The sequence below is a fragment of the Natrix helvetica genome, assembly GCF_964273705.1.
Source record: "Natrix helvetica genome assembly, chromosome: 1".
Classification (NCBI taxonomy): domain Eukaryota; kingdom Metazoa; phylum Chordata; class Lepidosauria; order Squamata; family Natricidae; genus Natrix; species Natrix helvetica.
The window spans coordinates 90384379-90528557 of record NC_138548.1 but is presented as its reverse complement, the minus strand read 5'-3'; the positions used below and the strand labels follow the sequence as shown (position 1 = coordinate 90528557).

Genomic DNA, 144179 nt, shown 5'->3' with positions numbered 1-144179 from the left:
GCCACATGAGGAGGCCATCAGAATGAGAAGGCTGATCAGGAGAGATCGGCTACGACTCCAGGCTGGAATACAGACATATGTAGGAATTTAGCACAATCAAAATTCTTTTGGAGTCACTGTGCATAGGTGTAACTGCCCAATCTGCCTTGGGATATGAACTGGTCTGTCAAATGATCTCATGTATTTTATTCATGTGCTTCCCAGTAATTTACGGGGAGGGGGGAGAGAGAAGGTCCATTCTTTCATATGGAAAAAACAGGCTCAACAGGAGAATAGCCCTCTTCTCCATATACTGTGCTCAGCTGCTTTGGGAATTTCTCCCCCCCCCCCCCCCAGCCCTAGCAGATTCTCTTTCAAAAGTAAAAATGGGAGAAATTATTGCCTTGCACCAATTAAACAGGCTGAGGCAAAGCTTTGGGGAATGAGACATTCTTTTCTTCTATGACATAGGAGAACAAAGCAGAAACCAGAGGAGTAGCTATTCTATCACATCTACTTGGCATTCCCAGGCTGGAATCCCTGCATTTGGGGATAGCTTGCAGTTATGTATTGCTTCTCTTGATGACATTTCAACAGCTTTTGGGAAATCCACAACAATTTACACTAGCGAAGGAGGCTAGCCAGATGTTTGTCGACATCTTGACGTAAGCAGCCTCAGAAGGCTAGGCTGAAGAAGGCTGTGTTCTCAACAGCCTTCGAAAGGTCAGCATTTAGCACTAATGGCTCAACGTTTACTGGGTGTTGTTCAGTCTTTAAGTTTTCTTTAGCCTCAGCAAGCTAAGGTAGGACTATCAGTACCCACTGATAGTGGCAAGGTTTCCTTTACATTCGTAAACAGTTTCAATAATTCATTCATTCATTCATTTATTCAGTTTATGTGGCTGCCCAATTACCGGGTGACTCTGAGCAATGAACTTTGAAAACAGCCAAATATACCTCATTATAAAAGGTGAATAAATTGATGACAATACACATAACATCTATGTTAGATAGTCCCCAAACTTTGTGACTTGGCAACCCAGCTACACAGCAGGGAGGAGGGGAACTGGGCCGTATGAGTGCCAAGCTGGTGCACATGTGCCTGATTGCCCATCAGCCCAATGGTTGTGCAAGTTGAGCTGTGCGCATGCTCCAACCAGCCACTCACATGGCCCAATTTTGAATAGGCCATGGCTCAGCAGTGGGTCGCTGCCCAGAGGTTGGGGACACTTGGTCCAGAGATGGTTTTCTGCCAGTTCTGACTGGTTCACCTGAACCAGTAGCGGAAATTGTGGATGGCCTTGCCCACCTGCCCCAGCTGTATGGTATCCCATTTAGGGCATTTTGTTTAGGCAAAGCACATTTGCGGTAGGTAGTGTGCATGCGCGGATGTGGAACATGAGAGTGAAGCATGCACATTCACATTTGCACACCGGTAGGGGAGGTGAGTGAATACCAACCTTGCCTTGATCTATAGCACTGGGCATAATCAGATACAAAACACATTTTGATACATCCTGGCTGAGGGAAAAGCCAGGGCTTCAAGGCCTGGCCAAAAGCCAGAAGGTTCAGGTTGTCTGCATCTCAGTGTAGGGGATATACAGCAGCAAAGAAAGCATGCTATGTCAGTCCCACAAGAGGACACTGTTTCAAAGACAGGATCTAAAGCATCCCAACCGTGTCTAATCTTGTCGAACAGGCAGACCTAATTGGCATAGGAGTTTCCTCAAATACTTTGGCCCTGACCCATGAAGGGCTTTCTAAGGGTTAACCACCACTTTGAATTGCATGTCAGAAGTCGAGTATAATCTACACTAATGTAGTTTGTGTAGGAATGTTGTTACATGGGTACATCAAATACCCATGTACACATAATCCTGTACTGTTGTATTTTAGACCACCTATAACTTGTGAGTGATCTTCAAGGGTAGCCTCATGTAGAACCCGTTGCATAATCCAGGTGAAAGGACACCAAGAATTGTATGACCACAAGCAGATTTCACACCAGAAATGTATTCAATTTGTCCACGAGATGGATTTGTGCACAGCTCCTCCTAGGCATTGCTGTTACTTGTTCCTCAAGGAACAGCCACAAGGCCAGTGCATAATTGTCCCACATCTTTGTTGCAGAAGACAACAGATTCCACAAAGACACAGTTCTTTAATACATAGATCTCAGAATCCTCTATGGGAAAATGATGATTCTTACCAAAATTCCTATTGCAGTTTCCAAGTGTCACTTGATACATCCATGTGATCCAAAATGATGGTAGAAGACAAAATATCATCTCTTACATTGTGAGCTTTCCGAAAGTTTTCTTTCCTTCCTTCTTCTTTCTTTTCCTTCCTTCTGTTGGAAGAAATGCCCATCTGTATTCAGAGGGAAAAGACACTGGAAATATGGAGGCTGATTGGAAAGATGGTTTATTGATGGACAGGACTACATGGGTTTGCTGTTCTGGGCAGCTGAACACATGGAGGAGAGATAGAAAGGTATTTATACCCTCTCTTGGGTCTTGCCCTTGAGCTTCCTGTTCATCTTCATGTCCTGTTCATCTTTAAGATGTTGGATAGCCATCTGTCTGAAACGGTATAGGGTTTCCTGCCTAGGCAGGGGGTTGGACTAGAAGACCTCCAAGGTCCCTTCCAACTCTACTATTGTATTGTATTGTATTGTATTGTATTGTATTATTGTATGTGCAATAAATGTATTTTATTGGTTCCCAGGGGGCTATGCGGGGGTCATAACTGAGGTTGTCTGAGATATGTTTTAGTTGAACCTTGCTGGGTGAAGCGATGAAGGGGGCTTGGTTGTGCTATGGGATGAGCTTTGCTGATAGATAATCCTATTATGTCCTGGAGAGTCATGTCTTAATCCCATCACCCTGGAGCAGAAGGTCTAATTGTCTTGCAGATAGGCTGGCCCAGTCCTGCTGGGGCTATTAAGAAAGGTGGGGGCTTTTTTCCAAGAGCATGTTTCTCCATTAGGGAAATACAATATTCCGCCTTTTTTATTGTTTCCCAAAATATTTCATTCTTCTAGGAGAGGAATGGGTGCTAACTTTCTATACTTCCTCTCTTTCTTTCCTTCCTTCCTTCCTTTTCATCTCCCTCCCACTATCTTTCTGAACATCTTCTATCTACCTTAATAAAAAGAGCCATAGTTCAGGGACAGGTAGCAGATCGGTTCAATCTCAGCATCTGTGCTTAGGGCTAGAGTTAGATTTCACTGTGAAACCTTGCTGATATGCAGGAAATACTGAGCTTGATTATGATGGCTTGACTCAGTATAATGCAATTTCCTATGTTCCAACAATATTTTTTTTTAAAAAAAATATATCATTATCTCTACAAGTCTAATCTATCCCAGAATTAACAATGCCTCAGCATTTCTACTGGGGAAAAATATGCCTGATTTCCTCAGGGCTGAAAAAGGTATGATTAATCGTAAAAGATCATTAGTACATTAGAATAGGCTGCTGAATTAGACCAAGGCCTATCCCAGCAATTTGTTTCTTGCAGTGCTCAACCAGATGTCCCTGGGATGCTCACTGTCAGGAAATGTAGATATATCCCTCTCTAGCTGATATTTTCCTGTACAACTGGTTTTTAGAGGCAAGCCGCCAACAGCCCAGAGGTAACACTGAGTCTTCAAGACCAACAGTCTTTGATAGATCTATTATCCAATTCTTCAAAGTTAAGGGCTATCACTATATATTGCAGTAATAAAATATACAGATTAATCATTATTATAACCAATCCTAAATAATGGAGATACTTTCTGAATAAGACTTTATTTTTCTACAGATCTTTCCCCTCTTGTGATAAGTTAAATATCATTTATTATACATTAGCCATATCCTTTTTCTTTCAAAGGCAAAATAATGTTTTAAAGTTACCATTTATAGACATTTATGGTTCATGGATTAAAGAATTAGAATAGCCAAGAGTGAATCATTAAGGATTACATATTATTTTGCTTTAATTTATTTTAAATTGTAAATTATTTAATTTAAGATTCAATTTAAAATGTTTCAATGGATTTAACATTAAATCTGAACTATCAAGAGATCTTATTTTGAGTTTACTGAACACACCAAATAATATATTTAAAAGGATGGACATTGGATTCCCTTTGCTGACATTGTGAAATTTGGGGGAGGGGGGGTCTCATTGACTCATATGATATATTAATCACTGACATCCTTTTAGAATAATATTTTAAAGTACATAAGTAGATTCATGGGAAGACTTTTACTATCACATTGTTAATCTTAAATGATGTCCTAAAGCTTTAGGCTTTCCCTATTTTTGAAGTGTATTTGTGGTGTTGCTAAGATAATTATTTTCAGAAACTAGATGTTTTTGAAAAGGCATTTATCTTCTACATGGTTGAATGCAACAGAGATATCTGAAAAACTTTTTTCCGTACTAACTTTCAGGAAAAGATAAATATTATCTTAAAATACTTTCAGAAAAAAAATTCACAAGAATAATCCTATTTTGTGCTTTTCTGAGGCAAAATTGCACATGTCCTATTGGTCATCAGGAGTCAAACTTCACTGGATGGTGTGTTTATCTTTTACTTTACAAATAAGACCACTTGAGGATATCATCTTCAGAGATAAGGGGCAGAAGAAAGGCCTGACCTTTTGCCTGATTGTGTTTCCCATTCAGAATATTCCAGGAATAATTGTGTATCAAAAGACAATTAGCTAACTGGGTTGTTCCCATGGAAACTTATCACCTGTATTTGCCTAACAAAGGCATGTTCCTGCTCTGTTGATGTGATCAACTTTTAAGCACTCTCTAGTGTGGATTTAATACTTTCTTGTCTATAATCTTAAAGATAAAGCTTCCCCTCACACATATGTGCTAGTCGTTCCCAACTCTAAGGGGTGGTGCTCACCTCCATTTCAAAGCCGAAGAGTCAGCGCTGTCTGAAGTCGTCTCCGTGGTCATGTGGTTAGCATAACTAAATGCCGAAGGCGCACAGAACGCTGTTGCCTTCTATAGGGGCCAAAGTGGTCCCTATTTTTCTACTTGCATTTTTACATCCTTTCGAACTGCTAGGTGGCAGAAGTTGGGACAAGTAACGGGAGCTCACTCCATTACCTGGCACTAGGAATTCAAACCGCCGAACTGCTGACTTTTCTGACCGACAAGCTCAGCGTCTTAGCCACTGAGCTACCACGTCCCTTTGTCTAACCTTATCTCTTCTTAAAATTTACAACAAATTGGTGCTTGTATTCACTGCCTTTGAAATCAGATCTTGAATTACTTTAGCCAAACAAATACAGATCATTCAGCATTTTATAGAAAAAGTATCAGCAGAGATGAAGAATTATGCTAGATTGGAAAGAGCTCTATGGAAGTTATTGAACTGTTTCTTCACACTCTTCCTAATTGTTACTATTGCACTGTTGTATGAAGCCGTTATGTTCTAAAAATACACCTTTTTCCAAAGAATAAATTGTTGCCTTGAGAAGGAGGTGTTAGGCTAACATATCTGGAGTATAAATATCTGGATAAAGACTTCAGTTAGAATTTTATATACCACTTTGCTAAAAGAAAAAAGCAGATTTAACAAAGAAAACAGTATAGGATTTAAAAAGGGTTTTGTGCTCAAGGTCTGTCCTTCAGCTCTATGAACTGTACTGCTACTCTGTACTCTGTATACAGGCTACAAATATCTTTTTTAAAAAATGAAATGGCTTATGGAACCCTTATATTGCTGCTCTGATCTAAGAGAGGAGGAGATGTAGAAAGATTCTTTTGATGATACAGGAAGTTCTTCTTTTTTCTATACAATTGTCTACAATGATGTAAAACTTGCTTCTCTGGGAATCTCTTAATATAAGGCTTGAAGTTGTTTTCTGCAGAGAGGATTGCAGAAAATATTTGGAGCACTTTTTAAGATTACAGATGCTCCCAAATTATGTTTTTAAGTATTTTGTATAGTTTATTCTCTTTATTTTTCTTTAACGTGGTTCTTAGGTTTTATTGATCACTCTACATACACACGGTTTTATAAAATATTTTCTTTTAAAGAAAATGTATTGTGAATCTACAGACCTTGCAATCAGGGGTGAAATGCTACGGGTTTGAATTGGTTCACCCAAACTGGTAGTACAAAAAAATGCTACCGGTTCGGGCGAACTGGTAGCTCCAACAATCAGCTGTGTGACAATCAGCTGTGCCGCACGATTAGAAATCATGCTGTACAGCTGATTGTCACACAGCTGATCAGCGGAACTACCAGTTTGTCCGAACTGGTAGCATTTTTTTAAATGATCAGCAGTTTAAATGATCAGCTGTGTGACAAATAGATGTGCCGCACAATTTATATTCTCTAGAAAACAGGAAATCCTGCTTTCTACCAAATATAAATCGCATGGCACAGCTCTTCCCCCCTCACTGTTCTACTTACCGTAATCCTCCTTTTTCAGTGTTGCACAGTAGTGCCTGTGGTGTGCATGCAAGCAAAGTGCGCATGCGCATGCGAAGTGAACTGGTAGCAGACTTCAGAGCATTTCACCCCTGCTTGCAATGCGTGATCTCTTTGATGAAGCTCAACCCACACATGGATCTCCAAATATAAGACATCAATGACTGCCTCTCCAAGTTTGTTTCTTTAATTTTAACCAGGGGCAGAAGGCCTTTGGGTTGGTCAAAGTTTTAGCTCTGCCCAGAGAAAGTATCGGGTGCTAATGAAATAATTTATTTCACTGGCTAAAAAAATGAATTAAAAAAAATAAATGAAGAAAATATTAGGAGATATTTCAATCTCCTAAAAAGAAGCATGCATTTATTCATATTTGACTTTGAAGACCTTGATTTCCAGGTTAGGGTTAAGATTAGGGTTAGGGTGCTGTAGTGATCCATTCCTTTAAAAAAAAAGCTTCAAGCAACTTTAGAAGCAATGAAGACAGGTCAGCAGTCACTTTTAACCATCTTACATTAGGATTATTACTAAAGGGGGACCTCTGCTGAATTTTCATTTCATCCACAAGAAGCATTGATTGCAATTAATGCTCCCGGCCATTTAAGTCATTACTGTACACTTCATGAGAAATCAAAGTAGAAATGCCATGGAAATTAAACTCCTTGACCCCTAGACATTTTTCTTCTCTTTGATGTCAATCTAAATAGCTGTTTTGACTAGGCTATAATTTTAGTTTTTAGGCATACAAGCTCTCTTGACAGCTACAACACTAGACGTAAAAACTAGTTATTTTTCCTTAAATGACAATTACAACACCCAAAGAACAGAGTTTTTTCCCCTAAATGAGAATGAAATCAAACTGTTTCCATAATATTACGCTTATAATTTATAAAATACTCAGTTCAGTTTATACTTGTAAAGTTTCTTTAACTTTTCCAAGTAACAGTACATCAAAGAATTATTTTTAATGAAAAATGAAACATTGTTTTTGTTTTATGAAAGGAAACACATACATTAAAAGGAAACACCGAAATTCCTCATATTTTAATAATGTTTTTATTCTCCCTTCCATTTAATACACTGATTATAAATCTTAATGGTCTGAATGAGCTTGCATAGGAGGGTATATTTCCTTAATGTTTGAAATGAGATTTATTAAAGTAAGCCTTAGAGTTGGCATAACATTTAGTCTGTTTAAATATCTCACCTTATTTGTTTAAGTGCTGATTATCCATTTTTTCAGAAGAATATATTGAAATAAAAAGTAATAGGACCTTCAAAGCCTTTGAAGGAATTTGTGGGACCTTCAAGCTACAATATTCTCTGTCAATGGCATGATTGAAACAAGGCTCTTGCTAGTATTATTACAACTGCTCCTAGTACCATGAGGGACATGGTGGCTCAGTGGCTAAGATGCTGAGCTTGTCGATCAAAATGTCAACAGTTTGGCGGTCCAAATCCCTAGTTCCACATAATGGGGTGAGCTTCTCCCAACCTAGCAGTTTGAAAGCATGTAAAAATGCAAGTAGAAAAATAGGGACCACCTTTGGTGGGAAGGTAGCAGTGTTCCGTGCACCTTCGGCATTTAGTCATGCCGGCCACATGACCAAGGAAATGTCTTTGGACAGTGCTGATTCTTTGGCTTTGAAACGGAGATGAGCACCACCCCTTAGAGTCAGGAACAATTAGCACATATGTGTGAGGGGGAACCTAGTACTTTTAGGGAACAAATTAAAACCATGGCTATGCTATTGTGCCTTCTCTGTAGAACGGCCATTGGGAAAGGAGATGGTCCATAGGTTACTTCTCTATTGGGGTTAAGATACACACATAGAAGGTGTTTCTATCCAGATGTTAGGAAGTGGAAATAATTCTCTTTCAGGATCTTTTAGTATCTATGGCAGATTCTTTGAACCCGTCAAGTTGGAGGCACTGTTGTTCTGTCGAGAAGAACAAATGGAATATTAATTTCCAAGTATTATATATTATGCAATTAAATATTTTCTTAGGGGTATAAGAAGCTGCCTTATATTTTTCTAAATCATTGATCCACTGAGACTGAAGAACCTAGGGTTTTCCAGATAGTTCTGAGGTTCTCCTCTCAGTGGTAACATTAAATCATAGACGCTCTGTAGGAAGTAGCCTGTCAGGAAATAGCAGTGACCACTTTCCATGCAGTAGTACCATATGTCTATCCTTCTCTACTGTTTATTCATGTATATTTGATTACTTACTGTTTTACTACCTTGTTTCTCAGAAATTATTAAAACCTGAAGCAAGTAAAAGAAAAGTCCTGCCGTTAAGATACAATAAGAATGGGGAATGACCAAAAGGGAAAAGGTGTTTGTTCTCAATTGACAGAAAATAAAACCTAACATTTATATGTAGTCTGGAGTTTGGACCACCTAATCTTCCTCGCTGGTACTGTAGATCACTGCTGGTCTCTTGACCTAGAAATGAAGCTGAAATCTGCTACTACTTGGCTAAGGTTGCCTTATGTGGGTTGTAAAAGTCCTGAGAACTGCAATATGGGTAAGATACTTTATATATCAGCTGTTATATACATTTTACAGTTCAGATATCCTAGCTCTACCTTAGAGAGAAGCGATCTGTTTTCAACAATGTTACAGAGTTATATGAGATGGACAGCTGATAAATAATACCTTTAAGAGTTGTTGTTTTATTTAATTCCTTTTGTGAGTGAAGGATGGGGAGAACCTTCCTGTAACCAGAGCAGACAAGAGCGGTTAAAAAAAGAAGCGCCTGATGACCCTGTCATAGGGTGCGGTCCGCCTTCTTGTCCTCATGTTTCAATGCATCTTCAGGTGTCCCAGGCATATTAGCAGAGATATGTAAAGCAGTCACTAGGGCATCAATGCTAGGTGGTAGGAGCACCTGGGCTATATCCTTAACTACATTAAAAAAATAAAGGAGGGGGCAGAGGTGTTGATGATTGCTTCCCATTGGCCTCGGGGGCCTTGGTTCGCCGATCTCCAATCGCTATTGGTGGACAGACCCTGGAGGATCCCTTGGGATATGATTTCCCTCAGCCAGGGGTCACTGGAGCACCCGGACCCTCAGTGGTTGACCGCCTGGCACTTGAGTGGAGGGTCCTGAGGGAGGACAATTATTCCTCCAGGGTCATACAGACGATCCAGGCAGCATGCAGGCTGTCCCCAGAGTGCATCTACAATTCTACCTGGCGCTCATTTTGCTCCTGGTGTGTCGAACGGACAATTGATCTGGTACAGGTGACAATTCCATAGGTCTTGGATTTTCTTCAAGTGGGCCTGGACAAAGGGTTGACTCCTAATACCATTAGGAGACAAGTATCGGCGATATCTTCTGTGTTACTTTGTGGGAAGAGTTTGGGATTGCTAATTGCTCTGTTTGCGTTATCTACTGTACATTTCTTTGACTTCAGGCAAATAGCTGAATAAAAATCTTATATAATTAGAGTTTTACCATAAAATTGCAAAGAGCACCCATTTTATTTTATTTATTTATTTATTTAATTTATTTTGTAAAGCATGTCTTACATAACATATATAAGTATAAACATGATTTTGAATACATGAAATGGATATGAATGAAAGGGAACATTAGGACAGGGAGGGTAGGCACGTTGGTGCGCTTATGCATGCCCCTTACAGACCTATCTAATTTTCTATCTTATTTTCCTATCTAAAACAGTATTAGGGATATTTATTTCTCATTATCTTGGAAACATTTTACAATACTCACATGCATTCAGTATTATATTAAATAAATCACTATTTTATTGGGCCAGCAAAGATGAATGATAGGATGTAATGAGTTCTTTTGTTTCCTAAATCACTGAGCCATCTTTCATCCTAAGAGCTAATCATAAGCAAATCCTATTTAATTAAAATTTAGGAAAGTCATATTTGTCATAAAGTCATATTCCATTCCATTTCCAATGACTTTGCTAGGAGACATTGCATCCAAAATATCTAGAGGGCTCAATATTATGGACTCTTTCATATATGCATATACAGTGTCTCTTCACTGATCTTTACTTGAATAAAATCATACCAGGGAAAAGGGCAGAGGGTATGTGGATATTGGGAGGAACGACTGCTCAAAATCAGTTCTATTCACTTTTTTCCCTTAATATCATTCTGTTAGTCTAAACATTAATATGTCAGGGTTCCTAAGGAATGACCCAATTTCAAAACAGAACTCCATAGCCAGAACAGCTTTGGGATTGACATAATAACTGGCCCATGGTCACTCTGAATATTTCCGCATCTAGCGTTTAAACCACTCTAAAATGAGTAGTTTAGTTTTATATAGACATTGATTTTTTTATGTTTAATAAAAACATTTTAAAACTTAGGGGAGGGGGGATTCTTTCTACATTGTGGTGACCAAAACTGAACATAGATTCTGCATCTATGTATTCCATTCTGATATTTTTATTCACTCACCAACTCTATTTTCTTTTTTATCAATTCATCAAGAATCAGATTGAACTGGTTTGACATGGAAACACTGGAATTCTGAAGTCTTGAGGTAGGTAAGTAGGAACTTTTACTTCACCCCACTTCCTTCCTTCTGAACAGATTAAGCTACCAAATCAGCTGTTTTGGGAACAACAAAGGGTTGGCAACTTAATGATTTTTTAGCCCCCCCCCCCTCCTCATTGTATATTCACAGTATGACCTTACAACATGGATTATTTAGGACAGAGCGGCAGCTGGGTTCCATTTTTGTGTCCTTCAGACTGACAGTAGAAAGAAGCACTCACTGGTGATGCCCTTTGCATTCAAAATCAGCAGCAGTGAGAATGACTAGGTTGCCTTGAAACTGTTTCCCACTTTTTGGGGAAGTAAAACTGGTAGTAATGTTATCATTACAGCCCTAGGACCACCTGGTTCTCAACTGACATTCAGTCTAGCCATGGTTGATTTAGTTATAGTTTTCTATTATTTTTATTTTCTGTGTGCACACAACATGCTAAATTCACAGAGATAAGGGTAACAAATCCTATTAAACTAAACTGTGGTTAGTTAATATGTTACTCAATGTGACCTTAGAAAGCTCACTCTCATAGAATCAATCCTTAGCCCCTACTCTGGTTTTATGACTTTGTTGTATTTATTACCAAATTATATGAAACCTAGTACATGAGATATATACCATCATTTATAACATGTACCAATGTGTCCATAAAAAACTTGGTGTGCCTTGTCTTCCCTTTCCACAAGCAGTTCTGTGAGCTCAGAGACATCACAAGCCTCTAATACAGATATTGTTCTTAAACTTTTTAAAGTGTAGTTGCTTTTGTAATAACAACCTTCTTATATGGTCAAAAGACATTTTATAGACTTTTGGAGAGGAGACAAAAAATGAATGGCATGCCTATCGATATTAAAAGCCAGGAATTTACTGTTGGGCCATGGATAACTCTAGAAATTTTGCAACTTTGATACTCTTTATTTACCAAATCTGCTTTTTGTAAAACAAGGTTTTACATTTTATGCAGCAGGTAAAACTGCTTCAAGTATGAAATAAGCCCCAGATAATTGGGTGGGGGTTTAAACTATATTCTGCAGGTAGCTTGATAAATGGATTATATTCTACTGGAGGACTATTTCATTTTAATAATAGGTTTCTCCTTTATTATACACTGCATATGGATGCTGATTTGTTTATGCATAATAAGGTTTCAGCTGTGACTGAATATTTATTGCATATTTTATGCCATGGACTCACCAATGAATGAAGCAGATTGAGCATTCTGGTAAGTGAAATCACAACACATCTGGTTGAGAACCCTGACATAAAGCAAACTAACTTATTAAAGCAACAATCTCTTCAACCTTGTGTGTTAAAAATTCTTTCCAAACCAATGAACGTTCCCAACTACTTATGTTTTTTTTAATCTGGTTTTCTCACTTCATCCTCAGTGAATTCAGTGACAGTCCAAAATCAGACATGGCACCACCTAATTCTGACTGCTATTTGTAAATAAATACTACTTTTTTGATAGCAGAATTCTTAGGAAACAAACAATGATTAAAAAAAGAAAAAGAAATAAAACATGTTCATGTTAAGCCAAATAGTTTTGTACTGAGGATTTGCCAATTTCAATCTTTTTGTGTTTCAAGCTTAACATAAATGCTAAATAACACAAGAAGGGAAAGCTGATGGTTTTGGACAGTGTATAGAACTGAATGATAAAATCTGATAGCAAATCTGGGCAAGAGAAAGGAATTCAACAATGCAGAATGTTTCATTTTACGTAAGCATCCCCTTATCTTTTAACTTTTTAACTTGCTTTCACTCCTATTTTTGACTTTGTTTTTAATCTGTATATCTATGGCTTTATATGGCTTTTATCTGCAAAACTGCCCAGATTCACACAGCTGAGGTCTGATGAATAAATTTGATAAATAAACAAATAAAACATATTCAGATTTTTAAGCCTGAGGTCCCAGAGTTGGTTGCTAGCCTTCTCATTTTTTTCTCACAAAGAACAACGTAAACATGAGTAGATCATCAATAAGGAGAATTTATTTATTATTTCTCAGGCCATTGTCCACAGTTCATCTCAATTTCTTTCCACTGCTACTTAGCACTAGAAGTCAAAGAATCCAATGACTCTGGACAGGAGCTTTCAGTAGCTTGAATATAAAGGATTTTCCCAACTTGCTGTTTTGCTCCTGTGTTTGCTACCCAGAGGACTCTAGTAGGATAGTGCAAAATGCTTCCTTGGCAGTCCCAGAAGTGTTTTTGAAACACCAATTTTGAAAGTTTTGTACAGACTCCAGGTCTTTTTTCAAATTAATGTCATCCAAGATGGTATGTTAATTTCAATAGTTAATAATATACCAGTGCAGTGACTTACTGTGTAGTAAAGAAAATGTTTTACATTGGTTACATTTGATGCCAAAAGGAAAGCTTCTGATTTAAAAAGAGGCTCTTCGTGTTTTTGCTTTTATTCTGAGGATAAAACCCACAAAATGTATATTATCAAGCAAAGAGAGGAGTTTGATCTATTTGTGGTGACAGTGTAGAATAAACGTATCTATGAATTACTTATAGCAGTTCATCCACAAACATGGAAAATAGAACTGATGGAAAGCATTCCATCAATGTAGCCTATTTTCAACTCTACCCAGAAACATTTTAACATAATGTTGCTGACCCCATGTAGCTTCCTCTTTGTTTTTCTGCTAATCTTCTATCATATTAGTTTCATTTAAACATACATAACATATAGATAAGGGAACTGTGTTGTACAGCTACACGACATGTTATTCTGGCCACCTGCAAAAGGAACTATTTGCAAAGAGTTGTGTGGATGTACTCCTCCACATGGTCAGGTGAATTATGCAGAGTGTGTAATCCAACAGAACGTATGCAGATATAACTGTATGCTCAATTTGTATAAAAGCATTAAATCATTGAGAAGTAGAGACAGTCAGTTATAGTCAGATGAATATTAAATGAACGTATGTGTACACCTGAAAGTATATCCTGAGAATAAGAGTCCACACCCTTCTCCAGATATTACATCACTTATGGAAGAGTTCAACTGTATGTGATGGTCAACGACAGATATTGTTAACTTTCCCATTTGCCTCTACTTCATTGGCTACCATATTAATATTACTAAATGTTACAGAACAGCCATAATTTACAATCTATTAATTTCACACATAGTCCATCTAATTCTGGTCATAGGAAATGCTAGGGTCAAAAATAAATACAGCACTATCTGTAATGTCCCAAAGATGCTTTTCCAAAAGGCAACTGGTCTTTCTTCATTTTATTTCTTTGAAAATGTTTGACTTCTCATCCAAGAAAAGATTCCAAAGGGAAAAAAAACACCAAAAAGTCCAGTCCCCTTTTGGAAAAGCACTTTTGGAACAATCATAATGTTGATGGTTGAGAATCTCCATAGACACTATCTGTAATCAGTTGTCTTCTGACTTGGCTAGTTAAAAGATTCCTTGCTGAAAACCCAGGAATGGTCAAATGAACAAAGACTTAATTTCAAAACTTATTAACATAAATGCAATTGACATATTAACTGTATCTTCCATCAGGATTAGATTTGCCATTGTAATGGTTTCTCGTCACTCCAGCTTGTTTAAATTTTGTTTTCACATTCCATGGGTTTTGAAGATCAATGATATTCAGAAACTAAGCCAGCATTTCACCACCCCTTCCAAACAAGATAAATGCAATTTAATTGAAGTTAATCTGTTTCTGTTTGCACTCTCGGTTCACTTAGAGCAATTGCATGATTACAAAGCAGCCAATATCACAATAGCATTAACAAGTGAAGTTCTAGATTCTACAGACAATTTCAAAACAATAATATCTAGATAGGATCCATTTAAAAGTTATTCAGCCTGAAACAGTAAAGTCTTCTGCAAATTGTGAAATGTGTTTATCTATATATTGGAGGAATAGAAAGTAATCAAAGTCACTTTTTTTAAAGGAGATTAAGTTGGCAATTAAGAAATTGCAGAGTGGTCACTTCTCTTGCAGGTAACATAGTGGAAAGTTTAACTAAAGATAAATTTATGGAACATGCAGAAGGATAGGGCTTGCTTAAGAATTTCAACAGTCTTTTTAGAATTCTTCTAAAGTACTCAAGAAGGATAAGGATAGTGGTAATCAATAGGTTTTTTGGACTTTCAAGAAGCTAGGTTAACCCACCCCACAAAAAATTAGTGAGCAAACTTTGCAACAAAGTTATTTAACAAATTTTAAACTGGTTAAAAAAAACACCCCAAATTGGAATGCAAGGACATAAAGAGCAATTGAGTTTGTTGCTTCTTCACTTATTCAGAAAAGAACAGAAACTAAAGATAAGTAACAAGTAGTTTGCTGATGGTATTGAATTATGACGAGTGGGTAAGCAGAAACACACAGAGAAGACTTCCAAAGGAATAAATCCTAAATGTAAAAGTGGACATTAAAATAGCATTCCATGTTGTTGGAAATCCTTAGTACAGGAATAAAAAAACCAAGGATTTTTTAAAAATTGTATCATAACCACCATATCTCAAAAATAATATTGTAGAAATGGAAAAGGTACAAAGGTTGCCAATAGTTTATTGGGCACATAAAGCCCTAAATACTAATAACATTGTTGATTTAACCCTTAACGCCCTAAATAATAAAGGCCTCTCTACCCAAGACGACCATGCTCCATTAGGAACCTACCCTTTTACTAAGTCAAATGGATCAGGGCCTTCTGCTAAGTCCTTGACTTGTGACCGGTCCTAAAGTCCTTGACTTACGACTGGCCGCAAGTCCTCGACTTACGACTGGCCGCAAGTCCTCGACTTATGACTGGACGCAAGTCCTCGACTTACAACTGACAGCCAGCAACAGCTCAGCCGCACCTGATTGGCAAAGGCGCAGCTGGCTGAGCGCAGGCTGTCTAAGCATTCCTATTGGTCACCCTGCTTGACAGCTCTAGTATAAATAGCTGTCAAGCAGGGCGAGGTGCTGAATCTCTGTACATAGTTTGTTGTTGCCGTTCTATCGAATAAATAGCTGCTCTTCTTACGTCAGTTGCCTCACGCCTCTTCGATTAATAGCGAATCTAACATTGGCGACGAAGGTGGGAAGCTGAAGGTTCCAGCCTGAACAGCTACGAGAAAAGGAAACTCAATTAATTTCCTTTCCGTCTACCCAAAAATTTTTTTTTACCTCAACTCCGCAGCAGCTATGGCTTTGCTGCCGCCTTGGTTTCTTACAGTGTTTTGAGTGCTTCCTCATCGCAAATAATAATCATCAATTACCCTCGGAACACAAATGCAGTTTTTTCTTAAGCTCGTGCAGTCCCGAGATGTTTAACACACCTAGAGCTCTCACTTCACCTTTGGCAGTGTATGAGCTCAACTGGGACACTCTAATCAGCAAGCTGAGGAACCACTACAACCCGACGCCATCTAGAATAGCCCACCGGTACGCTTTCAGGCAGTGCGTACAAAAAGACACTGAGACTGTAAGCCAATTCTTACAGTCTCTGAGAACGGCAGCTATTCAATGTGAATTTGTCGACCTCGACGATTCCTTGGTCGAGCAGTTCGTCTGCGGGGTTCACGATCTCCGCCTGAAGCGCCTTTTCACCCTAAAGCAGGCGGTGGAGGAAGCTACATCTGCCGAGCTTTCCGAACAATCAACGGCTGAGATGCACCGCTACCAACAACCGCTTTCTCCTTCCTAGAGAACCTGCCTCATTGATGAGCTGGTTCCCCTGGACGACCTGGAGGATGACCAGGTAGACCGTCTCCGAGCTCTACCCAGATGGCTGCCACCTCAATCGGCAAGCTGCGCTGCTGCAAATGCCTGTTTGGGCTGTGCGGGTAATCACGCCTGCTCCGCTTAAGCTTCCACTTAAGGCTGCTATTTGCTGCCAGTGCGCTAAGAAGAGCTACCTCGCCCAGGTATGCTGTGCCACCCTGCCTCCTGCACCTCAACCCAAGTACCGGCCACCACTTCATCCTTACAGTCAGCCAGCATAACCGCACCTACAACAGCAACACCGCCAGCAGCAGCAGAAGGACGACTGCTACACCATCACTAGGAATCCACCGGACGCCCATGCGAATCTAACACCTTCCTTCAGAGAAGAAAAGGCTTCACATTTGTCAGCCCTGTAGGAAAGAGTCTCTTGTATGTCTTTCAAACTAAGGGCTGTACTTGTTTCAAAACAAGAGTCAGTCCCTACTTTGGACTTTTCAAGGCAAATTATTTTTGCCATTTTATTGTTGCTTTCAAAATACTTTTTTTTAGAGCAAATCTTCCTTTTTATATATAAAAGTCTTATTATTGATATATTTATCATCATCATCATCATTCTAGCCATTGTCTATCCACTGCAGGATGAAGGCCTCTTTTGCATGTTTCCAACCAATATGGTCCTGAGCTTTCTTTTGCCAATCGGGCTCACAATACTTATTGATGTTGTCGATCCATCTTGGTTTAGGTCTCTTTCATGGATTCTTTTTATCAAGTGGGATCCATTCTATGACTGCCTTGGTCCATATGCCGTCAGTTCCTCTTACTAGGTGACCAGCCCATTTCCATTTAAATTCTTTTACTCTCCTGATGATATTGTATACTTTTATTTGTTCTCTAATTGATGTTCAGATGTTTCTACCTTGTCTTGTGATGCTGAGCGTGTATCTTTCCATGGCTCTTTGTGCCACTCGTAGATTTTGAATCGATTGTGAAGTTAGTGTCCATGTTTCACTGGCATATATTAGAGCATGGAGCGCACACTGAAAACTTTTATCTTCAGGCATAGAGGAAGGTTGTTCTTGAAAATTATGCTTAGCTTGTTGAATGCCTGCCAACCACATTTAACATGCCATTCAATTTACTTTATTGTTATTATCTTCCATTGAGATCCATTGGCCAAGGTATATGTAGTGGTCTACTATGTCTAGTTCTTCCCCAGATGTAAAAATTAGTCCTTCTTTGGTAAATTTATTAAATGTAACCTTGGACTTTTTCAGGTTTATTTTTAAGCCAAATGGTTCTCCTGCTTTGTGCAGCTCTTGTATGAAGCTCTTCTGGGTCTTGTGAGAAGAGGTACCATTGATTTTTATTCCATGTTTTGCCCTGTTTAGTTTGCAAAATACTCCTTCAAGGCAGGCTGAGAAAGGGATAGGCGATATTTATAAATATGACTTATCCCTTTCTCAGCCTGCCTCAAAGGAGTTTTTCGCAAACTAAAGTAGGCCAAAAACATTGCGATATGTCATGATTCGGCCAGTGTCGGTCAGATCATGACATATTGTGATGTTTTTTGTCTTTGCGGAGCTGGGGTAGGTGTGGCCTGTGCATGACGTATCTGGCCCGCAGATCACCAGTTTGACAGGCCTGACATATATAGTTCTACCCTGTTTTGTCAGATTCTTGAAAGAGAGATGGAATGGTAGGGAAGCAAGCAAATAAATATTGTAATATCATGCTTATTTCATTTTACTTTGAGGCAAACCTTCCCCCCCCCCCAAAAAAAAACTCTTATGAATTGGGACAGCCTCCCAAAGTCCAAGTTTCACAAAGAAACTAAAGAAAAGGGTACGTGCAAATCATGGGAAGAATAGATGTCTGGGATAAACAGTCCTCCTTTTGAAAACAGGAGGACGCCAAGATAGGAGAAAGGAGAAGACAGGAACAAGGACACACTGGGCTCTGATTCCTAATCTTCCCAAGAGTCTCTCTTTATTGTTCGGTGGAGTTAGAAAGCCTGGGTACGTTGAGTCAGAGTCACAGATAAGAAGCCCTGTTCACATTGGGCTCCCATTTCAACATAGGTCTTGCTGTTTCACTGAATGTTGGCAATTTTGTGAGCCTCTTGGCTGCATTCAAAAATACTATTGTCAGAAGGCAGAGAAGTATGCAAAGGTGTTTAACTTGCCCTGATAAAACCTGGTTGCGAGAGTGCCTAATCTTCCTTTACTCCCCCCCCCCCCATAACTCCCCAGTTAGGAATGTGCCTGTAGGACTTTTCAATATCCCCCCTGCCCCTCAAATTTGCTTTCCATTTATCTCAGTTTCTGTAATGAAATCTGAAGCATTTTCTTTTCCTTTTTTTTCCCCCTTATTGGATCCAAAATGAATTTCCATACATCAGAAGGTGGAGAAAATATAAGAAAAGTTTTCCTTTTCTTGTATTATGACAGGAGACAGTTACCTGAAATCACACAGTAGAACCAGGATGTAAACTGCAATTAAATTATTTTCTGAAAGCCACCCTTTTGTTTTGTTTTGCAGTTTTCCAACAAAAAATGTGCATGGAAAAGTAAAAATCAGTAGACCCTGTTGTCTACAGTAACATGCAAAAAAGTTATTATTACATCAAATTACTACATAGGTAGTGCATATATGCACACAAACACATAAGGGTTTTGTATGAAAGTTTGTTTTAAATGAAACTCCTGCAGCCAAGTTAAGAGCGGAGCCTAATTTTGGGAAACTGTAGCATCTGGCTGACCTTGTGCAGGTTCAGAAATTAAATAGGATCAGACCTGGTTAGCAATGGACGGGAAATTACAATAAACATTACTATGGTCAAAAGACAGTACAAATGTATGAATGTATGAATGTATGTAATTCCCATCTTTTATTATTTTTATCAATAATGCAAGACAACAAACATAAATAACACCCCTGCATCCTCCTATTTTGCTCACAACAATCACCCAGTGAGATGAGTTGGGCTGAGAGAGAATGACAGGTCCAAAGTCATCTAGTTGGTTAAGTACAGTATAATATAGGATAGGATAGGATATATGATATGATATATAATATAATACAGTGGTTCTCAACCTGTGGGTCAGGACCCCTTTGGGGGCCGAACGATCCTTTCACAGGAGCTGCCTAAGACCATCGGAAAACACATATTTTCAATGGTCTTAGGAACCGAGACACCAATTTTATGGCTGGGGGTCACCACAACATGAGGAACTGTATTAAAGGGTCGTGGCATTGGAAAGGTTGAGAACCACTGATATAATAAATATAATATAATATATAATTATGTGCATATAAATATATATATTTGCTACTTTATTGTTGACTCAAAACCCTGTTTAGATGTGTCCATGTAATCAACTAGGAGCCAACGTGCCTTAAAAGATTTTCTTTTGCTTAAAATAGACATACTGTATCTATAACCACATAGAGGTTGCTCTGTGCCAAATAGCCACAACCCTCTTTTCAAATATCATGTTGCTCCTTCCTCATGGGGACACGGTGCATAATTGTGAGTTGTTGTGAGTTTCAAACACAAATATGTACTGATTCTTCTGTTTGATACTCAAAATGTGGAAGCAAGAGATCAGCGTGGTATAACGGTTAATTTATTTAATCTAACTCTCCCTGGTTGAAGTCATCTGTTCTAGCATGGAGCTCACCAAGATAGTCTGTCAGTCACCCAGATCAATTCTCAGATCAATCTCACAAGTTATAGATAATAACATCAAAGGAACGCTTAGTTTGTTCCATACCCATAAGCTGTCTTTCATTTGTGGGTGGAGACCCAAAATAAATGAATAACTTGTTCACCTTGAAAAATTAGGATGCCTTCTTTAATTATCCAGCGACACCTGGATAAAAAGAAACAAACATCCAAAGTATTGAATAAAAGTTCAGTATCTCTACAATTCCTTGGCTCTTTTTAATGACAAAGTGCTGCACTTATAATTTGTACAACGTCCTCCTCTGCCTTTTTGAATGGAAGATTATGTTATTGTTTTCACTGGCTTACTGTATGCTACCTTCGACCCTCCATTTTTGGAAGCAGAACAGAGGGCTAATTTATTTATTTAAAAACTAATATAGAGTGAGTGTCAGGTTTACACACCTTTTTTTCCTAACCAAGCAAAGTGAGTTTACACAGAGAGAGAGGTGGGGGGGGAGGGAGGGAGGGAGGGAGGAAGAAGGAGAGCGAGAAAGATGCCAGAAGCTTCATTGAAAATGAAGGCTCATGCCACTAAAACTCTGGAGTTTTTTGTGATAAATTTCTCAAAAAAATTATCTTCCTTGCCTTGTATGTGCTGTGTTACTGAATATACAAATTTATACATTGCCAATAAATTTCAGTCTTATTAATTCTTATTGTTTAAGATTCAAAGGGGAGCATAAGAGATAATGTCTTTTCTGGGATGGTACTACTGGTGTACAGTTCCCTTCTTGCAATGTCTTCATAATTACTATAGTCCTCTTTTATCTGCTACGCTTTTCATAATTACTTATACAATTCTATCTATTTAAATTTAAGTGAGAGCCAGGACTTAAGGCACAAGGCTAGACACTGGGAGACTCTGAGTTCTAGTCCTATCTTAGGCTTAAAGTCAGCTGGGTGACCTTGGGCCATTTTTATCTCAGCCCCAGGACAAGACAATGGCGAACTACTTCTGAAATCTTGCCAAGAAAACCTGTTCAAACGGTTGCCGGAAGTCAACAGAAGAACACAGACACAAAAAGCTTAACTATTTTAAAGAGTCACTTAGGTGAGTTACATTATATAGAAATGTAATGAATGAATCAATGAGAATAAACAAACAAACGAGAAAGCCTAACTATATTAAATGAGATATAGTATTATACTATAAGGTAAAGGTAAAGGTTCCTCTCGTACATATGTGCTAGTTGTTCCTGACTCTAGGGGACAGTGCTCATCTCCATTTCAAAGCCGAAGAGCCAGCACTATCCAAAGACATCTCCGGGGTCATGTGGTCGACGGAATGCTGTTACCTTCCCACCAAAGTGCTTCCTGTTTTTCTACTCTCATTTTTACATGCTTTCAAACTGCTAGGTTGGCAGAAGCTGGGACAAGTAACGAGAGCTCTCTCAGTTAAGTGGCACTAGGGATTCAAACCACCAAACTGCCAACCTTTCTGATCGACAAGCTCAGCAGCCACTGAGCCACTGTGTCCCTCATTATACTATACTAAAAGTGTTTAGAATTGATGCTGTTATTTCATGATGGTATTTAAAAAGAGACTGTGGCGAGGTTTTTGATACTGTTGTACTGGATGACATTATTTTCCATTACTACATTCATACTCATTGCCATTAATATCCTTTGAAGCAGTGGTGGGATTCTGGTTCTGTGGGTGTGGCTTGGTGGGTGCAGCGGGATGGCCGTGGCAGGGGTATACTGTAAAATCTTGATTTCTATCCCACTCCAGGGGGAAGTTACTGCAAAATCTCTTACCAATCAGCTGGGACTGGGGAGGCAGAGAATAGATGGGGGCAGGGCCAATCAGAGGTGGCATTTACTGTTGTGTCCTCAGAGAAACGACTGGCGGCAGCCGAGAAACACTGGGCGGCCCTGATTGGCTGAGGCGCGCCTACCGGCTGGCGAGAAAATTACACCTTTCTCATTGGTTCCCCGCCTGACAGCTCCAAGTATAAATAACTATCAGGCGGGTCAGTTGCTGTTCTGTTCTGCCTTTACTATTGAAGTGTTGTTGTTAAATAAATAGTTTAAACCTTCCTCACCCTCCATTATTCGCGAACCGCAGGAACATAAAACTGGCGACGAAGGTGTTGGACTCGGACCCAACTCAAGTACCGGCCATGGCCACAGAGATGGTATTTGCCGCTTTTCGCCCTGAGGTAGTATCCTGGGACGCTTTCCTTGAACGCTTCGAGTGTTTTCTCCAAGCGCACGACCTCATCAAACTCTCCCTTGACCGCAAATGGGGATTTTTCTTAAATTACTGTGGCCCCGAAATGTTCGTCACTGCTTGAGCGCTATCCTCACCCACCCCTGTCCACACAATGCCGTGGGACTTGCTCCTCACTAAACTGAAAACTCATTACGCTCCCATGGGATCCCGTTTCGCCCGGCCGCAATTTTTCCACAAGAGCATTCAGGCTGAGGAGGAATCGATCAGTCACTACATCGCTTCCCTCAGGGCTGCCGCCATACACTGTGAATTCCCTGATTTGGACGAGCCCTCCTCGAGCAATTTATCTACGGTCTCAAGGACCTACATCTCCACCGGCGCCTCCTAGCTCGTTCTGAACTGTCTTTAAAAATCGCTGTGGATGAGGCTCGCACCTCCGAAATGGCCGACCAGTCCACTCCCACCCTCCACAGGTTCGCTCCACAAAATGCAGCGCCTTTCCCTGAAGCCTCGGTTCACTCCCAACGAGATTCCAGTGACTTCCAATCTGACCTGGACCTCGCCGTGGACCATCTCAAGTTGCTTCCCCACAAAGACGGAAGACAAGCCTCAGTTGTGGAGGCCAGCACTCCCGTTCCACCTGTAGATTTCGATCTGCTGTCTGCCGCATTTGCGGCAAAAAGGGCCACCTTGCCGCTGTCTACCATTCAGGCTCTGCTGCCCACCATCCTACTGACTTCTCTGCCTCCTCCCGCTGCTCTGCCACCCCACTTGCCACCAGACGTCAGAACTGTTTTGCCATTGGAGATGCTGAGGACACCATTCCCGAATGGGTCGTCGACACTGCCTCAAGTACCATGGGGGGTCGTGGTAAGCTGCACCTCCGTCTCTCTCTCGAAGGCCGGCCTTACAACATAGAACTGGACATGGGCTCCGCAAGGTCCATTATGTCCTGGGACACCTTGCACACCCTTATACCTCGCTTCCAGCGCCCCCAGTTAACGCCATCTACCTGCCGTTTAAAAGATTACCAGGGAACCCCATTCCTATAGTCGGTTGCGGCCGTTTCCTAATACAGTACGGCCGTTTCAAAGGGTTCTTGCCCCTCATAGTGGTCCAGGACCATTTGGCCTCCTTACTGGGACTTGATCGGTTCCGGGCGTTAGGGCTCACTATCTCAGGCATCCACTCCACCCAAGTGGGGGATGAAATTGCCGCCCTAGTCTTGGAATTTGCTGACGTTTTCGACCCATCTTTGGGCTCTTACAAGGGAGACCCCCTATCTCTCACTCTCGACCCACAGGTGGCCCCCATTCACCTTAAAGCCCGGCAGTTACAACTCCCATTAAGGGAAAAAGTCAATGCCGAAATAGACCAACTGCTCGCCCAATGGGTTTTGGAACAAGTTGATCATTCCCGGTGGGAAACGCCTATTGTGGTCCCGCTTAAGTCTGACGGATCCATTAGGATCTGCGCGGACTATAAATCAACTGTAAATAAAGCATTGCAGGCCCATCCGTACCCTGTGCCTGTCGTGCAGCACATATTGCACTCCTTGGGCAATGTCAAAATCTTCGCCGAACTAGACCTAGCACAGGCGTACCAATAACTTCCCATCGACGATGAAACCGTGGCTGCTCAGACTATCGTCACGCACCGCAGCGCTTTCAAATGCCGGCGCCTGCAGTTTGGCATTAGCGTAGCTCCAGGCATTTTTCAGGGATTAATGAAGCGCCTGCTCCATGGCATCCCTCACATTACCCCTTAGTTTGACGATGTTCTGATCGCTGCTGCTGACCTGTCAGGGCTCGTCAAAACCCTTCGAGCCGTGTTGGCGCGTTTCCGCGCCTCTGGCCTCCATCTGAAGCGCTCTAAGTGTCACCTCGGAGTGCCTGCTGTTGAATTCTTGGGGTATCTAATAGATCAATTTGGTACCCATCCCACTCCCTCTGAAATTGAGGCTATAACTTCAGCTCCCCCGCCAACCAATAAGACGGAACTGCAAGCTTTTTTAGGCCTTCTTAATTTCTACTCTTTTATTCCTCACAAAGTCTCTGTCGCTGAGCCACTCCATAGATTGTTGGTCAGCTCCGCGCCATGGACTTGGACAAGCCGTGAGGCGCAAGCACTCGCGGCTGTCAAACAACTATTGACCTCAGCCCCCGTTTTGACCCAATACAATGAGCACCTGACACTCGTCCTGGCCTGTGACGCCTCTACATTTGGAGTGGGGGCCGTCTTAAGTCATTCCTACCCTAACGGAACAGAAGCCCCTATAGCATTTTACTCCCGCACCTTGTCCACACTGAAGCGTAACTATAGCCAGCTGGATAAGGAGGCACTGGCTGCCGTGGCGGGAGTAAAACGTTTCCATCACTATCTATACAGTCACCCATTCCTGCTCCTAACAGATCATAAACCCCTCCTCGGTATCCTAGCAGGGGATTGTCCCACCCCTCCAATCATCTCCCCCGTATGGCCCACTGGGCCGAATTCCTGACAGCTTATTCATACACCCTGTCCTACCACCCTGGCAAACAAATGGGGCATGCAGATGTCTTAAACCGTTGCCCGCTGCCCCTCTTAGTATCTGACCCTGCCCCCTCCACGACTGTTTTCCTCATTGACGACCTGCACCTTCCCTTGTCAGCTACTGACATCGCGCAGTTCTTCCTGAAAGACCCTGTAATCTCCAGGGTGCTTGACGCAGTTCGCAGGGGCTGGACCTTTGAGTCCTCGCATGCCCAATTCCTCCCTTATTTCCGCCCCCTGCAGGGTTGCCTTCTCTGGGGCACTCGTGTAATTGTCCCCTCCACCCTCCGTAACCCTATATTGACTCGCTTCCATGAAGGTCACCCAGGCATAGTGCAGATGAAAGCCCTCGGCCGCAGCTATGTCTGGTGGCCCTCCCTGGATTGCCACCTGGGTTCAGCAATGCCCTCAATGCCAAAGTGTGCATCCGGCGCCTCCCGCTGCCCCACACAGAGACTGGGAAACTCCCATGGCACCGTGGAGCTGCCTCCACATTGACTTCATGGGCCCCATAGCTGGTCAAACCTTCTTCATTGTAGTTGACGCTTTGTCTAAATGGGTCGAACTTTTTCCCATGCGCAGCACCACCTCTGGGGCCACCATTCAAATTCTGGACACATTTTTCACGACACACGGCCTTCCGGACATTGTTGTGTTGGACAACGGGCCTCAGTTTACCTCCGAGACATTCCAAACCTACTTGGTTAGCCTGGGTGTTCGCCACGCTCCGGTCACACCATTTCACCCAGCAGGAAATGGCCTGGCCATTTCCCACGGGGTGCGTTGCTGTGCGTTCGGTCAAGGAAGCCCTCTGCCGCATGGGCCCTCTCCCATGGTCCACCAAAATTCAAACCTATTTACGTGCCCAGTATTCCACTCCATGCCCAACGTCTGGCAAGAACCCAGCAGAAATATTGATGGGCCGCTGACTCCACACTACGCTTGATCGCTTCCATCCATCTTACTCCCCTTCCGATTCCCGTTCTGCAGGGACCCCCAGGTCTTTTCTGGTGGGAGAGGGGGTGTTCGCCCGTAATTTTGCGGGCAATCCCAAATGACTACCAGGGCTAATCACCGAGATAACGGGGCCCTGTTCTTACAGGGTCCAACTCCATGATGGGAGACAGTGGGGCCGCCATATAGACCAACTCCGCCACAGCGAACCAGAGAGACCTCCTATTCTGTCGGCTGCAGGATGCCATCTGCCAGCCTGCAGTTGCAGAAATTCCAAAAACCGCCAGACCGACCTGAGCGTCACCCGCTGCAATCTTGCCAGCTGCCTTACCTTTAAGAGATGACTTCACCCTCGGAATCGACCCTCCTGCTCGTTCCTCCTCACCTATTCGATGGCATGACGAGGCCGGCACTCCTCCTCCATCAATGGACACACCCTTACAAAGGTGATCCCAGCGCATGGGCAGACGCCCGGCATACTTACAAGACTACACATGTGCGATCCAGAGGGAAGGAGTGTTGTGTCCTCGGAGATACAACCGGCGGCAGCCGAGACACACTGGGAGGCCCTGATTGGCTGAGGTGCGCCTACCGGCTGGCGGGAAAATTACACCTTTCTCATTGGTTACCCGTCTGACAGCTCCAAGTATAAATAGCTGTCAGGCGGGTCAGTTGCTGTCCTGTTCTGCATTTACTATTGAAGTGTTGTTGTTAAATAAATAGTTTAAACCTTCTTCAGCCTCTGTTATTTGCAAACTGCAGGAACGTAAAAATTTTCCAGTTCTCCAAACTACTCAAAATTTCTGCTACCGATTCTCCAGAACTGATCAGAACCTGCTGAATACCACTTCTGCTTTGAAGACAAGTTATGGAATGATCAATCAGTTAAAGTTTTAGAAAAACTTGCCATAACACATGCGTGTGCCACAGCGGATGGGAGCAAGGCAATGATACCACCCTTTGGTACAGGTAATCCTCAATTTATGTCCACAACTGAGCCCAAAATTTCTGCTGCTAAATTGTTAAGTCAGTTTTGCCCCATTTTGCAACCTTTCGTGCCACAGTTGTTAAGTGAATCTCTGCAGTTGTTAAATTAGCAACATGCTTGTTATGTGAATTTAGCTTCCTAGTTGTCAGAAGATAGCAAAAGGTGATTATGTGAATATAGGCCAGCTGCCAAGTGTCCAAATTTTGATCAAGGGATTCTGCAACAGTCATGTGAAAAACAGTCATAAGTCACTTTTTTTTCAGTGCTTCTTGTAACTTCAAATGATCACTAAATGAATGGTATGTAAGTCAAGGACTACCTATATCAGGTCTACTTTGTGTGCTGATGGAAAGGGACTATCCAATCAAACTGCTCATTTTACTCCATCCTGTATCTTCAGCAAGATATAAGATAATCCTGCCAGGAATAAGAATGACCTTACTCATAGGAGCATTGCAAGAGGAAACATGTAATGAAAACTGTAAAGTATTAGTCAAAAATACTGCTTAAATTATTAAAGTACAATACAGGACCATCCTCTATGTAATATTTGCCTAAGGCTATTCAATTATAATCTGAACAGCATATAAAACTATGCATGAGAAAGCATTCTCATGGGAAAATTGCTGATATAGGCTTGGAAACGATACACATTTCATACTTTGGGGGTAGGTCAATAACATGGTAAGTAAAACTAGTCCCAAACTTTAGCTTATAAACATTTTAAGATAGTCCAGAAACAGGAGAAAATTATTTGATTCGCCTAGTTATTACAATGTCCTTGGCAATCAGATAACCATAGTCCACAAAATGTGAAATATGTCATCAAAACTTTATTTGACTGTGTGATGTTCCTTGGCTCTGTTGCTTCCCTCAGACTTCGCTCACCCACGCATCATCTGCTAGACAATACAAGCAAAACCAAAGTCAACAAGAATTAGAGGTATCTAAACTGGAAAAAAAAAACAGAAAGAGGTGTACTGTAAAAGATAAATGATTCTGGATTCCACTCAATATTCTGAAATTGGATAATCCAAACACATGCTTAGCCAAATGTTTTGAAGTCATCCTTCTGGGAGCTCACCAAAGCAAAAACAACCTACTGTTTAGCCATCAATCTGGGAAGGCACAGATGTTCTGGGGGATTTGGGATATTTAATGAGACTTCTCATTAAAGTACTTGGTATGGGAGGGGATAGAAGTCTTGTAAATAAATAGATAAATTTCGGCAGTTCAAATCCCTAGTGCCACATAACAGAGTGAGCTCCCGTTACTTGTCCCAGCTTCTGCCAACCTAGCAATTCAAAAGCAAATAAATAAATAAATAAATATTAAATGAACAGAGGAGGTTTCATTAGGGCGTTCATGTTATATCAAATTGTTGATTTACTATGTTATCCGTGATCTAAAAGATGAATTTGTACTTTTTCCTCCATGAGATGCAACTTGATTACAGTACAATTATGTCAGATATAAAAATATATTTGCTCATTGATAAAACAAACAACTAATCCAATTGTAATGCTAGATTTCTATTCCAGAGCCCTTCTTAATCCATTTCTCAAAATGCACCTTTCTCCAACTTTAGCAACATGTCTTTTTTTCTTAGAAAAATTGATTCCTTGAACACACCAAGACCCAGATTGTTGGGGGCAATATGGACTCTGTAAACTGCTTAGAGAGGGCTGTAAAGGACCGTGAAGCAGTATAAATCTAAGTGCTATTGCTATTCGCTTAACAACTATGTGATTTATTTTATGGCTATGATGACTCATTTTATGACCATGGTAAAATATGGTTGTAAAATTCTGTTCAGTCACATGATGACTTGACTTATGATCACACCAACTGATGACCAAAATCCTAATCCCAACTGTGGTTATGGATGGAGAAATATTCGTAAAACACATTTGTATATATGTTTTATTTAATGCATTTAAATTCATTTTTTCTAAGGAGGGGTCCATAGATTTCATCAGACTCTCAAAGGTGTCCATCACTTTAAAAATGTTTTATTCTATGAAATCCATGGGCATCAGTTTCTTCCAGTCTCTTATAAAATTCAAATTTGTTCAGTTTCAACAAAGTCCTTGCAGTACTGTTTTTACGGTAGCTAGATCCTAAACAGTTTGTTTAGTTAATCCATATTTTAACTAAACACATTTGACAAGGCTTCATGACTTTTTCCCACATCAGTTCCTATCAGATTTTTTTAAGCTCCACCTTTTTTTCTCTCTTCTGGGGACATATTAAGATATTCAAGGGTGGAAAATTCAAGTCCCCACCATCCCCTTGGGATCCTTTGTGACTCAGTTCTCTGCATTCTCTCATGAAAGAAAATTGCTTTACAAACATATTGAAACAAGTTGTCTGAACTGTAGATGATTGAAATTCCATTGTAAGGTAAAGACAGGTCTGGCATCTATTCAAAACTATTTCACATCTTTATATGCTCATTCAAAAGGAATCCAACCTACCATATCAAATCTCAGGATAAGCAAACTGCCTGAGCTTTCAAAATACCTGATGAACTTATCTCTTTTCTCTAAACTATCTTGTAAAGGACTACGCCAGCTTCTTTACGGATATATCATTAAAAGAAACTTTGAACAGGTAGTCCTCAACTTACAACCATAATTAAGCCCCAACTTTTATGTTGCTAAGTGAGAAATTTGTTTAGTGGGTTTTACCCCATTTTATGACTTTTCTTGCCACATTTGTTAAGTGAATCACTGCAGTTGTTAAATTAGGAACACGGTTGTTAAATGAATCTGGCTTCCTCATTGACTTTGCTTGTCAGGTGGTCACAAAAGGGGATCACATGACCCCGGGACTCTGTAATAAATATTTTTGTACTTTCCAGAGGTGTTGGACGTTAACTTCTTCAATCAGCATGGCCAATGTATCTACCTTATCAGGGGCCCAACAATGGCATTGATATTGGCACTGCTGGTTAATATATACATACACACACACACACACAAACACACATAATCTCAGGATACCTAAAAATTTGCATACAATATATATGTTAAAAATATGTACACAAGTACAATTAAAAAAGCCCAAATCAAAATCCTAAGGATGGAATAAGTCCCTGGAGCTTGTCACTGTTGACAGACATATCAGCACTGGCACGATTATTTTAAATAAGCAAATTGTGAAGAATTAAAGCTTAGATAGTATGAGAAGAACACAGTGTGTACAGATTGCAAAAAAAAAAAACCAACAACCTCATGTTCTAACCTTCACCTGTCAAAAAAGAGATGAATTACAGTACTGTCAATACAAATTGATTTATGAGCAGAACACTGAAGAAACAGTTAGGTAATTGCTTTGTTCGCTATCAGTCACAGATCAAGTCTCACTGCTCAACTTTGGTGCTTTGGGTTCTCTGACAGGTTAACCCATCCATCAAAGTATGTGATAATCTATGTTTCATGATTTTTGTCCAAACTGTTGTGCCCATCCAGAAAATTAGATTTTTTTGTTTTTAATAACTAGCTGATTGTCAGATATGCTGCTGTTCAAAAAGCAACCGGACTTTCTTCTTGTTTTTTCTTCTTCTTGAAAACGATTCACTTCTCATCCAGGAAAATTCAAGGAATTCTCAAGGAAATCCAATGAATTTTAAGGGGGAAAAAAGCAAGAAAGTCCAGTTGCCTTTTGAAAAGCACTTTTGGGACAACCACTACCAGGATGATTGAGGATCTCCATAGACAACTGACTGATCCAATAAATATAAAAATTGCACCTACATATCAGTGGTGGATTGCAGGAAGTACGCCCCGGTATAGGCGTATTGGAGCCTGCCCGGAGCACAGGGTACCGTTCCGGTGCTCCGGAGAGCCCACACGCCCACCTGAGCTCCTTACCTGTCCTTTAAGCCTTTGGTGCTTCCACACATGCGCATGGTGCGTACGGAGCCTGCGCGATGTTTCGCCGAGCAACTGGAGCATTGCGGAGTCTTGCGGAGGTGTCGCAGGCAAGTATGATGCATGCGCGCACCGCGCACATCCATGTGGGCGACGCCGGGCCCATTCCAACTGTACTGATTGGAACGGGATCTGGAACCCATCACTGCTACATATATGTGTTTCCTGTATAAATCTACCCTACAATGTTAACCAAAATAACATTCCAAAATCTTTATAAGATCTGGTACTCCTTGTGGGGTGGGGGGGGTTGTCTTGTTTTGTTTATGGGTATACTGCAATATCTTCTTTTCTGTTTTTTCTCCCTAATCCTTCATTCAGTAACTGCAGTAATTTCTCCATGTATTTTCCCCAACCAGAAATATCCCACAGGTGAAGACTATAAATCCGACCAATATAGAAAACAAGCTAATTCCAAATGAAAATTACTCAACAAAAGCAATTCAATTAAGCTAAGCAGGAGGCCATTATCATACTTTACATTCCCTGCTGTCATGGCCAAATGACCAGCAAAACTCCCCAGATTGGGAAACAAAACATATCCAAGGACTGAAATGCTTGCACAACAAAAGTATATGAAACATATAGCAACACAAAATGCACTGTGTGACTAGATATATTTCTGCAGAATTTCTGGTAACTGTAGATTGATCTCAGGAAAGACAGTATGGAAATAGATAGTATGGACTGGACCTTTGCTTTTTCTGATGGATGCTAAGCGCCTTCAAATTACTTATTTCATTTGTATGCCGTGTTTCTTCAAGAAGAGGAACAATGACATTGTTTCCAGGCACTAAATTGAAACAGACTTGATGCCTCATCCTGTACCTTCAGGCACTGAGAAGGTAACCTAGCACCTTCCAGATATTTTGGACATCTCCATAATTCCTACTTTGTAACTATCCTTGTTGATTCAGATTTGTGGCTTTATTGCTTTTTATTATTTTTATATTGGTTTTTTGTAAGCTGTAAGCTTTTTTTTTAAAAAAAAAACCTTTGTAAACCTTTGTGGGACGTGGTAGCTCAGTGGCTAAGATGCTGAACTTGTCGATCAGAAAAGTTGGCAGTTCAGGGGTTCGAATCCCACAGTGAGCTCCCGTTACTTGTCCCAGCTTCTGCCAACCTAGCAGTTCAAATGCATATAAAAATGCAAGTAGAAAAATAGGAACCACCTTTGGTGGGAAGGTAACAGCGTTCTGTTCGCCTTTGGCATTTAGTCATGCTGGTCACATGACCATGGAGATGTCTTTGGACAGCGCTGGCTCTTCGGCTTTGAAACGGAGATGAGCACCGCCCCCTAGAATCAGGAAGACTAGCACATATATGCAAGGGGAAGCTTTACCTTTACCTTAAACTGTCCAGAGTCACTGAGAGTGAGCTGGATGGCGAAATGAATGTTCTTAAATGAATAAATATTATTGTACTTTCCAGAGGTGTTAGCCTTTAACTTCTTCAATTAGCATGACCAACATATCTGAATATTATCATGTGCAAAAAATTGGCCCTACGGGCAAACTGGAAATTCAGGAACAGACTTCCGGTTCGCTCGTTGGGCTGGCTTTAGCTCTCCGGAGCCTTCAGGCGGCTTCCCTGAACGCTCCAGAGAACTAAAACCAGCTCTACAAGCAACCCAGTTCCAGTTTGCTTGTAGGGCCGGTTTTTGCCCTCTGGAGCATTCAGGTGCCTTCAGGAGGCTTCCCTGAAGGCTCCGAAGGGCAAAAAACAACCCTATGAGCAAACCGGAACTGGGTTGCTTATAGGGCTGGTTTTAGTTCTCCGTAGTGGTCAGGGAAGCCTCCTGAAGGCTCCAGAGGGCTAAAATCAGCCCGAGGAGCGAACCGGAAGTCCGTTCCTGAAATTCCAGTTTGCCTGTAGGGCTCGTTTTCGCACTCCGGAAGCTTCAGGAAGCTCCTCAAGCCTCTGGAGGCTGTTTTGTCCTCCCCAGGCTCCTATAAAGCCTCTGGAGCTTGAGCAGGGCGAAAAAAGCACGACAAAAATGGGGGGGGAGCGCTGGTTGTGTGCACATGCGCACTGGGGTTGTAGGGAAAGCATTATGGGTGTGCCACGCCCACACAAGACCCCCCCTTGCGCTCCCCCACTTTTGGCACACGAGCCAAAAAGGTTTCGCCATCACTGTCCTATAATATTCTCCATAATGGGTAAGCCAGTGTTTCTGAAAGACATAAAATTAATAGATCTCATCCATCTCCAGCCAAGGGGTGAAGAGACACAAATTTACACTATGTTCTGCTGGCTATCCAGAAGTGACAAGAGCACCTGAGAAATTCAATAATATCAACAATTCACAATCTTCCAGAGCTAAGGAAATGGCACTTCCAGACACAGAAATAGATAACTATAGTTTTTTTTTCTATTGAATTATGTCATTCAATCCACCCCATGCTTAGATAACTTGTCCAAGAGCTAAGTCATGATAATATGTGATACAGCAACTTTGCTTAATTTGTGAGTACCCTACCTAGAGCTCCAGAGGAAAGATAGGACATAAATCTATATAAATGAGTTTGAAGTAAGCTCATTATTATTTTTATTTATTTTTTAGATTTTTAATCCATTTATTATTTTTATAAAGAACTCAAGGTGGCAAGCATACACAATGCTCCTTCTTCCTCCTATTTTTCCCACAGCAACCCTGTGAGGTGGTTTGGGCTGAGAGAAAGTGACTGGCTCAAAGTCACCCAGCCAGCTTTCATCTCTTAAGGTGAGACTAGAACTCACAGGTCTCCTGGCTTTTAGGCCAGCACCTTTACCATTATATCAAACTGGCTGAATATTATTAGAATTGTGTAAGTCCTAAAAGCCTCATTTATTTCTGCCTTAAGCCATGTCAAACTAAGATGTAACACACATTTTAAAATATACCTAAATGGACAGCCAGTTAATCTGATCTATAAAAGCACATTTCTTTCAAAGTTGAAGAAAAAACAGCATTGGAAAGAAAATGGGACAAGCACAAGTACAAAAAAGTGTTTCCTGACAATACAGTTCTCTTCAATGTTAAACACTATAACCGGACAGTGTTAAGGAAGATAGTAAATTATGATTTAGCATGGTGGGAATGTCACCAATTTCTCACCCTTGGAATAAACAAAGTCTATGTCCCTTGGCAGGTAGAACCAGGCAAGTTGTTAGATTTTTCACAAATTCTGTACACATCTTCTCTGACAACAATTCCTGAAATCCAAACAATTACGATCAACAGAAGGTAAGAGAAATTACTGGAACAAAGCTAACAGCCTTTCCTTTTATCAACTTTGCCTCTAAAGTGCTTTCAGCTATTTACACATTCTATAGACTAAAAATAAATATCTTGAAAAGTATCAAACTTTTTTTAGAAAACAAAAGTCCTTTAATCCCAATACATTTTGTAAGCAACATTTCCAACTAAATAAATTAACAGGTCTGAAATCAGACAAATCTTTATTGTACACAAGTAAATTTTATAATGCTCTCTTAGACCTCATTTAGTTACTTCAAGAGCTATATCATCTGTCCAGCTATTGATTATTACTATATTAGATGTTTATCAGACACTTTTCCAAAGATATCTAAATAGACTTTATGATGGTCTAAACCAATTTAATCCTTATAAATATATCCCTATAAGCCCATTTTAGGAACAAGTTAGGGAATGACTCCAGGTTGTAGAGAAGATCTCATGGCTGAGTACTTTAAACTGGAATTTCCTTGACCTAATCAAGCACTTTAAGTAATTTTCAAGCCTAGTGGCTAGATTCAGATAAAACAGGATGCCAAACCAACCATATTGTGATTTTAGAGACATGTATGAACCAGATCAGAGAGAGGCAAGAAAAAAATTATCTGTATTAAGCAGCACATTTCAAACTCTGTTATCTATGTCATTCCATCATAGTCACATGTTAATATTTCTTTCATTCTTTAAGGCAAAAATGATTCTTCCTATCACTTGTCGAAGCAGCTTATAGTCTAAATAAGACCTTTATCAATCCAGATGAAGCCAAAACTTTGTTTTCTTCATTCAAATAAATGTGAGTTTGAAGTGTTCTTCAGAAGATAACAAAACCCCAAAGCATTTTCCACTGTGATGTCCTTGAATGTGAGTAGGGAGTCCCTTTAACTATTAACATCCTGGCCCACATTTGTTGTTATTTACATTTGGGAGTTACAATGCAATTAATGACTCTGCAATGATGTCCAAATGCCTTCGCCTATAAAAGGCATGTCTGTCTTTTGATGCATTCATATGCTAAAGGCCTTAGCAGAAAGTGACTATTGTTCCTTTTTGGCTGCCTTCATCTGCACTCACACTAGTCTATTTAAATGACAACATTCAAAAGGTTAACCAAACCACCCAAGTGCCTTTCAAAAAAAGAGAGAGAGGAGGAGGAGAAAGGGAAAAAAGAAGAGGAAATACAAGTGTAGTAAAAGTAATTTAAAAAAGCAAAGTAAATTGTAGCTGGATAAATGCCAAATAAAAATGAAGAGAGAAAACTTAAGAATTATGAGGGTTGTTTTGTTTATTACTTAGAAAAAACAGGACATAATTGAAGTGTGGAAAGATCTACAGTTGTAGATCTACAACTGTTCAAAATCTTTTTCAGAGAACAATATATTTCTATCAATTCTTTGCAAATAAATATAGAACTTATCATGCATCATGCTTCTTTTGATATTACGGGAAAGGATTAAAAATATGCTCTGGGGGAAAAAAACACAGTTAAGCCATTAAAACATTGAATGGAATCTGGAAAAAAGCAGCTGAATTTACACAGATGTTTAAATTAAAATGAGACCCATTATAATTTGCAGCAATCTTGTCAGCCTTCTGCTAAATTTGCAACAATGATCCATTTCTAAGGGAAAACTCACAAAGAAACAAATGGTGTTCTGTGTTATATATCCTGCAGGGGATTTAATCTTACATCCTTGCTTTGATAATCTATTTACTACACCTACACCCAAAAACCCTAGGATCTAGATCAGGTGTCAAACTCGCAACAACACCTTGTCGTTATGTGACGTATGGCAACTTTTTCCCCCTTTGCTAAAACGAGGGTGGGTCTGGCGCACGGGCTGTGAGTTTGACACTCCTGATCTTCACCAATCACATGGAAAATACATTTTGTTACAGTTTTCTTTTCTTTAATTAAAAAGATGTTAATTCTTATGTTTTAGCTTATCCAAAAGAGCCCAGGGTCAGAGTTATATTAAGCAACTTCACATGTATTGAAATCTGACTTCTCAAAAGTTATTTCTTCTGTGAAACAGGCTTTCCTTTACATCGTCATTATGGTTGAGACTGTATTTTGAATTATTATTATTATTATTATTATTATTATTATTATTATTATTATTATTATTATTATTATTATTATTATTATTATTTATTAGACTTCTAGACTGCCCCCTCTCCCTGAAGGGACTCGGGGAATTAATGACGGTGGTGGTGGTAATGGTGGTGGTGATTGTGTTTTTAAATCAGTCTTTATTCCTGGAGATTGTCTGGACTAATAACTGCAGTTTTCTTGGCGAGATGATTTGAAAGTAGTTTGTCTGGTGAAAGATCACCCAGCTGGCTTTGTGCCTAAAGTAGTTCTAGAACTCACAGTCTAGTACTAGCCTGATGTCTTAACCACTATACCACACTGCTCTCAATGAAGTATTTGAGCTAACTTTATTAGGTATTGGAAGTAGCAGGACTATCTGAAAATGTTTCCAAACTGAACAAGCTTAATGAGAGGCATTTACTCAGCTTCTCTTCCATTGGGATTTGAGAGAAGCACGAGAAGCCTGTGAGGTTTCATAGCCTTGGAAAGGTGATTACACAATGAAAGACTGACTACCCATTAACACCTCTCTACTAGGACAGGCCAAAAACACCACTTCCCACTGATTATGTGCAGAACTTCTACATCGATTCGCAATTAGTCTTGATTTCAGTTGCACTAAGACAGATTGTGTGTCTTTTAGGAGACACTATTAACCCAGCCCAAATATGAGCCACACTATCCTAGTCCTCTGATTAGAGAGTGAGAGCTTTTATTTAGTAGATTTACAAGCTGCCCTTCCTCTAGGACAAACCATTACCTCTTCTGATTTTTGAAATCCATAGCCCTGGCTGGACTTAAATTTAAGTCCCACCAGTCCCACTACACATTAACCACAGTGCATTTTTTGCATTTCTGTATTTTATGCAAAACTTATGCAAATCTACACATATACTTACCAGTCGGGTATGGTAGAACTTCTTACCTCAGATTCTGGAAGGATGAAGCTTAATAGGTTTAGCTGCAAGTTGCTGAACAATAAGGAAGCAATACATCTACGGCAGGGGTCTCCAACTTGCGGTGTCACGGCGGTGTTACATTTTATCTCAGGACTTCCCCCCCCCCTTTGCTACACCAGGCAGGGACAGGGGCGGGCCAGCATGTGACACATCTGGCCTGTGGGCCATGAGTTTGACACCCGTGATCTATGGTATGTCTGAAGCTTATTTTATGCTATCAAATAGTTCAGGCTAGGATACACACATTTATCCCATTTTTCTCCTTGCAACATTTCTTTACGTTGTGCAGGGAAGTTATACTGAGGCAGTGATTGGAGTTATTTCTATGCATAAGGAAGTCTTATGGAAGTCATCTTCTACCTGGTGCAGTCCAGGTGAAGCATTTCTGGAGCATTACAGACACCAGATTGAGAGGCTGGTTTTAGGACAACAGTGATAATCTGGTCTCTCCAATTCCAAACAATGAAGGTGGAAACTTGTCTGATGTGCTATAGTTCATATGGTTTACTACTTAATAAATGGCAATTAGCTGGTATTATTCAACCTGTTAAACTAACCTTGGCTCATAAGGGACACTGGTTTGGGTTCACATAACATGGAAAGCCAAAACCAAATCAAATTATATTATAGCTTAGCATAATGCATGATCCAGGACAATTACTGCTAACTAAATAATCAAACAAGCTTAGAAAGTTACATATATGCATGTACACATTTAATCTAGAAAGTATAAGCCTAAATCAGATGCCTTTAAAAATACTGATTTTATCTTCTGGAATAGATGAGTCATAGCACGATGCTTGGCTGATTGACTTTTCCTAGCTATCCAAACTATTTACAATACGTCATCAAGTTGGTTTTGCTCTTTTCTGCTAAGTAGGTTCCACTTATTCTTCAACTTACGTGTTTTACTTCTAGTTTCACTGATTTCTAGTTTTTCCATCTTGTGAGTTCAATTTCACTCAGTATTATAATGATACTTTCTGAATATGTTGGGGGAGGAAATGGAAAGCAAAAAAGAAGTCGGAGAATTTGTTGAGTATGTGTAAGTTATACCCAAACAGCTTTAGCTGATCCCCAAATAGTAAAGTTGCATCAGAAGTTAGTATATTAGATGCCTGGCCCATAAACAAGACTGGAAAATAAGAAAAATATTCCAGAGGAATGTAGTAGTAAGTAATTTCTGCATAGTTGTTTAAGAGTTTGACAGGATTCAACTCAACTTGAGGAAATCTTTATTTCATAGGTAAGAAAATTCTAAATGGAATGAAGCTGAAATCTTACGTACATTCCCTAGAAAGTAAGCCCACTGAAAACAATGCAGTGCTAAGATGGCACTATTAACTCAAGGAACCAACTCCAGAAAAGGGAATGAACTGGCTCCATGTTTTCTTGGAATACCTAGCAAAGGAACATTTTTAAACAAATGTGCATTTTTAAAACTACCAATTGGAAAAATGATCTCATGGGACAGGACTATGTAAGTTGTAAGTCAGCGTACTATCAGAACAACAACAACAACAACACCAAAGCAATTATAACCTCCAACGCAACCATACTGGAAATTAGGAGTATAAAAATAGAACATTTTGCATATAAACATTCAACTGTAAAATCGAGGAAATTTCACCAATCCATCCCATTAACGACTTTGCCCTCTTCCAATTAGTTGGCTAACAAGAGTCAATTTACTTCACAACACAGAATTTGTTATCATAGAAAATCCCCTTCTCCCTCCAGAGGACTCAATCTTTTGAGTTTGGTTTGTTAGATACAGCTGCTTTATCTATCACGCCTGTCAATTTGCTCTGTTGTGTGGGGGTTCATTCACATGCCCTGCTTGTGTGAAGGTGTCCCACTAAATATTTGTAAAGAACATGTCTTCATGAGATTGACTATTTCTTGTTACCATTCTGCTGCTGAGGCAGCCTGAAGTTAGCCTAAGGCAGGGGTGTCAAAATCAAGGCCCAGGGACCAGATCTGGCCTGCGGGGTGCTTAGATCTGGCCTGCAGTGCCACCCTGGAAATAGCAAAGGACCAGTCCGCGGTGCCTCTGCCAGCAAAAACAGAGCTTGGGAGCCCATTTTCACTGGCAGAGTGCTGGGGCCGCCACAGGCGTCCCTGACATGAGTGATGTCGAACAGGTCACACCCACCCTGGCCATGCCCCCCCTCTGACCCCCCCAAGGCCAAACACAACCATGATGCAATCAAGTTTGACACCCCTGGCCTAAAGTAAGGTGCAAGGCGGGAGTGTTTTCTCTCATCACCTGACACAAGATATGCTGTGTGGACATTCTAGAATGCATGGAGAAGGAATCTTCAAAGGTGGTAACATGCTGGGTTCCAATCAGTGGTGGGTTGCAGGTGGTACTCCCCAATATGGGCGTACCGGTGCCTGCCAAGAGCACCAGGTACTATTCCAGTATAGTGCTCCAGAGGGCCCACCTGCCCAACCTGTATTTGAGCCCTTTAGCACTTCCTCACACGCGCATGGAGCGTATGGCGCCTGCGCGATGCTCCGCCGAGCAGCTGGAGCATCGCAGAGGCATTGCAGGAGGTAAGGACGCATGCATGTGCTACGCATGTGTGTGCACGTGCTGCGTGCATTCATGTGGTGGACGCCGGGTCCCTTTGCACCGTACTGGTTGCACCGGGATCTGGAACCCACCACTGGTTCCAATTGCTACAAGATTCCTCCTATGAGATTCCTGGCCATTATTTCTGTGGCCTGGGAGGGAGATCAGACACTTTTAATTGTGCAATCCATTTTTTCCTAATATTGGGGAAGATAGTGGAGAAGGCAATATTGATCTCATGGTACACCACAATAAAGGTTTTGGAGGACTCATGCACTAGCTGTCTTTTCGATTATAATTATAATATACACAATAATTATAATTATAATATACACACGAACAGTTTTTTCTCCGAATGCCATCTCTCTGCTAAATAAATAATTCCCTCACCATTGATAAACTATTCACTAAGGCTGAATTACTATTATTATTAGTCTCCTCATCGTTCCTATCACCCATCTCCTCCCACTTACTACATGACTGTAACTTTGTTGCTTGAATCCTTATGCTTTATATTGATATTATCTCCTGATTGATTATTTGTACCCTATGACAATCATTAAGTGTTGTACCTTATGGCATATGCACCAAAGACAAATTCCTTGTGTGTCCAATCACACTTGGCCAATAAATAATTCTATTCTATTCTTTAAGGTATTTCTATTTTTCAAAAGGGTAGAAATCATATGCAGGCAGCCTTCATTTAGTGACTGTCTTATTTAGTGTCAATTTGCAGTTACAACAATGATGAAACTGCAATTCTTGAATTTATGACCTTTGCAGATCTATAAAGCAAAGAAACGCTGAAATAAGATCATAAGTACAGCCACAATTTCCTTCACTGCTTTGTTTAATGACCAAGATGCTGGTTCCAATTGTGGTCACTAAACGAAGACTATATTAAGGGTTTCCCTTCCCCCTTAATTTCACTCCTACATACATTGAGAAATATTCCAATGGCTATAACTTTTTGAAAACCAGCCCTAGAGGATATGAAGTGGCTATTTCAGCAGCAGAGTTTTCTGCTTGATGATTGGCTTGTGGAAGGCAACTCTCCCAAAACAAAGCAGCTTTTTCCCACTCAGCCTTTGAAGAGGAGACATGTGGAGAGTCAGGTCACTTCTCCCAATGTGCAACATTCTGTTCAAGAGTCTGAACGCAAAAAAAATAAAATCAAACCAAAACCAAATGCTGAATTCACAAGTGGCAGGACAAAAACCAAGGTAGTTTCTAAAAGCCGAGCGAGTGAAAGATAGACACAATTTTCCTTTGAACAAATCCTTGGGTAGTTCCCATTAGTCATGATTTAACTTAGGGTAGAATTCCTTCAGTCTGAAGAGTTCCAATGATTCCACCTGGAATCAATGTCTTTGAATTAATACAGCATAAAATCTTACCTCAGATCTCTTAATACTGAAATTAATCTTCATAACCCTCTTTGAAAAGAAATTAATTGTAGTATCTGAATCACGAATCCTTTCTGGAACTGTATAGATACACCCACACAAACAAACACATAAATACATATTCTTTGCCCAGGCCCCAGACTCAATTCTAAAGCAAGCCATCAAGATCTTCCAAATTAAGCCCACAGCATAGCTTGGGGCTTCGTTTCATACGTTTCCTAAATGAAAATGAATTGGAGCCTCCAAAGAATTGCAAAGCCATTTGCAATCCAAATGTTACCCCTAAGAAAGCTTTTGGCAGTAACTGTAACAAATCAGAATTAAATAAAACACATGCCTCTCTCTAAGATGAGCCCAGGTGGCGCAGTGGTTAGAATGCAGTACTGCAGGCTACTTCTGCTGATTGCTGGCTGCCTGCAATATGGCAGTTAGAATCTCACCAGGTTCAAGGTTGACTCAACCTTCCATCCTTCCAAGGTGGGTAAAATGAGGGGCCGGATTGTTGGGGGCAATATGTTGACTCTGTAAACAGCTGAGAGGGGGCTGTAAAGCACTGTGAAGTGGTATATAAGTCTAAGTGCTATTGGTATTACTATACTGAGCAGGCATGCAGAGACTAAAGTCACTTTTCCTGGTAGTAACACACTAGAATTAGCTTGTGGGTCTAAACACAGAGCTCTAAAGGACAGCAATCAGTGTGAACCCACTCAGGGCGAGCCATGCCCAACTCAACCTGTAATCCCATCTTTCTGTTGCTGGCCTTCTTGCTCTGAGAAGCTCACTGTGAACCCTACAGAGGCTAGCGAAAGAAACACTGGTAGTCCTCAACTTGCAACAGTTCATTTAGTGACCGATCAAACTTATGACAGCACCGAAAAAAGTGAACTTATGACTATTTTTCACAGTTACGACCGTTGCAGCATACCCATGGTCATGTGATCCAAATTCAGATACTTGGCAACTGATTCATATTTGTGATAGTTGCAGTGTCTCAGGGACATGTCATCCCCTTTTGTGACCCTCTGACAAGCAAAGTTAATGGGAAAACCACATTCCCTTAATTGTGTTACTAACCTGACAATTCACTTAACAGCTGTGGCAAGAAAGATTGTAAAATGGAACAAAATTCACTTAACACGTCTCGCTTAACAACAGAAATTTGTGGTTATAAGTCAAGGACTACCTGTAATGACAACTCCACACCCCAATCCAACAATACATTGACAAAGGCAGATAGCTGTTGGCCTGCAGAGATTCTCAATCATCCAGGTCATGGTTATCCTGAAAGCAACTGGACTTTCTAGCTCCGTGATGGCAAACCTGTGGCAAGCAGAGCAGAGGTGGTATTCAGCAGGTTCTGACCAGTTCTGGAGAACCAGTAGCAGACATTTTGAGTAATTCAGAGAACTGGTAAATACCACCTGACTGGCCCCACCCCCATCTATTCTTTGCCTCCCAAGTCCCAGCTGATAGGGAAGAAATGGGGATTTTACCGTAATCTTCCCCTGCCACGGCCACCAAGCCCCACCACACCCACCAAGCCATGCCCACAGAACCGATAGTAAACATTTTTGAAACCCACCACTGCCACAGAGGCCTCTCTGTGGGCATGCGAGCCATCGCTCCAGCTTAGCTCTACTGTGCATGTGTCCGTGCCTCCTGCTGGCCGGCTGGTTTTCGGGTCTCTGCTGCACATGTGCGGGGCCCATGAGGGAGACACATGTGCATGCGGGGGAGCAGGTCATGGGGGATTCACATGCATGCATGTGGGGGTGGGGGGCATGCATGGGTCACGCATGCATGCACGGGACTGGGAGCGCACGATTGCACAGGGTGGGGGAGCGCACACATGCGCAGGGGCAGGGCACACACAGTGCTCATGCGTGGGGATGAGCGTGCCAGGGGGGTTGTGCACGCATTGCATTATGGGTGCACGCATGTGCGCACTTTCACACACACGGACGCATTCGGCTTACAACGACAAAAAGGTTAGCCATCACTGTTCAAGAGTAAATGTTTTTAAAGAAAAAAAAGAAAGTCCAGTTGCCTTTTGCGAAAGAACCTTTGGGACAGTTAGTCAGTTTTCTCACTGGTAAGAAAAAAGGAAAATTCACCAGTGTCAATCCTGAAAGCAAATCCTGTTCTGTTCTGTGAGCCTTGTTGGCTGTGGGTGCCGTTTAGGCTCACCAAAAACTGCTGACTGAAGCATGGACAACACGTTAATGTGGCTGAGGAGAAAGAACCCTTAGAAATGAACAAACTGAAACTGGACACCATTTGGTTGAGAGAAGCAGAGATAGAGAATGCCTCAGCAGCAAGCCAAGAACTATGATATGAGATTTCTAAACCGCTTGACATTTGCCCTAATTCCTATTTGTATTCTGACAATAATAATAATTCACCCACTTCCTATTCTGCACCATTAACAACTTTGTGACAGAAGCAAAGAGCACAATCATGAGCATATTTACTCTGAAGCCAGGCCTCTATGTTCAAACAATTCCAGGCCTATTTCTATTAAGTAATAGATTAATTTAAAATACAGGAAGCCCAGATACTTTAAAAAAACCCAGAACACTAGGATTTATTTTCTCTTCCATATCTCTGCACCAATGATTTTGCTCCCAGTCTAGTTCCTAAAACAATATTTTAAAAATATATGCCCCGCCTTTCTTTTTGGGGGGAGGGGGGAGTTAGGAAGCAGGAAGCTTTACCAAAAAACAGATTCAATGATTAGAACAATAACCATCTGAGGTCTGTCTTTCTCTGTTCTTGTGGGCTCGCCTCTTAGAAACATTACGGTTAATGATGGTGATAAGAGAAACTATGTGGGCTTGTTAACTTAGGCACAGGCAAGAATGATAGGAATTCACCGCTTCCATTTAATGATCAGGGGACAGAAGCCTCAATTAAAACGATATCATTCTAGATTTTTCCCAGTCTCGATTCTGATACAATCCCTACAATCCCTGTTCACCTAGAACAGTGTTTCTCAAACTTGGCGACTTTAAGTCCTGTGGACTTCAACTCCCAGAATCCCCCAGCCAGCATAGCTGGCTGGGGAATTCTGGGAGTTGAAGTCCACAGGACTTAAAGTCGCCAAGTTTGAGAAACACTGACCTAGAAGGATTGGCATTTACTTTTAAAGTTCTTAGGATCTACCCCTCCCCCAGGAATATGGCGTGGGAAAATAAGGCGACCAGGAGAATTAAACGAACAGCGTCTTTTCTCATTAAAATACAGATGCCATTCAACCCCCCCCCCTTTTTTTTTAAAAAAAACACACACACATACACACACACACAAAAGAAGCAAACAAAAGGCTATCATCTCTTAAAATCTTAAAACGCGTTTAGAAGTAGGTTAACATTTTCCCTCGCCCTACTCCTTCCTAGCGTTTCAAGAGTCTGGGAAATTATCGAAAGTGCTCAGGTCCTGGAAAAATCATAATTTGCATTATCCAGTTGCATTTTGATCTCCCTCTTTTATTCAGATACAATGTAGTCAATGGCCCTTACGTAAGGGGGGGGAGCCTTTGTGATTTTACTTTTTTAAATAAGAATGCATAATCCCATGACGATTATTGCTTCCTTTCTCGGGACCGGGAGGCTGGGGGAAGAGAGAAAAGATCTAACTCGGCTTAACCACACCTCTCCAGCCCAGCAACAGATAACTTCGAGTTTCTGACACCCCCTCCCTATTTCCAAGGGGTTGCATTGCATATATACTTTGTAGAGAGCGAGGCGCGCGGGGGAGGGGGGTGGAATGCTGATTACATCATGAGAAACTGCCTGCAAGATTCTTCTTCACGCAGAAGTTCCAACTTCCTGATGTCGCTATTATCCAATCCACGCAAAGACAGGGGAAGCAGATCGAATATCGAATTTCTCACAGGGAGAGGGGGGAAACGGGGAGGCCATGCACACACGCTCACGAAGCGGGGGAGGGGGGAGAAAGAGAGAGAGAGAGAAGAAGCGAAAAAAATTAAGATTTCACGCGTTAAATACTTGGTTGGAGACAGGGATCGAGAGAAACTGAAAGGCTGGAGGCTGGGAGGAAATGCGCGCGCCGCGGTGTGGTAGGCAACCTCAGGAATATACACCGCCTGTAGCCCGTTCAAGGTACACAAGGCAGTGCTAGGTAGACAAGATCTAACCAAGCATTGCTGTTTCTGAAAACGTGTCAGCTTCCTCCACATGTTGAGAAAGAGGGAAAGGTACAAGGTTGCCCGATCCCTGTCTTGGGAGGGGGGATCTAGATTAATAATGCTCCTTTTGCAATTGGATGCCTCTTGGCTAATGAGCCCACCTAAACTCACCTAGAAGTACAGGCGCTTACTTTCCAGTAAGCATACAGGCTGAAGTTGGCAAAGTAGCTTTTCGACTAAGCAAGCCAGCCTGCCGGAAGGTGGGGTGGCAGGGAGGATTCCCCCCCCCCCAACCTCCCAAAATCCCGGCGAATTAGTATCCAAGTAAATTCTCCCGAACTCTCCAGTTTTAGCTCTCCGAGGTGGGATCCTTACCCTTTTTGTAGTTCTAAATCTGAAGTTGACCTCTCACCACCATCCCGTCTGGAGCTAATATTTACTGAGAGGGTCGGGTACAGTATTGAAAGGAAAAGCTCTTTTTCCCTCAGCAGTGGTCGTGACCACGAGGTAGGCAATGTTGCTGATGGGACGGAGAAGAGAAGCTAAAACCATAATTCACCTTCGGAATCTATGCGTGTTTTAAACCGGGGGATGGAAAATGAACTGTGTGCGTGTGCTTTAGCCGCTCCAGGTGAAGCCGAATGTGAGCTCCGCATACTTTTTTTTATGGAAAGATTTTTAACAATGGCAAACATTGAGCAGAGGCGAGGGTGAGGTTGGGAGAGGAAAGCAGGGGGAGAACTCCTTCAAAGTTGCCCATCAGGTATCTAACTCAAGGTGAGATCCCACCTACACATGTGGGAAGTGGTTTGTTTAATTTACTGTGTGGCATTCTTACAAACAAAAGAAGGTTGGTTCCCATTGCTGGGGATCGAGGCAAAAGTGCATGCCTTCCAAGGAGTAAGAGATTCCCTGGATCAGCATGGAGAAATGGAATTTGTTGGTTGCTCTTTCTACTGAAATGGAAAAATAGCCCAGGGGGGGGGGGGAATCGGGGGAGCGGGGAAAGATAGCATAGTATAAACCCTATTTAGGAACATCCCGCTGCGATGATTCTCTACAAAAGAGAGTTAAGGGAGAATGCAAATTAGTAAATTTCTGCAATAGATGCAGAAAGATAGGTGGCTGCCTCACCCCGCATGGACTAAGAACCCAAATGTTCTACTTCGAACCCCGAATGAGCTTTAAAGCTGCACCCAGACAGACATTGACACTGTTTTTACAAAAAACACGGCAAGTGTGACCGGTTTAAAAAAAATTCTGTCTCGACCCGTTTCTCTTTTGAGCTTTTAACAAAGAATAGGAGAAAGAGAGAAATTCAGCAGCGGAATATGAGTTTCAGCGAAGTTTTCCATCTTCGCTTTTACGCTTTTCGGTAATTCCGGCACTTTTGACCGTATCCCTTTCGTCTTCTCAGCGAGAAATCAAACAAGTTCCTAGTTCAGATCTGCCTGATCCGCCTGGTAACAGATCTATTCCCCTATTGGTTTATGCTAATTCCAGTTTCCTCTTGTATTGGAGCCCAGTTGGGGGGGGGGGAGTTCCCTCCAGGAATTAGAGCCAATTTTGTTTTAAGTGTGCGATCTCGCCCCTGCAATATTGCCACACGCAGCAGAAGGCGATCTTTCTGGGCAGGCGTCTCAGCTGGAGGGCGATGGCATGAGGGGGGCGCCGGAAAAGCTGTAGCTGATACCACTCCGTCTCAAAAATCCAGGTCTCCTGCCACACCGATGCACATTTTTATGAATGAAGAAACAACATTGCTCTCACCGTGTTCCTTTTCCAAATAAAAAAAAAGCACTTGGAAAGGGAGCCGATTTTACAAAGCTAATATTGTTTGAGAGAGGGGAAGTGCACGTAGCTGGTTATTGACTATTATTTACTAAAAGTAAATTAAGAAATAAAAGTTGGAGCTGCAAACGCTTGGATCGAGAGCAGAGGTAGCTTCCTTCCCCAACGTGAATGCTTCAATGAGGAGGGACAGAGGTCAGGAATTATGCAAAGACATATCCTTTATGTTTATATGTCAAGGCGTCCAGCCTTTGCGGGGCGTTTATTTAACATTTCTAAAGGCGAGGCTGCGCTTCCCTTAGAATGCTGGAACAAAAGTGCATCCCCCCCACCCCCCAAAAAATAGCGCATATAGACATAGATCTAAAGGCATACATGCGCACAACCAGTTTAAAGGAAGGTCAGGCGGAGTTCTGCGTTTTTGGAAGAGAGAAAGCTTCACCACAAAGTGGAACTTAACTTTACTGCTGAGTAACATAGGATCCGAATCCACCCTAGAACTTATCTCTTACAAAGTCCTAAAACAGCCTTGCCAGAGAATTGCATTTGTGCCCTTTTATTTTGGATTAAACCGCATTGAGATTTGGCATAGAAGTAAACACGAGGAGGGTAAGTCACCACATGGGCAAAGGTTATAATATACACAAAGAAAGGAGCAGCACAACCCAGCCCTCGAAGTATGAATTACATTTGGAGCTCGAAGATTTGCGATTTCAAATGAATACTTGGGTATCCAGGGTCTTCAAAGCGGTTTTCCTGAACAAAAATATTAAGCATGGCGTGCTTTGGGACTTTTAATTGTTTAGAATTGCCACTCCCAGGAGTTATTGCACACCTTTATTCCCTGAAGGTAAATCAGTGAGAGAAGATACAATTTTATTAATAGGCGTGTTTGAAACCTGGGGACATGAACATTTTTAAATGCAAGGAGCTGAAGAAGCTTGCTCCACCACCCGCTTGCGAACCCACTTGCCACGTGCTTTCTAAAAAATGTTTGCGGAATGCATCCGCCTGTATAATTCATGGTAGAAGTAAAACCAAACCGTCCTATTGAAATGAATGAATGAAAACTTCTTCCTGGGTTTTTGCATGGGACTTAAACCCAGGGGCAAAATGACTGCACTTCGTTTTCCTCTCTCATGTCCAACCCGGTGCCCTGGAAGAAACTGTAGCCACCATCTTGCTTAAAATACGCTTGGATTTTCACTGGGTAGTACTTGGGGAGGGGGGGGGGCCGAAAGCTGAATGCCCCCTCCTACTCTCTCACCAAGCCAATGCCCTTCCTGGGTCCATAACGCTGCTTTTCTGGCCGCCGCGGACGAGATACCCTCCTGCAAGTGGCATTATACAGTAGTGACATCCTGCAGTTCGAGCCCAGCCTCGTGCAAACTCGCTCCCCCAACACCTCGGAGGGTCGCCCTTAAGAACAGGGTGGTCTCCTTCAACATTAAAAGATAGCAAGCAGAGAGATAAGGACAGACATTTTTAGGCGTATATTTTGGATCACTAAGAAGTCCTTAATCCATGGGGGGGGGGGCTTTGACAACTACCGCCCTTTCATTCCGAACTCTTTTCTGAAAATGGCGGGGTTCTCATTAAATAAAAATGGGGGGAAATGAAATATCAACACTCGGCTATCTAGATCCCGCCGCTCTGGCGAAAGCAGGGCGGCGGTGCGCCTTTTCTTGAAGAAAAAGAAAAGCACCCGGAGCCCGTCTTCCAGCCCATATTCTGCCCCAACATGCCTGTGTGTGGCCTAACCTCATTCATCATTCGCCTCGCGGAGCCCTCTCCATTTTTAAGAAATTCTGCCTGATCGGGGAGTGGGGGAGGAAAGACCATTTGGGCTTCCCCCACCACTTCGCTCCTTCCCCTTAAAAAGAGAGAGAGAGAGAGAGGAAGGGAGGGGGAGAAAAGAAAGCGAGCCCTTGTCCTCATTTGCATTTGCATTAAAATTTAGCCCTGCGTCTGTTCAGCTAAGCAAAGGGGAAGGACTTGAAGCCTATGGGATGGCTTTACGGCTCGGCCCCCTGCTTTTGGCTTCGCTCCTTTCCCCCCTCTCTTTCGCATTCTCTCTTGGCGCTTTGATCTCTGCTTAACAACAGTAACGTCACACGGGGACTCATACAGGAGAGTTTTGTTGGAAGTTAGAAAGTTTTGCAGCCTCCAGAGGGCTGTAGCAGTAGCAGCAGCAGCAGCAGCCACAGCAGAGAGCAGCATCTAAGGGACTCGGGGGGAGCGCCAGAACATACTGACTCAGCCCTTGGAGTCCGCAGAAGAAGAAGAGGAAGAGGAAGAAGAACGACGGCGGCGGCGTTGCGGCAGCGGCGGCGGCAGAAGACATGGAACATCATCTGCTCTGCTGTGAAGTCGAGACCATCCGGAGAGCCTACCAAGATGCCAACCTCCTCAATGACAGGGTCTTGCAGACTATGCTGAAAGCGGAGGAGACTTGTTCGCCCTCCGTCTCCTACTTCAAGTGCGTGCAAAAGGAGATCTTACCATATATGAGGAAAATAGTGGCCACTTGGATGTTGGAGGTAAAACGCGCTTCGCAAAAGTTTTCGGGCTTTCTAGAAATAAAGCGATCCTTTGCGTCTTTAGGCGTCCTTCCTTCTTCTCTTTTCACCCCGAGCCCCGCTTCCTGCACCCTAAAACATCTTGCCGAGAGGTCTCCGTCGCCCCCACCCAGCGCGCTCGGGCTTGTTCTTCTTGAGCTGCATGGATTCGGGCGAGAGATCGCGGAATGCCGATCGCGCGCCCTGTCAGCCCGATCCAGACCTTTGGGGACCCCTGGAACAGGAATCCGGGCAGAAGCCGGGGTGCCCGAGTAAGTTTTGGAAGTTTCCGAAGTCGCCCTCCCCCAACGCACACACCCCTCTTGTAGGTCTATGGATTCCCAAGGCGGTATCGTTAGAGCCCGCGAACCCAGAATGTCGCCCCCGCGTTCTCCGGTGGCCCTTCAAGCTGGCCATGCATTTGATGGGGATTTTATTTTAAATTAATATCCGTGGACACGTATGCAAGTGCTCCTGGTGCCAGTATTATGCGCCATCTTTGTTCTTTTATTGCAAAGGCCAAGTGTTTATTAATAATTAGAAAGGGGGAAAGCTCGGCGGAGAAAAGTGGGGTCCCCGCGGGGCCACCGGGCTGAGGGATCAAGATCTTGGCTTGCAAAACTCGGGGAGTTGCTGGTTGAAACTTTCCTTTGTTCAGAGCACAGGGTGGTTTTAGTCTCTTCCTTTCCCTCCCCCCCCCCCTTTGGAAGACCTGCTTTTGCTACAGAAACTTGTCGGCAAGGTCGCCCGGCAAAAAGTAGTGTGGGTTTCGTGTTTTCCCCTTGAGACATGTTTCAAAGGGGTCCTACCAGAATCAGGACGGACTGGGCTATATTTTCAGCCCTTTCCCGAAGCTCTGAGTGCTTGCGATCTATTTTTAATTAATTTTTGAAACCCTGGGTGCAAGCAAATGTCGCACATTGCTTCTCTAGGAAGGGAGGGAAGAGGAATGGGGGGTCTTGGAGTTTGACTTCGGGGAGGCCTTTTGGGAAGCCCCCCCTTTTCTATCACAACGGGGATCAGTAAAGGATCCCCTCGTGATTGTTTTCAGCCAATTTGCGGGTCTCTGCTGATTTTTTAAATATTTTTAAATATTTTTTGAAAAGATGACGTCTGGGGAAAAAGCTTGCAGCTGCCTCTCGACGCCACCTTTGTGTCTCGAGGAAAGGGGGGGGGGGGGAATCAGCCACACTCAAGCCAAATGGAACCAATAGGGGGCACCAAGGCATATGCCCCCCAACATTTTGAAGCCCAGATTGCTTTCTTGAGGTTCCCTGTTGTTAAATCTTGGGGTTTCAGACACCTATTTTGGTCTTTTCGTCCAAATGTCCAACCGCATTTCAGAAAAGCCCATTTTCTTCTCTTGCGACTTTCTCTTTCACTTCTTCTACACATTACAGATTTCATCGTTTTTTTAAAAAAATAACTAAATAAAGGATGCTGAATTATTTGTGGATTATTTTCTTTTCTTTTGCTTTCTGCTCCCCAAAATATATTTGTTATCAGAAAGAAAAGAGACCAGCTTAATTCAGGGAGTAAAAGCTTTCTAGCGTGTCTCTCTTTTTTCCCCCATTTTCCCCCTTCCTTACAGGTTTGTGAGGAACAGAAATGTGAAGAAGAAGTTTTCCCCTTGGCAATGAATTATTTGGACCGATACCTCTCTTTTGAACCCATCAAGAAAAGCTGCTTGCAACTACTCGGGGCTACTTGTATGTTCGTGGCTTCAAAAATGAAGGAAACTATTCCTCTAACAGCAGAAAAACTGTGTATTTACACTGATAACTCCATTAGACCTAATGAATTACTGGTAATTTCCTGTTTTTTATTGCATTAGGGAAGTAACATTATAGGAAGGAACTAATTTCTTTTAAAAAAAACTAATTCCATTCTCCCAGATAATACTTTTTGTTTAAGATGATGTGGTTTTCCCATAAAATTATTTTAGATTTTAAATATGCAAGCTATTAGACTTCCTGATAAAATAGAATATATAACAGTGTTCTCCCTATGTTTGAATGGAAGCAGAATTGCAATGTTTTAACCACACTACGGAAAGACATGTCCCATTGAATTCAACCACATTTATTCTCAATTAAATGTGCATCAGAATCAGAATCAACCACTGAACCAGGCATTTTCTTGGGGGAAGGGGAAGCCAGTAGATGCATTTAGTCTTGGGATATTTGTCAACCCCTGGGCAGCTGCAGCCCACATGGTGCAGTAGATTAATTGAATGAAAATGTCCTAATATGTTAAATCCTTATTATTCGCTCTAGGAAAAATACAGTAACAGATAGGGGATAAAATGAGTGGCTAGCGCCCTCTTGTGTTAATTCGAACAATTTGCCTAGTTAATGCACATTAGTTCAAAACAGCTGGGTGATGATAGTGCCTGGAAATGGTGGGGGAAGGGAACAGAATTATGTAATTTTCATCTGGAAAGGCACCCACCTTGCCTATTTAGGTTCTTCTCCAGTAGCACAATGGTTGCTGCTAAGTTTGGCAAGGGTTCAATTTCTGTTAGACAAAGCAGAAGGCCTAAACAAGTGATGTAGAAGGGTGAGAAGACCACAAAACAACTTATGCGCCTAACTATTTATAAACAGAGAACTTCATAACCACATATTTTTTTCTTGTCCCTTCTTCTCTTCTGTTCGTCCCAACCCAGCAAATGGAACTGCTTCTGGTGAATAAGCTGAAATGGAATCTGGCTGCCACAACTCCTCATGATTTTATTGAACATTTTCTAAATAAAATGCCTGTGGCTGAGGACAGCAAGCAGATCATCCGTAAACACGCCCAGACTTTTGTGGCTCTCTGTGCAACAGGTATGAGCCTTGCACTCTCCGAAGGCGTGTTATGTTTCTATGTGCCCCAGCAAATGCGCCCGCTTCCCTTTTCCACTGTCCAGAATTCTTACAGGGGCACACTACTAAAATGGGTGGCAGTAGCTCAGCAAAGCTAATGCTTGCAAAGAACATGAGCTTGCTCCCAGAACCTGGATTACTTTGCTAAAGGTGAGTTGGCCTCTGCAAGTGGCATTTCTGGATGGCTTCAAGGCTGAAATTGGTGCGTTGAGATCTGTAGTGTCAGAGTAGGGCGTTGCCAGCTCAGCTAGCAGGAATGGGTAAATGGCTGCAAGGTCATTAGGCTCTTAGGACTTGAAAGCTGTTTAATAAGAATTCAGAGTTACAAACATATGCCAGGTTTTCCCTGGAACCTCAGTTTTCATTCTTGTTTTTTTTGCCAGACTGTCTCTTTCCCAACTGAATTCTTTATAACTCTGTTTCTCCTTTCCAGGAGAAACAAGAAGAGGGTACTGTAAAAGGTTTCTGGCTAAGGGTTGAGTCTGACCACGTGCTTGGCTGCAGCCATGTGCACTTAAAGCCTCAGGAGGAGCTAGAGACACTGACTAAGCTCCAGGATTTCACAGAGAGGCCTGGTGTTGGGTTTCAAGAGCAATCTCTGTGTCTGCGCATGCTTGCATTCTCAAACTCCTCCAAACTTTGCCTGCTGTTGTTTCATTTCCTTGATTGCTGCTGCCACACCCATTCAAACAAGCAGGAGCATGGGGTCAGAAATGCAGCCCTGCATTCCCGTTGTCCAGGTAGACTAGCTGCTACTTTTTTAAAAAAAATTTAAAAGTAGAAATAAAAGGAGGGATAGGCCAGAGAGGAGAAAATACCAAAGCAGAGTAATTAGGAAGAACAAGACAATATCGACACATGTTCTTTCAAACGTTTGCAACGTTGATTAGCAAGGGTATCGTACAACCTATTCCAAACTGAATTGGGATCTTCTAGATCCCAGGAGGTTGCAGTTACAACATACCTAGAGGACCCAGTTGAATGTTTTTAAGTCACGCATACCAGGATCGCTTAGATTGATTTGTATGTACATGACTCATCTAATCCCAGATGGGCACAAGAAAACAAGGATTTTATTTTAAGATTGAAAACCTGAAAGGCATATAAATTCCAAGGGTCAAGTTGGTGCCAGAGGTAACACTCAGAAGTGTTTATGATGTCACACCTGAAATGGAATTGGTGGAAAAATCCAAGAAAAATAGCAAATCATCCAAAAAAAGTTTGCCGTTTTAAACAGTTTCTCCACTGCAGTCTGGTTTGGAAAGCTGGCCGCAGAAAATATGTAAATATTAGGTATTTTTCAAGCTTACCTTCTAAGCCTAGCTACCAAAGAGAGACGGCAGTTTAGGATTTTCTGGAAAACAGGTTCTTTGCCAAGTTCCTCAAATCCTTAGAACATTTTAGAATAGTTCTAACAAATACAATCATTAATTTTTTTAAGTAAAAGGGTTTTTCCCCCCCCCAATCAGCCTCCTTTGCCGCCACGGTGTTCATTTAATAAGACTCTTTCTTTCAAATGCCTGCCTGGCCTTTTCTTTAGGGTATAGGGATGTTTAACCTGGATTGTGGCGCTGGCAGAAAGAGTCCCACAATGATGAAAACAAGAATAGTTCAAAGGTTGGAGGCTTGCAAAGGGCCAAGTACTTTGATCTGCTGTCAGCGTTGTTATGTTTCTCTTTAGAAGGCAGGTCTTGAGGCCTATCTTAAACATTGTTCTAAATGGCCATACATAGAACCGGAAAATGAATTGATGAATGCAAACCTTGTCTAGAAACGTTTTACACAAGCTTAAAGGAAGTGTGGAGGTCAACAAGGGAGCCCCCAACCCCAAGGAAGTCACTGAATTTTGCCTAAGTCAACATTAATTAATGGGGTTTTATCTTAAGCAAATTTATCCTTAGCAGTCATTAGATTAATTGGGGATGCCTAGACTGAGATGTGGATGTTTGTCTTTCTGTTGCACACTGAGGACTTTCTATGTCCGTTGCTCTTTTGCCGGGTTTTCATCTGGATAAATTACAAACTCTTTTTCATCTGCAACTAATGGAAGTTTCACTCAAAGTTCATTGTAGGAATTACCTATTTGCCCGACTAGTGATTCTTTAAAGCAAAGATATGTAAGGTAGAGAGCCCCCCCCTGGAGAAAGATCCAACGCAATATCTCTCAAGTTTAATATTGGAAGAAAATGGCTTACACGAAATGGACGTTTTGCAGTGTTTTGTTTCGTTATATGTTTTTTACCAAAGATAATATGTTCTGCTCATAGGAGGATTGGGTTGCAAAAAGCAAGGAGGGACGGGGGACTCCTGAGTTGTTTCACTTAAAACGGATAAAGACTTGCAAATCAGAACAGGAATATAATAGAGTAAAAGCGATGCTGAGGCCACTGCTAACGAGAAGCTCTTGCACATGGAAGCCAAATGATTAATAGGAATAAATATCAGGCATGGGCGTTTTTCATTGTGTTCCTCTGGTTGCCTAGGCATAATCAAGATCATTACTTTTAATTATTACTATTGCTATTATTGATTCCCTTTCCCCCCCCCCCCCATAGAAGTCATTCTCTTTTGAAACCTTGCTTGCCCTAGTTGCTCCATTCTCAAGTCTTTTTAAAAAATTTGAAGTCTCAAGGTATGCGACCAGTTGGAACTTGTTGAATCTTGCAGCCGGTGATTTATGTTCAGAGTTTTGATTTGGCTCAATGAAAAGATTTTCATTCATAGCCCCCGGCTCTCCAGACAGATGGAATTGCTGCTCCATTGAAAAAGGAAAAGAGGGTGACTTGCCTTGTTAGGAATTTTTTTTTTAAAGCGCCACAGTGCCTCGATGCCTGCTTTGTCTTCCCTTCAGGGTGGCTGGCATTCTTCTCCCTCCGCCACCCCTCCTTTTCTTTTTTTTTTTAACCACACTGAAGTTGTTTATTCTTTTTGGATGAAGTCTCAGATAGGCTGCTGGGGATGTGTGCTTCAATTGAGGGGGCCTCTTCCCCATTGTAGCTATGTCAGGTCTAATTCATCTCACCGAAGCCCCCTTGTTCTGGAGCGTTCAATAGTGCAAGATGAGGCGATGAAGGCTGACAATGATGCCACGCTCTTCACTTGCGGGCATCCAATTACAGCCAAGAGGGGCCCCCTGATTAATATGCTGAAATTAGTGGTCTCTGCCACAAATAATTCCTTGTTGGGTCGCAACAAAAAAAAGTCTGTCCATGCGGCTTGTTATGGGAACATGGGGTGGTTATGAGGACAGACACAAACTGGTCATTTAAACTTCATTAACACTTTTCCCATCTCGGAAAGAAAGAGTGGGACCAGGAATTCATGTTCTCGTTTATTGCCATCTTGAAAGGGAGGTGGTTGGTTTTTTTTAATGGATTCCCAAATGTCCCCGTGGGGATCATCTTAATATGATCTATGATAGATCTGACTTTTTAATATATATTTTTTTATTCAAAAGGGAAAAAAATACTACTAACCATCCTTCATAAATGGGGAAATGATGTTCGATGACTAAAATGCCTTTTGTAATTCCTTCAATAAGCAGCCAGTGTTCAAATGCTTGTAATAAATAAAATTGGAACTTAAACTCTTGCAAAGTCTACACAATGCACACTAGTAGCAGTTCAGATCTCTCCAAAATAAGAACCTCGAACATTAAACAGTGTTTAACAAATATTATATATTGGCTATGTATATTGCCTGTATGTGAGTTCTGGGACTTGTAAAACATCAGAGTGGAAAAATTGCCTGAAAGAATCTTTGCATACCTTATAGCTGCTGTGTTGGAAGCCACAACTGGTTCAGAAGGCCACATTTAATGTTCTTAGACGTGATGCCATGTCAATACCTTGTGAGCTGCATTGGCCTCCAACAGGCTTCCAGATTCAATTCAAGATGTTGGTTACTACAAAAATCACCCATCAAGGCATAGAGCCATGTTATTTTTGGAGCCACCTATCTGATTATGTCTGCCTGTCCTATACAGATCTATCAGGATGAATAGGTGTCCTTTTGATCCCCCTATGAAACAGTGTCATCTGATGGGACCTACTGGATGGGTCACCTCTGGTGGTGGACCTATCCTGTGGGACTGCGTCAACTTCTCCCCATACACAATTTGAATAGTCCCATCCCTGGGGAATAAATGGCTCTTTTCCTAGGACCAGGATCTTAAATGAATCTTGTTTTGCAAATGTTCAGAAAATATTGTTGGCCTTCAATGTATTTTGTCTATTTTGTTTTGGTCATTTTTTTTGTTTGCTTGAATTTAAACTGATATTAATTACCCAGAGTAAGAGTTGTAAATTGGGCAGGCAAACAAATTCATTAAATAAATACATTTAGTATGTAATTTGACACCTTCAGGATGTGCAATTACATGTTACGCTTGTAAATATTACTGCATTATGAATTCCCTTTGCTCCTCAGGTAAAGGACCAATATTAATTACAGATTGTCCCTCAGTCAAAATGTTAACTTGGAATTGTTGCTTTTGTTGAGTGGCATAAAATTAATTCCTACCATTAATGGAATAGATCTGAAAGCCAGCTGGGTGACTTTGGTCTTGCCTCTCTCTCTCCCTCCCTCCCCCCCCCTCTCTCTCACACACACATATATGTGAATGAATGAAATGGAAAATCTTCAATTTACCTAATTAATATGTAAATTGGAAGGGGGATGTTGGAAGAAGTCTCATTGTAGATTTGCCATTTTGGATCCGTCTACTGAAAAGAAAAATAATTGTGATGCAATGTGATAAAATGCTTCATGGATCTTTAAGTGACATATGCTATTTCAAATGTGATAAAAAAAGGTATATATCAAAACTATTCCAAACACAGCTCTTAAGATCATTTGGAGGATTCTCAGCAGCATAGAGTTGCATTGAAATAATTAAGGAACTGTCCAGATACAGGCTGCTAAGAATATTTCTTAAGCTGTTGCTGATAGGATAGCATATATTAATTAGCTATTAAAGCTTGTTCCACTTCTTAGCCCTGGTCAGATGTGTGAATCAAATCCTCCTCCTTGGAAGGAATTTTAGCCTAAAAGTGCAAATGATTACTTTTGTTGTTGTAAGAAGGAATAACATTTTTGATGGCAGTTACAGGCCAATCAATCAGAGGAGTGGTTTTATACCAAGACCTACAGCAATGCAGCTTGGAAATTGGCCCAGGCTCTTGTCAGCAGGGTGTCACATCAGAATGTAACTGATTATCTGCCAATTTGTGGGACCCCCTTCACTTAGCTACACCATTCCTATTGCCAATGCTAGCAGGCAGTTGCTGATAAGAGACAAGCATGAAACAAAGCCTTTGCAAAAGGGAATGTTTAAACATATATATTTACTTACAGATTGGAGGGTATTGTGATTTGATGGGGTGCGTCTGCCTTTTTCTAAGAGGTGACTAAGATTATGTGATGAGGATACCTCATCACATACAACAGGATATGTTAAGACTGCAAGAATAAATTTTACCAAGTTCTTTTATTCTGAGTAAATATATAATTGGTCTGGAAGATGATATGTTGCATAGCACTCAGAAAGAAAAGTATGCTTGATTAGAAAATGGGAGAACATTTAGAAATAGTGTGGACAACGTTACGATCTGCATACTCCTGGTTTCACCAACAGAAACCCATCATCAAAAGATAAATGATACTCAACTGTCAGAGGAGGTTTTGCAATAAAAAACGTTTTATTCAAGTTTCAACCCACCATTCAGGTTTGGTACAATAAGTTCTAACCGCAATTCCCATTCTATCTTGTTGGAAACTGTCAAATATAGGCTGCAGAATTCCACACAACCACTGGGTGGCAGCAACAGTTTATTTACTGCCATCTAGCGTACTATTTTAACAAAATTTTAACAAAATCTGTTAGTCCTAACATAGGTACCAAGTGCTTTGTCATTGGTAAACACAATTAATGTAAGTTTCCCTTAACTGTTGGCTGATTTACTTGGGAATGTTTATAGGAGACCAGAAATAATCCAGGAAAGTGTTCTAGGAATGACAATATGCATAAATGCCTGTGAATATTGGAATTCGTTCTTCTGTGTTTTATCACAGGCTACACCTTTAAACTGCCTATCATTTCAGTCTTACCTTATACACAATGGTTTATACGTTAATGTCTTTCTTTTTGTTTTTCCAACAGATGTTAAATTTATTTCAAATCCACCTTCCATGATTGCAGCCGGTAGTGTGGTAGCAGCTGTGCAAGGTCTTCACCTTGGAAACACTAATTCTTTTCTCTCTTATCAATGCCTCACACCTTTCCTATCAAAAGTTATCAAATGTGATCCGGTAAGTGATTCTTAATTCTCAAGTGAATCTATTTTGCTGTCATTGAATTCTGATTTGTATTTAAATTGATAACTGTGTACCTCCACATGGTGTTTGTTCTGTTTGTGAATTCCAGTCCTTAAAACAGGGGTGTCCAAACTTGGGAACTTTAAGACTTGTGGACTTCAACTCCCAGAATTCCCTAGCCAGCCATGCTGGCTGGGGAATTCTGGGAGTTGAAGTCCACAAGTCTTTCCCAAGTTTGGACACCCTTGCCTTAAAAGGCTGAAAGGTTGCTTCATTTCTTTTATCATTCACTCATTTATTCATTCATTCATTCAGTTTGTATGGCTGCTCATCTTAGCAGTTGACTCCAGGAGACAAACAGTTTTAAAATGAATTTTTTTAAAATTCCATTATAAAAACAAAAATGAAAAAAAAAGCTGTCAAGGAGAATGCTTCACAGCAAGTCACCTTATCTTCTGCTGTGTTTTCCAAATACATTAATAACCAGATGTATTACCATATGGTATGGGCTAAAAAACACCACTAGTCTAAACTTAAGCACCAAGAAAGAAGAAAAGGAACACTTAACTCAATGCTACATTGGTTTGTTTTAAAGGTAATTGCACTGCAGAAGAAAGCAGCGCTTAAAATAGGAGGACCGTAGCTATTGCAATGAGCAAATTTAATAGTATTTTTAATACTATGTAATTATGGTGAAGATTGTCTACTGCTAAATGGTTAAAAGGGAGAAGACCGCCATCCTAAGAGCATTCTAATTATCTAATTGGTTTACTACTTAAAACTACAGAAAGTAATGCTGAATTAGTTCTTCCTCATCCTTCCTCCATAAAAATGCCCCAAAAAATATGTCCCATTATTTTTGTCAAAACCTGCATGGTTCCTTTCCTGCTTCCCCCATCCCAAAGCTTCCTGGAGATGCTCATCAGTAACTGGTGAGCAATAAACCTTTCATGAATGAATGGGCAGGAAAGGCGCCTACAAGGGGAGACCTAAAGTCAATTATCCATGCTATAATAATACAATAATACAATAGTAGAGTTGGAAGGGACCTTGGAGGTCTTCTAGTCCAACCCCCTGCCTAGGCAGGAAACCCTATACCGTTTCAGACAAATAGCTATCCAACATCTTCTTAAAGACTTCCAGTATTGGGGCATTCACATAATGATGTGTGAACTTACGACAGAGTTTAGCTTTGTTTTGGAATAATGTGAAAACCCAGTAAATAGATGCTTGAAATAAGTTCTTGTGAGGTCTCCAAATGCCAACAATGTATCAAATAAAATCAGCCTTATGGTTTTGCATCCAAATCTTGAGCACACAGCTAAAACCATCCTATATCCTTAAAATATTGCTACTATACAGCTAGTTTGGATAGTGGTTGCCCCAAAGTGTCAAAAAGAGCATTTTAAAATAAAAATGCAATATATATTATTGAAGACCAAATTTTGAAGATCCTTCTCACAGGACAGCTAGTAATGGCGTTGTGTGGAGAGGAGGAGACGAACTAAGAAACCTTTATATCTCTCTTTTCCAGGATCTTCCTACTCTGAGCAGGTTCTGAGGTGCCCATTGTGTTTCCCCCAACCTCCTCTCAGGGTCTTTCCCTGAGAATTGTGGCTAGAGAATAATCACAGACCCTTCTAAACATATTAAGGGCTCACAAGGAATAATATATTGAGGCATTTTAATGGCCAGTTTGTTTATTACAGTATTTCTCAAACAATTCTCTTTCACGCACACATACCCTTAATTTTTTGACATGGATCGAGGGCAAACTTTTATCAGGATTATGAGCATTTTAGTGTAAAAAAACAACAACTCTCCTGAATACATTGTGCAGCAACAGAGTGGCTAAATAGTTTGCCTAGGGCAAGCAGCGTGGACAATTCAAAATGCCATTTTTGGGACAAGCTTCTGCTACCTTGTAGGCCTTCAACATGCTTCCGAATTGGGACCAAATAGGTTTCATAAAGATGTGTTTAGTTTAATAGAAATTTCATTCCACTGAGAGCTAGGCAATATATTTTGGGGTCATATGTTTAAGATCCTTCAGAGCAACCAAGCTTTAATAGTCACCTTGTTTTGATATACTCATAATTTGAAGGCTGTCCTCCATAGTCTCCATTACAAGAATGAAAAATAATCAAGCATGGAAAAATATGTTTTAGTGCTACTATAGTACACGTATAGATAATAGTGCTAAGAATCATGGTAAATGCTAACATACAAGGCACATTATGCAGAATTCCACTTAGTGCCCCCCTAATTGATTTTTTTAATATTTAAAAAGTATTAAATGTATTTATGCCAAGGTATAGGTTCTGTCTTGGTGGTCAATTGTACATGTTCGGAATTAGTAAGCCTGTTATTGATAATGCTTCTCTCTCCTGCCCTCTCCCCTTTTGCAAGTGGCACCTCACATGGCACTCTTATGCATTGCAGAGTTTCCATACTGGATTATGGCAGCCCTGCTAAAAATGTTCTGTCTAAAAGCCTACATGGCTTCAAGATGTTAGGATGCAATTTTGCCAAAATTGATGATTTCAGTTCCTTTTATCAAAGTCTTTGCAGGACTAGTGAATTAAGTAGTTATTTTTGATGATGTGCAGAGATAGTGCTTAGTATATAGAGATCTTCATCTGCAACTCCATCAGCTATTCTCAAATTTCATATATTTTAAGGGAATTGCGGGTTTTTTTAGAAAGACATATCTTAAAAAATATTCATTTTCAACTGTGAATTTGCTGTGGAAATATTAGGTTGCCTGAAATGTTGAGATAAGAGAGAAGAATTGTTTTAGCAGCTCATAAGCAGTTTAGTTTACTTCTTTCCTTCCCTGGAAAATTAGCAGAAATGATTTATTATATTGGTAATAGCACGGTAGGCAACATGGTGCCTGTGGGGACCAATATTACTCCTGGAGTCTGAAATAATGCCTGCTAAAATCCTTTGCAAGGTGACTTTTTAAAAATGTTTTTCTAGTAATATATAATGAGAAGCTAGCTTATTGAGAAGTGCTGTGGAGTTAATGATGATGATGTTACAAAGTGTCACTGGGATGGTAGAGAGCATCTTGCAGGGGTCTAATTCACTTTCTGAGCAGTGACTGTTTTGGGCCTGGCCATGCCTACCATATGGCAGCCATTTTGTGAACAGCCATGTCTTCAGTAGAAGCCATTTTGCCCTGATGCATGTTCTCAAAATTCCATCTGCGGTTTCAGTCTCTTATCTTGAATTCAAAAGAAAATCATATTTAAGCATGCTTGATTCCTAAGTTTGGGTTAGACCCTGTCGCATGACATGTTTCTGACCAGGTGTAACATTGCCTTTCCATATGACGTGATCAAGGGCAAAGCTACCTTTTCAAAGAGGAGCTTTATCGCTGAGAACAAAGGGCCTCAGTCTCTGGATTTCATTCGTCCTGAGGAAGGTGTTTTCCACTTCACCTGGAAAGGTGTACTACTCACAGAAGAGCTGTTTTAATTTTAGGCTAGGGTGCCATATGATTCTTATAAAAAGAGAAAAACTAAATCCAGTTCTGTTTTACTTAACTAAACTCTTGCGTAGGCACATGAGAACTGCCTTTGAACAGCCTGGTGCACCCACGTGTGTTAGATTTCCAGCCCCACAATCCCTTCAGTTGTCACAATGCCTTGCAAATCTGCTAATATAGACCCAAGCATTTCTAAAAAGCAACAGTAGTTTTCTCAATGTTCAGACATTTTTGGACCCAGCTTATGATAATTTAGAAGTTATGTGGCAGGACTTTAAAGGAGCTGTGATCCACATCACTTCTTGTATTCACAGTAATTCTCTATTTTTTTCCCTTTGTACAAAAAGGTGATGATTTTGTTGTGATTCCTATATGATGAATTAGGAATGGTAGAACATGAGTTAATATATCTAAAACATATATGTATGTATGTGTGTGGGGGGTATTTATTTCTGGCATAACATTTGGGCAATCTTTATTTTGGCCTTTAACCAGTATAATACAATTATCATATAGCTTTGCCATAAAAATGTGAGTAAGAACTTCAGAATGTATAATATGCTTCATTCCTCAAGTAATTCATTCCATTTGAACAATTTGAAATATATTTCCAGCTATTATCTAAGATAAATGGCTAAGGATTTGAGGGTTTTGTAATTAAACATTTCCTTTTAATTACAAAAAATGCACTATGTAATAGCATCTGATTGGAATTCCTTTATGGTTCATATTTATATTGTTAGGACTTCAGTTTCTCCATTTTGCTTTTATCTGAGGTAATTAGAAGTCTGATAAGCATAGTAAGGTCTCTTGAACTGTCTCCCATCAATTTGGCTTCTCACCTCATCATTCGACCATTTTCACACCTTCAGATAAATGTCAGGTAAAAGTCAGTTTCATCAGGTTTCTGTGTTTATGAATAAATTGGAGTTTGTCAACCCTCCTCAAACCATAGAACATTTTGTTTGTGTTCCAAATAGACAATAAATGTTAAAGCTGCATGTTCATCTTTTAAACTAGTGAAAGTAGCAAACTAATTTGATGCCAACTCAGGACTGGCTTAAAAAAGCTTTAAACCAACAAATGTTGTAAGTTACTGTATGATATTGCTGCTTGAAATCTCTCCTTTGATGCCAAGTATGGAGGAAGATGCATGAAAGTACAGCCACTCTCTCTGCCCCATCCTCGTGTTCTTTATGAGATATCATGGTCATGAAGGAGAGTGGAGAGTGAAGTTGAAGTCTATTTTATAGTTATTTTACTGGATTTCTTGAGGCTTTGGGCAGCTTAGACAAATTAAAAACAAAACTAATTGATAACACAGACACATAATAAAATAATGTAAAAATAATCAGTACACAGAACTGATAACGCAGTACAGTAATAGAAGAGCCCTCTAATAAATTACAATCCCAAAGCCTAGTGAATTATTGTTGCACTACAGCATTTATACAATTTAACAGGTAAAATATTTAATATTTAGAAATTCATTAAAATATGATCTTTCAAAAAACTATTTTCGGTTAGAATAGTATACTCTCATATATTGCTTTCTTCATTAGCAGAAACAGCAATTAACTTTACAGCCCACTCTAAGTGGTTTACAGAGTCAGAATTTTTCCCAACAATCTGGGTCCTCATTTTACTGACCTCAGAAGGATGGAAGGCTAAATGAACTTTCAGCTGGTGAGAATTGAATTGCTGGTAGCTGGCAGTCAGCAGAATTAGCCTGCAGTACTGCATTCTAACCACTGTGTCACCATGGTGTTTGTGGTGGCGCATTGGTTATTATATTGATTATTATATTATTGCCTTAATATAGCTCTGGTTCAACTTAATATACCGTAATATATAAAAGAGGATTCCATAAACATGGTTTCTGAAGTTGCCACTGCCACCCAATAATTTGTATTCTGTCATCTGCTTTTATTTTCCCAGATACCAAATATCTTTTCCAGATGTGTGCATTACACAAAACATTTAGAGTGCTCTATCCCAGATATGGCCCTCTACCACCCTTGTCCCCCGTGTTTTCTGATATGTAGAAAAAATCAGAGGGCATCTTATGTTTTACTTTGTGATGGCTTGGGAGAAAATAAGTTGCAGTGTTAACTTGCTACTTCCAAGATTCCTTATTGGGTTAAATCCAGATTTAAGCCATAAGTAAAAGGAACAGAGTTTAAACTAATGATCTTTCTCTCATCCCCATCTTAAACTCCAAAAAAAGATTGGAATTTATCTACATCACAGGTAGTCCTTGCTTTAAAATGGTGATTGGGACCAGAATTTCTGTAGCTAAACAAAATGGTTATAAACTGTGGTGACTGAATCGCTTAGCAACAGCTGTCCCCAGTTATTGTTTTAAGTGAGACCCACACTAGTTATTAAGCAAGAACCTCACGTAGTTGTAATTTTCAACTTCCTCCCAGCTTCCCATAGACTGCTTGTGGGAAGTTGGCATGGAACCTCACAAATGGCAATCATATCACTGTAGGATGCTGTGACGTCATAATCATGAGACAGATGCTGAGCACCTAGGTTGTAATCATGGCATTGCAACAGCCAGAAAATTCCTTGTTCACCTCCCCCACTCCTTTGCAGGTTCAGATGGTCCTGACAAGGGTTATTAAATGAGGGCCACCTCTATAGACTATTTTTTTTCTTTCCTAGCTAAAGGATAGGTAGGAGTGCTTCCTGAAGTGCAATAGGATAGAAATGAATTTCAGTTTGACTACTAAGAGCAGAACCAAAAAGGGATAGTTTACTTCTTCATAATGTATTGAACTGTTAAACACACCATGAAAGTGATAAGGCCTTGGACACCCTATTATTTTACTTATAGTTGGCAGCTGGTCTTTAGGTTTGGGAATTTTTTCTTCATTGTCAATCATACGGATATATATTCATCTTAGACAGTCTACTGAATTCCAGCAGAGAACTTAGGAAGATAACATTTCACACTTGATTAGTCAGGAATAGAACCATGAGAAAAATATGTATCCTGTTTTCCCCCCAATGGAATTTCTGAATATGGCGTATAGTTACGGTTGAGACAACTTCAGAACTTTCCCAGACATTGTGAAAGCGAAAAAAAGTGTGGAAAAGGGGGAAGGGAGGAGAGAAGAAAAATATGGTGGAAGTCTTCCCTTTACACTTTCTTTGGAGATGAAATCTATGGGTATTTAAAGGAGGATATGTATGATCAAAAGTGTTATTTCATATAATGGACATCCCATCTTCATGTCTTTATTGGGAAAAGCCAAGAGCAGAGAAATAATGTATGACATAATGACTTAAAGATATGGGTGTTTCTTTTTGCTGGTTAAAATACTGAGTCTCCGTCAAGAGGAAATATTACACTAGAGTTTAAATCAGTAAAGGTCAAGGGTTATTTGTTTTCAGTGAGCTGTAACTGATGGTCTGATCTGCTTAGAGGTAGGATTAACCTCCCTCTCTCAGAAGAGCCTTGCAGGGAATTGTAAGCTTGGATTTTTAATCTTATTTTATCCCAATGCTATGTGGTAGAGAAAGTTCTTGTGGCAGTAGAATCAGTGAAAAGCTGGTAGATCACCCAAGAAGCCTCTGAAGGCAGAACTGAAACAGAAAAGAAAGAAAACAGCAGGCAGGTCACCATCTCAGGAAAGCAACATTCATTTTCAGTCATGCACATCCTAACACTTTTGACGGCAATTTATCATGGAAGACTGGGTTCGCCACAAGGGCTAGTGCATGTCATAGGTTAAATCAGAAAAGGCAATCCCAAAAAGAAAACTTCAAAGTTCTTAATGCACAGTGTTAAACATGTTGAAACAATGTTTGTTAGAGACAGGAGTAAACAGGGAGCTAGGGAAGTTGAGCAAACTACTGTGGGATTGTTTATTTTTGTGCATTTTAAGGTAACTATTATCAGTGGTTGTAACTGAGAAAGGTGTTACACCAGTATACGAGTATACCTGTTGGTGGATAAGTTTAATTTCTAATTGATAATGCATATTTCTTATCAGAGAAATTTCAGAACTGTTATAGAAACAAGGAATCAACTTATGCCATCACTTACAGAATAGAATTCTTTATTGACCAAGTGTGATTGGACACACAAGGAATTATCTTTGGTGCATATGCTCTTAGTGTACATAAAAGAAAAGATACATTCATTACTAATAATAAGGTACAGCACTTAATGATAGTCATAGGGTATACTGTGAAATACATAGATGGTTCTTTAAGGAAGACACTTGGTAGCCTTGTTTGTTTTGTCCTTTCAAGATTCTAGGAACCTTAATAAACCATACAGAAACCCGCCTGATTACCTCCAATTTCATTTTTCTGTAATAGGTATCAATGGTCATCTTGTTATATAAATCCATTTGAAATCTTGGGGGTAGGTTGTAGGCAACTTCACCAAATGGCTGCCGGAGTGGGTTTACTGCCCAAGGTGACAGAATAACTTGCTACTGCTTCTCTATTATTTATTTTTATGTTTCATCTGTTTTCTAGACATAGAGGCTGTTTTTAATGATTTTTTTTTTTAAATGTTGAGTATCAGATAGATTGAATGACCTCAATGGAGATTTTCCATAGGCCCATTGGTGTTACTGAATCTCAGTTTGGTTCCCCAGGTCTTTAGCATCCATGATCTTCAATAGTCATAATTCTTCCCCATGCTTTTGGGGGATATCAGACATTGTAATCTATCTAAAATATATTAGATCAGGAGACAGCTTTGAAGTCACAATGCAAGTAGTCGTTATTCAGCAACTATATTCAGCAACTATATTGTTAAGCAAAATGTTTGCTAAGTGAAACCATGGTTGTGCTTATAATCTTAATTCAATTTTTCTTTGCTTTACACACATGTGAAGGTTGTAGATGTGAAGATTGGTTGCAAAATTACTTTACATCACTGATGTAATTGTGGTAACTAAAAAGCAGTCACTAAATGAGGATTGCCTATAGTACTTGTATAAAATGCAATGGGGCACCAGACAGTATCTTCAGAATTGAGAAACTTATTTTTAGAATAAAATTACAACTTGGCACTGTTATTAATGCCTATACTTGCGTAATAGCTTGACCTCCCACATACATCCCTGCGGCCAATTCGCTCTCACAGGGAGGGGCTTCTCCAGGTGCCGTCCACTAGGCAATGCCAGCGGGCGGCGCCAAGGAGTAGGGCCTTCTCTGTGATGGGCCCAACCCTCTGGAATGACCTCCCCCCCGATATTAGAACCACCACGGACCTCCGCTCCTTCCGACAAAAATTGAAGACTCACCTGTTCCGGTTAGCTGGCCTGGCATAATTATAATTGTTATAACTGTTACCTCCTGGAAATATATTTTTAACTGGTATTTTAAGGGTATTGTTTTAAATTTAATTGATTTTAGGGGTTTTAAAGCCATATTTATATTCTTGCTGTACAGTTCTTTTAATTTTTAACCTCCTCCATATGTGTTTATTTATCTATTCATCTGTTTATCTATTTAATGAATTTTACTGTGGATGATGTATTTGCTGTGTGGACTGTACACCGCCCCGAGTCCCTTTTGGGAGAGGGGGCGGTCTAGAAGTGCAAATAAATAAATAATAATAAATAAATAAATAAATCTGATAGTTTTGAACTTTTAGGTTCCTGGACTCTTTATGTTTTCCTACAGTTGAAAATTAATTGTAGAGCAACAATCATTAAAAAAGTAAAAGTGCCATTTAATTTCTAACATACAAAAACATACCTAGCCGCTGTTGTCCAAATGAACTTTATTTTTGGTTGGAAACTGGAACTAAATACCAGAAAATGCCAAAAGAAGGTCGCAAATCGCAGTCACATGAATGCAGGATGCTGCAAATGGCTGCAAAGATAAGCTGGTTGCCAAGCACCAAAATCCATCCATGTGAACAAAAGGTGGCGTAGCTGTCATAACTTCAAAAACAGGTTGTAGGGGGCTTTGTGGAGGTTGATTGTAACTGATTGAACAGTCACCAAGTGATTGGTTGTAAGTCAAGGACTACCTCTACCTGCTGGTATCTTCACAATAGCTATTGTCCTGTTAATTTTGATTCCAATTTTTTATTCACTCACACTTGGAATAATTTTCTTGTTGCTTATAGTTTTGCTCTATTAAAATAAGCAGCAGAATGATGGGAATACATTTCTGAAAGGTTCTGACTTTTTCTTCTTTTGAAATTATGTTATTGGTATGTTTGATTTAAAATACTTTGTATATTTTTATGTGAGATAGAATGGCTTAGATCCATAAAGGTAATTATCTCCCACGTTACGTTACTCCCACGTAACACCTCTCCTGCGCGAGCTGCACTGGCTACCTGTGGCCTTTCGGGTGCGTTTCAAGGTATTGATCACCATCTTTAAAGCGCTCCATGGCAGTGGGCCTAGTTACCTGCAGGATCGCATCCTACCACACACGTCCCTGCGGCCTATCCGCTCACACAGAGAGGGGCTCCTCCTGGTGCCGTCTGCTGGTCAATGCCAGCGGGCGACACCTAGGAGTAGGTCCTTCTCTGTGATGGGCCCAACCCTCTGGAATGACCTCCCCCCTGACATTCGAACTACCACCGACCTCCGTTCCTTCCGGCAAAAGTTAAAGACTCACCTATTTCAATCAGCTGGCCTGGCACTTTCTTAGTTTTACCTCCCGGGGATTTATTCATTTTAATTGGGTTTGGGGTTTTAAAAGTTTTTATTATACTATATATTATATTTAATATTTATTATTCCATGTACAGTCTGCAACCTCCTCCACCTACCTACTTATTTGATTATTTAACTGTTTTGCATGTATTTTATAACGTATTTTAGTGACTGTACACCGCCCCGAGTCCCTTTCGGGAGAGGGGGCGGTTTATAAATATGAATAATAAATAAATAAATAAATAAATCTCGGTATTTTACATTGGTTCCTCCTGTGCCCATCCCAACCTCCACCTTGTTTTTTAAGATAAATCTTCTAGAAGCATGACACCGGTCCATGCTGCTCTCTATTATTTTTTATTTATACCAGAAAAAAACACTACTGATATAGCTATTTTTCAAAGATAGGAAGTAACCATTTTGCAATGAAGGCAAGCATTGTTCCTTTTTTAGAATTGTGGCAAGCAACTGCTAGAGTTGCTTGCAAGGTCTGCTGATTAAATAGATTTCTTAACTTCTTAATTTCTTTGGTCTTGAGTCCATGTCTCCAAATCATATATATGGTCAAAGTCTTCCTGTGGTCAAATATCATGGATGGATGGATGGACCGACAGACATACAGGATACTATGCATCTACTTTTACATGCCATCTTCAACCAATAGGTCCAAAGTTTTTGAAGAAAGATAGTATCAAAAACTATTGAAAACTGTCTCCAGTGAAATTCACCTTTTGAGTTAGGAGAATGGGGGTCATTTGATCATGCCAGAATGAGATTTGCCAATGGAATGAATTCCACTTTCCTCAATAATAGAAGAGATAGGAAAAATCTCATTGTGTAGATATTTAATCCTTTGTTTGGAAGAATATGATAATTCCCCGTATTTCTAAAGAAAATTTTATTGTCTTCCCTGCCCCTTTCTTTTAAACATCTACAGGATTGTTTACGAGCCTGCCAAGAACAGATTGAATCTCTCCTTGAATCTAGTCTTCGCCAGGCACAACAACACAACGTATCTTCAGAAACAAAGACTGTTGAAGAGGAAGCTGATCTTTCCTGCACACCCACTGATGTTAGAGATGTGAATATTTAAGGAGGACTTCAGTGATTGGATTTACTTGGCTGTTCCAGCAAATGACAAAAGGGCATCTGAGAAGGAATTGGTATCAAGATCTCCCCAGAAAACCTTTTCTCCAGAACTTTTTATACCAGAAGGGAAAATGTCATTCATTCTTTTTTCCTTGCTATTCCTTCCTTCCCTTTATCAGTTTAGCAGGCAACCCACCCTCCCTAATTCCCCAACTGTCTTAAAAAAAGAAAAATAAAGTAGTATCTGCATGATCTCTCTAGGAACTTGTGCTGCATACATATGTGTATGTATGCATGCATATATGTTACAGACTAGGCATTACAAGCAACACACGTCTCCAGGGGAGTATTAGATTTCTTTCTTGCATATTAAAAAGCCAACCATTTTTAAAGTAGAAGAGGGTGTTTTTAGATAGATTTTATGTGTTTTGGGTTTGTATGTGCGTTTTCCCTTTTAAAAAGCATAGCTTTAATGCAGTTCTAGGCTTTTCTCTATCTTGCTTGCTTATGCATTTAGTCACTTTATAAGTCATCTGCAAATGTTTATTTTATTCTCTTAGGTTTAGCCTCTTCACCTTATAAATGGTTAATGTAATCTTTACATTAGTATATGTTAGCATACATCATTATTATATGTTAATCTTCTCTGCCTGTGGATTGCCTGTGCATAAGCCTTCTAGAGTTCCACCTTAGCATGGTCAGAGAAAGGCGTTAACATATGTTCCAACAATAAAGAGAAATTGCAATAGTGACATAATATATTTTTGTAACCTTCCTATTTTTTATAGTTACCTGTGTATACATAAAACATACTAGTTTTAACCCAAAAGATACACAGCCTACTTATGTCCAGGTTGAATCCACAGCTTATCTCTTTAAAAAAAAAGTTGTAAAACCATTCCATTTCAAAGCACTTTCAGTTCATTAGGTATAGGAAATACTTCCATTTTTTGTGTGTGGGAATTTTTTCTTCAAATGGAATGGTTTGGAAATTATATATATAAATATATATATAAATATATATATATATATAAAGTGCTTGTGTGCAAACTTGGAATTGCAAAGCAAGTGCATTTAACTATGGTGTTGAGGAAAGGTGTGTTTTTTGGTCTTTTTTTTTTCACCTGAAAGTTGTATTCCAGTCAGAGAAATTGCATTCACAAAGCCAGGATATCTTCCTAACCTTTTTGATAGAAAAGATATTTAGATGATTTTTTTTGTGCCAATTCATTTTGTTAATATAAATTTAGGGGCCTAAAAGGTTTACCTATAGAACGCATATTTTGAGAGTGGTCTCTAGATGTTGTACAACTGAAGGCTTTTAAACACTAAAATGTATAATTTATAGTTGAGGCTAAAAAGAATATTTATTGCAGAGGATGTTCAGAAAGGCCAGTATAATTTGTAAAATAAATCGCCCCCTTGATTCTAACAAAATTTTAAAAATTCTTTTTACCCTCAATATTACAGTTTAAGTTCATATTCCTGAGGATTTAAGACATTTTAAGATAGTTACACATTTGGCCTAGATATTTTCAAAATAGCATTAACCACGAAAAAGGACCATAGTTAAAACTGTACAATTGGTGTACTTGAAAAAAAAAGATCTTAATCCAGTGTATTTCCCCTTCCTTTTTTTAAATTTAGCTACAAATAGAAAATTTGCACATCTTGGCTATGTATCTATTATTGTAGAAGGTAGCTGAAGGGACGTGGACATAGCTGTTGAAGTTGATGCTTGAGGAGAATGTGATGGCAAAATGTATGTGAGAAACTGCCGCTAAGGTGTTGATTGTAAAAAAAAGAAAAAAGGAAAAAAAAAGAAAAGTTTTTAAAAGGAGAAAAAAAGGAGCAGACGCTCCCACATATTCTGTTGAGCTGCTATGGATAAATTCCCAGCATGAATTGATAAAAAAAATTAACATTGCTTTTCTGTATCTTTGTCATTGTGTTTTGCTGCTATTTTGTGGTCATTTTTTGTTTATACAATGTCATTATACTGCCATGTTATAGGTTTTAAATTTTCTCATAGAAAATTATATTATTGACATCATTTTTTTGGTAGATTTTTTTTATGTGATCAATTTTACTTAATGTGATTACTGCTCTATTCCAAAAAAGGTTCCTGTTTCACAATACCTCATACTTCAGTTAACCGTGTTCAGATCAGGTTTTAATGTTTGTTCACAATGCCTCATAGTTTACTGCAAACAGAAATGCATTGGACATTATTCTGAATGGGTCTCGGCGATTTGCAACTAATTTGTGCTTATTTTAAAACAGAAAACATTTCAGAAGATTGAGTAATGTCAGGTTCTTTTGTTAATGCGTTTTATAAAGTGGATTCTTTTTCTGATCTGGGGTTTATTATCATAGTAGTTTTAAGCTGTGTTATTAGCCACATTTGCTATATGAAAGGTGCATTATAATATAACTCGTATATGCCTTTTGATGTTTTCCACCAGAGAGGATTCATCATGCGGTATGATAGGTTATCTTCTGGAATTAAGTATTTTGTGTGTTTAATCTGTTATGATATATTAGGGTTTTTTTGTTGATGTTAATTATAGCATAATGCTAATTTAAAACAAAAACAGAAAGCGACACCTCTAAATCTCAAGTAAGCCAGCTAACCAAGTTGTACGGTGAAGAATAATCTAGTTGCCTGTATGCTGCTAAACCAAAACAGAATTAGAACTTCATTTTGAGGGCAATTGCAGTTAAGATCCTACCTAAAGACAACAGCCGTGTAATGCTACTAGCAGTCGCAGGACCCAGGAGGACTGGATAGATTCTGTCCACATTTCAGGAACATTTCTTACTGCTTACCTCATAGACACTTCTGTTTGTGGCATCTCTGTGTCTCTGAACCAACCAAGAAAATTGATGAGTTAATGGTTGTTAGTTTTATGACGTGTTTCACTGAGAAGTGGCAGCGTGTACTGCAGATTTTTAAAGTATTGTACGTACTAAAAGGCCAAATGCTGACAAGCAGGTTCACGTGCCAACAGAGATGCTTTATTTGTCACATTGATATAACAATCTATAGAAAGCCAAGCAATTCAGAATTGTACTTTTTATATATATATATCTATATATGTATATTGTACTTATTGTCACCATTGGTCTGAAATGCACAGTCACCAACAGACCTGTAACGTAAGTTTCCAGCAAATGAGAAAAACCTCCCCTAAAAGACTAGAAATAAATTCATAAAACCCACTGCTGGTTTTCTGTTTTGTTGTTCAGTATTAACAATCGTCAATGATTTGCCGTGTTCCTTAGTTTATTATTTATATTTAGTGTTCAGCATTCAATGTACACAATCTGGTGTTCCTTTGAGATGACATTTGGGATATTGAATAAAAGTTAGAAAGAATTTACAGTTGACTTAAATACAGATCTACTGAGAATACTGGAGCACAATGCTTCCCAACCAGTACAAAGCTTCTACATTAACTTTAATTTCATATAGTAGCCAATGTTGCTACTGTATAAAGTTACTATTCCGTATGTCACTTAGCATGCCTAACAGCAAAAAATATACTAAAATGGGATTCTATGTAATTGAACGGAACTTAAAATGCAATCTCTTCTCCTGTGCTCCCACAAAGATTCCTTTCTGAATAGACCCATATTTCCTTTTTATTTGTGCTTTTGGATTCAATCTATACAGCTTCCCAATGGAAGAAGAGACAAACCACATGAGATTTTGTATCTCCATGGTCAAAATGGACAGGTGATCTAACAGCAGAGCACCCAGAAGATCAGGTGGGGGAATGCTCTGACAAAGGCTATTGATGAGAGATCCAAGTCTAGATCTACCTGTCCATACAGATTATAATTGTTCTACTTTCTGATCCAGTACTTAACATTTTCTTACATAAGAGTTGCAGACAAATCTAATCTAACAGCCAACATAGTTTTGAAGCCATCCAATATGAATACAGCAGAATGTCCTTTTTCCATCTTAATGAGGAAGCCATAAAATTCCTTTAAAACTTACGATTCCAAAAGGACCAAAGCATGAAACAAATTCAAATGAATTAATTGTTGACTGTAAATTAGGATTGTTATGAATAGCCAGCAGATTAAGCCACATATTAGTAAGCTATGTTTATATGATGAGTCACTAGAAATCATGTTTAAGGAATAGTATACCTTGTTTTCTCTACAGAGGCCTTTAAAGTTTAGGATGCACTTTGTTCATAATTATGTAGTCCCCATGTTTAGAGGTTGATAGTTCTAAACCAATGGAAGTCATTCGTTATAGAAGTTAACTTGATCTTTAAATCAGAGTTTCAAATAAAAGCAGGAACATTGAAATAAATGGTCATGCTAATTTTTATTTCTTAGCAACTTCAACTTCTCTGTTAGACAAAAATATAAGGTTCATTAGCTTTTGGATCTGCAAATCAAGTCATTTTGCTTTTAACCACAGATTAACACTTAACTCTGCAATCAAGTGATTAAACAAACTGGTTTAAAACAAATCTTAAGTCAATCTGATGTATAAACAGCTTTAGAATATGAACCAGCAGTGTACTGCAGCTACCAAAAAAGCCTACACAGTTCTAGGCTGCATAAATAGGGATAAAATCAAGATCATGTGAAGTGTTAATATCCCTATAATGCCTTGGTAAGGCCACACTTGGAATACTGCATCCAGGTTTGGTTGCCAAGATGTAAAAAAAATGTTGAGACTGTAGAAAGTGCAGAGAACAACAACAAAAATGGTTAGAGGACTGGATGCTAAAACACAAAACTCTTGCTGGAATTGGGTATGCCTAGTTTAATGAAAAGAAGGATTGAGGTGTCATAGTGTTGCAATATCTCGGGTTGCCACAAAGAAGAGGGAGACAAGCTATTCTCCAAAGCACATGAGGGTAGACAAGAAGCAATGGGTGGAAACTAGTCCAGGAGAAAAGCAACCTAGAACTAGAGAGAAATGTCTTGACAAAACTATCAGTGGAACAACCTGCCTCCAGAAGTTGTGGATGCTCCAACACTGGGATTTTTAAAGAAGAGATTGGATAACCATTTGTCTGAAATGGTATAGGCTTTCCTGCCTAAGTAGTGAGTTGGACTAGAAGTTGGACTTGCAAGTTCCCTTCCAAGTCTGTTATTCACCTGCTCACTCACTCAGGCTAACATTTGTAGAGAAAAGCAGGACGCAGTTACCACAGATCAAGCACAGAAGCAGCACTATCACCGACGAAAAATGGAGACCAGGAAAGATTTCTAGACTCATGCATTGTAGTACCTTGGTCTGGGATAATAGCTTACAGCCTAGTTAACTTTTTAAAGTCCAGCTATCTATATCTGCCCTGAAAATACAGTTTGAAATTGTGACTAAAATAATGGAAACCAAATGATATTCCATATTTGCAATCAGTATTTGATCTGTACATTTCACTACCAATATTTTGTCTGACCAATCTGAAACCAAATCATTTGCATTTAAATCAAATATAAAGAACACACATATTTGTATAAATCTGTTCAGCCTTTCCTGCATTCAATTTAAAACACTCCCACGTATTCAGAAGGAAGATATGAAGACTTTACGTGTGTAATCATTTTGCATCCTTACGTGCATAAGCCTAATGCTAACTGAAAAACTGATACATAAATGGCAGAGTACAATCCATCCCAGGCTTGGGTAGCTCAGCTTCAACTTCAAAATACCCATTTGGAAGTTGAATTAAAACAAACGGAGAATGATTGGAACAGCATCAAAACAGTTTTAGTAAAGTCAGAACACATTCAGGCTTGAAACTGCTGTTTCAAATTTACTACCAGCTATTACACTTACTATCAGCAAAACATCACTATTAACATATAACTCAATCATTAGGGATGGGTCATTTTCTATATTTCTTTCCTTAGCAGTTTTTATAAGTAGGAAAATATTTTGAAACTGCAAACAAGACTTATTTATTCCATGTCACAGGAACGGAATTCCAACTAGCCCACCCAAGGAAAAAGCTATCTTCGTAGATCAAGCCTTTATTTTTATAGATCCATCCTAATGGGTTGGATTACAGTTTCAAAGTTTCCATCCAGCACAACAATGGTCTGTCTAAGAATTATGAGTTATAGTCCAACAGTTATTAGTAAGAAAGCTTTATCTATGTTGGACATCTAATACAAAGACTATAGTCATTAAAGACGACACTAATGTTTTTTTTGGGGGGGGGGGGGAATTAAAGAGCCCAACAGAAAACAAGATGGATAGGTACTATAACCAATGACACAGACGTGCTTATAATTCAAAGAGTTACTGACCGATAATCCTGGTGAAATGACGCTCCTCAAGGTTTTGGAAACAACTGAATGACTGAACGAGTCTAACAATCACAGGGCAGAAAACTGGGAGAAAGTACTTTAGTAACAATTACATCGAATGAAGGTCAGCAGAAATAACACCCAAACACCAGAGAGGGATTTTAACATTATTCCCATTTCCCAATCCAGCATTTTTCTTCACTCCTTTTCCAACGAGGCACGTGTAAATATTTTGCATTTAAATGCTACATTCTGTTGCAAGCTGCTTCAGAATCATTGAAATGAAATCAGGGTTTTAAAAAAAATGGCATTATCAAATTTAATACATGGCTGTATAGATTACTAATCATTCACTATTTCTATTTTGATTTTACTGTGTGGAGTTGCATTTACAGAAACAATCAGATTGATAGGAAGACAAATAAGAGAAATATAGATGAATGCACATAAAATAGCACATTAAGTCTTTATTTTTTTAAGTGTGCCTAAATCTAAATTTGTTGTCCTTTTTTAAAAAAGAAAAAAGAAATAGCTTGTTGGAGAACAATGTGGGCATGTGTTTTTAAGCTACTGTTCATGCAGTCTGGTCAGGACTGTGTGACACAGTATACAGTGTTTTGTCATCCAAGGAATGTCTTTGATCAAGCATTTATGCAAGAAGGGGGAAGAAACCATGAAACCCTAATCCGTTCCCACAGTCCAGTAAACGTGAGCTGGACAAACACTGGACAATAGGAGTAAAGCTTGCTGTTGGAACAATAGCACCGACTAGAAAAATTAAAGACCTGCTGATTCACATTCAAAAAAGATTCCGTGCAATATTGATTAGTCCCCAGCTACTGAATTATAAACTTCATTTATCTTCCACATATTTCTAAAAAGCATCCGGGTTTCAAATGCAAGGAAAAGCCACAGTTAATTTTCCCATTTTGTAAAAGAGTACATTCCTAAGCATCATACATTGCATTCATTCATATTCTTTAAAACAAGAAGATCCAATGCAACTATCATTGTTTCATTTGGTGTTACTTGATTGAGAATCATTATGAAATAAAACCAGGAGGAAAGAGAATATTTGGTCTTATCAGGACAGATTCTAGCTATTGTTTCCCAGAGACATTAAAACAGGCTTATATTTAAGGCACATGGAACATGGTGAAACATTTTTTTTATCCTGCCTGTATTATTTTTTATAAATAATTCAAGACAGCAAACATACCTAATACTCTTTCCTCCTCCTATTTTTCCCCACAACAATAACTCTGAGTTGGCCTGAGAAAGAGAGATTGGCCTAAAGTCACACAGCCACTCTCATGCCTAACAGAACTAGAACTCAGTTTCCTGGGTTCTACTATTGCCTTAATTAAAAAAAAAGTTACATACCCCAAAAATTTTTTAAAAAATCAATAGGAAAGTATATTTTACAGATATATGTTCACTCCCGTAAACTCTTCATGGGAATGTTATCAAACATGGATACAGATGATTATCTACAAGATCAATTGTATTGGATTTACAAAGGGCTTTTTACAAAGGTATTCATGAGACTCATGAGTAGACCTAGAAATCATGGGGTTTGAGAAGAAAATTCGTTATTAAGCTAATTTAATTAGAAAGACTAGGTGGGGCAGTAGTCAATTTTTGCAAAGTGAAGGATCAGGGCATTGCTAGAATTAACAATTATTCATAAATTATCTGCAATTTAGATAAACAATAAGGTGACAGGGTTTGCAGAAGATCGCTATTTAATGAATTAATTAATTCAACTTTGACACTGGCCAAATATGGACCGACTGAACTGTTCACAATATTAAAAAAAAACCAAATACATCAAAATAAATGCAAAAGACACAAGGAAAAATGAACAAAAGGGCAAATCTGGGACTCTAATATCAAAATGTGCGACAAATGCATCTAAAGAAGGAATTCCATCCAACCTATTGCAAAGCCTGGGAGGACATTCTTTAAGATCATCTAGAATGCCATCAGGATGAGAGAGCCGTTTGAATTCAATTATGTCCCCAAAAAGGATTTATCAAGAAAGGGAGTTTGGGATTATAATTGATAATGCCAGGAAAACTATCCAGATTGTAATTCCTGTGAAAAAGGCAAATTCAGGAGGAAAATAATAAAAAAAAGAGCATTGCCAGAAGTGTCATGCTTATATAGATGCAGAGTCTGAATCGGACCACTCCTGAATCCTGCTGGAATGTTATAGTTAAGTTACACCCCGCCCCCCCACTGCCAAAAAAATTGCATAAATAAAATTAGTTCTCCCTTCTTCCATCTTGTTAGATGGGTTGGGGCAGAAAAGATGTAACACTATGTACTGAAAGAAAAGATTCAAAACACCTGAAAGAACTTTGTACAGTATTAACTTGCATGAATCCCACCACAATGTTCCCTGGGAATCTTATATTTCTTTCATGTTGATAGCCATACTGATAATGGGACTTCTGCTCCAATACGAATGGGAACTGCAGTTTAACAGAAAAAACTAACTGTATCAACAGATTGATTTACCAATAACATCCTGCCATCACTTCTATCAGTAACCTGTCCTTTGCAGCCTTGGGATATGTATAAGATAATTTGGAAAGTTAATTCAAATAAAACTGCATGTTTATGAACTAGAATTAAGTGATATGACCACTCTGTCAGTCCTTTGCCAGCAGTCAATCAACTTACAGGTCCATGTTGGTATTGTGGTCCTGATATTAAAGCCTTTGGTAGCAAGCTAGAAAATATTAAGCAAAGCCTCCTCTCTTCTCTCTTTACCCCTTTCCTGATGAGACCTCTTTATGGTATGCTTTCTTCAGGACAATGTAGGCTAAATGAAAACATTACTTTTGAGTAATGGCTACAAAGGCATTTTGAGTAATGGCTACAAAGGCATTTTGAAAAAAGTCTGAATGCCTACTATTCAATGAAATGTTTTATATTTTTCACATACTATCTATATATTCATTGCGTTTGACTATTTTCACTGCCTTTTGTAAATATTTTGATAATCTTTTTCAAAGGCTTCAGGTGTTGGGCAGAGAAGGAACACAATAAATTCAATGCAAAAGCAAGATGTGGTGGTGTAGCACAAGGCAAGCAAAGCATCACATTTAGGTTTTTAAAAAATATTTTATTCTAAATCTCAATAAATACTCAAACATTTTCCCCAAATACATTCAAACAGCTATCTGGCTGAATGTACTGCATGGTAGATAGGAAAACAAAAGACAATAATACAATACTTAGGATCAAAGCAGAAGGGTCATTTTTGTCTGTGTCAAACATCACTGCAAATTCTTAAACAAGGGAGTAATTTCGTATACATGTTAATGATCTGGGTTGTGTTACTCCCTGTACAGTCTTTGATATAATTAAATCTTTACCTTAAAAGTGCCGCCTGGAAAAAGACATTATGTACTTGGCAAAGTGTATATTTAATTTGGTAGCATGAAGAACAATGGGGTAGATATAAAAGCATTTATGGATCTTAGGTTTCAAAAACCTTTCAAACTGAGATTAATCTCTGTTGTATAAATCAAGTTCATATAAGGCAACCAACAATGCCTTTTCTAAGCAAATTTTGCAGGTGGAATTGTTACTCATTTTTCTTCTTTCAATCAAAATGAGGTACTTACATTGAATGTAACCGTTTTTAGAAACTGTTTTAAGTTTTAGCTTTTAAAAAATAATAATTAGGTTTTGATAGTTAACAGTGGGTAATTTGATGTAAAAACCTAAATCACTAACTTTGGAAACCCACATCGATTTGGCTAATAGCAGTGTTGATGTTATAAACAGTCTTATTCTAAAAATTGACATCTTCAAAATTACTGTCACAAATTTTTCTTACCCTAGTGTTTAAGCAAAGCTCTATTTGCACACCATAGTATTTGAACAAAGAATTATTTGCACAGAATACTCTCTTTTCCTTCCTCCTTGTATTATCCAAAAGTGTTTCTGGAAAATTAAAAAGAACTATTTTGATTGCAAATCAACCATATTATCAACTGCTTTCCCAGACTCCACTTACACAGATATATGATTAAGGGTTTTCACAGGATTCATTATCTTTTATGCTTTCACACTAGCATTTTAATTAATTTTCTTTTTCCCTGAAGTAAAAACATTATCAATAAATGGGTTAGAGCACTTTCACAGATAGCCTCTTTAAGTAACAAACTGAATTACAATAAGAATCACTTTGAAGAAAATAATATTTTAGTACAAATATCAGAATATAAAACATAACAGACAGTGAATTTGGCCAACCTGACGATCAATACAACAGATAATACTAATAGTACAATTATGAATATAACTTCAGTTATGGGTAAAGTATCCATTGAATATATAAATGAAGAACATTCAGCTGTTTCGGTAAAACTGTCTGCTATTGCACTTCCATTTTTTAAAACAAAAGCTTTCTTAAAGCCAATTTAATTAAAACTGTTTACCATTTCTAACTAAAACATTGGAATTTGAAATTTGAAAGCTGATATAATTATTTTTCCCACTAGGTGGCCCTAATCAGTGATTTCTAACATCTCAATAATCTTATTCATACAGGTACAGCTTGAAGGAATCTAGTAGGATTTTAACACAGTTTTCTCCTGATCTTTCTCAGCCCAAAGCAGCAATACAACCAGCATAGCAATGCAGTGCAAGGAATGGAAAATCTTGTATCCCCCATGATTTAGTTACTATAGTGTTGTTCACAAGCAAAGATAAATATACTAAACTTTTTTATTTAAAAAAGCAAGTACAGCATATTTAAGATAGGGGCTTAGATCTTTGGACTTTAAACCAAGAAGAAAAATGCTGCCACTTCAAAACAAAATTGTAACCCTGCTCCCCTTCAGCTGCCTTTGTTTTCAGTGCCAGGCAAAAGAGCTTTTAGGTTTAGGACTTGGTAAATATATGCTGCATGGAACTCATACTACTTGACTAATGCACTGATTGTATTATTGTATTTAAATTATTATTCTCATATGGTGTCTTTAGGCACTGTAAACCATCCCAGGAAGACCTGGGCCTGAGATGTGGCATGCATAGTTTAAACATGAATACATAAATATGCTGTTCATTGTGCAAGTTCAAATGATGGCATAAAAGAAAAGAACTCATACAACAGTCTATATTTGGACTGGCAGAGTCAAGTTTGCCACATATTTCCTCTAAACTGCCAAAAGATAGGAAAATAATAAGAGGTAAACAGGACATAATAGAACATGCCCACAAGCCACAAGAATTTTACCTTAATTGCCTATTAAACTTATTTATAAAATGTGCAGCAAGAGTGCACCAGATTGGCCTCCAAAGGCACTTTCTGCAAGCTACAAAAATCTCTACTGGTCTTCATTGGTGTTTCTTCCAAATAAAGTTTATTTTCCTTAGCACTTTCATAATAGTAATGGTGATTACTACTGAAAGCTACTGACAGAAAGTTTATCTGGGAGCCTCCAAAATTAATTTACAAATAAAGCACACATCCCATCTGAGATACACTTTTAAAACTACAGATACATTGACATGTTTCAAATTTGTGGTTTTTGCACTAATATAGTTAAATATGTATTTGCACTAATATAGTTAAATTTGCACTAATATAGTTAAATATTACAGAATGCCAATTTTAGGAAGGCACTCTTCAGTGTTTACAAAATCTACTAAAAACCTTAAGATGCTTTATGGGTAATACTCATCTTTCAACCATTCATTTGATGACCGTCTGATGTTACAACAGCACTGAAAAAAGTTATATACAACCACTGCAGCATCCCCAGTCATATGATCTAAATTAGGGCATTTGGCAACCAGCATGTACTTACAACAGCAGGTCACGACTGCCATTTGCAATCTTTCCAATCGACTTCCCATAAGCAAAGTCAATGGGGAAAGATGGATTCATTTAACTACTGATTTACTTATTGACTGCAGCAAAAAAGGTCATAAAATAAGATGTTCATCATTTAAAAAAAAATCTCTTAGTGACAGAAGTTCCAGTCGCAATTGTGATTGTTAAGTCGAGGACTACTTGCTGTCACTTTTCAATATAAATGGTGGCAATAGGTTATTAATGAGTCAGACTGGTATAATGGTTAAGGCTTCAGGTTAAAAACCAGAAGACCATGAGATCTAGTCCCATCTTGGGCACAAAACCAGCTGGATGACCTTGAGCTAGCCACTTTTCTCAGCCTTAGGAAGTAGGCAAGGGCAAATCATTTCTAAAAAATTCTTGCCAAGAAAACTGCAGGGAGTTTTCCAGCCTGTCTCCAAGAATCGGACACAATTGAAGAAGAAAAAATTAACACTATTTATATGATGTTCCATAGAGCAATTTTTTTCTCTACTCATGTGTAATATTAATTTCTGGAACAGTATGTTAACCAGCAGGCTGAAGCCACCATTGAGCTTGAATGTGAAAACTGAAACAATGACACAGTGATACAATTCAAGTACAATAAAATCAAGTTATTAGCTTTATCTTTGTAGTTTTCTGCTCAGTGAACAGAAAAGAAAAGGTGATCACTCTGTGTGAGATGTAACCATTTTTGATATCCAACAGCAATTTTCTTTTTATGTTGCTTTCAAAATGAACATGAAATTCTCTCAGAACCAAGTCTTAAATCAGATGGAATGTGCAATAATGAGCAAATCTAAAAAGAAAAGAAATTTAGAAATGTTAATATTTTGATTAAATATTAAATATCTCCCTCCTCTGTTCCTATAATGTTTCATTCCAATGTTATTTGTTTTGAAAACAATTACAGTTTGTATTCCAATAATGAAACTGGGCACATACTTGTTTAAACCGTCCCCTAATTTTCTCCAAGTCATCTTGAAGTTTGTCATAAACTGGATCTTCCAAAGGAAAATTTTGAATCATCTCTATTAATTGCTCCAGGACTTTTATCTTTTTACTGAAATAAAATTGATTTAATAATGTCACACACAGTTATTTTCAAAGTTCATCTACATATCACCTTGTTTTAAAATATTTTACTACTTCTGTCAGTTCTAACATTACACTTAGAAGATGGGTAACTCAGAAAACCAAGCCTATTGTTCACTATCATTAATAAAATAATTAATTATTATAATAGAGGCTCAAATAATGCAGACAGCACAGTATTTAGAATCAATGGTGTCTATGAAGACAAAATATACAGTTGAGTATAAAAACACTCAAGACTATTTAGAATTATGGATCAATTCCAACTGTTTCCTTCTTTACCTCCATTAATAGAGCAGCAGGTGGTTATGTGTTTATAATTCAGAACATTTGCTCCCTGTCAACAGTGTATCAAATCTATCATTCCAAATCCACATCTTATAGGCAGCATTATCACCAGGTAATGGAAGTAGAAAATGTCACTTTATTTGTTTTGTAGCATTTCATCATATATGAATGAACGATTTTGGAACAATCTGCCCATGAATGGAGTTTCATTCTCTTCTTTTAAGATACCTTTATAAATCAATAAGACTATGAGAAAAATGAGGTAAAACTTAAAACCATCCTCCCCATACGCAAAATTGAAAATGACAAATTCCAAATAATAAAGCATAGATATTCCTCTACATTTGATCTCCTCTCAGATCTTTAGTAGATTATTGCCAATTAAAAACCACCTCTTTAACAGAAAAAGGAAATGGAAACTGCATCCGCACGATCTAAACAATTTACCAGGCACTTCCAATGTACTACAATAATACAGCGCAGGCTGCAGTGCTGCAGTGATTTGGCTGCAATCTAGTGGTATGACCTAAGATGAGTTTGAGATGGTGAATCCTGAGAAAATAAACAGGGCTCTCTCTACTATCAATTCAGCCACTTATTTTCTGCATCCAGGTTCCTCTTAGGTTATGAAAGCAGCATAATGAAGGGGAAGGTGTTTGTCCCCAGCCTTGAAAGAGGCAGCAGTGTGCCCCCTTTTCAAGAGGCTATCTATGGACCAATGGTTTTCAATAACTATTCACCAGTCTCCAACTTTCCCTCCTTGGGGAAGATTGCTCAAAAGGTAGACAGTCTGCAGCAAAGCAATGGATTATCTGGAGGAAATGGATTAGCTAGACACATTCCAGTCAAGTTTCAAGATGGGATTTAGTACTGAGACAGCTTTGGTCATCCTTACGGTTCTTGATCTCTTGGTGTCTTTTGATACCATCAGCCACAGTATCCTTCTGAGCCAGCTCCATGGGTGGGGGGTGGGGGCATTGGGGGCACCATTTTACAGTGAATCTCTCCCTTTCTCCAGGGCTAGTCCAGTTGGTGTTACTTGGTGGTGAAAGATTATTCCCTAGGCTTCCTATTGGTGGAGGACCTCAGGTGCTATTTTCGCTCCCTCTTTTTCAGCATTTACATGAGACCTCTGGTTGAGGTCACCAGCCACTTTGGGTTCAATATCATCAATATTTTGATGATATCTGTTATATATTTTGATTCTGAGGCAGCCAAGTTGAGGTTCTGTTCCAATGTCTGAAAACAGCAGGTGTTTTTACTTCTCAGATCTGGGGATATTCATGTTGATCTTGGATGGGGTTGCTTTTCCCCATTCAAGGATTATGCACAATTTGGGAGGGTCTCTTGGACTCACAGTTCTACCCATTGAGATGTGGCAGCTGTGACCAAAAGGCTTTTACCTAGGCTCATCTACTGTACCAATTACACTCTTTCCTAGCACATGGGGCCCCTCAGAGAGATGGTCATGCACTGTCACCTCACAGCTTGATTACTGCAACATGTTCTAAGTAGGGCTACCCTGAAAGACCACCTGGTCCATAATGCAGAAGCACAGACAGTGGTAGGCATGCCTCAATATATCTATGTTACGCATCTTCACAAGCTGCACTGGTTGCCAGTTTCTTCCAGGTGCAATTCAAGGTACAGATAAAATATAAATACTACATAGAATAGGATCAGGTTACTTGCGGGATCTCCGCCCCCCCAGTATTTAACTAACTGGTTCAACCTGGCAGGGTTGCATGCTCCAGCTTCAATCAATTAAATAGTGCTACTTATCAGGACTTTGCTATGCTTGTATTTTGTTCTTTGCTATGTTTGCATTTTTTGCACTGTTCCATTTTTTAACAATTGTAAACCACCCAGTCACTAGAGTTGGGCATATACATTTAATAAATGTATATATTATTATTACACAGCTAAATCAAAATGAAAAGTGTAGTAAGTTTAAACAGTTACATCTAGTAAAACTGACAATATCAGTTCCAGGAAACACCATAGGTTGTTGCACTTGAAAACATCTAAAAACTAAAAGCTATTATGTTTCTGCTTAAGTTTGCCAATACACTGCTGAAGTAATATCCAATTAATTTCATCCTTGTACAATTGCTGATACACTTTCAATTAATGGAATTCCACACACACACACAAACACAATCTAATTTCATCCGGTACTCTGATGTATATTTTAGGTTGTCATCAATTTCCTCTTCATTTGCATTTGCAATATTTTCTTCCTTACCATACTAGGCTGTTTTTAATGCAGAAAGCAGAAAAAAATAGTTCTTTTTCTGGAAATTAGTTAAATCCACAAGAAAAGCATTTGAATATAAAATGTCCTTCTAGCAACAATAATATACTGAACAGTATACTGTTGAGAATGCTGCCACTGATAGAAAGGAAAAAAAGGCGGGAGAATATTTTACTGATTTTCTCCTTTCTCTGTTGCTACCAATTTCTACATATTTTCCAATGACAGGAACTGCACAATACTCCAGAACAAATTTCCAGCAGAGCAGGAGAAATAACAAAATCTGTCTCCCAAATCAGCATTCCCCCAAGAATTCCTCACTGGATCAAATAAATTCCTTGACAATAAGAAGCTGTTCCATATTCAGGATGCAAAATTTGATCCAATCCAGTGGGTAACAATTACCCCTACCCCCCCCCAAAAAAAATTACCTGCATTTTTCATCTGATGTTTTCTGAAGCAACTGTTGCCACGTCAGTGCAAAACCAAGGTATGACCCTATCTGTAAATTTGAGATGTGATTATTTTATTTTGTTTTAAAATCACTAACTTTTCTCATGTTTATAGTTACAGAGCTATAAAAACTACAAAATTCACTTAGTGTAATATACATTTCAGCGTAGACACTGAAGAGAATACGGCTTTTTTTAAATCAAAAAACTAATTTTAGTTTTCAAAACGTACTTCTGAGCCAATTCTGGCACCCTGCTGTAGTCCATGTTGCCTTCCTTCAACAACACCAGCACGGACTCCTTCAGCATAACCATCTTGATAGCCTTCACCATGAAATCTGTTTAAAAGATTTTGAAAGAGCAAGCCATATAAATACATATAAGTGTATCGTTTCATTTAACTGCCATGCATGTTTATTCAACATAATCCACTACATTCCAATTAATTTCAAATGGATTTAAGCAATTGTTATATAATATGCGGTTTGAATGTAAATTCATTTAGCTTGTAATCCCATATAAACTACGGCATACATACTTGCTTGGATGCCAAGTCTTACTGAATTCTGTAAGGTTTATCTCTGATTCTGCAAGTCTTATTTGTATTCTGTCTTTATTATTATTATTACAAAAAAGTCAAGGCAGCAAACATATCCTCTTATTTTCCCCACAACAACTCTCTGAATTGAGTCAGGTTCAATCAATGTAGTCAGATTCAATCTAAATTTGTTAAGCTACAAGGCTAACAAATTGTAAGATTGATGTGGGTCAGCACTGTCATCTTGAGGAGTATTTATTTTCCTTTTCCTAAGCATGTAACTTAATTATGGCTTTTGCCATTCAACAGAACTGGATCGATTCGCATCACACTCACAATGTTACTGAACCTGTAATGTATCCTATTATATCTTGCAATAATTCTTTCACTGCCGACTATTTTATGCCTACTTTAAAAAAAACTAGGCAAACTGTTTGCCTTGAAAAACAAAAAATCTTAAAACTGCAAAATAAATACAGCATAAAACACATTTCTATCTCCTTTAAAACACATGACTATAAGGATGCACCAAAACAAGCTGTTATTATGAGCCATGGGAATAGAGAGATTACTTTATAGGTTATATAACATCAAGCCTACTGATGTCAAGCCTTCAACTTCTGATCAGCATGGCTAAAAAGAATGGAGATGGGCAATTAAATACAGCTGAAGGCCACCACCTTGAAAAAACCTAGGACAATTATCAGTTTCATTACACTGTACTTATGAGCCAACTCATTTTACAGTTTGAGGAAAGCAGGAAGAGTAACCAATTTCTTAGATGACCTAAGCATTCTTTCCTTTCTGAATAAGGACTTGAACCGCTGAGGCAAATTTTCACCCAAGGGGTTTTTTTACTTCATAGTTGGCATATAAAACTTTCCCCTGTCTTCACATCTCTGCCAAGACCAGACGAAGAGAAAGAAATCAGAAATTCTACCATGCAGTGATAAATCCAGTCATGAAAACCTTTGAAATGTCTTTGTAGATTAGTAGCTCAGGTTGGTAGTTAGGTTGCTGGTTTGAGTTCGGAGCTTGGCAATTTGGTTGCAAACGTTTGGTCCTCCCTCGAGGAGTCATCTTCAGTGTGCTTTGTATTGTGCTTGTCTGGGGGAGCCCTAGCCTTTAAATAACTTTCTGAGTCCTGGTCTGATTTTGGGTTGGGTGATTGGCTGTCTGCAGTTGCTGAGTCACAGTCCCTGGTTTTAGAAATCGCTTTTAGTAGAAGAGCAGTTTAAGACAGTCTAACCGCAGATTTCTTTGAGGGCAGAAAGGGAACATTCTGCCTAGAGTTTGCCTAAGGCACTGAGCTACACAAGTCATGGTAGCTGGGGACTCTTGAGAGTTGGTACAAAATATCTACAGAATATCAGGTTGGTGGTGCTGTCTAACAAGAAAGAAGAGTCTATTCTATTGCCTTGCTCATTAATTACTGCCGGAAACTGGAATTTAGCAACCTTTGAGGAGCAGAGGGCATTTTAAAGCAAGAGGTCCGGGGAAAGTTAACAGAATAACAGAGTTGGAAGGGACTTTGGTGGTCTTCTAGTCTAACCCCCTGATCAGGCAGGAAACCCTATACAATTTCAGACAAATGGTTGTCTAATCTCTTCTTAAAAACTTCCAGTGTTGGATCATTCACAACTTCTGAAGGCAAGTTGTTCCACTGATCAAATGTTCTAACTGTCAGGAAATTTCTTCTTAGTTCTAGGTTTCTTCTCTTCTTGATTAGTTTCCACCCATTGCTTCTTGTCCTGCCCTCAGGTGCTTTGGAGAATAGCTTGACTCCCTCTTCTTTGTAGCACTCTCTGAGATATTGAAGCACTGCTATCCTGTCCCCCCACCCCTTCTTTTCATTAAACTAGACATACCCAATTCCAGCAACCATTCATATGTTGTAGTCTCCAGTCCCCTAATCATCTTCGCTGCTCTTCTCTGCACCCTTTCTAGAGCGACCCTTCACCAAACCGAATCGTTACCGGAGGAGCCACTTGGCAGGGGAACCTCAGCGTAGCCTCAGCCACGAATTTCTCCCGCTTTCTGCGGGACAGACATTAAAGCAGAGGAAGGTGCTGAAGGGAGGATGCCGCTACTCGGCCCCGTTTGGCCTTCCCCGTCCCGTTCAGTGCCAAAAAGAAAGGGGGAAAGTTCTTCGTCGGGAAGCGGCGGCGCCAACGTGACGAACAAGTCCTACCTCCTTTCTGCCATGACGATAGCATCGAAGGGGTCGCTCTCCCCTTCAGCGGCCGCCATGGCTTTCGACGAGTCCCCAACCGCCGCTCCGTTCGCCTCTTCCACCGACGGCAAGCCGCAAGGACCAAACGAATGCGGCCTTATTGCGCATGCGCTGGCTCACGTCACAAGCCGAAGGCTCTTTCGAGGAGGTTGGGAAGGTCTGTCGGCGCGCCTCCGTTCTTCCCACGTTAGCCGCTAGAGGGAGCAAGTCTCCCTCGGAAAAGAGACGGGAGTTTGTTTTGGAAAGTGCATCTGTTTGTTTTGGAAAGTGCAGGCTTCCTCGGGCTCTTTCCCAGGTGGCGCTTATTGCGGCACGGATTTGGTTGCTGGGTGCATTTTCCCACCGAATTCTGCTTGACAGAGATGAGAGAGTATTGCCATGAGCATAGGTGACGCCGTTTTGAATGCCTTTGTCCTTAAATTGTTCTTACTAGGGCCAAATTAGAGGATCGGTAACTACATTAGTTTAATAACGGGGTGGGGGGGGGGGAGAATGCCTTCCGTGGCTTTCTTTCCTTTCCTTCTTTACTGTTTGTATTGTTGTAAAGCAGTTCCGATAATTAAATAGGCCATTGGGTTTTTTAAAAAATCTTTTCTTTCAACAGGATTACATTGCAATTTACAAAAATTGAAATAATATAATAAACCTGAAAGCAATTGCCCAGTTACCAGTATGTGCCATTAAATCACGTTGGTTTCTCCTTGGTGATCTGGCCACTGATCATTTTAGCCCAGGGGTGTCCAAACTTGGGAACTTTAAGACTTGTGGACTTCAACTCCGGGGAATTCTGGGAGTTGAAGTCCACAAGTCTTAAAGTTCCCAAGTTTGGACACCCCTGTTTTAGCCAGTTGCAACTGGTTCATGCAGCAACTGAGTCCTTACTGAGATTTACAGCTGGTCATCCTCTTCTTTTTTTCTCCCGCCTTTTCCAACCTTCTCCAGAAAATGTTATCCTTGTACCTTGGCGGGATTGTTTTTACTGCTATCCCCACCACAAAGCATCACTCTGATTTCTTGAAGCTGCTCATAGCTTTTCTCTGCCTGAATTAAAATGGAGCTAGCATCAGCACCTCAAATTATCTTAGTTTTATTTTTTCCGAAGGAGGGGGAATTTTCCTATTCCCCAACAATTTTATGTTTGGTGCTCTCAGGTTTGCTTCAGAGGGAAACACGTTGCTTTTACAGGCCACGATCAGAAAAGAGTAACTATTTCTAAACACAAGTGGGTCCCAGGCCCTAAATTCATGATCTAGTGCAGGGGTGTCCAAACTTGGGAACTTTTAAGACTTGTGGACTTCAACTCCCAGAATTCCCCAGCCAGCATGATCCCCTGATCTAGTACCTCATTGTCAATTTCTCCCTCTGCAATCTATCTTATATTTGGGAAATAGCAGTACATTATCAAGAGCTCTTGAGGCAGTCCTCAACTTATGACCACAACTGCGCCCAAAATTTGTCTTAAGTGACACATTTGTTAAGTGAGTTTGGGCCCGTTTTACAACCTTTCTTGTCATCGTTGTTAAGTGAATCACTGCAGTTGATAAGTTAGTAGCCCAGTTGTTAAATGAACCTGGCTTCCCCATTGACTTTGCTTGTCAGAAGGTTGCAAAATGACATGACTCTGGGATATAGCAACGGTCATAAAGTATGGATCAATTGCCAAGCATCCGAATTTTGATCACGTGACCACGTGGGGATGCTGCAAAGGTTGTAAGTGAAAAATGGTCATAAGTAGATTTTTTTCAGTGCTGTTGTAACTTTGAACGGTCACTAAATGAACAGCTGTAAGTTGAGGACTATCTATACAAGCCTAATAAACAGGAACAGTGGGAATCTGTGCCACATCCATTTTTACAATCCTCCAACTTTCAAAAGCCTTCGATCTCACAAAGATTCTGAGATTCATATTTGTTCCCCAAGACTTACATTGGTTTACAAATACAAATAAATATTAATATATTCATGGTTGAATGACACATAAAACTTATAAATTATATTAAGGAAAGAAATATGATTATCTTTGGATTATCTAATGAATTCCATGTCTAAACTGGAACTTAAATCTGAGTCTCTGCATCTAAATCTAATCCCTCATTATTACATCATCCTGGCTTCCTTCCCTCCCTTCCTTTTCTTTCTTTCTTTCTTTCTTTCTTTCTTTCTTTCTTTCTTTCTTTCTTTCTTTCTTTCTTTCTTTCTTTCTTTCTTTCTTTCTTTCTTCTCAAAGATGCTCTAAACACCCAAGACATAACCATTAAAGTGCCTTGGTCAGATACACAGATAATCTCATCTCTTGAAACAAGAAAGAGTAATCTTTCTAACACTATCAGTCAGGCCTTCCTTCTATAAACACCCACTTCAGCTACTTGTAATTGTTTATAGGAAAACTGAAAGAATGTATAACTTTCACCTGGAAAGCTAAATAAGGTGTGTGCTACTGTATTGCTTTTGCTCCTCGAATACAAACACTAATGTTCAATATATTAATCACACTAGTGTTAAATTAAAAAAAAACACTCTGGCAGCACATTTTCAGACCAGCAAATATTATTAAAAGGCATAAACTTTTGTGAGCTACAGTTAACCTGATCCAATATGTGAATCTTACTGCAGCTCCTGAAAGCTTAATATATATTAAAACGTGCAATATGCACTGTTTGGCATTCAAATTGGGGAAAATGTTAGTTAATATTTTCATATCTGAATTTACAAACAACATTAAAGTTTGCCTCTGAAAGTTGTTCTGCTGATTTATTTATTTTTTGGGTGGGGAGGGGAAACCATGCTTATCAGCAAAAGCAACATGTCTATGAGTATTTGTGCTGTACAGTTCTGATGTTTTAACATTTGTGTAGAGCAGTGACGTGCGGTGAGGTTTATGACTGGTGAGGCACTGACACAGTGCTGGGTTTCAAATATTTTTAGACTTGTGGACTTCAACTCCCAGAATTCCACAGCCAGGCATGCTCAGTTCCAATTTAAAGCGACAGCATTTGTTTTTCTCCTTTGCTCCTTCTTTCTTTTTCTTTTTCTTCTCCTTCCCCTCCTTCCTCCCTCTCTCCCTTCCTCCCCCTCTCTCAAACACACACACACACACACACACACACACACACACACACAGAAGTTGGATTGGACTATCTCTCCTACCCCTTCCCTCTCTCACTCACTCTCAAACAAACCCCCACACACACAAAAGTTGGATTGGATATCTTTTCCAGTGGCTTGAAAGCAGCTCCTCTGCCATCCCCCCCCCTCCAAAAGAAAGAGGCTGGGGGGAAGTGTGTGTACTACAGCATGGCTCTTTGCCTGGCTTCCTGCCTCCTCCTGTTGTCTCCTCAGTGCTCACTTGTGCTCTCCCTCCCCAAGTGTAGTTTGATTGCAGGCAGAGCCACGTTGCCTTTTCAAACTTATAATCAGTGAAGCTGAGCTAGATTTTTATATAGTTTTATCCAGCTGTGTGTGTGAGAGAGAGAAATGAATGGGGGCCTGGGGAGGAAGTCACTACACTTGGGGAGGGAGAGCACCAGTAAGGAGACCACAGGAGGAGGCAGGAAGCCAGGCAAAGAGCCATGCTGTAGCACACACACCGGCCCCATAACGTGGCTCTGCCTGCAATCAAACTACTCTTGGGGAGGGAGAGCACAAGCGAGCCAGGGTCCTTCCCTCCAGCCTTTGCCCAAAGCCCTGCACAGCACCAGGTGGATGAAGTTTGAATTCCTCTCCCTCCCTCCAACCCACACATACCTTTTCCAGCTTTTTTTAACAGTTAAGCAGAGTCATCCACGGTGAGGCAGTAACTAGCTCAGCTTTTTCCTTTTACTTTTTTTTTTCATGATGAGAGTGGTGAGGCTGTGCCTCACTTGCCTCACCTGACTGCACATCACTGGAGAGAACAGATCATGTGTTAGGACAAATTATGCAGAAATATTGAACATTCAAAAGGGTTCAAAACTTTAAAACACTAATGTATGTTGTAATAGCTTTGAGGGATACTTTTTGTTTTGTTTCTGTTGTTGCTGTTATAGGATCTGCTTAGGCAATTTATTTTCAAAAATAAAGAGCAATTCTAAATAATTGAAAGAGTGTCCTGTATCATTTAAGTTTAAAATAAAGTTGAGCAACTCTAGTCTATAGTTTATATGCAGTGTCCTGGAACTTTGGGGGAGAGGAGCATCAGTGGACACCCCCCCCCCAAACACACACACACACACACACACACACACACAAACAAAAAGACAGTGTCACAATTCTCATTTTAAAGGCCCAAGCAACTCCTCAATGCTACCTGCAAAATTTGAGATAATGAACTGAATGTTTATTCTTACTTGCATTGTGGATTTCATACGATTATCAGCATGCTCTTGGAGGCTGAATTTTAGCTGCAGAAACATGGCCTGCCTCTTCTTTTACAGTTTGTGTAAAGTACAGCTTGGACTTTATGTTTACTTGCCTGAAGTTAATCACGACACAGTGAACTATCTGTTGAACAAACATGCTTAAGAATTGTGCCTTAAGCAGTTAACATTCATTCTAGTAGTAAAGTCAAATGGTGACTGTCAACAGAATTGACCCCAAATTCTCTGTGTAGTGTCTTCCTCTATTTGGAATATCATTCTCTTGGAAATAAGGTTGGCCCCCCATTTTTGCTGCTTTTCTGGAAAGCCCCAAAGACATGGCTCTGTCAACAGGCCTGGGGACCCCAGGTTGGTACAGAGGTAATCCTGTGGCTTGTATGATTGGGTGTCAGGCCTGCAGTTATATTCCTTTTTAGAATCTTTGGCCTGCCACACTTTCTATTATTTCATTATGCTGTTTTATTAGTGTAGTAATTGGGAGGGGGAATAGAAAGGAGTAGAATTGTGGAATGTGTTGTTGTAATTCCTTTCTAGAAGCCCAAGGTCATCTTTTGTCTCCGCACCTCTGCATCTGACCAGAACTAGATGGGTAGAAATGCCAGCGTGGCCGAAGAAGATTGGACCATGTGATGGATTTATGGGTGTGGGAATAAGATCATGAACTTTCAACTGGGTGGAATCCCAGGAAGCTTTAGATTTGGGATTCCACAGTTTGTCGCCAACATGTCTGTCTTATTAAATTTGAACTTTAAGTATAGCTCTGCCTTGGACTCTGATTTAATTCTGCATGATATTTGGAACGCTGACATTAGGTTTGCTACTGTCAAGGTGGGTGGGTCGGTTTTATACTGTTGATTTTTAATGTTGTAAGCCTTCTAGAAACACCGTGTGTGAGTTAGGCAGCCATATAAATCTGTTTAATAAATAAGTAAAATACATAAATTGTGATCACTTAGAAATAAGTTGGATAAAGAAAGAAATAGCAAGGAACTGCATTTACAATACAGAATCCTACTTAACATTTACATGCTAACATTTATGCGCCACTAAGGAAAGTAATCTGCCAGTAAGGAAAGTTAATGTGCCAGATCGGGCCCACTTAAATCTGGCCCGTGGAGCCTGCCTGGAAAGATCAAAGGACTGGCCCGTGGTGCCTCTGCCAGCTAAAACAACCCACATGCAGCCTCCCCGCCTCTGCCTCATTTTCACCCACCATGGCCTCCTTCAGCATTCTGCTGGCTGCAAACAGCCCACAAACAGGCTGTGCAGGGCAGCCCGATTTTGGCCTCCCCAGCTTCCAGTAGCGCTCTGCTGGCCAAAAATGGGTCGCATGGGAGTCTCCGCATGGCCCATTTCCAGCCAGCAGAGTGCTGCAGGGGGTCCTGGAAGGCACAAATAAGGCACGGAAGGGGCCGCATGCAGATACCCCACCCCACACCCGTGCCCGTGGAAGAGAACTACAATGCTGATCCGGTCCTCGAAGAAATTTAGTTTGACACCCCTGATTTAAAACATTTATGCCGCTACCTATCTTATGCCAAATTCTAGGTGGTTCCAATACAGGTACTCCTCGACATACAACAGTTCATTTAGTGACCGTTCAAAGTTACAACGGCACTGAAAAAAGTGACTTACGATCATTTCCCCCCAGTTACGACTGTTACGGTATTGTCACGTGACCAAAATCCGGATGCTTGGCAACAGACTCGTATTTATGAGAGTTGCCGTTTCCCAGGTCATGTGATCACCTTAGCAACAAACCTTTGGCCTTAATTGCAGTCGTACGTCCAAGGACGACCTGCAGTACTTGTAGTCAGGATCTGAGGTCTTGATCCACATCTTTTAGAGTCTGGATACCCAAGCTAGACTCAACCCAAGCAAAACAAAGCAGCTATTTATTTAAAAGCTTATTGATTCTGGGGTTGTACCAACGTTGGTTTTTCAGGGGGTTGCACTTCCCTATGGATAGCAGCAGGGGTGGGTTCCTGCCAGTTCTAACCTCTTCTATAGAAGAGGTTCCAAAAATCTACCGTGCCGTTTAGAACCAATTCCAGTTCCCTCCCCCGCCCGTCCGCACATCATCAAGATGAAAAGTCCGAGGAGGAATTCTGGGAGTTGAAGTCCACAAGTCTTAAAGCTGTCAAGTTTGAACACCCCTAGGTATTTTTTCCTAAAGGGTTAGGGGTGCAAGGGTCTTGCGTGCTTCAAATGCCAGAGTTTCTGAGCCAACATTTTGGTTGCTAAGCAAGAGCGTTGTTAAGTGAGTTTCACCACATTTTATAAGTTGGCCACGGCCACCCAGTCACATGACTGCCAAGCCACTCCCACTTGGTCACATGGCCAGCAAGCCACTCCCACAAAGCAGGCCACACCTACAGAAGAGGTTCTAAAAAAATTTGAAACCCACCACTGGATAGCAGGCCCTTAATTTTTGGAGTCCTGAGCTCTCGCAGCTGCTCTCAGAAAAATAGGATCTGGATCTACCGTCCATGGTCTGGAAGGTCTTGCCCAGCTCCATCCAGTGCACAATTTATGGCATTCTTTCCATAGAAGACGCCCTGCATTGACAGTGATCACCCGTTTGCCTGGATTACTGTAATTTGCTTTACATAAAGATGTTCTTGATAACCACCCAGAAACTCCAGCTGGGGTAAAATAGCATGGCCCCGGGTCTTCCTGGACAACTTCATTATTGCCATTTAACACCAGTCCTGTGGGAATTGCATTGGCTAGCGATAGCCGCCTGAATGCAATTCAAAATGCTGGTTATCACCTATAAAGCCCTTTATGGCTCAGGGATTTTGTGTCTATAAGGCTGCTTAACCCACCCATTCTGAGTAAACAGAATGTCTGTGGAAGTTCCCCCACCTACTGAGAGGCATGATGGGAGAAGGGGGAGCCATATTTGGTGGGAGTTGTTCTGGAATGGCTTGTGCTCTGAAGCAAGAATGCTCCCCATTTTTGCAGCCTTCCTGAAAGTTGTAAAAACGTGGCTCAGAAACCAGCTTGTCTTAAAGTTGCCAAGTTTAGACATCCCTGTACTAGAGCCACATACAAGATTATTATAAAGGTATTATGTATTTGACAGTTTTGTATTTTATTTTGTATCAGTTATGTTGCTGTCTTCTTGAAAACTCATTTGAGTAGTTAGAGATTGGAGGCTTCATAAATGTGATAAATAAACCAGAAGTATGAAGGGGGGGGGGGGAGGAGAGAAAAAGAGAGATGAGAAAAGAGTGAGAGAAAAGAGAGATGAGAGAGAAAAAAGAGATGAGAGAGAGATGAGAGAGAAGAGAAAGAGAGAGAGAGAAGAAATGCTCAGTTATTGTCTTATATTTAATAGTTTCAATTAGTACTCTTCCATCCATTGCGACCACCAGGCAGAAAAAGTAATATGAATCACTAAGCTACTTCTAATAGGCAATAATAATTGAAATAAGCATTAGTAGACTTTAATGGCTGAACTGAAGAGGGAAGATTTAGCTCCTCTGATAATGGTGAAAAAATCAGGACTAAGCAGAAAGAGTCTGAATGTACCATAGTTGAACTCTGGCGTCCTTGGTGTTCTCTAAGCTTGCTTGTTTGCCAGCAGACAGTTCATTACCCAATTAGGTAACATTATCAGTGCCTTTGCTTACAGACATTTCATTGATGATGTTACTTAGTTGGGTAATGAAATGTCTGCAGGCCAACAATCAAGCTCAGATTCACTAAGTGAATTTGGTTTTCCCACTGACTTTGCTTGCCGGAAAGTTGCAAAGGGGGATCACGTGACCCTGAGACATTGCAGTTGTTATCAACATGAATCAGTTGCCAAGCATCTGATTTTTGTTCACAGGGAATGATGCAATGGTTGTAAGCGTGAGAAATGATCATATCATTTTTCTCAGTGACATAACTTTGGTTGTTAATTAAACTATTGTAAGTGGAGGACTATCTGTATATTGCAGGTTTCATTTTTTTCATTTTTTTTAAACTATCTACTAAAATTGTAAATCTGATTCGTTTCTATAAGCCAAGGAAGTGTAATATTTATTTTTCTATGTATTTGTTTAAGAAAACTTATATGGCTGCCCTACACACTCTCAGTGACTTTGGGTGGCTTACAAAAATAAATTTAGGTTCTTCTGGGTCTGGTAATCATATGTGTAATGAAAAGGGGGAAGAGGAAATGCTTTTTGGGAGGACAAAGCAAATTGGCAATTGAATTTCATTCAGTTTTCTCTTAATATACAGTATATCACAGAAGTGAATACACCCCGTCACATTTTTGTTTCCAGCAGTTTAGACATTAATGGCTGTGTGTTGCATTATTTTGAGGGGACAGCACATTTACACTGTTGTATAAGCTGTATACGCACTACTTTACATTGTAGCCAAGTGTCATTTCTTCAGGGTTGTCACATGAGTGACATTTAAAAGCTAGCATTTAAAATAAATAATCTATAGTTCAAGGCAATACTTTCCTTGCTTAAGGGAAAGAAATAACCTAGGACATGGAACACATTTCTGTTTAAGAAGGTAGGAATGGATCTTGCAATGCAGAAAATTGCCTTCAGCTTTATCTTATCTTGTAGTCTTTACTGAATACATCAAAGGAAATTGAATGTTACCTCATCGGCATTGCCGCAGGATAGGAAAACCTTCCTTCTAGAACAGAATTTTTAAGACATTTTCCACATGTTACTCAACTGCATCGTTGACTGAGTAATCCATTGTGGATATTCCAGGCTCCCTTTGAATTGTGAGGTCAAGCAGTAGCAATAGCATTTAGACTTAGATACCATCTCATAGTGCTTTACAGCATACTCTGCCCCCAACAATCTGGGCCCTCATTGTACCGACCTCAGAAGGATGGAAGGCGGAGTCAATATTGAGCCCTGTCAGGATCGAAATCCAGACTGTGGGCAGAGTTTGCCTGCAATACCACACTTTAACCCCTGCACAGGAAAGGTAGGTTAAAAGGCTGGAAGAGTAATTGGTTTGGTGGATGGACAACTATATAAATTGGATAAATAAATAAACAATGCCATGTTAATCTGTGGCAGCAATCTTCCACACAAACCTGCCCTAGAAAGAACTCTTAATGGAATCATTGTCTTTTTAAAAAAGTTATTGTAAATCGGCAAATATAAGAGTATTGAAGGTTGCAACAATTGTGCTTGAAATTATTCATAAAAGATATAACACCTGAGACCCCAGAGAGAGGAGAGGTAAGGTACAAGCATTACATTACAGGTACATCATTTGCAGTCAAGATCTCAATATGCTGGATAGTTCTCCAAAACCTGACCTACAAATGCATAAATCAAAATAAATACAAAATTATAAGCATGTTTGATTGATTTGCAAAATATGTCCCCGTCACAAAATCCATCTTTTACTGGTGAAATGTTTTTAAAGAGTTAAATCATGTATTATCGGTTGAAGGAAGCCAGGTGACTCGTTTTATATTTTATTTCTATTAAAATGTTGTACATTACAGCTAAAGTTTTTACATGTAATTCTTAAAAGTTTGTTTTGTTTTTACCATTTTACGATTACAAAAATCTACTACATATTTATCCAGTGGCAAAATTGGAATACATAAATATACATTTAAGTATAAATACAGTAAGAAAATAAACGGATGCATGTGTTTAATAAATTAATCATAAATAGAGCATTGACAATGAAGTGCTAGTTGAAGAAAATGTTTTCTTCTGATTTCTGTACAACCTTATTATATACAAGAACTTTTTAAAAAGAATAATGTCCCAAACTTTATTTCAAATTTCCAAAATATAATTATTGAAATCTTAACTTGTAAAATATTCATACAGAAAAATATATATAAAGTCCTGCTAAATGTCTATGGAGCAGTGGTGAAATTCAATTTTTTTTACTACCGGTTCTGTGGGTGTGGCTTGTTGGGCGTGGGGTGGCTTGGGGTGTGTGGCTTGGTGGGCATGGCAGGGGAGGGATACTGCAAAATCTCCATTTCTACCCTACTCTAGGGCCAGCCAAAGGTGGCATTTGCCGGTTCTCCGAACTACTCACGATTTCTGATACTGGTTCTCCAAACTACTCAAAATTTCTGCTACATGTTCTCCAGAACCTGTCAGAACGTGCTGGATTTCACTCCTGCTATGGAGGTTCCCAGTCTTCCACGGCCATGGTTGTCCCAAAGGTGTTGTTTAAAAGACACTGAAAGGCAACTCGACTTTTCTTGGTTTTTTCCTTGAAAACATTTTGCTTCTCATTGAAGCTTCTTGAAAAGTTCTGAATAAGCTTTTGGATGAGAAGCAAAACATTTTCAAGGGGGGAAAAAAAACCCAAGAAAGCCCATTTGTACAACAAACATTTTGGGAACTACTTCTGACTTTAATGTGGATTATATTGCATCACTTTCATTAGGAATTTAAAAGAGCCTGGACTACATCCAAAGCATCTCATATATGAAATGGCAGCTTTTATCCATTTGGCCTGCCTTCATCAACCTGGAGCTACTGAGGTGAATCAGGCAATGTCTGAGAACTCTGGGAATTTCAATCACAGCACATCAGGAAAGTAACTTGTTGGAAAAAACATACTCATCTATATTTGTTGACAATTAATGTTACTTTCATTGGAAAAAAAACAATTATTATGCGGTAGAAAGTCTGGACAAAGTTATCCAATCTGTAAGTGAATGATTAAAACTGAATATAGATTTTATGTCATTTTAGTTTTAGAACATTATTCAGTAAGCAAAATAGACATTTGTTGTCAATCAATAGGGAAATCGGAATGATTTAGCTGCATCATTTTTTCTTTGTTTTCCCAGATAGCAGCCTAACTAATTTTGTTTTTTCAAAAATTTAGCTCTTCACACAGTTGCAATTGTTCATGAACAAACTCACATCCCTGGAAGTCTTTATACCATTTAGCAACAAACATTGTCTTGCTAATAAAACATGACAGCAATATTATTTAATTTTTCCTATTAGTTGAAGTTTATATTACCTTAATTATGATAATTACCTTCTAATAGCCAATTTCCTTAAAAAAACAGAGTCTGCAAAACATAGTGTGATCTAGCATGTGTAAAAAAATGTACAAATCCCTTTTGTTTACTTAGTTGTGGCTAATTTATTTCTAACACTATTCTGTTTAAATACATTGAACAGGAATTACCCATTCTTTGAGTGAACAGTGGGGACTCAGAGGTAATTGGAAGTAATGAAGCAGTAAAGTTTTTATGGGTTTATCTTTCCAAAGATCTTCCAAAGCAAAAGAAAATCTGCAGGCTTTGAATGTTTCTCATTCCTAAATAAAACATTTAGAAGGAACGTTTCTTACTATTTTACAGATGAGAGAAAAAGTGGGTGAATGAGTATAGCTTTTTTGGAATTAGTATTACTTTATGAAGGTAGTAATCATATGTATATGTTTGTCATGGTTTAAGTTATCACTTTAACAAATCCTAACCTCTTGATAACATCTCTATAAAATCTACCGGTAATTAACAAAACAGAAATTACTAACCAAAACTAGGACTTTGTATTAAGGATACTTCAGAAGTGATACCAAAGGGATCCATGCTGTCAGTTTCAACTGGTTGATGAAAAATACCAGATTTCAAATTTTGCCTGGTATCACTATATTCTCCAAAATCTGTAGTTTCCACTGGCATACTGTTCATCATAGGTAAGAAATGAGACAAGGGAAGAAAGTCTTTTCCTTTGTATTGTTGTCTTTGCCTGGCATTACTTAAAGACACGAAGATTCCATATTTCTTTGACTTGTAGGTGTTGTAGCCATCTGGACGTATCTCCTCTTCAAATGAGCAATTCTCTGTGGTATATATAAGCTGAAAATAAAATAAAAAGTAAACATTACTACATGTTGCATGTGTTCATAAGTCTCTTAAATGGCAGATGAAGCAACATTGTCCAAATAATCAATGGAATTATCTATTTCTCTACATGATAATTAAATATGATATTCCTTAGAAAGATTAAATTGAAGTTCTTATTTTACTAAAATGATCTTCAGGGAATCTGAAGAAGAAACAGAGGAAGTCTTTATAAATTAAGTAATAAGAAACATTCATAACTAAGTATAGTCTGTAACGCAGGGTGGTTCAGTGGCTAAGACGCTAAGCTTATCGATCAGAAAGGATGGCAGTTCGGCAGTTCGAATCCCTAGTGCCGCGTAATGGAATGAGCTCCCGTTACTTGTCCCAATGTCTGCCAACCTAGCAGTTTGAAAGCATGTAAACATGCAAGTAGAAAAATAGGGACCACCTTTGGTGGGAAAATATCAGCATTCCGTGCACCTTCAGCATTTAGCTGGCCACATGACTATGGAGACATCTTCAGACAGCGCTGGGTCTTTGACTTTGAAACAGAGACGAGCACTGCCCCTTAGAGTTGGGAACAACTAACACATATGTGCGAGGGGAACCTTTACCTTTACCTTTCCTTATAGTCTGCAACAAGTTACTAAGGAATGGCGATCAATTTTACAACAAGGTTCATTTTGATTTCTCCAATTTTAATTCCTGATTGCTCATCAAGCAATTAATTGCTCACGTGTTGTTTTCACTATGCATAAAAAATAAAGGAATTATCATAGTTCGAACTGAATGCTTTTGTGGGTACTACTATCTGCTGTGGAAAACAACAAAGAAATTTCCGTGGTATATGAGACTGGGGCATGATAAAAATGTTGTCATGCAAGACTTAATTATGGGTTAAAGTACTGAATGAGTTTCTTTTTTTAACCACCTAATGGGACAAATAAGCAGTGTCAATCTGACTTACTTATGTCCCTTCAGTATCTCAGTTTGGCATCTGCTTAGATCAGGTAACTTTGAGATATTTTGAGCTTCAGTTCTCAATAGTTTTAGCAGCATGGCTAATGGTAAATAATTGTTAGAATTGTAGCCAAAACAATCTGGTGCATACTAGTTTGTCAACCCTTGCCCTAGATTATAAGGGGGATTTCTATATTCAATAAAAACACAGATGCAGAATTTTGAATTATGCGAATAATGGAATGAAGATTGTTATAAAGCCTATTCCAGGCTTATTAACATAACGCTCTAGTGTGGAATTAAACCAGGAAATCTTAGCTGCAGCCTTCAAAGTCAACAAAAGTCATTACCAAATTATTTTGTAATGTAACAGAAATAAAAAAGTATTAAATAAAATGATTTGAATTAGTTGTATCAATTACATTTTATTTGTATTAGCTATAAATAAAATAATATAAATACTTTTGGCATATTCAGATTAGTTGCAAACTTTGGCCACTGAAAATTGCCAATTGTATTCGATGATGCCAAAGCAACCTTTGCACAATAGTTGCTTAAGGACAGTGCCACCCAGACATTTTTACAGTTGTAATGGGTCTATTTCTCAATACATACTCCTGGACAACCTCACAGAAATACAATAGTCCTCAATTTACAACAGTTTGTTTAGTGACAGTTCAAAGTTATAATGGCATAGAAAAAGTGACATGCCCATTTTCCACACATGACTGTTGATGCATCCCCCTAGTCATATGATCAAAATTCAAATGCTTGGGAGCTGACTCATATTTAAGACGGTTGCAGTGTTCCAGGATCATGTGATCATGCTTTGTGACCACCTGACAGGCAAAGCTAAAGGGGAAGCGAGATTCACTTAACAACCAGGTCTTAATACCTGCAGAGATCCAGTTAACACCTGTGGCCATAAAATGGGGCAAAACTTAATCAACCATCTCACAATAGAAATTTTAGGTTCAGTTATGATGGGAAGTCAAGGGCTACCCGTGTAAGTTGTTGGGGGAGAGGGTTTGCCTTTTAAGAAATATACATTTTATGTATGTATTTTCACTTGGTGGGAACCACAATGCCTTCCCACGAGGAAATTCCCACATACTTTGTCATGTAACAAACTTCAAAAATCTGGACAATCACTGGAAAGTCTGAAAGATTTTTAGAAAACTCTCCTTCCTGCCCTTGCATGCTCATCCTTGCTTTTCCAACCCATATCTGATAGTCCTAATTGAACTTCAGTCCCCCAAATTACTGGACATTCTGCTGGAAGCTAAGACCCTGGACATCTGGAGAACACCAAACTGGGGAAAGCTGCAATAAAAATCCTTTGGTGATGTAAATGGAACAAATATATTTTATATTCAGAGCAACAGAAACAAAGGTGTCCATTCTTAATTCAGAAATGTTAACACTGTGAAGAATGTGACTATCATTTCAGAAAGTTTTAGTCCCTTTGTGCCACTGCTGTTTTTCCTAAAACTCTGGTGTTACTCTGGTTCAGTCTTTAGAGGTAACTGAACTCTTGGTCAATTAAAAAAAGTATTGCTGATTACGTAGACTGCTTCAATGATAAGAGAAATGGTGTTCTTGCACAAGCTCTTTCTCAGTCAAGCATCTGCGCCATACATTTATCTGGCATACAGAACAGACTGAAAATCCCATCGCTTATTGCTGAGTATTTTATAGTAGAATTCCTTCAGAGAGTCACATAGGCTTCAAATAGAGGTTCTTGCTTCTTCACCAATAGATTGGGTGGTCAATCATTTGGAAAACATGTTTTTACTCTTTTGTCAAGATTAGCAACAGCTTGAAATGTGAAGTTGCCATCATGACAATTCATTTAATAGCACAACTTTGAAAATCAGTACCGTGTTTTGCCACCATTGTGATTATGGTAGGAATTGAGTAGGAAGTATGTAAAAATAGTAGTGCATGCCCTACAATAAGCTAAACAGTTTAAAAAAAGAAGTACATCCAAAATTCCTCCCACCAACATACCATAAACCCAGGGGAAGAAAGAAAACCATGCTCCAAATGTTAGATGAAGACAAGGGGAAAATCTGATTTAAAATCCTGCTTCAGTTATGGAAGATCACTGAATATTTGGGGCTGTTCATTATCTTTCAGGCAAAACTACTATACATTGCAGGCTTGTAAAGAAAACTGGACAAGTGGGTGCCACGTACACTGCTTTTAAGCACTTGAAAGAAAGGAGAAATATAAGCAATAAATAAATTGTCCCAATTATTGTTTTGGTGTATAGGACTATAGCCTGTTTCATTGTATTGATTCATTGATTCATTAAAATAAAAAAACTCACAATTCAGAGTTTAATTGAGTGTATTTAGTGGTATGCTTAGCAAAATTGAGTTCTAAATAGATATAATTGAACAAAATTACATAGATAAGCAATACTTTGGGAGGATACATGCTAATTCTTATTTTAATGAGACAGTTTTGAAAATATTATTGTTATTTACAAGCAGAAAGTATGTCAGATTTGAAGCCCACTGTTTAAATCTCGAGTTACTATTGAAAAGTTAACTTTTAGTACACTACGTATTTTCATTTTTGAAAGGAAGTGAATTTTAATGTAACAGGCTGCGCATTATGAATGGAAGCAGTGATAGTAATTATCTAAAGTAATACCTTTAAAAGCACATAAGAAGCAGTATATGTAAAATATAAGAATGCCCTTCCCAGCCAAAAATAAGCAAAAAAAATTGCTGTGTCATCGACTACGCATTCAGTTCTTGGAATGTCCATGAAAACAACAGGATTAAAAAATAACTGAAAATAGGGATTTTTCTTGCCCTGTTCAGGTTAGTTGAATGAGGGCTCCAGTTTAATGTACTGCAACTTACTGTATTCTTATTTTCCAATTTGAAATTGAATTAGGAATATTGATTTCAATAGGACAGAATAATGTTATGTTTGGGTGACCCTGAGATTCTGTTGAGAAATTACATTTGGGTGATAGAGGGAGCTATGTAACACTGATGACCATTGCTACCAATCAGTAGGATATTTATATCTTTATTTATACTTATTTATTATTAAATCTTATATGCTACCTAATATCTATACTTGGTGTGGAGAAAACAGGGGAAAAGACCCAAACTATTTAAGTTAATGTTTTAAGTCCTTCATTCATTAGCAAAAATTATAACACTGGCCATTTGGACTTTTTAAAATCTAAATAAAAGGAGTTCCACAGCTACATCTACTCTACTGTTCTGCTGTTCAGGCCACTATATAGCACATTAAAGGTAAAGGTTCCCCTTGCACATATGTGCTAGTCGTTCCTGACTCTAATGGGAGAAGCTCATCTCCGTTTCAAAACCAAAGAGCCAGGGCTGTCTGAAGACGTCTCCATGGTCATGTGGCCAGCATGACTAAATGCCAAAGGCGCACAGAATACTGTTACCTTCCCACCAAAGGTGGTTCCTAATTTTTATACTTGCATTTCTGGTGCTCAAAGGTTGAGGTAGCCAGAGGCAAAAAGCATTCTGGAAAATTCGCAAACACCCTGCCAGCTTCTGTTCCTTTCTCTCTTTTCTTATTTATCCTGCTTGCTAGACTGCAATGCTCCCCTTTCTGCAGGCTTTTTTTTTAAAGTCGGATTTCAGAGTGCCACACCTTGCTGCAAAATTCCAGATGACCAGCAGATGAAGTCAATAGTTCGCTTTCCGCCCTTTGGATTCTGCTGTAATACCAACTCTTATCTAGTTCCTATACAACTCTGCTTGCTACTAACACAATGCAAAGGGAACACAGTGTAAAGGGTCTCATTAATTGATCAGAAATAGCACCTAAGTTTTATTATTTTCTACTGGCCACCTCCTCAAGGACATAATCTACCCCTTCCATAGTATTAAAGGAGGCTAACCAACAGAAAAGCTTTGTGAACTTATTTCCTTCTGAAATAGAAGGAAACCACGAGCAGAGGGAGCTGACACCATTCAGTAAAGAACGCGAGGTCCGGATTCTTTTCTCCATGCCAGGGATGGAGAGCTGTATCTGGCTGCGGGGGGGGGGGGGGCGGGGGCGGACGGACCCATACAGAAATCGCTAGCGAGCCAGCAAGCTTAGTGGGTGGCCTCTCCAGAGATTTACCCGCTTATTTCTCCGCCTCCCCTCCCTCAAAGGTTGCCGTGAGGACAGGGCGCGATAAGGATCTATCTTCTTGCCTGGAGCCCCGAAAACAGGTCCCCAAAGAAACGTAAACAAATAGTAACTCTGTAGCCGTGTAAGTTGTGGAATGTGCCTGAGCCCGCCTCTAGGCTGCCGGCAGTGGCTGCAGAAGTAGCGCCCAAGACCGTTGCTTCTCTTTCATCTCCACTATTCCTTCTAAAAACCCCGTGTAAATTATCAGTATCCTGTAACACTTGGCGGTCCTGTGTGAACCCCCCCTCCTCTTCTTCTTCTGGCGAGCCCAAATAAACTCCTCCTTTCGCGCTGCAACCTTTGCTTTAAAGAGCCCCTTTGCTTAAAAGCGCGCCCTTCTTGGCGCAACTTGTCCCAAGTCCCCGCGTGGGGCGCGTCTCGCCTGGTTGGGAGCGGAGAGGCAAAGACAAAGCCCTTCCCGACCGGGAGGAAAGGAGACGTAAGAAAAGGCTTAGCCTGGCCCCCGTCGTGTTTTTTTCTTTTTTTCTTTTACCAGTTTAGTCACTCACCCGCCCGTGCAGCTTGCCTTCCTCTTCCATACACAGGTAGCGGGAGCTGTGCACGCCCTTGATGGCCACCGTGCGAAGCGCTACTGCTCGGATCTCCAGCAAACCTGCCCGGGCGGGACAAACAAACCGTTGTACGATTAGTGTACTCCGTGGGAGGGAAAATTGCCCTCGGGGAAAGGAAAGGATCTCTCCCCTCTCCCCCCCCCCCCAGATGGGACAGAGCGAGTCAGTGGCTGAGTAACGCTCACTGGTGCCTTAAGCACTTCCAAATCTTGGTGCCCCTTTGTACATACTGTACAAATCTTCTTTCTTTCTTTCTTTCTTTCTTTCTTTCTTTCTTTCTTTCTTTCTTTCTTTCTTTCTTTCTTTCTTTCTTTCTTTCTTTCTTTCTTTCTTTCTTTCTTTCTTTCTTTCTCATCTTTGTGGTGCCCCCTTTGGGCTTGGTGCCCTAAGCACTAGTCCGCTTAAGGGTTAATACATCCCTGGAGCGAGCCCATGGACAAAAGCAGGGATCTTTGTAAAGAGGAGGAAGCAATTGGGTGGAGGGTGCTCCTTCCAAAGTCCCAATGCCCGGGGTTATTTCAGGATCTGGGTTGTCCTGGCGTCTCCGGGAGCGAGCGGAGATTCAAAGGGGTCACGAAAAAGGAAGAAGGGGAAATGGCTTGGGTTAAGACGCAGGGAGTTGAGGGAAGCCTCCCCGCTTCCAAAAGTGGGGGAAGGACGGGATGACCTGCTTGAAAGAGGGAGGAAGGAGCCGCGTCTGAGCGTTGATGCTACTTACTGTGTCGGTTCTGAGTAGCGACGCCGTCCACTCGGCCGTCCTCATGGATCCTCAGGAAATAGCTGAAGAGTCCGTGCCGGCTGGCCGTGTAGAGGTGCCTGAACCGGATAGGGTCCCCCCAGCCGTAGTAGACGTGCGGTCCAGCATCGGTCAGAGGCACCGACTTGACGGCCGTAGCCAAGCAAAGGCCCAGCAGAGCCAGGGGCGCGGCGCGGGTTCTGCAGACCTCCATCCCCATCCTAGCAGAACGTGCGGCTGGGGGTGGGGTGGGGAACGGGGTTGAGGGGGGGCGCTTCCCTCCAAGCCGAAAGACCGTAAGCACCGCGCCGCGAGGTTCCTACGCTGGGGAGGGCGAAGAGATGCCAGCCGGGGGAATGGAGGGGCTTCGGGAGCGAGTGTCGGAAGCCGCGGGCAAGCCCCTTCCTTTTATAGCTCTCGCTGATCAGCTCAATCGATAAGGCGAATACCGATTCCAATACAGACCCCCGCTCCCGAGCAAGTGCTCTGGCCAATTCCCGCCCCGTCGTATTGATCTGGATGACATCACTGCCCTGGGGGACACCCTTCAGGCTTCAGCTTCTGACCTGCTCTGGGGCGAGGAGCTCGCATTACAAAGGAGCAGGGATGGCTTTCCACATCGCCAGCACTCTTCCCTAACTCGCCTCGCCTTCCTGCCCGGCTGCCTTGGATCGGTCGCGGGAGAGAAAGCCACCTTCGCCGGTGGGATTCTCTTTCCCAGGCCGCTCGGGGTCTCTTCCTTCCCCTACTCGATCCGTTGACGTCCCGAGGGGTAAAGAATAGCCACAGCCGCGAGATCGGCGTGCAAAGCAAAAGTGCGGGAACCTCTGGAGAGAGAGAGAGAGAGAGAGAGAGAGAGGGAGAGGGAGGGAGGGAGGGAGGGAGGGAGGGAGAGGAGAGGGAGAGGGAGAGAGTTGAGAGAGAGAAAGAGGAGAGAGAAAGAGAGGAGAGAGAGAAATGAGAGAGAGAAAAGAGAGAGATGAGTGTGAGAGAGAGAGAGTTGAAAGAGAGGAGAGAGGAGAGAGGAGAGAGAGAGAGAGAGAGAGAGAACGAAAAGGGGGCTTTTTACGAAATCGGACCCCTCCCTACAAGATCTCACTCATCCTTCCCTCCTCAAAAAGCCTGTTTGTTCGGGAAGGGATTGTATTCGTGTTTTGTTTTGTTTTTTGCACACCTATACACTGTTGCGTTTAACCCGCACAAAACTAGAGCTTCCTTTCGGCGTGGGCATCTGTGGAAAGAATATAGGAGCGAGGCAAGGGCGGGTTGCACTTTTAGAGACCACACATTTCGGGGGAGGAGGAGGCGGGAGAGAAGAACTGCGGGGCGATTAAAGGAAGTTTAAATCTGAATGCAATTGCCAAATGACCCGGAAAATCGCCTCTCCCACAACCCACCTCCAGCCATCTTTGTTCCCCAAGGTGCCCAAGCGCGTCGGCTGATGCAACAGCGCTTTGAATTGAGGAAAGCTGGAAAACGAAGAGCAACATCTGCAGGCAGCCCGGGAGAGGGGAAGGGGCTGCTTTTAGGCTGCTTTTGGAGTTTTACAAAATAGTCGATATAAAGGAGCTTTAAAAAAAATCCACACCTAACTGTAAATTAGCTAACTCTGTTCTTAGCTGTATTGTTGTTGAAGAGCAAATCTTATATATATATTTGCAAAAGAAATCTCAGGACCATAACTGGTTGAAAACATGTGGAAGAGGATGGACAATCCCGCAGTGGATGGACAGTGGCTGAAATGGACAATAGTGGATGGACAATGGCTAAAATGATGGTGATGATGATGATGATGTGTGGGAGATAGATAGATAGATGATAGATAGATAGATAGATAGATAGATAGATAGATAGATAGATAGATAGATAGATAGATAGATAGATAGATAGATAGAATATATGAGAATCTGTATATAATCTCTGTATATAATTTGTATATAATCATGTGTACCATTTTGGAGCTGATAAACCCAGTATGTATAAATATGTATATATCCTCATCATTCTAGACATTGTCTATCCACTGCAGGATGAAGGCATCTTCCGCATGTTTTCAACCAATACAGTCCTTTCTTTTGCCAACTGGGCCTGCAATACTTTCGCAAATGCTTTTTATCAAGTGGGATCCATTTTATGACTGCCTTGATCAATGTGCCATCAGTTCCTTTTGCTGTGTGACCAGCCCATTTCCATTTCAATTCTTTTGCTCTCCTGATGATATTGTATATTTTTGTTTGTTCTCTAACCCATGTGCAGGTTTTTCTATTTTGTCTTGTAACGCCGAGCATGTATCTTTCCATGGCTCTTTGCGTCTCTCATAGCTTTTATATATACGTACTCTGTGAACAATTAGGAAGGGTCTGTCTTCACCCTCTTTCTCTCACACATACTACCTCTGCTGAGGTGCCTCTTACCTACTCTTGAAAGCAACCCCTCCCTCCTGGGGATCTATCTCCTCACTACATTCCATCACAATAATTCTTTCTATGGAGAGTTTTCAGGCTACATTCGCTCTTGTGTGGCTGAAAGGACAGCATGCCAACATTTACAGAAATACCACAAATGTAATGAAAACAAGGACCCTAATGATTTCCCTTCTCCAAAAATAAGAGCTTCTGTATATGTATGTGTATGTGTAGGTATAGGTATAGGTATATATCAGAGGTGGTATTCAGTCGGTTCTCTCCAGTTCGGGCGAACCAGTAGCGCAAGCTGCAGGAGGCTCAGCCCACCTGCAGCGACATAAGCACACGAGCACTACACATGTGCAGAAGGCGGTACACATGTGTAGATGAGGCATGTGTGAGTGAAGCGAGCGCATGCAGGAATACGCTCACATTTGTGAAGCTGTAGGGAAGATAAGTGAATCCCATCTATGGTGTGTGTGTGTCTGTGTGTCTGTCTGTCTGTATCTATCTATCTATCTATCTATCTATCTATCTATCTATCTATGTACACACACACACACACACACACACACACACACACACACACACACACAAAGGCACCTACAACCCTCCTAATACAAGCTTGCCCATCACTGTAAACATCTGAAGAGAGAAATTACATCCTGAACCTCTGGGTGGCACTCCAGGGCAAATAGCACTGCCTATTCTTAACTTTTCAGAGTAGCCAAATTTAGTTTGCAAAATAATGTGGGAAGATGAAGATTGCTTTAATTAGCAAAGCAAAGTATTATGATTATGTGAATTCCAGCCCAAAATTTGAAATGGTTCCGAAGGAAGAATGCCTGAAGTTGTTCTATCAGAGTGGGAGAGGGCCAGGCTCAGGAAAGCTGTTACTCCCTTAGGAGACAGAGGAGGACTTCTTTGAACTGTGTGATTTAAAAAAGAAAATTTCTCATGCTTTTCTGTTGCTCAATGACTGGGCATCGCATTAAAACATAAAGTGAATGCTTCGTTTGACGTGCAGTGCCGTATGAAAATCCTCAGTGTGGTTTAATGTACTATAGATGAAAACATGATCATTAAGGCTTGGTGAACAAACTTTGATTTAAAAAATAATCCTGGCACTTAATAGACGTGAAGAAAGTCAATGTTAAATCAGATGATTCACTAAAATTCTACTAATGTTAATGTTACTTGTTCCTGGATTAGTATGTTAGCAAAACTCACATAATATGGTAATATTACATCTTGAGATTGGAATACATCATTTTGATTCAGTTTTGTTCATCTTTTATTAAATTTAAAAATGTAATTTTAGAAAATGGTTAGTAAAATCTGAAAACTAGCAATATATTCTCAAAACTGCATATTTACTTGAAGGTAATTTTTATCTCTATATCACATCATTAAAATTAAAGATATCCAACAAATAGATTGAATAATTTTCTTATATGGAAAAAATAATGATTTGCCTGTGAATTTTCATATAATATACAGAATGCTTATTTCCAGTTATAAATACTGAAATGGCAAAATTAGCAAATTTGTTGCAAGTTAAAAGCTGAACTTTAAAACTAAGTGCGTCCCCTGTTTTTACATAGATACGCTGATTATTTCCTTATATTGGTCAAATAAAACAATGCATTGATTCTTTGTGATAAATACTTTCAACACATCTATGAAAGAAAGTTCATTTTGTATCAAGATGAAGAATAATATTCAAGAATTTATCCTGATTAATACTCAAATTTTTCAGCTTGCTAATTCTTTGTTTGACCACTAGATAGAGCTTTAAACCTTAAATCTTTCTCACAATCTCTAATTCTGCGGACTGTGACAGTTCAAAAGTGCTGCTTGGGTTGTTTCAATTGCCTTTAAATGAACCTGTTCTGGTATCTTCAAAGTTCCAGATATATCTCATTGAATCTGCACCACTGATCAATTCTATTTGCTAAACATGATACAGCTAATTTATTCACAGTGTTCTGCTGTAGGGATTTATTTCACTCCAAAATGTAATCAATAAGGTAAAAAGTAAGTTTCCCCTCACACATACCGGTATGTGCTAGTCATTCCCGCCTCTAGGGGCCCTGCTCATTTCCATTTCAAAGAGCCAGCTCTGTCTGAAGATATCTCTGTGGTCATGTGGCTGGCATGACTAAACGCCAAAGGCACATGGAACGCTGTTACCTTCCCACCAAAGGCGGTTCCTATTTTGTCTACTTGCATTTTTACATGCTTGCAAATTGCTTGGCAGAAGCTGGGACAAGTAACGGGAGCTCACTCCATTACGCAGCGCTACGGATTCGAACCACTGAACTATAATCAATAAATGTTCCATTAAAAGAAAGTAAGAAGGAGAAACAAACGTGGTGAATCCACAGAAATAGGATGACGAAGTGAACTGTATTTGCTTAAGGAAAACTACAGGAGGAAGACACAGCATGCTGGAAGGGATGGATGAATAAGTAGACATTGTTTATTTGTTTGTTTAATAACATTTTGAGACCACTCAACTCTTTGATATCTTATCCATAAAAAAGTAATGGAGGGGGGGGGAATAATCTACAAATGACTGAGAAAACAGGACATCAACTGCAAACTACCCATAACAGAAGGAGACACCAAAATCACTCTTCCTTCATAGAATGAAGGATAGAAGGATAGAAAAAGACAGGTAGGCAGACAGGCAGGCAGGCAAAGGCACACAAACATAAGCACATCTGTGATCAATGAAATTCAGAGAAATGTTTTTGTAGGATTGAGGACATCCATCATAAATTCTTTTATATGTGTATAGTGAGAAAGTTAAGTATATGACCAATAAACATCCTAACGGAACAAATGATTTGGCATGGATCATAGTATTGTTGTTGTTGTCATTGTCATTAAGTCAAGTTCCTTAAGTCAAGCTTTATTCTTCTTGATTTCTGAGATGCATCAATGTAAATTTCTGGAAAGTACTATTCAGGTCATTTGCTACAGCCTAGATATATCTAGAGTGTTTTTTAAAGATCCATCTTATTCTAGTCTACAGCTCAACAGCCGTTTACAGAGAAGTTCCTTTTAATTAAAAAATATTATTTTAAGGCTTTCTTAAGGCAGTTTCAGTGATGAGCTATGTCATTAACATGTAAATGAAAATATTTTCCTGCCCTGCTGATGCCTAGAAAGAACTATAGATAGGAAAGCCAATGGTTTGGATGCAGAAAACCCTACCTATATTCGATTCTTTTTTTAAAAAAGGTTTTTATTAGATAAACATTAAAAATGTTGGACATAGTGCGACATTTCTGGCATAGTCATTTCCATAGAGTTTTTTGATCTTACAACAATAACAGTTTATATCCGTTACATAGGCATGTGTAGTCAGTCAAATTACCTACCCATTAATCTCTTTCATTATATAGTTACTATCAGTACATATACATATTCAATTCCTACCTATTGTACAATATTAATACCATATTTTCCGATTCTTAATTTATCCATGTTTTTCTGTCCTGACCTTTTTCCTTCTATTCTAACCATTTGTCCCAGATTTCATAGTACCTATACTCAATTCTTCATCTCTTCAGGTAGTTCAACTAACCTTATCTGGAGACAAAGCTAGTGCAAAATTTATATTTTTTTCCTCCCTGATATTAAGCGTGCCTAACTTAAAACACATAGTATTAAATTAGTTTCATTTATGAGTCTATCACTGTATACGTGCTTTATCCCAATGCCAGCTGGGAACTATAGTCATTCTTTCATCTTAGCAAAGAGCATATCGGAAAGAGAAACATTTAAAAACTGAATGGGAAAGAAGAAACACCCCCCTCCCTGAACAAACAAAAACCCAATAGTGGGAATTGACCCCCTGATAGAAAATGCAGCCACTGAACAAAGGATTGCTTGGTTGAATAGCCTGCTCATATAGTTTCTCAGTGATTAATGAGAGTTTCAGTTAGAGTCCCATTGAGAGAAAGGGACATTAAAGAGAAGTTCTGCATATGCTCTAATAAGGCAGATTTAGCTGAATGATGTGAAGCTATGCGAACAACAAAAGCTTCTTCAACAGCAGTTTTAACAGAATATGAAGCTCATATTCAAGAACTTTTGTTATTTCATAGTGTTGGCTTTTTTACTTTCATCACTCATTAGACTGCCAATCCTTTTCCACTGATCAATCTTGATTCCTTATTTATAATATGAACCTGTTACATTTATTTCTTTGCTTATTTATTTACTTAGTGAGCTAATAGGGTTTCTCTCCCACCTTTTCTTCAAGAAGTCAAGGCAGTGCACATAGCATTTCCTCTCTTCTTCTGTTTTCCCGATAGTTATAATTGTGGATTGGGTTGGGTTGAGTTGGGTTGGGTTAGGTTGAGAAGGGGTGATGGCTGAGGATGAGCTAAAATACGAATCCCCTCATTCCTTCTCCAAAATTTTATTATGCTAGCTCTTTCCTAAATGAAGATTCTTTTAGATCCTAGTAATGTTAAAAGCAATGTAACCATAGACTGGGTTTGAATTTCTGTGCCTAATTGCAAATTTCTTTGTAAATAAGACAGAAAATAAATTTAAACCACCAATGTGATAAAACCACACTGACAGATCATTTAAATAATGGATTCTTAATTACTTCAAGCAGTGCAAAGATTTCCAAATAACTTATCATTCTTGGATCAGATTGAAGTTCCTGTGGGTTAGTAACAACTTTTCTTCCCAAGTCATTGACTTTAATAACTATTTATTTCTGTTTTATCTGGCATGTTCTTTTGCATGGTTTTATGGTGAAGAAATTTCATTTCTAATTACTACCATCAATATAATACATATTGAAGAAAGGATTATGCAGCTAGATAGACAAATATAACATTGAAAAACTGCGCAAAATAATAAAATTTGCAAGAAATACAATTGCAAATAATTTAAAGAGTTTTTACATTTTTTATAATTATTTTAAAAGTTTTATTTCCACTTAACTAAGATATAAATTCATACAATGCATATATTTTAAGCATACCATTTTACTGTGAAAATCCACTTCTTATGCTGAAGTAAAAATACAACAGAAGGTATAGTTACATTCTGTGCTGTATCTTTGAGCTTTTAAAAATGACCATGAATTCATTCTATAGTGCTAGTTTGCAGCAATACAAAGACACTCATAATTAAACTTCAATGCATATATTTCCATGATCCTTAAAAATCCATTTAGCAGTTATACTTCTTTCACTTGCACAAATAGCCCCGCCTTTTCATTATTATATTTGAAATGAAACATTTTTTCCTTTAAAAAAAATCCTGCATAAATTCTGCTGTTCAATGAATTAAAATAATCCTTTGCATGAATCTAAACAACTCCTTGCATTTCTTGATTTCTTTGTTTCTTTTTTTGCTATTGGCATTCATTAATCTGGTGCATATGTGTGTAATTGTGTGTGTTCTGTTCTAGAGGGATTACATTGTGAATTTGTTTGGCAAGGACTTGCAAATACAAAACTTGAATGAGCCAAGATGCTACTACTACTTCCTAACCATTACCTATAATAGTGATTAATTGCTAATGATAGCTCTGATTCTTATTAGTTGGTTTTGAAGCTCTCAACTTATTCTAACCATGTTCGAAATCCCAGTGTTCACATATCAAGTGTGCACTATATCTTAAATGTCTTCTTTATAAGATCTTACAACTTTTTCTAGGATTTATCCTATGCATTCTGCAGGTAAATCTTGATCATTAAGAATGACTCCGTGTCATATGGAACTTGACCTCTAGTTCTAAGAGAAATCGTTGTTCTGTTCTCTTCTGTGTTCTGTTCATCGCCAGATTGTTTGTTCTAAAAGTCTGAAAATTGATTTCTGTTTGTAAGTTTACTTGGCTGTAAGCTTTGGCTTATATGTGCTGTTTTAGGTTGAACTAGAGATTAGTGACCCCAGATTGAGTTTACATAACTTGATTCTGGTCAGAGGAAGAAGAAAAAAAGAGCAAGTGACTTATTTTAGCTTTCCTGAAAGGTTAATCTCGGTTATTACTTTCTAGGTCAAAGGCATTCACACTGTGTGATGGAACAAAAGGCATGAATTCAGGTACAACAGAATATTTGGAATCAGTGGTAAAAGATCCACACTTACTATGTTTACCTATTTGCTTTGAGCATTTATTACTGCCCAAAATGTGATTCTGAACCTTGTACAATAAAAATAAACACTAGGAGGAATCAAACATACATCTTTCAAAAGTAGTTCAATATACATATAATATGAGGATGTGAACAGGATAATTTAATGCAATAAAAAGAGGACTCTGCTCAACATTTGGAAAATGCCTGGTGGGAAAGCAGAGATCAGCAGAGTTAGGGTTCACTGTACAGGTAGCTCTCGACTTACAACAGTTCATTTGGTTACAACGGCACTGAAAAATGTGACTTATTGTCATTTTTCACAGTTATGACATTTGCAGCATCCCTGTGATCATGTGATCAAAATTCAGATGCTTGTCAACTGGTTCATATTGAGGACCATTGCTGTGTCCCAGGGTCCTGTAATTTACCTTTTGTGACCTTCTGACAAGCAAAATCAATGGGGAAGCCAGATTCTCTTAACAGCTAGGTCACTAACGTATCAACTGCAGTAATTTGCTTAACAACTGTGGCAAGAAAAGTCACAAAATGGGGCAAAACTCACTTAACAAAAGTCTCACTTAGCAACAGAAACTTTGAGCTCAATTGTGGTCATAAGTCAAGGACTACCTGTATACCAGTTTCATTCACATGTTGTGGTAGGATTTGATCTCTCTTCTGTTTTTCTTTTTTCCATTGCAAAGGGTTCTTTGACCTCTTTAACAAGACTGTTTACTGGGAATCCAGTAAAAAGGTATTATGCAGGTTATTCTCTTGGTTTATCATTTGTACTTCCACGTTAATTTCCAAAATGTTAATCAACAACCAATTTTCAGTAGAAAGTCCTTATTCGAGTCATTCTCTTGGCTTGTCATTTGTTTTCCATTTTAGTTCCCTTCTCTTCTAATCCACAGTTTTTTTATTATCCAGAATTTTTGGTTCTAATATTTCCGCATCCAAACAAAATTTGTTTTACATCTGTCTTACTTTTGTTTTACTTCACTAATATTTTTGGACATAATCTGTCCATAGAAGCAGACATCATTGGTGATATTGCTAACATTGTAACTACTAAGTTCTAATCCCTTTCTTTGAAAATCTCCTGGGGGTATTTCAAATGTTATGTTTTGTTTCATTTTGTAAACCCCCGTACTAATCAGAAACCAAAGCTAACAGATCTTTTAATTCCACAGAAAGTATTGAACTCTGTATATTAACTCTTATTACTAACATTTATAACACTTGATTTCTTGGCTTAGGCATGGTTCTACAAACTAAAAGTCCAAAAAATCTTATTACAAGACTTTTGAAATTGTTGTTATCCAAAAGGTATACTTCAACTTTATTGATGAATAATGAAATATTTTCCATAGATTTGATAAGGAATTGGCTATGATGACTTTGGCCCCCACTCATCCCTTTACAGTTTCTTAACTAATCTTGTTGCAGGATTTGTCACCATGAGTCATGGCTTAGGGACAGTCGAGGTCAAGAATTGAAGGCCAAAGGTCATCTGAAGCATCCTGCCAATGGCAGCTAGAATTGACCTTTATTTGACAAAGCAGAACCAGGGATCTGAAAGAATAGTATTCAAATAGCCATCTGAACCCTGCATCTGAGCATTGCATTTGGATTGATCCTAATGAGCCTTAATTTTCTAACCAAAAATGGTTAATTAGAAAACTATTTGAAAATAAGATGAGCAGAAGTAATAACAAAAAAGACGTGGAAACTCATGAATCAAGTGCTTCAAAGGTTAATCTGTTTGCTCGGATTGCACACTTGAAAGAAAATGAACCCGGCAGATTCAGATTTTGTTCAATAGACCAGGTTAAATAAACAGGCAGTAGTGTATCAAGGGTTGAACATTCTGCTGAGCTAATACGTCTTCGCATTACATGGTGCGCAAGCTTAATGATTACGCCCACGTGCTTCTGTTCTTTATGGGCTTTCATTTTTAGACACTTGTCATTTCTTTACATTAATAGTCTCACCATGGTCTAAAAAAGTTTATAAATAAATTGAATTAAGAAAAAAGAGATTGGGTATTACTGAGACGAACCTCGATCCATTTCTGCTTGTATTCCTTTGTCACTCATACTATAGAAACGAATCCAGACACTTAATTGATGTTGTTTAAACAGACCTGTGAAAACAGGCTGCATATTTTCAGAGAGCACCACCAAATAACAATTGCCCTTTGCTTTTGTAAGAGAACCCTAATAAAATTCAAAGGACTGATGTTATGGAACAAATGGGGGGCATAAATATTGAAGGAGGATGTCTTCCTTTTTAAGCCAAATTTTCAGTAATGGGACAGTTGCTCTACTTTCTCAGTTCATGCTAGAGATGCATCTTAAAGAATTTAGATTACCCTTTTCTTCTGTAATGTGTTGCCTATATGAAGCACTTTGATACAGCCTCCGTATTGTCTTTTATCAATGATGCCATGTGTTGCCAACAGCACTGGGTGGGAGAGATCTCTTGCATTTACTAAAATGAAATGAAAGGGAAGCACACTTCATGATTCTACTCATCTGTCATTCCTTTGTCATTCACCCAGTGGCACTAAAGAGAAAATAAATATCAGCACATGAACTCTTGAAGCCTTCCAAGTCTCCAGCTGTCATTAGCTTTCAGCTCATTGGGCTGATCTTATCTGCTGCAGAGTGATTGAAAGTAATTTGTTTTGGTTGGAAGTAATTTGTTTTGGAGAGTAATTAGATTATCGCTTTGGTAGTTCCTACCTGGGGATCCAGAGCTTCTCTGTTACTTGTTGCTCATTAACATCAATACCACAGAGACCTCCATCAAAGAAAGGCTTTGCAGGGCTTCCCAGTTGCAGGAGATCCATAAGGAATGTCTTATTTCTCTCTAGGGAGATAATAAATCTTCTTGTGTCAAATAGTCATTTCATGGTTAGGTTTATAAGAGAACCAACTGGGGGTAAGCTCTCCTTTTTCAGTCTTAGGAAGAGAGCCTCAAACCTAGGTACTCCTAACCCAATACCTTCAAAATATGTTGTACCACAACTCTAATAATTGCCTAGACTTTCAGGGAGTTACAATACACATCTGGAGAATGCCAAGCTAGAAAAGGCTATAATGTCTATCATTATGAAAGATCCCAATTAATGAATTGGGATACATAATTTCATGAAAAGAACAGACTAAATTAGAAATCATAACTCTGGCATGGCTAAAAAGATGCATTTATAAGTTCCAAGATAGCAAAACAACTTTGTTCTATCATACATCGCTTATTCGATCCAGTAATATTTATTTATGGAAGAATATTATTAAGAAAACCTGCAGAGATATTACCTGAAGTCATTTTCACTATCTGAGATCACAATCACTTCATAAGGAGCAAAAATGTATGTGTCTGTGTGTGTCTGTGTGTGTTTAATGCTCTTCTATACATTTTTAATGAATTGTTGACTTAAAATAGCTTCTCTGATCTAATGCTTTCCCAATGTATTGAGACTACAATTGTCCAAATATTGAGCTATTTCCATCCTGGGAATGATGAAAGTTGTAGCTTTAGTACAGCTGGAGGCCACCAGATAAGAGAGGAAGAGTTTATTAGAGTTGGGAGGCTAATAAATTCAAATAAATAAAGTAAATAAAGACTGAGTGTTACTTCAGGTTATATTACGGTTCACATGGAATATTTAAGAACTTTTCAAACAAGGACTGCTTGGAGGATCTGATGATCTTAGGGATCTGTTTGTTTCTCTTGTCATTTCCAAGGAGGCTCTCCAACTGTGCTGAGACTATCATTTCCATAACGCCCCAGTATGGTGATAATTGGATATTTGGCGAGTTTTGGTCCCAATACTTTGGGAAAGCAAATACTTGTGGACCACAATCCTCTCTATATGGGGATTCATGGGTTCTACGCACCCATTCCTTCCATTATGTACAACAGAGCTGGAACATGTAGTTTAAGCCCATATCTCTAGCTGAACATCATATGGATGCTGACTATCTTTCTACTTTGGTTTCTTTGTTTTAAAAGAAGGCATGCACTGCAGTTTTAGGCACACAATACTCCACATTATGCTTGTATATGTATTGGCAGGATCACAGATAAGATTTTAAAAAAGCACTACACAAGCATGTTATATAACAATTCATCGTTCTAATGGTTCTAGACATACGATAATTTATGGATCAGAGAGACAAACAGAGAGAGGGGTGGGGTCATCCAAGGATATGTTTAGAGGATGTTTAATGTAGTGGCTAAGGTGCCACAATATAAATCAGGAGACCATGATTAGGAAGCCCCACCTTAGGCACAAATCCAGCCTGGTGACTTTCAGTCAGTCACTTTCTCTCAGACCTAGGAAGAAGACAGTGGCAAACCACTTCGGAAAAGATTCAGAAGAAAACTTCAAATGTTCAGGCAGCTGCCAGGAATCAACACTAGCTCAAAGTGATATCTAGGCAAAATTCTATGTCATTAAATTACATTTATCTTTGACTAGCTGATAACCCAGTGTTGCCCAGGTATTTATTTATAGGGGGAAAATGTCTGGACCAAACGCTATTTCTAATGTTGGATTTTCTCCTTACCAGAGGGAGCCCCCTTGTGGAGTACTGTGAAGTCGTTGCCATGGCAACTGCACTGTGCTGTACAGTAGAGGCCATTTAAAGGCACAACAGGCTGCATCTTAACAGAACACACACACTGAGGGGTGTTAGGGGTGCCTTACCCCCACAGTATTTGTCTCCAGAGAATAAGTCATCTGTGTAACAAGTTTGGTTGAAATTGCACGTTCCAGAGTTATGGTGGAACATACTGCTGTCCCCCAATAAGCTATTTGGAAGATGCTCCACATTCCTTACCTATTTAATCAGTTTCAACTCAAAAGATTTGCTCCCTTGGTCAAAGTGGGACAGGGCTGTCCTGAATCCTCCAGTACCTTTGCTAGTATTCTCATGTGTTCCCAAGATATCTGTCTTTAAAAGAATGTACCTCAGGTGCAATTCTTAGGAAGCAATGTCCTGTCTTTACCAAGAATACAGCTGGCATGATGGTAAACATTTTCTTCTAAAATAAACATGACTACTCCAAAGCAAACCATTTGGCGCAAACAGGAGGTTGATCTCAGACTAACTTAATAATGTTTAAACCATCTTCTACAGAAAGGGTGCTTGATTCAATCACACAGGGACAATGCCAAATTCTCTCTCTTCTTTTATCAAATGGCTTTTCTCAGTTTCTGTGTCAATACTTTACAGTTTTCATCTCTCTGCTCTTTCTGTCCCCCCCCCCCCTTCTTCTGAATGGTTATTTTATTGTCTGTGCAAGCGATTGTTTCATGAATGCCAAAACAAGAATAATAAAGACCTTTGAGGCGTACAGTTAGCGGGGGTATCATTGGGGAGAAGGAATGTAATGGCAAAATGAATAAATGACCTTTTTGAAACATTCTCCTTCAGTGACCATGTGTTTGCCTGCGTAAAGCTAGTGAACACACTTTATTTTATTTTATTTTATTCCACTTTTCTTACTGGTATTCTTAGAACGACTCCCTAAGTATTTGCTATTGTGATAAAATGAACTTTGCCCAAGGGTCCCTAGTGTCAAGTCCTCAGAGTTACGACCGGCGCTGGGAAAGAATTGCAGAAGCTGTTTCTATTGGCTGCGACTCGCCTGCCAGCATGCAGGAGAATCGCAGCCCCCTGGTTGGACGCCCGTCTGACAGCTATAGTATAAATAGCTGTCAGGCGGGCTCCTGTCAGGCTTGTTCTGTAGCATTGTTGGTTCGTTAATAAAGAGTCTTCTTGTTCAAGCCATGGCATCCTCATCGTTGCTTAAGACTAGAAACAAAGCACTGGCGACGAAAGTGGGATGTCTACGATTATGGCGGTTTGCACTTTGGCTAAATTCTGCCCTGAGAGAGAGTCTTGGGAAGCTTTCTTTGAGCAGTTTGAGTGCTTCCTGCAAGCGAATGACTTTGTGGAACTGTCTGCTGACAGGAAAAGGTTTTTTTTCCTAAGCTCATGTGGGCCAGAAATGTTTGCTACGGCTCGTGCATTGGTAACACCAGCCCCTGTCCATGCTGTTCAGTGGGATACCCTGCTGGCCAAACTGAAGGGACACTATGCTCCTGCTCTGTCCCGTTTTGCCCACAGACATGCTTTCCGTCAATGTTATCAGAGGGAGGATGAATTAGTAAATCAGTACATTGCCTCCCTGAGAGCATCGGCTATCCATTGTGAGTCCGTTGATTTGGATGAGGCTTTGTTAGAGAAATGTATCTGTGGAGTCTGTGATATGCGACTCCAACACAGACTTTTAGCCAGATCAGAACTCACCCTCAAATTAGCTGTGGAGGAAGCCCGGGCTACAGAAATGGTGGAGCGATCCAGGTCCGTCATTCAAAAATACCAGCTAAATAATGCCGTAATGCTGAAGTCTTCTGCTGTCCTTCAGCAAGATGGGGAGGAAGACCTTGAATCTGAGGCAGACAACAAGATCACTCACCTCAGAAATATAGAGAGGAACGGCGGCTATTCCAACACTCCATGGAAGGGTTGTTTGAGCTGTGGGGGAAAACATCTCCAATCTCAGTGCAAATTTAAATGAGTGGTGTGCCAGTGCTGTGGTAAAAAAGGACATTTAGCCAGTGTGCCGTGCACTTCTTCCATCAACCTTCCCATCGGACAATAAAGCCAGTGGCTGCTGCCAATAAAAGACTTACAAGTCCCGCAATGACTGTTTTACCATCCGTGCTAATGAGAGGGAGATTTTGGAATGGTCTGTCAGCTTGGCCATGGCCAAACACCACAGCTGCTCCAAAATTCACCTCAAGATTTCCATTGAGAGACGCCCCTGTAAGATGGAACTGGACACCAGATCAGCCAACTCCATAGTCTCGCAGTTGGGCATCCAAAGTAGATGCATACTTCCTAGAACAGCATACTATCCTGTGCCAAGCCACGGGAAAAAGCCCGGCAGAAATCCTGATGGGCTGCTGGTTCTGTACAACTCTGGATAGGCTGCATGCCTCATACGGAGCTGACAGCCTTCTTGATGAGTCCGGCCTAACCAGGACATTCCAAATTGGGGAGGGGGTGTATGTACAGAGTTTTATGGGGGACCCCAAGTGGGTGCTGGGATGGGTTACCCAAATAACCGGACCCTGTTCCTACAGGGTCCAGCTCAATCATGTGAATCACTTGTGCCACCACAGCCCCGAGGAATACCGCCTTCAGACCAGACCAGATGCCGACACTCCACCTGACGCCACCTACAGGCACATCACATCATTACATCCTGAACCACCAACACCTGCACCCGATGCAATCTCAGGGGACAACTTACCTGGCGGAAGACACCGGGCCTCGGGGGTGGAGTTCCCAGTTGCTGTTAATCCACCTAAGTTGTTCCACTCACGGCAAATGAAGACACTCCTCTGCCTTCGATGATCATTCAGAAACTGAGGAGGTCTGGGCGGGTGTGCCATCACCCCGCCTATTTAGAAGACTAAGTGTGTGCGGTCTGGAGGGAAGGAGTGTTAAGTCCTCGGAGTTACAACCGGTGCCGGGAAAGAATTGCGGAAGCTGTTTCTATTGGCTGCGACTCGCTTACCAGCAGGCAGGAAAATCACAGCCCCCTGATTGGACACCTGTCTGACAGCTATAGTATAAATAGCTGTCAGGCGGGTTCCTGTCAGGCTTGTTCTGCAACACTGTTGGTTCGTTAATAAAGAGTGTTCTTCTTCAAGTCATCACATCCTCATCATTGCTAGAAACAAAGCACCTAGCTTGTTTGTTGCATGTTCCTTCAAAAGCTAAAGGTAGTTTGTATGGAATAGCTTATATTGGCTGTCTCTGAATGATAGCAAATTTACACATCTCAACTTCTGATATTTTCTCAGGTAGCAGAGTTGGTCTGATTTTCCCAAAAGCTCAAGCGTTTATGAATTTGGTAGAATATCACCTCTTCTTCTTATAAGAGCTGCTGAAATGAGGGAAGTCTTTCCTGGGCTGCGGGGGGTTGGACTAAATGACCTACAAGGTCACTTCCAACTCTGTTAATCTGTAATCTTTTTCAGATCAGGAAGCAGAAGCATCCAGGGAAACTACAGAAAGATGACAGTTGTATAACAGAAGCAGACATATCCTCCATCAAGAGAGGACAATGAACACTCTGTGAGTGTTCTGGTCTTGTGTAAAATATAGATATCTTTCTCAATGCAGTGACGGTTGAAGAGCTCTGTGGTAAATTTAAGCTGAAGGAAAGCAAATGCTAGTGGTCTTGAAGAGATGGCTGCACTCATTGTCTTACAGAATTCTCAAAGAAGACTGAAGCTATTCTTCAAACTCCACCTCCTGAGAATCTGGAAGTGGTGCATTATTTTCTAGATGTCTGTACCCATTTTATGCAACATATTCCTAATTATGGAGCTATTTCAGAACATTTGCACCTGCTCCCTAGAAAAAGAATCTGATGGCACAGATCTGTGGCAGGCGAGTCCCCATTTCAGCAACAGAAATGGACTATATTATCCCCAAAGGACTGTATCCCGCTTATTATAATCTGAAGTAACAAAGGACTGCATCTGACTTATTATAAATGAATGTACCAATTTCTGTGGTGTCTTTAAGGTTTTATTTATTTATTTAAAACATTCATGCCACTCCTATAGGAAAGAATGTCATTTTGCCACAGACCGAGGAATGTGGATTAAGAGAGTTTATTGCATATGCCAGTCATTCATTTTCTTCTACGTATAGGGGTTGTTTACAAGTATATAGTGGTTGCTTACAAGTTACACATGAAACGTCAGGATTGGGTAGTCTATATAACTTTTTAATGTTTAAACTATGGGGAAAATCAATTTGTTCTGTGAATGGATGGCCCACCATTTATGCTTCAACTAAATTAAACCACCATTTTACCATCTCACATTCAACATCTTAGTAGGAGATTACAACATATATTTTTGTTACTCAATGCATTTCGGGGGAAATGAATGTAGCTGGTTCCTTTTTACATCTTCTATGACCTGAATCAGAATTGAAATAACTGGTAGAACACTATCTTCACCAGGCTGTTGATTTTTTTTAATGCTGGATTCTGAACTATTATCATCAAAAAAGTTCTGATTTGCTTTTCAGTGAACCACTTTGCTCACAAGATAGACTTGGATGTATGGATTGATCAAGTAGTGACAAATATTTCCTGTTCAATTACAACCATTTAAGCAAGCTGCTGCTAAACTTTCTGTCTCCAATAATATCTTACTATGGAATGAACAGCTAAAAGTAAAGCACACAGATTGTTAAAGTTAACTCGTAAAACATCATGATGTTTTACAAGCTGGATGTATTCTACATGTTTAGTTTCACTGTCCTAATGTAGACTCAAGATGTGGAAAACGTCAAAAACTGTGATGTTCACGTGAATTTTCATTGCTTTCCATGAAGATCAGTCTCTTGGACTTTTTCCACTGCTATCTCATCTTTGGATCTAATTGAGCATTGTTATTGTTTAATGACCTTAATAGGGGATTCTTTTTTTGTCCTACAAGGAAGAAATTTTGTAGCTATGCATTTCAGCTGATGGAATTGTCACTTTACTGCAGGGATTTCTGCTTGTTTTGGATACATTTGTGAAGTGGAACCAAAGCAAATATACCTTGCTGGATATCATAGGGATCTTTTCAATGTGAGTCTGCCTTCAGGTTGCGGATTCGTTTCCTTCCCATTACCAGTGAAACCTGTATGTAGCATACTTCCTTTATTCATGTCATAATAAAATGACTTTGGGGATATATATACCGTATTTTTTGGAGGATAAGACGCAGTGGAGTATAAGATGCAACAAGATTTTGAAGAGGCAAATTTTAAAAAAAAGTTTTTGCACTCTGCAAACCTCCCAAAAATGTGCCGTTTTTCGTGAAAATGCCCCCCCCTTTTTAAAGAGGCAGACAAGCCTTTAGAGGACTTGCAGAGTGCTCCTGAGGGGGGGGTGCCTCCCAAAACAAGCAAAACCGGCCCATTTTTCACTCATTTCTGCTCTCCCCAGCCCCCAGGAGTTCTCTGAAGGCCTTCTACAGGCTCTGCACAGCCATTTTGGTGAAGGGGTGGGGTTTTGGGAGGCAAAAATGCTGTATTCAGTGTATAAGATGCACCCAGATTTTCAGCCTCTTTTTTGAGGGAAAAAATGTGTGTCTTATACTCCAAAAAATACTGTGTGTGTGTGTGTGTGTGTGTGTGTATGTGTATGTATGTATCAATTGTATTTATTTGTTTGTTTGTTTATTGCCAGTTTGGTCTAGTGGTGAAGGTGTTGGCGTAGGAACTAGAAGACTGTGAATTCTAGTCCTGTCTTCGTCATGAAACACTGGCCAAGTGTCTTTGGACCAGTCCCTCTCTGCCAGCCTAACCCACCTCATTTTTGTGAAGAGAAGAGAAGGTATGTTCGCCACCTCGAAAAAGGTGGGATAAAAAAAAACCCCAAATAAATGCCATATAGCTAACATTTAATAGTCAACTTAAGCAACTTTCACCTGAAAATGCAATAATTTTTCTCCCACACCATTATTGATACAGGCTGTGATATTAACCCCCACTGGGTGGTACAATGACCCTAATGACATGACAAGGATATTAACCTTTGTGCTCCCAACCCATGTCTTATGGCAGAGGCCACCGCTGCTATAGGTTATTTCTTCACCACATGAAACTGCAAACAAATGTCACCCTTTTGGAGGAAAAAAACAAATGTGAAAAGAGTTTTTCAGCTTTGGGGAAAAAAAGACTTGCACAACACTATTCTCTAACGTGGTTACTTTGCATCCAGTCAATGTGTCTTCTACCCAAAGTATAAGGCATGTCCCAAAATGCAGGATACAAAGCTATAAAAAAAAGTCCAGAGTATTCTCAAAGAGGGAATTCAATGGAAGCTTTTGGCATTTTAGAAATTGTAAAGTGCTAGTATACAAAAAAACAAGGAGACCAATCAGATAATTTAATGTTTGCTGGCACCATTTTTAAAAAGGGTCTATTAAAAAGGTTCTTTTCATTCGAAATAAAAAAGAGGGAGGAGTTAAATGGCAAATGCTGTAAAAGGTGAACATGCTATTTTGAATCACTATCTTTTTTTCTATTAAAAGGTTTATAATTCATATAATTCTAGTTTTGAACATCAGAACTTTTATTGCTCAGCTACTCATTAGGTATAGTTGAGAAAGAATATTTAGCCTTTGTATTAAATATTTTCCATCTTAAAAATGCAGAGGCAATACATTTTCCATTACTTTTACCAGCCTAATATTCTTATCAGGTAAGCTAGAATGAGAAAAAACAACTGGGCAAATCCTTTCCAATGAGCTTCCTTCTTCAGTAAGAAGTTGAATTCAATTAAATTCAAAATTGAATTAAAATTTTGATTGACAATATTTCTTTATTCGACCTTTGGCAATCTCTGGGGGAGGATGGGGATCCATAGCCAAGTGTACTTCAAAAGTACTAGGTTGGAGAAAACTACTCTAATTAATTTGATTTTGATAGTGTTGTACTCAGTTTTCATTTATATTCCTATTACAAGATTAAAGGTAAAGGACATTTAACAAGTTTTCTTTTTTTGTAGTTGCTAATGACATGTCACACAACTAAGGTGACCATGACTTTGAATTTAAAACTTCTTTATTGTTCTTACATCTTATTGTAATTATCTCAACTACTAGGCACTTTGAATCATTTGATGATTTTTAAAAAAATTCTCCCCTGATTATATTAATTCATATGGCTTGCTCTTGAGCAGTCAAAAAGCAAACAATCAGTGTCTTTTTTAGCATTAGATACTTTCCTCTCAATCTTTTGTAGAAATTGATCACGTACAGGAAGTCCTCAACTTACAACCACAACTGAGCCCAACATTTCTGTTAAGTGAAACATTTGCTAAGTGAGATTATCCCATTTTATGACCTTTCTTATCACAGTTGTTACGTGAATCACTATAGTTGTTAAATTAATCAAAATGTTGCTAAGCAAATCTGGCTTTCCCACTGACTTTGCTTGTCAGAATAACATGACCCTGAGACATTGCATCCATCATAAATATGAGTCAATTGCCAAGCATCTGAATTTTGATCACATGATTGTGGGACTGCTACAACATAAGTATGAAAACTGGCCGTAAGTCACTTTTTTCAGCGCCGTTGTAATTCTGAACAGTCACTAAATGAACTGTTGTAAGTCGAGGACTATCTGTCATTCTTTTCTTTGTCATCATTCTTTTCTTGTTTTTTATCCCCCAACATTCATGTTTTGTTTCCTGCACATCCAGTTCAGTTTTCAACTTGCAACTTGCAACTTGCAACTTCTTGGCTATCCTTTTTTTTCTGTGACTGTTTGATTCACAGTAAACCACTTCTGTGGGTCAGGCATACTCTTATCCATAACACTATGGGGATGTAATGCGTAGTGAACAGTCATCAATTTTCTTGTTTTATGATCCAAACTGCCTAGTTCAGCTTATGTTCAGTGAATAATATCAAATCATAGACAGGGTGGGTGCTGGGAATTTGCCTGGGTTCAGGCGATCCTCTGCCCAGTTAGGCGAACTCCCAAATGCCACCCCTGGCTGACTACGCCCACCCCACCTCACCTCTTCCACCTTGCCCCTCCCCTCCCAGGAGTCTCCATGTGGCCCATTCATCATTCCAGGTAAGTGCAGGGCCCGCACAGAGCCTTGGGGGAGGGGGAGAAACAGGCCTACTACAACTTCCAGAAGTCCAGAAATGGGCCTGTTTCCAGCCTCTCGAGGGCCTCTGGAGCCTGGGGGAATCAGTTTTCACCCTCCTGGAGGCTGGAGGAAAGCCTCCGGAGCCTGCAGAGGGTAAAAAACACCACCACCATTGCCATGGTGCAATAGGCTGACTAGACCACACCCACCATGGCCACACCCATCCAGCAACAGGGCAGCGAACCAATTGCTGCAATTTTTGAAGCCCACCCCTGATCACAGATATGGCTCAGCTTTGATGGTGTTTCCACTATTCAATTTTGTTCTTTAGCATTTTTCTTACCACTTATTTATGCCTGCTTGCCTGCATGATTCCTGAAGATATGTGTGTAGAATTCCTATCAATTTTTGAATATATATATATATATATAAATAAACATGATGTGTTCCTCCTTCTCCTGTTCCTGCCGCTAATAGAGGCTCAGGAATGTTTGCAAGAAAATGGAGCATTTAATTGCCACTTACTATCAGTATGTGAAGGCACAAATAAAGTGTTAAGAAAGGAACGATGTGAGAAACTTAGCATCTCTGTCTGATGTTTTACATGTTTGTATATGCAACTGATGTATGTAATTCAATTATCAAGGATATGCATTGTTAGAAGAACAAATTCAGAGGCGTCCTTTATTTAAACAATAGATTCTACCTAGATCATGTTATAGTTAAGGGTTTCTTGCATTTCATGTAGTGCTTTTTTTTTAATCCTTGTTTTCATTGGGGGGGAAAAGGACAAGCAAAAATTGTGGCTTTTACTTTCAGGTAACTACATTTTACATACACTGACAGCTTTTTCTGCCCACTAATTCCCTATAATAAACAATCTGACTATTCTTGTGGTTTCACAAGCATAGTGTAATTGTGTGAATGGATATATCATATCATCATTTATTTTACAAAACAGATATTGCAGTTGCAGGACTCACTAAAATCCCACCAATGGTACTGAAATATGCATTGTTCAATTTATTTATTTATTAAGTGTCGTATTGACTGAAGCATGATGCAGTAATGCATTTATTATCTCTTGATTTTCTACTAATACCTAAAGTGATATAACAAAGCATCTAATTTAATGTAGGTTTCTCTCTTTTATAGCTTATATTGCTTTCTTGCAATATCTCTTCAAACCATTTTTGACGCTTTTAAATGTCTGAGTTAAATCTCTCTCAATCTCTCTCTTTCTCTCTCTTCCACTCCCTCCCTTTGTCTCACACCATTGCAGGATGAAGGTTTCTTTCATTGACTTTCCAGTCTAGGACTGACAGACAGTGCTGTAAAAATGAACATCCCATAATATTCAAGCCATCAATGATAAGAACAATTGAGAATAATCAAAAGCTTAGCATTGTGCTTCATAACCAGCAAATTTAACTGGAAAAGTAGAACTGGTATTGCAATTCCCACAAGAATAGTAAAGAATCACCTTTGGTGAGATGGGTGGCTATATGAATTTGATTAACCTAAACAAACAACAAATAAATAGAATACTTAATTAAAAATTGGCTAGTGAATGGAAAACTTTTGGAGGATGTCATGAAACTGTCTTTTAGATTTATTAACCTCTAATAATTTCTTTTAAAATGATGAAATCCAAATTTATTTTAAATTCTCTAGCTCCATTTGGAATATCTCTGGCTATTAATGTATTCCTTTTTCCATTGACAGTAAAAATAATATCCAATTCTATTTTGTGTATAAGATCTTAAAGAACTCAAGACTGGGTTATCATAAAGGACATCTCAAATTAACATCAGCCTCCCAGCCCCCTAGATCCTCCTCTCTGGGCTGCAGAGAGCTGGCAACACAGGTGGGCCTCCCAGTATGGTACCGTTCCCTCCTGGGATGTGCCAGACCCCATGGAGAACAAGCTTTGAAAGCCATAGTTTTACATTGTCCTTCCCAAATATTATTCCCTTTAACAATTTGATAAGGTTTTTTTTTATGCTGAAATTGTATATTGTTTTAAGTTTGTTGTAATGAAGTAGCAGTTTTAATAAACCTTGCAGAAATGTCAAATGCATAAAAAACGAATGCAATATGCCAGGTAGAACTGTGTGATAAACAAGGACATAACTTGTGAAGACGAATTACTAAAGGTGATAAATATTTTCCTCAAAATATTTTGTTCAGGAGTGGACAGCTAAAGAGAACGTAAAGGCTGACTTCCTGTAGTGGCTAAGGTGCTGGGTTTGAGACTGGGAGACTATGGATTTTAGATGTCCTTTAGACATACATATTGGGTTGATAATGTTGATAGCTCTCTCTCTTTCTCAGGCCAGGTCACCTCACAGGACTGTTGTTATGATGAAAATAGGAAGCTGGAGTGTGTTCGGTATCTTTCAGTTGACCAGAAATAAAAGTATGGCAAAAATCTAAAAATAACAGTGTTAAAAATAAATGATATTAAAACTTGATAACATCGAACAACATGTTTCATTCATGGTAATAACATTAACTACAGCACTTCAAGATAATCATTGTGAAAAAAACCTTTCATATAAGCAAAAGTGTCCATTTAATATTTTCCTGTATTTATGCTTGATGAAAGGTTTTGAAGTCTCTCAAACCACTGCCTAATGTCCAAATAAAATTTAAAAGATGTCAGAAAGTATTCCAAAAAGTTACTTTTGGGGACTATTAGTCATACTGTAGTATTTTCTCATACATTACCTATTGCTATAGTCTTTACTTGTTGTTGACTATTCTTTGTTTTGAACCCTTAGCTTCACTTGACTGCCATGTTTGCTCATTCACACGTTTCAAAGATGTTAAAGAGTGTGATTTGATGTTGTTTGTATCCATTAGCATTCTCCAGTTCCAACTGTCTTCTAATCAGGCTGCCTCTGAAGTACAAATCAATCCTGCAGCAGCTTAAAGGAGTCTGTTAAGTGTCAAAGTCACAAAGGAAAACACCCTGATTCCTAGTGAATTACTTTTTGCTTCTCTCTCTCTCTCTCTCTCTCTCTCTCTCTCTCTCTCTCTCTCTCTCTCTCTCTCTCTTCTTCTTCTTCTTCTTCTTCTTCTTCTTCTTCTTCTTCTTCTTCTTCTTCTTCTTCTCTCCCTTCCCCCTCTCCCCCCTGGCTTTCTCCTTTGTCATCTTCTTCTTCCCTTCTCTACAGCTACATGTGTTTGTTTCCAGTGGTTCCAAAAATGTATTGGGAAGGTTAGCTGATGATCAACACAGCTGCTTAATGTCAAATGATGCACAGCGGGTCACCCTGAAAATGCATGAGGTTTAACCCACCTGGGGAAATACTTCCAAGCCAGTCCCTGGGGTGGTGATAGACCCATTGAGAATGTTTAGACTCCAACATTTATCTGGAAAGAGATTACTAGGAGAAACATATTACTACACAGCCTTGAATGATGGACATTCCACATGCGAGTAGGAAAAGCTGGTAAAAATGCTTCCCAAGGCTCCCCTAATCACATTATATTCAACAAATGTGTGTCAAACACTTTGTGAAATTGATACTGTGGATGACATATTTCTGGCTGAAAGGTGTAGCACTAGAAATCTGTGTTTGCTTTTTACAAAGCAAATTTATAAAGGTTCATTTTGACTGGATTTTTTTAAAACTTCAAGCTAATTAAGGATCTGAGCATTTTAGTAACTAACTTCTGAAGGTAAGGAAGCTTTTACTGTAAGTAATACTTTAGAAATCCCAGGATAATCACTGACTTTTCAAAACAGTTTCCCATAAATAAAGTATTCTACTCCATAAAGTACATTTACCCATATCTGGTTCACGAATCACCTTTTTGCCCCAGTTCTGCACCAATCACTAATGCAGAGAATGTCTAATGTCAGTAGCTTCATTGATGTTTGCAAGAAATGCTGAAGTATACTTTAACATAGAAGTAGATTGCCTATAATATGAAGAGTGAATGGTATCCCTTTTGACTTAAGGGAGAAATATTATGTTGCATTTTTGTAATCAAAAGAGGACACATCAACACAACAAAACACTAACAATGAAGTGGAGGCATGTTTGGGCTCCCCTCATATTTTCATGGACCACTTCAAATATCTGCTCAAAATCTGCTCTCTTTTGGTAAAGTTCCTCTGGATTTTGGATTTTGCTGGTGGCCAAAAGTGGGAAGAATACAGCTGAGTTCATATCTGCTTAAGTACACAGCATGGGTGGGCTGCGTGTGACATAAAACCCTCAACCAGGTAGGTCACTTGCACAATTGAGTGGAAACAAACTGCTTGTTGGCACCTGATATTTACAACAGGCCAGTTGCAGCTGTTTTGCACATCCAACCAATTAGCGCCACGCTGCACTGGACATAAGCAGCTTGCATCTGCTCAATGTCAATCATGATGACAATATGGGAGAGTTGAAGTACCTTTTCTCCTTTTACTTTCTTTCCCCACAACTAAGACTACAGCATTTAGGGAGAAATTATTAAAAGTGTGTATATGGTTGGGTATCTCCTAGTTCATAGCATAACAGGAGAGTTTTAGAGAGAAGTCTAACTTTATACAGTATATCCCATCAAAACATTGCTGCCCATGGGATGGAATTTTAAAATAATGTCCTTGCTGTGGCAACCTCAACCTCACCTTGATTTATGTGAATATATAAATTCAACTTTCCAAGAATAATTGTAGATAGAAGTCCCAGGATGGATGTCAAGAGTAAAGGTTTCTGGGAAATTTTGTCAAGATTCTATATATTTCTACACTTTAAAATTTACTCCCTCCCCCCCCCCCCCCGAACTAAAATTAAGGGCACTTTTTGATTCTGCCTATGTCTTTGTTGCTTGTTCCTTGTTAAATAGCTAGGCTCTTCTTATTGGGTGTCAAACTTGATCATGTGTCATGTGATGTAATTGTGACATATCATGATTTTTTAAAATTTTTGGGGTGGGTGTGGCCTGTGTGTGACGTATCCAGCCCGTGGGCTGCCAGTTTGACAGGCCTTTCTAAAGCATAATGCTATTGAAATTAGGTATCCTATAAGGTGCCTTGTTTGGCTTCAGCTGATGCTTAATAAATTCAAATTCATTTACTTAAATGAATTGCTAAGCTATGCTATTCAGAAAGAGGTTTAACATTTTCTTGCAGAAGGTACTTTGATTCTAAATAATTTCACATTTAGCTTTTCTTTCTATCTTTACAAGTTTTCACCCAATTTGTTTAGGATGGTGGTGGGGCGATTGCTTTCATTTTCAGGCTTACATGCAGGTGAAAATCTTGTTAGAATAAGATGGCACAGCTCCGGGATTGATTTGTTACTATCTCTTTATAATTTTTACAAAAATATTTGTATGGCATATATGTTGAGATAAAAAACTACTCTTTAGCCATATTTCCTACACTTATAATATTGCCCGATGTCAATCATGTAAAATGCCTAAAAGTACAGACTCTACCTGTAAGTTTAAAACATTTAAGGAAATAGTAATGCTGAAAAAGGTGAGAGAATATTAGAGGGCTCCTTGTAGTAGTGCAAAGCTTTGTGTTATAAACTGTATGTAAAGGTAAAGGCAAAGGTTTTCCCTGTCTAGTCATGTCCAGCTCTAGGGAGCAATGCTCATCTCTATTTCTTAGCAAAGAGAACCAGCATTGTCTGAAGACACTTCCATGGTCCTGTAGCCAGCATGACTATATGCAGAGGCACACGGAATGCTGTATTGTACCTACCTTTCTTCATTAAACAAAAGGCCCTACTGAATAAGCGTGCATAGGATAATTCTGGGAATCATTTTAGAAGCCAACAGTGCAGACATTACTACTTACAATGAGGGGTAAATGTGTTTACAATTATACTAATTCCATCAATTCCATTCAAACTGGCTTTTGAATTAGCACACATTGGATTCTATACAATACAATAGCAGAGTTGGAAGGGACCTTGGAGTTCTTCTAGTGATCTAGTCCAACCCCCTGCCTAGGCAGGAAACCCTAAACCAGTGATGGCGAACCTATGGCACGCGTGCCACAAGTGGCACGCGGAGCCATTTGTCAGGGCATGCGGGCGCTGCCCTGTCAGCTGGCCAGTGCGCATGCGTGCGCTGGCCAGCTGAGTTCACCTTTTTAAAAGCTATTTTTCGCCTTCCCCAGGCTCCAGAGGCTTTATAGGAGCCTGGGGAGGGTGAAAAGAACCGCCCCCGCCCCCCTCCCGGAGGCTTCAGGGACCGTCCGGAGGCTTCCCTTATGCCTTCGGAATGCTTAAAACCACCCTCCGAGCAAGGTGCTTGGAGGTGGTTTTAAGCGTTCCAAAGGCTTCAGGGAAGCCTCCATACGGTCCCTGAAGCCTCCGGAGGGCCTCCAGGGGGGGGCAGGGGAGGCTCTTTTTGCCCTCCTCAGGCTCCTATAAAGCCTCTGGAGCCTGGGGAGGGCAAAAAAAGCATGTAAAAATGGGGGGGCATTGTGCGCGCATGCACACTGGGGGATCGTGCGTTGCATTATGGGTGCGGCACGCCCGCACACGACCCCCCTGTGCTCCCCCCACTTGTGGCACGCGAGCCAAAAAAGGTTCGCCATCGCTGCCCTATACTGTTCCAGACAAATGGCTGTCCAGCATCTTCTTAAAGACTTCCAGTGTTGGGGCATTCACAACTTCTGGAGGCAAGCTGTTCCACTGATTAATTGTTCTAACTGTCAGGAAATTTCTCTTCAGTTCTAAGTTGCTTCGCTCCTTAATTAGTTTCCATCCATTGCTTCTTGTTCTACACTCAGGTGCCTTGGAGAATAGTTTGACTCCCTCTTCTTTGTGGCAACCCCTGAGATATTGGAGCACTGCTATCATGTCTCCCCTAGTCCTTCTTTTCATTAAACTAGACATACCCAGTTCCTGCAACCGTTCCTCATATGTTTTTAGCCTCCAGTCCCCTAATCATCTTTGTTGCTTTTCTCTGCACTCTTTCTAGAGTCTCCACATCTTTTCTACATCGTGGCGACCAAAACTGAATGCAGTATTCCAAGTGTGGCCTTACCAAGGCATTATAAAGTGGTATTAACACTTCACATGATCTTGATTCTATCCCTCTGTTTATGTAGCCTAGAACTGTGTTGGCTTTTTTGGCAGCTGCTGCACACTGCTGGCTCATATTTAAATGGTTGTCCACTAGGACTCCAAGATCCCTCTCACCGTTACTACTATTGAGGAAGGTACCACCTATGCTGTACCTGTGCATTTCGTTTTTCTTGCCTAAATGTAGAACTTTACTCTTTTCACCATTTGTGCCAAGATGTATAATAGCATCAACGTCACAGTCCTTACTTGCGTTCTTGACTATCTTAAGAATACACCTCTTGTCTCTACAGGCAGTAGCACCTGACAGACACCTGACCCCTTTTAAAACCTCCATATCCTTTCCTAAATTTACATCCCTTACGATTGAATCACCAACCAGAAGGTGACTGCTCTTTTTACATACCTTGATCTTCTTGTGTGACTGATGTGTGATACCTGGGTCCCCATTTCGCCTTCCCAAAGAAAGTTCTTCATTTTGGACCACGATCCCCTGCTTATTTGAGTCATCATTATCACAACTACCTTGACCTGTCTCTTTAGTGTCCCCATTAAGGTCAGCAAGGGGGCTATATCTGTTATGCTGGGTCACAGCAAAAGCTTTGTGTTTATGGCTCACAGCTCTCACCCTGTCAGATCCCACGGTTGTCCAGAGTGCTCTTTTCCTGAAGGATCTTGGTGGTAGAGGGGGCTGATAGCGTGGCATTTCCATAGTGTGGAATGGCCGAATTGGGCACCTAAATTCTGCTTGGAGAGCACAGATTAGAGATTCTAGAGAGGTGATCTGTCTATATAGACTAGTAATTTGTTTACCAAGGGGACAGTATCCAAATTTGAAAAGAGTGAAAGACAGGTGCAAAACAGCTATTACATTGAACTAAGCCAGTCAATTTGAAATAAAATAAAATCACAATCTCAAGCACATTAATCCAGAATGTATTATTACTATTTTGGTTTATAGATATATGATTCGCGAACCTCATGGTGCACAGGCTACTACCTAGTCCTCTTTGTCTCTCTGACTCTCCCTTTGTAGCCAGCAGCTCCAATCACCAGCCTCAAGAAAGTTCAAATGAAATGGAGTTAAAAGGCCACTACCTAGTCCTCTTTGTCGCTCTGACTCCCCCTTTGTAGAAAACAGCTCCAATCACCAGCCTCAGGGAAGTTCAAATGAAATGGAGTTAAAGGGCTACTACCTAGTCCTCTTTGTCTCTCTGACTCCCTGTTTGTAGCCAGCAGCTCCAATCACCAGCGTCAGGAAAGTTCAAATGAAATGGAGTTAAAGGGCCACTACCTAGTCCTCTTTGTCGCTCTGACTCCCCCTTTGTAGAAAACAGCTCCAATCACCAGCCTCAGGGAAGTTCAAATGAAATGGAGTTAAAGGGCTACTACCTAGTCCTCTTTGTCTCTCTGACTCCCCGTTTGTAGCCAGCAGCTCCAATCACCAGCCTCAGGAAAGTTCAAATGAAATGGAGTTAAAGGGCCACTACCTAGTCCTCTTTGTCTCTCTGACTCCCCCTTTGTAGCCAGCAGCTCCAATCACCAGCGTCAGGGAAGTTCAAAATATACGAAGTAAAGCAACCGTATGAGAGTACTAAATATTTTTGAAGTGCAAAGTAATCTTATTTTCCCCAGCTGTTGATGAAAGAACGTCAACCAAATGCACAATGTCCATTGTAAACATGTATCTATTTATTATGCATTTAAATGTGCACAGCACATACACCACAATATTGAACAACACCTGTATAAAACTACAGACAGATTTGGTAAATGATGAAATCTCATAACATTGATATAAAAGTTTTACAATGTTATTTGAACATTACAATATAAACCACCTCTGACCACATTAAGGATGAGTTCGTCATTTGGCAACTGAAAGGAAAACAAATGTGATTTAAAATGCACCCATGAGCTGTATCAATTATTTCAGAAGCCTAGAAATATTTGGGGTATTCAGATGTATGCATTGTGCAGATAAATATCCATACATTTTTAAAAAGGGAGAGAAAGAATGAGAGAGAATAAAAGAAAAGATATAGAGATATCCCACACTGCACAGAAATGTTCTAGCATCCCACTGTCTTTGAGTTTACTTACTTAAGACTGGATTGCATGAGCTTATTTTATGTATCTTTGCATGAACAGCAGCTAATCAGGCCCTACTGTTCTCTCATCTCATCTTACGGTGGATGATTGTGCTTAACCTTGGAATTGGTTCATTTTCTCCCAAGCTTTCTTTGAATATTCAAAAACTCAGAAGAAGGAGAAATGGAATGGGAAAAGTTCTTTTCTTACTTAGTCTCTCCATTTTTCAAGTAAAATATTACATGATGGACTCAATAAAGACAGGAAAAGCCAACTGTAGGCATCATATTAACTCAAAATAATGCATGGGAACATGGTCATGAGATTCATTTCTGTCCCTTTTGTCTCTGATGTGGATTGCTCATATTCAAAGAGAGTAAGGCCTTTGCCTGAAAGGTGATAAGATACTGGGAGAAAGTACTGTAGAAATATGCAAACTATCTTGAGTTCAATTTTTTTTAAATTTAAAACAACCAGAATCATACTTGAAGCATATTGTTCCAACTTATTCTAGGCTAGTATTCTAGCCTCAAATTGACCCCTTTTTTCCAAGTTTCATGTAGCCATTTTGGGAACACTTCTACTGAAGAGTCCATTTCAGCCTCCACACTTCTCTATTGAACTCAATACCGTTCCTAGCATACTTCTACTGGCTAGCAGCACAAATGGGACAATTCCTATTTGTATCCAGATATAAACTCAAAGAAGTTTTAAATGGTTCTTCCCAAAAGGGGGAAATCATATTCCCATAGTTCTGGTTTCACTCCCATTAGCACTGCTGAGTAGCTTTATTCTCCTAGGTCATCCATTAATACAGTACATAAATATATGCAAGTCATTCATAAAGTAATGTGTATATAACAGTAGCATTTTTTTTCAGATACAGGAATGTAAAAAAAAGAAAGAAAGAAAGAAAGAAAGAAAGCTGAATTCATTTTTGCTGCACCTTGATGATGACTTAATTTACCCAGTATGTAAACATTCCTTAAAATTATAGCCCTTCAATACCGAATTCCTCAGAGAAGGTCACAATCTACCATGGCTTCTATCACTACTGTAGAAAAAGGATACATTTACATGAAAAGTTACCTTAGCATAAAAATTCCTGAAGTGATTTCAGTCTTACGTACAAACTTAAAAATTGAACAAGAGACTGAGAAATATCAAAGGATAGAAAGATAGCAATCTTCACTAAGATGAATGGGGGCTTGTTTCACTTTCCTTTCTATAACAAGGAAAGTACACTATACAATTACCAGAGTTATTGCTTCTGGTTGGAAGACATGCTGCATATTAATTCAAAGCAGCATATAAATGATCTAAGATATTCAGGCTGTAAGGCTAAAACATCTTGAAATGTACTAGCTAGGAGTTATTCTCCCATGATAATTCAAGAATTGGGTAGATCTTAAAATTTGCTTCACTCACTAGTTACTCATAGCATATGAAACTCGGGATAAAATTGACATTGTACTTGATAGTGAATGTGGAATTATGGTCACTTAGAATTTGCCCTATGAAATAAAGTTCCATAATGACAATTCTTGTGCATTCAAGTAATCTCTGCATTTAGCATGATAAATGTAAGCCAATGTTTCATTTTAACACCCAATCCTAGGCATTGCTAAAGGCACTTCTGCTTGCAACTTGGCTGCAGAAAGGACTCAAAGGACCACCTGCTCCACTCTTTGTGAACATTAAGGACACTGACTCCAAGCCCAAGGCCAATTCATCATAATTTTACTTTGGAGCAGAAATACTAAACCCCAAAACTAGAAGAATATAAGGCCCCTAGAAGCTTGCAGTTTGACCCATAAATACTTCTAAAATGGTTATGAAATTGTAGTGATTAATGTGGCAAATTGCTAAATTGGAAAAAAAAATATATTCGTTACATTTCATTATAATTTGAATTAAGTAAAATTTAGCTCTCTTTATCTCTTCCCTTCTATTATTGAAATATGACCTTCAGTGCACCATTTAAAGAACAACTAACATCCAATTGTTAATAATTTAACCAAACCTGAGTTAGGAGACAATCGAAAACAAAATTGTTGTCTGTATCAGAACTTGGCAGCCCACAGCCTCCCAGAAGCCTCTTTTACTGCAACCATTGCAACTTGATGATATCATTTCCCAGCATTTTAAGACAGGAAACATATGGAAGCTATACCAGATATCTCGAATTAGGGTTAGCATCTTTATGAAATTAATATCCCTGTCCTTCCAAATCTTCTACTCTAGCACTTAGGGAATGTTATCTAGGCTCATATGTGTGACAAAGCCTTCCCTGCTTTGCATCATGACTATGCCTACTGCAGTCTTCACTTCTCGTAAGGACTTTCCAAAGGTTGTCAAGATGTAGTCTTTCACAGCCCAATTTCGGATACTGAACTTTGGTCATGAGTTTGTCAAATTCAGAGCTCACAGAGAACTCTGGATAGTTTAAGAGCAGTTACTTCTACACTGCTCTCCTTAACTGCACCAAAGAGAAGCAGAGCCCATGTAAGTCAGAATCTTGGATATACTCATGCATGTTGCACTAAACCATGGTTTAGTATTACATCCCCAAAGCCTTTGTTTCTCTCTGCTAATATGTATCACAAAAGGACCTTCACACATCTCTCTCCAGTCATAGGTCTAGCCATCTCTTTTGTGATGGGGTAATATAGTCCCATCGTAAGTATTGAGAATCTTAAAGAGTCCAAGCAAGAGCAGAAGCCATTCTCTTAATGAATTAAACTTTTACCTGAATGGGGGAACTTTCCCAGACTTTCTCATAGCAGAGGTAAGAATCTTTTAAAGTCTGATTCCACCATGAAGTAATTGCAGTCTACCTCAAATGGCTCCCAAGCAGTCATTCACACACATCCAATTTGTAAAGGGGTGGTAAAATGTGGGGACATATTTTAGCTAAGCATTAAAAGTGGGTTCAAAATAAGTTTAGTGATTGGGCATCTGTTTTTTTTTTAAACATATCCTAGCTTCATGTCTGCTCTGCTTAATAGGATTATATCTAGCTCATGACAGGAAAGATCTCAGTTCCAGGAGATCCACGGCTAGCTAAGATAGCCAATAGACTGGATAGAACAAGAGTTGATCTTGATATAAGTCAGCTTTCTATTCTTCTGTCATGCCAAGGAAAGAGACACACTGTAATCAGGTGCTTGATCTATGGCATGACAGCGCTTGGTAGGTGAGGTGGGAAAAAGATGTGCTAAAAAAAAATCCCATTGAAATAAATAGAAGTAGGTGAAGGATTGTGGTCTAAATTAGCCCTACCCAAATGAAATCATTGAGTTCATTTCTAAGTCTGCATGGCAGGTAATCTGCCAGCATAGCAGCAAAATAATAATTTGGTGGATCTGATCTCCAGATAGCTGAGAAGTTATCCTAATAACTCCAGTGCCTCATTTCGGAGTAAGCCCTTACCAATATCTGCCTTCAGCTCCCATTATGATTTTGAGAGCTGTCTTCTACAACATGACAAAGGCAATGTTTCCAAGATATCTGTTAGAGGAAGCCTGGAATTAGCTCTCAACACCCTACTTCCATTAAAAGAAACCATTAAACATTGCCTAAGAGTTACCATCCTTTTTTACTCACCCTTTCCATCCCCCTCCAATCATCCTCCTTAAACCTGCTGGTTCATTCTTTGCTTTAAAGACATGGTTTACATTCACAAAATATATAAAGAAAAATATAAGGTTACTGGATGAGCATATAGTGCTGCAGCCTGACAGCTGTCTGCAAATATTTTCACCATGATTATCCTTACTAAAAGTAAATCACTGGGTAAAGATAGCACAAACGTGACAAGGCTCAAATTGGATGTAACCAACACTATCTGGAATTCTTCTGGCTACATATGGAAAAAGAGGGGGGGGAATTGGGATGCCCCCCTCCCTCCCACACTGGAATTATAAGCAGGGTAGGGAGAAAAAATGAACACCCCTTCCCTGCTGGTCTTGTAAGGAAACTGGCTTACAGAATAATTGAATGAGGTAGATAGTAGAGGAACATTATTATTTCTCATGAAATGAGAAAACTACAACCTATAAACCATTTACAGTATAAATGTTTAATTAAAGTCAATATGATTACTGCAGAGTGAACTGCTATTGGGACATGCTCAGCAGGAATCTTTATGGCAGAGTCATGATTACTGGGACAGGACTTCTACCATAGACAAGCACCTATTTTTCAGTCCATGGTTGAAACCACTGAATTACAATGATGGGATTACCCACTTTAAAAAAAACAGGTCTATTAAACTCCCCAATAGGTTTAACACATATTTTTTCATATTTAAAAAGCAACCTCCACTTTTTAAAAAGGCTAAATAGTTTATTCCTCTGCAAACCTCAGTAGCCATACATGTGTTTATTCTGCCCCCAACCCCAGTTGGAAAAAAATGACCTTCAATTGGTGAAGTGATTCTGTACTGCAGAATTGCATCATAGGCTGGTTTTTGATATTGTGTAGCATTTATGGGAACAGCTTTTAAAAGACTGGCTAACCCGTTTTAAAGGAAGGTTGACAAAATCAGAATACGGCGTCCATGATTCGTTCACTGCAATGCGTGAAGCAGGAACTTTGTCTTGTTCCTATTTGAAGAAAAACTCATGAGAACATGAGCATTCCTGGTTCAACATGCAGAGCTAAAAAAAATGTGGGGGGGAACATAGATGAAATCACCTAGTTTGCTAGTCAGTTCAAAGAGCCAAATTTGAACAGCACTTCTGAAAAAACAGTGGCTTACAACTATGTGGAAATCTGGCCTGAAGGAGAGATATTTTCAAGTGTTACTAAAATCATTCGTTTGGTAATTCTTGACTTATGACTAGCAACCATTCAAGATTTCTAACGGCACTGAAAAAGTGACTTACGACTCGTTCTTGCCTTTTTGAACATTGCAGCATCCCTACACAGTCATGCGATCGTAATTCAGGTACTTGATAACCAACATGCATTTACAGCAATTGAAGCATCCTGGGGTCATTTGATTGCCAGTTGTGACTTTCCCAGCTGCCTTCCCATCAAACAACATCAGTGAGAGAAACTGGATTCACTTAATGTGTGATTTACTTAATGATTGCGGCAAAAAAAGAACGGCTGTAAAATTGGACACAGTCATATGATGGCTCACTTAATGATTGGACGTTCTAACAACGGAAGTTGTAGTGCCAACTGGGGTTGTCATCCAGACTACCTGTAATATCACTCCATTTAAAAGATGGTTTGTGGTCTTGTAACACAAAGGTTCTTCATTGTAACCTATTCCAAAATGTGAGTGGCTGAAAGAAGAAAATGACCACATTGTACTTTAGCCGAACAATGAGTAAAAGTGTCCAGATATTGTTTTGTACTACTAACATGGCAATCCTCATTCTCACAATGCTGAGAATTTAAGTCTAGAACTTGAAAAGGGTCTACCCTAGAGGGCAATTCACTATGAACTCCTGCCATGCAACCTTCGGAGATTTTCAATGGGATTTACTCCTACTTTGCTGGTGGATTCAACTCTACAGGCACCAGAGGGATTGAATGCAGGAAAGTTCAGAGTTCAACTGTAGCAGAGCTAAAAAGAGCATTGCAGGGCGTAGATCAATGCTACAGTTTCTGTAGCAGAAGTAAATTGACACCATTTCTATGAACTAACCATGCTGCACAAAAGGAGGTCAGAGATGCTGTACGTTCCTATAAGCTGGCATCAGAACTGAGGAAGATTTGTCTAGCTTCTTTTGTAAGGACTAAAACGTTTGCTGGCTGTCATAACTGGTTAAAAACAATGTGTGTGTGTTTTTTTTTTTAAAAAAAAACAATTTAATGTCCACTAACAAACATTGTACAATGCACAGAACAGTGCAAAGCATATAGGAATCAGATTTCACATTTAAAAAGTCATAATAGCAGCACACCTGTGATAACTTACCCCAAAACAAAGATAAGATTAAATAAACCACAATGCAAGAGCCTTCTACTGTTACACGGTGTAATGAATAGCTTAGGTTGGAGGTTTGGTTTTGTAG

The 144179-nt window shown here is 39.7% G+C and overlaps 3 protein-coding genes across 6 annotated transcripts; 1 reads left to right on the top strand and 2 right to left on the bottom strand.

The window, feature by feature from the left end:
- The first annotated feature begins 49247 nt into the window (after window positions 1-49247).
- Window positions 49248-73377, top strand: CCND1 (cyclin D1). Its single transcript, XM_081939661.1, has 5 exons — window positions 49248-49726; window positions 51336-51551; window positions 52413-52572; window positions 58772-58920; window positions 70004-73377. Exons 1-5 carry the CDS (start codon window positions 49529-49531, stop codon window positions 70157-70159), a joined length of 879 nt encoding a protein of 292 aa, XP_081795787.1. The 5' UTR covers window positions 49248-49528; the 3' UTR covers window positions 70160-73377.
- Window positions 60157-89259, bottom strand: LTO1 (LTO1 maturation factor of ABCE1). Of its 4 annotated transcripts, none has more exons than XM_081939663.1 (5): window positions 89122-89259; window positions 86625-86730; window positions 86372-86442; window positions 83249-83366; window positions 60157-66013 (listed from the first exon to the last, which is right to left on the bottom strand). In XM_081939663.1, exons 1-5 carry the CDS (start codon window positions 89178-89180, stop codon window positions 65987-65989), a joined length of 381 nt encoding a protein of 126 aa, XP_081795789.1. In that variant the 5' UTR covers window positions 89181-89259; the 3' UTR covers window positions 60157-65986. The 4 variants fall into 4 exon arrangements, with proteins under 4 accessions (XP_081795789.1, XP_081795788.1, XP_081795790.1 ...); XM_081939662.1 differs by lacking the exon at window positions 60157-66013 and adding an exon at window positions 79562-83102; XM_081939664.1 differs by lacking the exons at window positions 60157-66013; window positions 89122-89259 and adding exons at window positions 79562-83102; window positions 88799-89080.
- A 9708-nt stretch (window positions 89260-98967) lies between these two features.
- Window positions 98968-108221, bottom strand: FGF19 (fibroblast growth factor 19). The gene is made up of 3 exons (XM_081939297.1): window positions 107767-108221; window positions 106986-107089; window positions 98968-101349 (listed from the first exon to the last, which is right to left on the bottom strand). The coding sequence occupies exons 1-3, from the start codon at window positions 108002-108004 to the stop codon at window positions 101020-101022; spliced, it is 672 nt and encodes a 223-aa protein (XP_081795423.1). The 5' UTR covers window positions 108005-108221; the 3' UTR covers window positions 98968-101019.
- Window positions 108222-144179: the final 35958 nt, after the last annotated feature.

Bases quoted from the DNA above. Each gene is read 5' to 3' on its own strand.
- CCND1 (XM_081939661.1), top strand. From the start codon at position 49,529: ATGGAACATCATCTGCTCTGCTGTGAAGTCGAGACCATCCGGAGAGCC. The intron at 51,552-52,412 runs GTAATTTCCTGT...GTCCCAACCCAG, and splicing joins TTAGACCTAATGAATTACTG to CAAATGGAACTGCTTCTGGT. The intron at 52,573-58,771 runs GTATGAGCCTTG...TTTTTCCAACAG, and splicing joins TGTGGCTCTCTGTGCAACAG to ATGTTAAATTTATTTCAAAT.
- FGF19 (XM_081939297.1), bottom strand. From the start codon at position 108,004: ATGGGGATGGAGGTCTGCAGAACCCGCGCCGCGCCCCTGGCTCTGCTG. The intron at 107,090-107,766 runs GTAAGTAGCATC...CCGCCCGGGCAG, and splicing joins CGCTACTCAGAACCGACACA to GTTTGCTGGAGATCCGAGCA. The intron at 101,350-106,985 runs GTGAGTGACTAA...TTTTATTTTCAG, and splicing joins AAGGCAAGCTGCACGGGCGG to CTTATATATACCACAGAGAA.
- LTO1 (XM_081939662.1), bottom strand. From the start codon at position 89,180: ATGGCGGCCGCTGAAGGGGAGAGCGACCCCTTCGATGCTATCGTCATG. The intron at 86,731-89,121 runs GTAGGACTTGTT...TCTTTTAAACAG, and splicing joins ATCGTCATGGCAGAAAGGAG to ATTTCATGGTGAAGGCTATC. The intron at 83,367-86,371 runs GTAATTTTTTTT...ATTTTATTTCAG, and splicing joins ACATCAGATGAAAAATGCAG to TAAAAAGATAAAAGTCCTGG.